The sequence below is a fragment of the Hypanus sabinus genome, chromosome 24 (genome assembly GCF_030144855.1).
Source record: "Hypanus sabinus isolate sHypSab1 chromosome 24, sHypSab1.hap1, whole genome shotgun sequence".
Taxonomy (NCBI): Eukaryota; Metazoa; Chordata; class Chondrichthyes; order Myliobatiformes; family Dasyatidae; genus Hypanus; species Hypanus sabinus.
Window position 1 is genome coordinate 89178 of NC_082729.1, and position 144179 is coordinate 233356.

At 43.1% G+C, this 144179-nt stretch overlaps 3 protein-coding genes across 7 annotated transcripts; 2 read left to right on the top strand and 1 right to left on the bottom strand.

The window, feature by feature from the left end:
- Nucleotides 1-21269: 21269 nt before the first annotated feature.
- LOC132380373 (zinc finger protein 239-like) lies at nt 21270-113228 on the bottom strand. Of its 5 annotated transcripts, none has more exons than XM_059949101.1 (4): nt 112214-113228; nt 69745-70045; nt 56099-57702; nt 48852-49245 (listed from the first exon to the last, which is right to left on the bottom strand). In XM_059949101.1, exons 3-4 carry the CDS (start codon nt 56934-56936, stop codon nt 48941-48943), a joined length of 1143 nt encoding a protein of 380 aa, XP_059805084.1. In that variant the 5' UTR covers nt 56937-57702; nt 69745-70045; nt 112214-113228; the 3' UTR covers nt 48852-48940. The 5 variants fall into 5 exon arrangements, 3 of the variants coding, with proteins under 3 accessions (XP_059805085.1, XP_059805084.1, XP_059805082.1); XM_059949099.1 differs by lacking the exon at nt 112214-113228 and adding an exon at nt 70783-70868; XR_009507747.1 differs by lacking the exons at nt 48852-49245; nt 112214-113228 and adding an exon at nt 21270-23397 and having other exon boundaries at nt 56907-57702; nt 69745-70716.
- On the top strand, nt 22904-100248 carry LOC132380374 (zinc finger protein 721-like). Its single transcript, XM_059949103.1, has 3 exons — nt 22904-22938; nt 24864-26250; nt 98401-100248. Exons 2-3 carry the CDS (start codon nt 25270-25272, stop codon nt 99610-99612), a joined length of 2193 nt encoding a protein of 730 aa, XP_059805086.1. The 5' UTR covers nt 22904-22938; nt 24864-25269; the 3' UTR covers nt 99613-100248.
- A 266-nt stretch (nt 113229-113494) lies between the features above and the next one.
- LOC132380375 (zinc finger protein 229-like) lies at nt 113495-120055 on the top strand. The gene is made up of 2 exons (XM_059949104.1): nt 113495-113573; nt 117423-120055. The coding sequence occupies exon 2, from the start codon at nt 118187-118189 to the stop codon at nt 119525-119527; it is 1341 nt and encodes a 446-aa protein (XP_059805087.1). The 5' UTR covers nt 113495-113573; nt 117423-118186; the 3' UTR covers nt 119528-120055.
- Nucleotides 120056-144179: the final 24124 nt, after the last annotated feature.

Consider the following 144179-nt stretch of genomic DNA (forward strand, 5'->3'; position numbering starts at 1 on the left):
CTCCCCGATTAACCCTTGTTAAATCCCCATAAACCGGATATCCTATGTCGAGAGAGGTAGGGTTCAATAAGGGCAAGTGTGGGACCTGGTTAATGAAGGCGTGGGCCAGATCAAAATGGCAGGGTAATGTGAAATTGAATCTCAAGTGAGGAGATCAAAAATCACAAGAGGGCTTTTTAGCCCACTGCCCGCATAATTTCAACCTAACCCTAACCCACCCCCACAAACCCTAGGCAACTTTCAAAAGGGGCACACACCCCCACAAACCCTAGGCACTCCCCGATTAACCCTTGCTAAACTCCCACAAACCGGATATCCCATGTCGAGAGGGGCAAGATTCAACAAGGGCAAGTGTGGGACCTGGTTAATGAAGGCGTGGGCCAGATCAAAGTGGCAGGGTGATGTGAAACGGAATCTCAAGTGAGGAGATCAAAAATCACAAGAGGGCTTTTTAGCCCACTGCCCGCATAATCTCAACCTAACCTATCAGTGACACGCTCTTCATTCTCCCGGCCCACGAAAGGCCAATAAGAAAGCCCAGGTACACACAAGGCAAGAGAGAACCAGTAAATTTAACCCCTGATGGGGACGACAGACAGGTCAGTGCTAAACTCAGGTACAGCTCTGCTGAATGCCCAGTAAACACTCTCAATTTAACCCATGCAATCCCAGGCATACAAGTGCCAGGAAATGATATTTAAAAATATCATTACCCTTAGAATTACATGCCTCTCAATATTGGTCCCTGGGAAAAATACAGGCAGTGTTTGAGTCAGACACTGTTGGGCCGCTTCTGTAGGCTGTCTAGTGATTAAAGGCCCGAAACAGCCGAGGATCGGAATGTTCACTACTGACGATGTGCCCCAGTGCACACCCGGTTTGCAAGTGGTGTCGGACTACGATATTGAAAGGCATGGCCCAGATTAACCTGACTTCCCTGTACAAGCCTAGCCAGCATAGAAGCTCAGTCTTCAAACTCTGCAGACTAACCTCTGCCAGCCAAACATGTAGATCCACCAGCCCTACACTCAAACCTAATCCTAAAGTCCAAAAGGGGCACACACCCCCACAAACCCTAGGCAAAATCCAAAAGGGGCACACACCCCCACAAACCCTAGGCAACTTCCAAAAGCGGCACACACCCCCACAAACACTAGGCACTCACCGACTAGCCCTGGCTTCGGCCCCACAAACCCTAAGCACACCCCAATTAACCCTTGCTAAACCCTCACAAACCGGATATCCTATGTCGAGAGGGGCAAGATATAACAAAGGCAAGTGTGGGACCTGGTTAATGAAGGCGTGGGCAAGATCAAAGTGGCAGGGTCACGTGAAACGGAATCTCAAGTGAGGAGATCAAAAATCACAAAAGGGCTTTTTAGCCCAATACCCGCATAATTTCAACCTAACCTGTCAGTGACATGCTCTTCATCATTCTCCCGGCCCATGAAGGGCCAATAAGAAAACCCAGATACACAGAAGGCGAGAGAGAATTAGTAAGTTAAACCCCGGATGGGGACGCAGACAGGTCAGTGCTGAGCTCGTGTACAGCTCTGCTGAATGCCCAGTAAACACACTCAATTTAACCCATGCAATCCCAGGCATACAGGTGCCAATTAATGATATTTAAAAATATCATTACCCTCAGAATTACATGCCTCTCATTATTGGTCCCAGGGAAGAATACAAGCAGTGTCTGAGTCGGACACTGTTGGGCCGCTACTGTAGACTTCTGTAGTCTAGTGATTAAAGGCCCGAAACAGCCGACGATCCGAATGTTCACTACTGACGATGTGCCCCAGTGCACACCTGGTTCGCGGAATCAAGTGGGGTCGGACCACGATACTGAAAGGCATGGGCCAGATTAACCTGACTTCCCTGTACAAACCTAGCCAGCACTGCAGCTCATACTTCAAACTCTGCAGCATAACCTCTGCCTGCCAAACATGTACATCCACCAGCCCTACACTCAAACCTAATCCAAAAGTCCAAAAGGGGCACACACCCCCACAAACCCTAGAAAAATTCCATAAGGGGCACACACCCCCACAAACCCTAGGCAACTTCCCGACTAGACCTGGCTTCGGCCCCAGAAACCCTAAGCACACCCCGTTTAACCCTTGCTAAACCCCCACAAACCGGATATCCTATGTCAAGAGGGGCAAGGTTCAACAAAGGCAAGTGTTGGACCTGGTTAATGAAGGTGTGGGCCAGTTCAAAGTGGCACAGTCACGTGAAACTGAATCTCAAGTGACGAGATCAAAAAGCACAAGAGGTCTGATTCGCCCACTGCCCACATACGCTCAACCTAATGTTTTGTGGAGAACACTCCCAGCTGGTGGTGTACTGTCGCAATGACAGTTATGCTGTTGATAATAGTCCCACCTGGTGATGTCCTCCCAGAATGGCAGGTCCTCTGTGGATAACAGTACCTCCTGGTGGTGTTCTGCCGCAAAGATAGATCAGATGTGGACAATACTCTCACCTGGTGGTGTCCTGCCATAACAACACGTTAGTTGTGGGACAAGACTGCCACCTGGTGGTGTCCTGCCACAATGACTTGTTCGCTGTGTATAACATTCCCACCTGGTAGTGTCCTGCTGTGATGTGTGTTTTGGTGTGGACAACTCTCCCACCTGCTGGTGTCATGCCGGAGGAACTGATCTTTTGCAGAAAACACTTTCACCTTGTGGTGCCTTCCGCAATGACAGTTTGGCTGTGTACAACATTTCCACCTGCAGATGTCCTGCGGCAAGGACTGATCCTTTGTTGACAAAACTCCCACCTTGTGGTGTCCTGCCGCAATGACAGTTCGTCCGTAGACAATACTCCCACCTGGTGGTGTCCTGTCATAACGACAGATTAGATGTGTACAACACTCCCACCTGCTGGTGTCCTGCCACCATGACAGATCAGATGTGGACAATACTCCCACCTGGTGGTGTCTTGCCGCAATGACAGTTCGTCCGTAGACAATACTCCTACCTGGTGGTGTCCTGTCATAACGACAGATCAGATGTGGACAATACTCCCACCTGGTGGTCTCCTGTCATAACGACAGATCAGATGTGCCCAACACTCCCACCTGCTGGTGTCGTGCCGCCATGACAGATCAGATGTGGACAATACTCCCAGCTGGTGGTGTCCTGTCACAATGAAGGATTAGGTGAAGACAGAAATCCCACCTGGTGGTGACCTGTCGGTATGACAGTTTCGCAACAAAATCCTAACCCTTACCCTCATGTGAGCTATCCGCCATAGCAGTTCATACATCACCACTCAAAACTCGACAGCCTTTCCTGTGACTGCCACATATATACATCCACCAGCTCAACACTCAAACCAAATCCTAAAGTGCAAAAGGGGCGCACACTCCCACAAAACCTTGGCACTTCCCGACTAACACTGGCTTCAGCCGCACAAACCCTAAGCACACCCCGATTAACCCTTGCTAAACCCCCGCAAACCGGATATCCTATGTTGAGAAGGGCAAGATTCAACAAAGGCAAGTGTGGGACCTGGTTAATGAAGGCGTGGACCAGATCAAAGTGGCAGGGTCACGTGAAATGGAATCTCAAGTGAGGAGCTCAAAAATAACAAGAGGTCTTTTTAGGTCACTGCCCGCATAATTTCAACCTAACCCTAACCCTAATGCAAAAGATGCATAGTATGTTCCCCTCCTCCCGAAGGTGCATTGGACGCCCAGACCATCCCCTTAGCAAACACCTGGTGGCTGTGTGGTGAGGAAGGGGGTCTGAGATCCACACTTCCCCTCAATTGGGCAGGTATGTGTACACGTGTTATGCTACTTCAAGAAGTTATAGTATCTCCTGAAGTACACTTCAACACTGATATCTCTGAACAGCAGAACAATAGACTTTCCTATTGCCGAAAAGGAGAAAATCTGAACCCGAATCGACGATTTGGATGGATAGTATAGGACAGCTGAGAGGTATACTTAACGAATTTAAGGCGAAGAATGAGATTGCTGCAGGCTTCGAAGTATTTCTACCCTTGATGGGAACGATTAAGAAAGTTGAATGGATAAATTATGTATATTACAATCAGCAAAGATTCATCAACTACACCGATGAAGCCTTGGGACAGCAGTTAGATGCAACTAGCAAAATGACGTGGCAGAATAGACAAGTGTTGGACTGGCTGTTGGCAGAAAAAGAGGAGTTTGTGTGATTTTATACCAAATAACACTAGTCCAAAAGGATCGTTTACTAAGGCAATGTATAAGCTGAAAAGTCTCAGAAAGGAAGTTAAACAGAATGCAGGGTTCGGACATCAGTTATTTGACTGGTTAGAAAGTAGACTCGGAGGATGGGGAGCATGGCTGACTAAGATGGCAATGGCTGTCGGCATTATATTGCTGAGCTGTGCGCTTATTCTGTGCTGTTTTCTTCCTTGTCTCAAGTCCCTTGTAGCGCGTGCTGCAACCAAACAATTTCCGATGCTCGTGGAGATTACTGAACCAAGCTTAGTGGAGAAAGAAGCACCGAAGAAGTATTGTTACAGCCTACAACACCTGCAGGATGAACAAGAGCAAAACAACAGTGTGGGAGTAGATTGTAAGGGCTACTGAGTTTTTTTTCCCTGTCTCAGGTATAAAGGGACAGGTTTTTGGCTCAGCGGCCTAGGGTAACAGGAAAAGAATACTTTGAGGTCTTGGAGCAGAAAATTATAGTTTAACCCGAGATTTAGGAATAAGTGCTGGACTTTATTGGGGCTTTTGTGCGCGGACTCCTAGTCTTCTTTCTCTGTGTGAGACCCTATGGGAGAATATATTGGAGAATAAAGTTGCATTGTTTGCTGTGTAACCAAAACTATGTAACCAGCCTTATATTTACTATGTATCCAACTTATTAGCCAAAATGAAATCTCTGAATTTTCTCTATACTATTGAACGCATCAGTGCTTTAAGAAAGTAGCTAACAGAGAAAAACCAGCCTGATATTTACTATGTATCCAAATTATTAGCCAAAATGAAATCTCTGTATTGTCCCTGTACTATTGAACACATCAGTGCTTTAAGAATGCAGCTAACAGTGGAAGTAAGCATGCAGAGATAACGGTGGTAGACGGGATTGTGGAGTGGTGTGATAGTATGGGGACCAGTCAAAGCCAGTAAGGGGACACGTGTTCCAGGGACTAGACTAAAACAAGTCTGGGCTACTGAGCAGAAATATTGGTGGCAAATCGAGAAGCTAATGAATTAAGCGTAGCAACTGGATATGGTATGCTAATGTAACTGAGATAGGAGACAGGGTATGCTAATACAACTAAGATAAGAAATTACTATAAAGAATACTGTGAACTAGGGCTCGGCAGACAATTAGTTACACGCTCATTAATTGTCTCAGCTTTTGTTTGCAAATAAAGGCTTAAACTTCTCGAACTTTCTGCGTTTCCTGGTTATTTCAAGAAACCACGACTTCTGCCATAGCACCTCATACATTACCACTTAAAACTCAGCAGCCTTTCCTCTCCCAGCCAAACATATATATCCACCAGCCCAACATCCAAACCTAATCCTGTCCAAAAAGGGCACACACTCCCAGAAACCCTTGGCACTTCCTGATTAACCGTGTTTTCAACCCCAATAATCCTAAACACACCCCGTAAACCCTTGCTGAACCCCCACAACCCCAATATCCTATGTCAGGAGGGACAAGATTCAACAAAGGCAAGTGCTGGACCTGGTTAATGAAGGCGTGGGCCAGATCAAAGTGACAGGGTCATGTGAAACGGAATCTCAAATGATGAGATCAAAAAGCACAAGCGGACTGATTCGCGCACTGCACACATACTCTCAACCTAACCCTAACCCTAATGTGATATGTTGAGCACTCCCACCTGGTGGTGTCCTGCCATATTGACAGGTTAGATTTGAACAACACTCACACCTGATGGTGTCCTGTCGCATTGACAGTTCAGCTGCTGATAATAGTCCTACCTGGTGGTGTCCTCCCACAATGGCAGGTCCTCTGTGGATAACAGACCCATCTGGTGGTGTTCTGCCGCAAGGACAGATCAGATGTGGACAATACTCCCACCTGGTGGTGTACTGCCATAACAACATGTTAGATGTGGGACAACACTCCCACGTGATGGTATCCTGCCACAATGACATGTGCGCTGTGTGTAGTCCCACCTGGTAGTGGCGTGCCGCGATGTCAGTTTTGTTGTGGACAACACTCCCACCTGCTGGTGTCTGGCCGGAGGAACTGATCTCTTGCAGAAAACACTCCCACCTTGTGGTGCCTTCCGGAATGACAGCCCGGCTGTGTACGACACTTTGACCTGCTGGTGTCCTGCCGCAAGGACAGATCCCTTGTAGACAACACTCCCACCTTGTGGTTTCCTGCCGTGATGACAGCTTGTCCATGAACAATACTCCCATCTGGTGGTGTTCTGCCGTAATGACAGATCAGATGTGGACAACACTCACACCTGGTGGTGTCCTGCTGCAATGACAGGACCGCCATGGACAACATTTCAGCTGGTGGTGTCCTGCCGTAATGAAAACCCGTCTAAGGAGAACACTCCCACCTGGTGGTGTTCTGCTGTAACAGCAGATCCACTGTGGACAACACTTCCACTGGTGCTGTCCTACCTTAATGACAGGTCCAGTGTGGACATGACTCCCACCTAGTGGTGACCTGTCACAATTACAGTTCCGCTGTCCACAACACTCCAACTTGGTAGCGTTCTGCCGTATTGAGATGCCACCTGTGTACAAAACTCTCACCTGCTGGTGTCCTGCCACAAGGACTGATCCGTTGTAAACAGCACTTCCATCTTCTGGTGTCCTGCCACAATGACAGATCAGATGTGGACAATACTCCCACCTGCTGGTGTCCTAATGCAATGACAGTTCCGCTGTTGATACTAGTCCCACCAGGTGGTGTCCTGCCATAACAACACATTAGATGTGGGACAACACTCCCATGTGGTGGTGTACTGCCATAATGACGTGTGCACTGTGTGTAACATTCCCACCTGGTAGTGACATGCCGCGATGTCAGTTTTGGTGTGGACAACACTCCCACAGTGTCCTGCCACAAGGACAGATCCCTTGTAGACAACACTCCCACCTTGTGGTTTCCTGCTGCAATGCCAGTTCATCCGTGGACAATACTCCCACCTGGTGGTGTTCTGCTGTAACAGCAGATCCACTATGGACAACACTTCCACTGCTGATGTCCTGCCTTGATGACAGGTCCAGTGTGGACATGACTCCCACCTAGTGGTGACCTGTCACAATGACAGTTCCGCTTTAAAACAACACTCTGACCTGGTAGTGTTCTGCCGTATTGAGATGCCCCCTGTGTACAACACTCCCACCTGCTGGTGTCCTGCCGAAAGGACTGATCCGTTGTAAACAACACTCCCATCTTCTGATATCCTGCCACAATGACAGATCAGATGTGGACAATACTCCCACCTGCTAGTGGTGCCTTGCCACAATGACAGTTCCACTGTGGACAACACTCCCACCTGGTGGTGTCCCATCGCAATTCAGGGTCAAGTGAGGGCAGAACACCCACCTGGTGGTGACCTGTCACAGTTCTGCAACCTAACCGTAACCCTAACCCTAACCCTAATGCGCATACTCTCAACCTAACACTAACCCTAATGCAAGCCTATCCGCCATAGCAATTCATACATCACCACTCAAAACTCCGCAGCCTTACCTCTTCCAGCCAAACATATATATCCACCAGCCCAACATCCAAACCTAATACTAAGGTCCAAAAAGGGCACACACCCCCACAAATCCTTGGCACTTCCCGATTAACCCTTGCTAAACCCCACAACCCAAATGTCCTATGTCAGGAGGGGCAAGATTCAACAAAGGCAAGTACTGGACCTAGTTAACGAAAGCGTTGGCCAGATCAAAGTGGCAGGGTGGCATGAACTGAATCTCAAATGACGAGATCAAACAGCACAAGTGGGCTGATTCACTCTGCCGCATACACTCAACCTAACCCTAACCATATAACCATATAACAATCACAGCATGGAAACAGGCCATCTCGGTCCTCCTAGTCCGTGCTGAACTCTTAATCTCACCTAGTCCCACCTACCCACACTCAGCCCATAACCCTCCACTCCTTTCCTGTCCATATACCTATCCAATTTTACCTTAAATGACACAACTGAACTGGCCTCTACTACTTCTACAGGAAGCTCATTCCACACAGCTATCACTCTCCAATGCCCTACCATTTACCCTGTATGTTCTATTTGGATTATTCCTGCCAAAATGTAGAACCTCACACTTCTCAGCATTAAACTAACCCTAATGTGATGTGGAGAACACTCCCACCTGGTGGTGTCCTGCCATAACGACAGGTTAGATGTGGACAATACTCCCACCTGATGGTGTCCTAATGCAATGACAGTTCCGCTGTTGATACTAGTCCCACCTGGTGGTATCCTGCCGTAACAACCCATTAGATGTGGGACAACACTCCCATGTGGTGCTGTCCTGCCGCAATGACATGTGCGCTGTGTGTAACATTCCCACCTGGTAGTGACATGCCATGATGTCAGTTTTGGTGTGGACAACACTCCCACCTGCTGGTGTCCAGCCGGAGGAACTGATCTCTTGCAGAAAACACTCCCACTTTGTGGTGCCTTCCGGAATGACAGTCTGGCTGTGGACAACACTTTGACCTGCTGGTGTCCTGCCGCAAGGACAGATCCCTTGTAGACAGCACTCCCACCTTGTGGTTTCCTGCCACAATGACAGTTCATCCGCGGACAATACTCCCACCTGGTGGTGTCCAGACAATAGTCTTTACTATTTACTATTTACACTTTACTAAGGTGGATGCAGTCTTTAAACTAGAGTGGAGACAAAGACAAGAGAGGCAGGGTCCACGACTGGAAGAGACCATTGCGAACCTCTCCCGTACGTTCACCCCTACAGAAACCCAGCAAAAGGTTCTGAAGAAGGCTTCACTTTTGTACCGACTGCAAAACTGCATAAGGAGCAGATTGAGAGGGACATGGATAAGTTCTATAGGAGATTGGTGCTCATCGACTATTTCAGTGAGTCAGAACGTAGAAAGACCCCTTTCATCCCTCCCTCAGACTGGATGCCCAAGAGAAGGTACAGGTCAGAAACTGTTCTAGAATTTGAGAGCACACTGGATGAGATAATAGAGAGGGAGAGAGAAGTACAGGTTAAGCCCAATCTAACAAGGAAGTAGAGAGCAGCCCTGAAAGAGCTGAGGGTAAACATGGACATTGTCATCAAACCAGCAGATATAGGGAGCAGCATAGTTATCATGGACAAACAGCAAGACCTACTTGAGGCACACAGACAATTAAACAATGGAGCACTACACTAAACTAAAGGAACCCATATACTGGGAAACACACACACAGAAATTAGGAACATTTTGTAAGAACTGGAAAGGACTGGGTACCTCGAAGGGAGGCAAGAAGAGTACCTGACAGGGATACAGCCATGAGCAAGGAAGTTTTATATCCTCCCCAAAATACACAAGAACCCAGACTCATGGACTGTTCCGGGTGAAATACCACCCAGCAGGCCCATCGTGTCAGACTGCGGCAGTGAGTCATACAGGATAGCAGATTTCATTGACGTCTGCCTTAGTCCACTATCACAGAAACACTCCAGCTACATCAAGGACACGTATCACTTTGTCCGGTTAGTCAATTCTGTGTCAGTGCCCCCTGAGGCCATACTCTTCACCATGGACATTGAAAGCCTGTACACCAATATCGAAACGGATAGGAGTATAGAGGCAGTGAGGGACATCCTAAGGAAGAACCCTCAGCTAGGCCTTGCTAGAACTCCTTCACCTCAGCCTGACTAAAAATGACTTTGAATTCAATGATGAATTCTACCTACAAGTCAAGGGTACAGCAATGGAAAAGAAGTTTGCTGCAGCCTATGCCAATATATACATGGCAAGGTGGAAGGAAACAGCCTATCCAAAGTGCCCCAAAAAACCATGTGTCTCTATAGATACCTGAATGACATCTGGGGGGTGTGGTCACACTCAGAGGTAGAATTAGAGGAATTTATTCAAATCCTAAACACTCATCATCCATCTGCCACAACAAATAGGGAGAAGATTGACTTCCTGGACACTACAGTATTTAAACTAGCACCAGAAAACTGCAACCAAAAACTAGCTACCAAGATATTCTTTTAAACCACAGACACACACACCCTCCTACACACAGGGAGCCACAATCCCAAACACACCTTCAGAGGCATTATCAAGGGACAGCTGACCCGGTTTCACCGCATTTGCACTAGGGTGGAGGACTTCCACCAGGCCACAACTATCCTCTTCTCTGCACTTAGACATGGGGGCACAGCAGAAGGAGGCTTAGACACATCGTCTGACTTTCTGAAAAGTATCACAAATCCCCGACCACAGAACAACACAACACGGAAACTACCCTTGATAACAGGATACAGTGGGAAGGCAGTGAATATCCACAGGGCAGTCAAAATATAATTTGAGAAACTAAAAGCAGAAGCAGGGACACTGGGACAACACACCATTGTTACATACCCCGTAACTGGGTCACTTACCAGCAAAGATAGAGAGGTCTGCTGAAGTCTGATGGTACTATTTTAACAGTATTTATTGATAAAATACACAAAAATAATATCAATGCAAACATACAGATAATATACGTCGTCAATATTAAATCTAAAAGCACGGGTATAATAATAATCAATAAGAAATAGCTCTATTGTTGTCTAGGGGATAATGTATTGTCCGATGGAAATATAAAAGTCACTCAAGTTAATTCAAGCTGCAGCTTTTGGTTGGAGAGAGAGATGGAGGTTTAGGACTTGCCCGGTTTTCCGTTTTATGATGTCAATCCTTCGAAATGGTGTCAGTGGAAATCTCTTCCTTAGCTAAGCCACCTTCCGTGGTAGGGCCTCAATCCCAGGGCAACGGGAAAGGACACACGTGGGCCCTCCACCAGCTATCGCTATTAAATGCTGTCATGGAACTTCTAGCGTTTCGCCTGGTGCGTGACAAGGGCTGTTCCTCAGACCCTCTTTTATCCTGCCTCACAGGGTCTCAGATGTCAATCAGGGTGGAATGATGCCATCCCCCAACCAGCCCGCGTTGCCTGAGGGCTTCCATGAAGTACAGTATTCAATACACAATTCCATCTCCAAGAGACAATGACCTGTTCCATGGCTTTGTATCGCTTGGTCCAGGACATTCCAAACGTCTCTCTCTCATTTCCTGGGTCTCCTGACCTGACTGAATAGCGATCTTGTGATTATCAAAAAGGAGGGGGGGGCACGGGCGTAACACCCCCCCCTTCTTCAACGCGTTTTTTACCGTCGGAAAAAAATGAAGTAATACAGAGTCTTACAGGATTTTAGAATCTAACACAATGCAAAAGTTTCCTTTTCTACAGAGTAATACAGTTATACATCCAATTCAGTATCTAGATGGTTACCGATTACATTGGCACTTCCTTTAACATCTTAACATCCTGTACCTTACTAGAGTCTTGTAGCATCAGACTCCAATTTAATAACCACCTATTTTTAGGTCTTATTTTTTTCTTTAGCCAACAAAATTAAAGGGTTGTGATCTTAGCTTACGGGTATACTACAAAAGTTCATGCAAATACTAATCTTTATGTTACTTTCAAACTTAACAGGCAGTCTTCCATGGGGGTTGTCTTTTATTATTCACATGCTTTGTCGAAGTCCCTTAAAACTGGCTTCTGCCATTTAAAAATGGCATCCCATTAACCCTCGCCTTTTTTCTGGTTAATTCCCACGTGGGGAGCTTGTGCACCCTGGTGAAATAGGCTTTCACCCGCTCCTTCCATAGGAGTTAGTTTATCAACAATGTGTTCCAAACTTAGACCATTTCCCGAATTTCCACCCAATTCTTAAATTTTACGCAAGTGGCTAGTTGTCTTTTCAGGATCCTTGAGGCTGTTAGTTTTCAGTTTAAACTCTTTGTTCAAACAGCAGTTCAAATTCTGCCTTTTCACACCACACTCTGGAATAACGATAGTGTGCGGGGCCCCATTACCTTCCAACTCAACCTGGCTTTGTGGTACCATGCCATTGTCTCTGTAGCCTGATTGCTGCTTTTGATATCAGTCCAGCCTTTAAATTTTCTTCATTCAATTTGGGAACTACATATTTCCCTTCTCCTTCAATAATAATATTCATCTCCCCACTTTTGATCTCCGCATTAACTTTTAACACACCTTCGAGCACAAACACCACTATTACCAAGGTTAACCTTTTCTTCACTGAACCAAGTCCATCTGACCCACAAGGACTGCATTCCTTTTCAACTGAATCAAATACCTCAGACTTTTTCTGAGCTCCATTACTAGGTTCAGTACCACGTGCATCCACATCTTGGACACACTCAAATGGGACGTTTGCCTCTTCCAGGCTTTCAATACCCATACCCGGTCCAAATTCTAAATTCCCCTGATTCTCCCAGCTACTCTCTGGGCAACTCCCTTCCGGAGTAAACTCAACCCCGCGGGCTGAAACAACCTCATCTGCCAACCCAGCAGACTTCTTCAAGGTAATGGCATCCTTTTCATCTAGGACTGCCCTCATTTCATTATTGGGAACACCTTTAGAATTTTCAACTTCTTCAAACAGTTCTGCCAAACCAGACAGATCATCCATGTCCAACTCTGGACCTATTAACAGCTTTTTCTGTTTCTCATCTTTATTTTGTGCCTCTAGAACTTTTCTCCTCGCTAAGGGCAGGTCTACCTCCTCTCCCTTACTCTCTTTAACTTTACTACTCTTAGTTTTACCACCCTCTAAACCCTCATGGTACAGGGTTGGTAAAAACGTCTCGGCCAAATCGATACTGGCGGGATTTAAACTGCTCTCGTTCTCAGCTGCCTTTCTCGACATGCTGCGAGTGATCGCGCATGCGGGATAGATCTTAGAATCTAGGGGCGGGGCTGCAACACTCACCAGCTGTCTCGTCAGCGTCATTGCTGACCAAACCTTACCACCGGCTAAATCATTACCCAGAAGGACGTCCGCATCAGTTCTCGGGAATTCTGATCGCACCCCCATTTCAACTGGTCCAGAGACTAGCTCACAATTCATAATGATCCTATGCAAGGGCACCATTTCCGTCCCTTTTCCTATTCCTTTCACAGCTACCATTCCTGTCCTGTGACCAAAATCTAGTACCTTACTGCTGATCAATGATAGTTCAGCCCCCGTGTCTCTCCAGATCCATACTGGAACTGGTGTATCTCCCTCCCTCACAGACACGGTTCCGTTTGACATACAAGTCTCAGACCCTTCTCGTACTCTGTCTACCCGGGGCTCTCTTGTCGATTTACTGATTACCACGGCACATCCAATAGGGATGGCTGTTATCCCTTTTCCTGTCTCCTTCCTCTGAGCAAAGCACCTAGATGCACAATTCCACAATTAAAACAGGTCAAGCCTGGAAATCTCTGGCCGTCTTGCCTTTCCCCCTCAATCTTACCACTAGCTCCCGGCGAGACCTCTGCCTCAGCCGGCGGCCTTTCTCTATCGTTCCCACGGTCTCTCTGGTAACTTTTATTTGAGGAAAACTTTGTCTTGTGGCTTAGGGCATTTTCATTTGTGAACCTAGCAAAGTCTGAGAGGGACTTATTCGGCTTCTCATTCAAATACATCTGGATATCCTCCGAAACACAACCTTTTAATTCCTCAATCAGAATTAACTCCCTAAGACACCAAAAATCCTCTTCCACTATCTCTGCTGTGCACCAACAGTCCAAGAACACACCCTTCTCTTAGGCAAACTCGGTATACATCTGATTCCACCCTTTCTTTAAATTTCTGAACTTTTGTCTATATGCTTCAGGTACTAATTCATAAGTCCAGAGAATGGCCGCTTTTACTTTGTCATAACTCTCCGCCTCTTCCTCCTCCGTGGACAACGCCGTATATGCTCATTGTGCTTTCCCTTTTAACACACTTTGTAACAGCACCACCCACTGATCTCTGGGCCACTTCTGATTCACTGCCACCTTCTCAAAAAGCAAGAAATAACCATCAACATCCGTCTCCTCGAACGGAGGTCCTAGCTTCAACTCCCAACTAACATTAAACCGCTCCTCTTGGTCTGACCCTTGATCTCTTCACTCTTGCCTTAATTTCTCCATCTCCAAGTCATGTTTCCTCTGTTTCTCTGCCTCCCCATACTCTCTCTCCTTCTCGGCTCTTTCCTTTTCTTTCTCAGCTCTCTCCCTCTCTTTTTCAGCTGCTTCCAGCTGTTTTAACTGAATTTCATACTCCCTTTGTTTCTCAGCCCTGTCCTGCTCTCTTTTCACCTCTAATGCCTTTAACTGGAGCTCATGCTCCCATTTCACCTCTAACTCCTTTAGCTGGAGCGCATGCTCCCTTTGTTTGTCGGCCCTTTCTTTCTCTTTCTTGGCTCTTTCTTTCTCTTTCTCAGCTCTTTCTTTCTCCTTCTCAGCTGCTTACAGCTGCTTTAACTTAATTGCATGTTCCAACCTTAATTTCTCCAACTCTAACTGAGCCGCCCCACTAGCTGGTACCTTTTCAGGGACATTTTCCAATACCTCAGCTGCAAACACATTCTTCCCAATATAATACTGAGTTATTGCCCTTCACACCTCCCACTTTTTCATATAACATATAACCATATAACGATCACAGCACAGAAACAGGCCATCTCGGCCCTCCTAGTCCGTGCCGAACTCTTAATCTCACCTAGTCCCACCTACCTGCACTCAGCCCATAACCCTCCATTCCTTTCCTGTCCATATACCTATCCAATTTTACCTTAAATGACACAACTGAACTGGCCTCTACTACTTCTACAGGAAGCTCATTCCACACAGCTATCACTCTCTGAGTAAAGAAATACCCCCTCGTGTTTCCCTTAACTTCTGCCCCCTAACTCTCAAATCACGTTCTCTCATTTGAATCTCAATGGAAACAGCCTATTCACGTCAACTCTTATCTATCCCTCTCAAAATTTTAAATACCTTGATCAAATCCCCCCTCAACCTTCTACGCTTCAATGAATAGAGACCTAACTTGTTCAACCTTTCTCTGTAACTTAAGTGCTGAAACCCAGGTAACATCCTAGTAAATCGTCTCTGCACTCTCTCTAATTTATTGATATCTTTCCTATAATTCGGTGACCAGAACTGTACACAATATTCCAAATTTGGCCTTACCAATGCCTTGTACAATTTTAACATTACATCCCAACTTCTGTACTCAATGCTTTGATTTATAAGGGCCAGCGTTTCAAAAGCCTTCTTCACCACCCTGTCTACATGAGACTCCACCTTCAGGAAACTATGCACTGTTATTCCTAGATCTCTCTGTTCCTCTGCATTCCCCAATGCCCTACCATTTACCCTGCATGTTCTATTTGGATTATTCCTGCCAAAATGTAGAACCTCACACTTCTCAGCATTAAACTCCATCTGCCAACATTCAGCCCATTCTTCTAACCGGCATAAATCTCCCTGCAAGCTTTGAAAACCCACCTCATTATCCACAACACCTCCTACCTTAGTATCATTGGCATACTTACTAATCCAATTTACCACCCCATCATCCAGATCATTTATGTATATTACAAACAACATTGGGCCCAAAACAGATCCCTGAGGCACCCCGCCAGTCACCGGCCTCCATCCTGATAAACAATTATCCACCACTACTCTCTGGCATCTCCCATCTAGCCACTGTTGAATCCATTTTATTACTCCAGCATTAATACCTAACGACTGAACCTTCTTAACTAACCTTCCATGTGGAACTTTATCAAAGGCTTTGCTGAAGTCCATATAGACTACATCCACTGCCTTACCCTCGTCAACATTCCTCGTAACTTCTTCAAAAAATTCAATAAGGTTTGTCAAACATGACCTTCCACACAGAAATCCATGCTGGCTACTCCTAATCAGATCCTGTCTATCCAGATAATTATTAATACTATCTCTAAGAATACTTTCCATTAATTTACCCACCACTGATGTCAAACTGACAGGTCTATAATTGCTAGGCTTATTTCTAGAACCCTTTTTAAACAATGGAACCACATGAGCAATACGCCAATCCTCCAGCACAATCCCCGTTTCATGGACAACCTCACCTCTGTGAGGTTTAGCCCTTTCGCCAGATTTATCAAGTCCGATTTGGTGGCCGCCTCTAGCGTCTCTAGAGTCGGGTTTTCTATAAATTCATCCACGTCCATCTTTGCTGGTTTCCCATCTGGCTACCTACGTAACCAGATCCAAGTTTGGACTTACAAGCCCGATTCACTGGCCTCCCAATTTGGTGTCAAATCTTGAGATGAGAACCCCAATTGTTACGTACCCCGTAACTGGGTCACTTACCAGCAAAGATAGAGAGGACAGTTGAAGTCCGATGGTACTATTTTTAACAGTATTTATTGATAAAATACACAAAAATAATATCAATGTAACCAGGAAGTTAGACAAGGGAGATCCAGTGGATGTAGTGTACCTCGATTTTCAGAAGGCATTTGATAAGGTCCCACATAGGAGATTGGTGGGTAAAATCAAAGCTCATGGCATTGGGGGGAAGATATTGACATGGATAGAAAACTGGTTGGCAGATAGAAAGCAAAGGGTAACGGTGAATGGGTGTTTCTCGGAATGGCAGGTGGTGACTAGTGCGGTGCCATAGGGCTCGGTATTGGGACCACAGCTGTTTAAGATTTACATCAACGATTTAGATGAAGGCATTGAGAATAACATCAGCAAGTTTGCTGATGATACTAAGCTGGGTGGCAGTGTGACATGTGATGAGGATGTTAGGGGAATTCAGGGTGACTTGGATAGGCTGAGTGAGTGGGCAGATACTTGGCAGATGACGTTTAATGTGAATAAGTGAGAGGTTATCCATTTTGGGAGTAAGAACAGGAAGGCAGATTATTATCTGAAGGGAGAAATACAAAGAGATCTAGGAGTCCTTGTTCATCAGTCACTGAAGGTGAATGAGCAAGTGCAGCAGGCAGTGAAGAAGGCTAATGGAATGTTGGCCTTTATTACAAAGGGAATTGAGTACAAGAGCAAGGAAATCCTTTTGTATTTGTACAGGGCCCTGGTGAGACCACACCTGGAATATTGTGTACAGTTTTGGTCTCCAGGGTTAAGGAAGGACATACTGTCTGTAGAGGAAGTGCAGCGTAGATTCACGAGGTTAATTCCTGGGATGCCTGGACCGTCTTACGCAGAGAGGTTAGAGAGACTGGGCTTGTACACGCTGGAATTAAGGAGATTGAGAGGGGATCTGATTGCAAAATATAAGATTATTAAGAGATCAGACAAGATAGAGGCAGGAAATATGTTCCAGATGCTGGGGGAGTCCAGTACCAGAGGGCATGGTTTGAGAATAAGGGGTAGGTCATTTAGGACAGAGATAAGGAAAAACTTCTTCTCCCAGAGAGTTGTGGGTGTCTGGAATGCACTGCCTCGGAAGGCAGTGGAGGCCAGTTCTCTGGATGCTTTCAAGAAGGAGCTAAATAGGTATCTTATGGATAAGGGAATCAAGGGATATGGGGACAAGGCAGGAACCAGGTATTGATAGTAGATGATCAGCCATGATCTCAGAATGGCGGTGTAGGCTCGAAGGGCCGAATGGTCTACTTCTGCACCTATTGTCTATTAAAGGCCCAAATCACGTGATGATCCGAGGGTGCATTACTGATGATGTGTCCCAGTGTACACCTGGTTTGTTGAACCAAGTGGTGTCGGACCATGATAATGAAAGGCATGGGCCAGATTAACCTGGCTTCACCATATGAGCTTATCCGCCACAGCAACTCATACCTCACCACTCAAAACTCCTCAGCCTTACCTCTCCCAGCCAAACATATATATCCACCAGCCCAACATCCAAACCTAATCCTAAGGTCCAAAAGGGGCACACTACCCCACAAACCCTTGGCACTTCCCAATTAACCCTGGCTTCAGCCCCAGAAACCCTAAGCACACCCCAATTAACCCTTGGTAAACCCCTACAAACCTGATGTCCTATGTCAGGAGGGGCAAGATTCAACAAAGGCAAGTGCTGGGCCTGGTTAATGAAGGCGTGGGCCAGATAAAAGTGGAACGGTTGTGTGAAACTGAACCTCAAGTGACGAGATCGAAAAGCACAAGAGGGCTGATTTTTTTTCCTGCAGCTCTAGATTCTGCCTGAGCTGCTGAGTTCCTCCAGCATTTTGTGTGAGTTGCTTTGGATTTCCAGCATCTGCAGACTTTCTTCAGACAGTGCCTATACTGTACTTCCTCAGGAGTCTGCAGCGATTCAGCATGTCATCAAAAATCTTGGCAAACTTCTATAGATATGTGGTGGAAAGTGTGCCGAGTAACTGTATTACAGCCTGGTTTATGGAACACCAATGCCTTTGAACAGAAAATCCTACAAAAGGTATGGAATTTGGCTTAGTACATTACAGGTAACCCCCTCCCAACCTTGCTATGGAAGAGCTACACACTCTTTCATTTTCTTAATGTATGTTAAAATTCTTTTTCTTTTCACCAGTCCATTAAGCCCATTAACATTAAAACTTTAAAAATTCAGTAAATTAGTCATTGTTTTAACAAGGTTACTCCAATCTAACATAACTCCAATATAATATCTCAACTCTCATAGTACCTTGGGGAATCTCTTTAAAATTCTCCATGTTGCTATGTGTCTCCCCTGCAATCATCCAGGCAAAGAAAGAAAAATAGAAGAAAGATAGATAGTAAAGAAAAAGCTAACAAAATACCCCCCTACTAATGTGAATGAAAAAAAAACATTACCCCCCTCGGTTTTACAGGTCATGGCAATCGCCATGATTACACACGTGAATCCCGTAGCAATCGATCAGAAGCTTCCCCAGCTCCCCACTAATGGAAAAAAAAAGATATATGTAAGTAGATGTAGCCTCTTTGCAGGAAACACATTTAACAGAGATAGAACATCAGAAATTAAAGAGAGATTGGGTCGGAAATGTTACTGCAGTTTCATTTAATTCAAAGGCGAGGGGAGTTGCAATTTTGGTTAATAAAACCTTACCAATTAAAATACAAAATGTATGAATTGATTCTGCGGGGAGATATGTGATTATACATTGTCAAATCTTTTCGGAATTATGGACTCTTATGAATATTTATGCACCAAATGAAAATGATGCAAAATTTATAAAAGAAGCTTTTTTGAATTTGGCCAATGCACATGATAATATATTAATAGGTGGAAACTTTAACTTTTGTCTAGACCCAGTTCTAGATAGGTCAATTAAAGCTGTTACAAAATCAAAAGTAGTAAAACTAACTTTATCATTGATGAAAGATTTAAATTTGATTGCTATATGGAGAAGAATTAACCCAAGAGAAAGAGATTATTCATTTTATTCAAGTAGACATAAAACTTATTCAAGGATAGATTTTTTTTATTATCAACGAATATTCAGGATAGAGTGAAAAGTATGGAATATAAAGCGAGAATACTGTCAGATCATTCCCCTTTGATAATGACAATGATAATGATGGATAAAGAGGAACTGATTTACAGATGGAGACTTAATTCAATATTATTAAAATGTCAAGATTTTTGTGATTTTATGGAAAAACAGATTCAATTTTTTTGGATACAAACTCATATTCAGTTGATGATAAATTTGTATTATGGGAAGCGATGAAAGCATATTTGAGGGGTCAGATAATAAATTATACTTCTAAAATTAAGAAGGAATATATGGTAGAAATAGATCAATTGGAAAAAGAGATTACAAAATTAGAAGACTCTCAAAGATATATGACAGAAGAAAAATGAAGACAACTTGTCAATAAGAAGCTACAATATAATACACTCCAGATATACTGAACAGAAAAAGCAATTATGAGAACTAAACAGAGATATTACAAATTAGGTGAAAGATCACACAAGATTCTTACTTGGCAGTTGAAAACAGAGCAGGCTTCCAAAACGATAAATGCAATTAGAACAAATGCAAATAAAATTACTTATAAACCTTTAGAAATTAATGAAACCTTTAAAAATTTTATTCTGAATTATATCAATCTGAATCACAAAATGATGTTGTTGAGCTAGAAAGATTTTTATCACAAATAACTCTTCCAAAATTGAATTTGGAAGAACAGAAGGGATTAGATATGCCTTTTACATTAAAAGAGGTCGAAGAAGCTCTAGGATCACTCCAGAGTAATAGATCTCTAGGAGAGGATGGTTTTCTGCCTAAATTTTAAAGATTTATTAATCCCTCCTTTTATGGAGTTAATATATCAAGCAGAAAGAGCACATAAACTTCCAGAATCTTTTTCAACAGCAATTTTAACAGTAATGCCAAAAAAAGATAGAGATCCTTTAAAACCAACATCATATAGACCTATTTCTTTGTTGAACACGGATTATAAAATAACAGCAAAAATTTTATCTAATAGATTATCTAAATATTTACCAAAATTAATACATATGGATCAAACAGGATTTATTAAAAATAGACAAGTAGCAGATAATGTAACTGGGTTACTTAGCATAATTCATTTGGCACAAAAGAGGGAGGAAATGAGCGTGGCAGTTAGTTTGGATGCAGAAAAAGCATTTGATAGATTGGAATGGGATTTTTTATTTAAGGTATTGGAAAAATACGGGCCAGGAGAATCTTTTATAAACTGGATTAAAACCTTAAATACTAGTCCCAAAGCTAAAGTAGTGACAAACGGCCAAATTTCAACACCATTTCAGTTAACAAGGTCAACTAGACAAGGTTGTCCATTATGACCTGCTTTATTTGTATTGGCGATAGAACCATTAGCTGAATTAATTAGAACCAACTCAGATATTATGGGCTTCAGAGTTAACCGGGAGAAATATAAAATTAATCTAATTGCTGATGATGTTCTGATTTATCTAACAAACCCATTGCATTCATTGCGTAAATTATCTTTTAGATTGGAAGAATATGGGAAAATATCATGGTATAAAATAATTGGGATAAAAGTGAAATTTTACCCCTTATTAAAGATTATAGTCAATGTCGACTAGTAACTCAACTTAGATGGCTGATAAATGGCACCATGGGGACCCTGATGAAGGGTTTCAGCCCAAAACATCATCACTACCTCCTCCCATAGATGCTGTCTGGCCTGCTGAGTTCTGCCAGCATTTTGTGTTTTTTTTCCCCTTATATTAAAACATTTGATTGATTTATGGAACAAGACAAATGTTGATGATGAGATAAAGAAATCTTTATTAGCAAAGAGACCTCTAATTCAAAATAGACTCATTCCTTTTACAATGGATAACCAACTTTTATACAACTGGTTTCAAAAAGGGATTAGCTATACAGGAGACTGTTTTGAAGGAGGTATATTGATGTTGTTTGATCAATTAAAGAATAAATATAAAATATCAAATAACACTCTTTTCTGTTATTTCCAATTAAGGGCTTATTTAAGAGAAAACTGGGTCAAACAATGTTAATGCTGAAACCTAATGAAATAGAAACTTTAATTCAAAGAGGAAAAATTAAAAAAAATTCTTCTTGTATGTATAATTTGATTCAAAAATAGACAATTAAACAAGGAATTCATAAGTCAAGACAAAAATGGGAAACTGATTTGAATATTAAAATTGATGAAGCAAGTTGGTCAAGACTATATCTTGACAGTATGACAAACACAATAAATGTCCGACTTAGATTAGTACAATACAATTTTTTACATCAATTATATATTACACCACAAAAAATAAATAGATTAAACCCAAATTTATCTGATCAATGTTTTCGATGTAATCAAGAAATTGGTACTTTTATACACTCTACTTGGTCCTATTTTAAAATTCAACCTTTCTGGATAAATTTATGAGTTTTATTGGAAAAAATTATTGGAATACAACTTCCACATAACCCAATATTATTTTTGCTAGGTGATATTGAAGGGATAAAACCAAAACCTAAATTGAACAAGTATCAGAAAGAATTCATAAAAATTGCATTGGCAGTAGCCAAAAAGGCTACTGCAGTTACTTGGAAATCGGATTCATACTTAAGTATGGATCGTTGGAATAATGAAATTTTTAGCTGCATTCCACTTGAAAAAATTACTTATAATTTAAGAAATAAATATGACATATTTCTGAAAATTTGGCACCCTTACTTACAAAAGATAGGATTAAGTATATAGGTGCTCTGAAGATAAAGTTATTAGTCATTTGGGGAAAGAAACAAATACATATATTAAAGCTATTTTGAATTCCATGGAGCATGTGGGGATCTTCCGATATCCAGGCAGTCTTTCTTTCTTTTTTTCTCTTTTTTTTAGATAGGGATGTTAAGGGGGGGGGGGGGGGGAGGGCTGATATCATATCATATTATTCTGTTCATTCTATGTAATTATCTTAAAAATTGAATTAAAAAAATATCCAAAAAATCCTCACCACCGAGGCTATGATCTTTTCTGAAGTACAAGAACCTCGGGACTCTTGAACCACCAGGTTCAAGAACAATTACTACCCCTCAACCATCAGGTCTTGAACAAAAGGAAATAACTACACTGGCTCTGCTTCTGGTGTTCCTACGACCTGTGGTCTCACTTTAAGTGCTCTTTATCTTGTTCGTTATTTATTGCTATTTATTTGCATTTGCAGTTTGTTGACCATTGATCCATTTACAGTAACTGTTCTATATATTTGTTAAGTATCTGTATACCCGCAGTAAAAGAATCTCAGGGTTGGCGGTGACATGTATCAACTCCGATAACAAATTTTACTTCGAAACTTCGAGCATTCACCGTCGGTGACCAAGCACACAGGTGCGCATGCGTAAGGGTCGTGGAGTTCCGGAAATCACGCATGCGCCCCGTGACAAAAGGCTCTTGGAGAATCGGCAGCAGGTAGGAATGGAGTTCTGAGCAGCAGATTTCTTAGGTAACGGTGACTTAATTGCGACTGGGGACCATTGCTGTGAGTTCCGGACACACCGTAGTTCCGCATCCCGGAACAGTCCCGATCCTTTCCCTCTCTCTCAACCCCAGATCGATACCCGGGCCTCGGGGAGCTTTCGGCTGATAAGGGAAGATGCTGCGTTAGGCCAGCCGCACATGCGTATCGCTGGGACCTTGGGGAATGGATGAGTTTCTCGTTCGTCGATGTTTCTGGGTAAAGAGGCAGCCCTGGGTACCTTTTCCAGCATTTTCCCAGCCAGTTCATTGGGCGTGGTGGGGGTGGGGAGAGAGAGAGAGAGAATGAAAGCGGATAGATCTCACAAATATTTCCGAGCTCCAAATTTCTAAGTTCAAGAAATAGGAATAGTTCCGAGTTAACCTCCCAGTCAGTGAAAATGTTTATCAGTGCTGTATGGGAAAAAAGAACAAAGTTGTTCTATCTGCCTTAGTTTTTGAGAAAATCACCTTTATTCTTACTTCTTTTGTTTTGGACCTTTCTACCCAGCAGAACATGTCTTGTACCATTCTCTTTGGGTACATAGTGATATCAAGCACCTTTGAGACTGTAGGATATGGGAGGAGAGTTAGGCTATTTAGCTCATCAAGTTTACTCTGACATTTTTTTTTACAGCTGTGTGTACCAATAATTGGCTGAGCAGGAAATCTTTACTTGGCCTGAAAACTGCATCAGTTTAAATGATGATTATATGGGAAAAATGTCTACTGCATGGTAACAAAGGCTATCTACGCAGCAGCGTTTCAGTTACTTTGTGGCTGTACACCTGTGCAGCTTAGAGGGAACTAATAATACTAATAGAGAGAATCAAACTGAGCCAAATCACAGATTGAAGATGTACAGAAAGGAAGACTGTCAGAGAATTTGATAATCAGTCCAAATACCGGCACTGCCCAGTTACAAGGTGACTTCCTCCCTCAGCTTGGGTTGAACCTTGCTGTAACAGTGTGATGTTAGAGCTCAGCATAAAAACTAAACTTTTCTCATAATAAAGGATGAGAAAATTATCACATAAGACTGTAACGTATAAGAGCAGAATTAGGTCATTTGGCCTGTCAAGTCTGCTTTGCCATTTCATCATGGATGATTCATTTTCCGTCAGCACCACCCTCCTGCCTTCTCCCTGTTTCCCTTCATGCCCTGGCTAATAAAAAATCTATCAACCTCTACTAAATATGCTTAATGACTTGGCCTCCACAGCTGCCTGTGGCAATGAATTCAATAGATTCCCCACTCTCTGGCTAAATAAATTTTTCCTCATCTCCATTCTAAAAGGACATCACTTTATTTTGAGGCTGTGTCCTCTGGTCTTGCTTGCCCCCCCTCCCATAGAAAACATCCTCTCCACATCCATTCTATCAAGATCTTTCAATATTCCAACAGTTTCAATGAAGTCCCCCTTCTTAATTTCGGTGAGTAGAGGCCCAGAACCATCAAACACTCCTCATATGACAAGCATTTCAGACCCAGAATCATTTTGTGAGCTCCTTTGATTTTAATGTTAGCGCACCCTTTTCTAGATAAGGGGCCCAAAATTGCTCACAATACTCCAAGTAAGGCCTTACTAGTGCTTTATAAAGCTTCAACAATATACCCTTGCTTTTATATTCTCAGCCTCGCAAAATGAATGCTACCATTGCATTTGTCTTCCTCACCACAGGCGTAACCTGCAAGTTAACCTTTAGTGAATCCTGCATGAGGACTCCCAAGTGTGAACTCTTTGTGCCTCAGATCTTTGAAATTTTGCTTCATTTGAAAAATAATCTGCACTTTTATTTCTTCTACCAATGTTCATGACCATACATTTACTGAAATAATGTCCTTTACCCATTGATGTCTTTTGTAAATCTTTTTGCAGGTTGGAAATGACAAAAATTGGTGATTGGGAATCTCAAACTCAGTGACATGTCAGTTTTACTGCCTCTGTCCAGGTATTTAAAGAGTGACCAGATATTTACTTTGTGACACTTATATATCAGTTGTTGATCCTTGGAGACAAAGAAGTGTGTCATCTCAGCTGGAAATATGTTTTGAATCTGAAATGAAGTTGTCTGTTGTAACTCAGTGAAATCCACTGGAAGCAGGGAGCTGAGAACATAGCAGCATTTGTTCACTAGAGATCTTCAACTACATTAATTGATTGTGTGAGGGATTCGCTAATTCTGACTGAATTAGCGAATTGGCAGAGAATTGATAGTAAACTATGAAAGGGATTCACTCACTCATCCCACCTACAGACACACCAACGATTTCAAACTGAGGAGATGCCGTTCACCTGCTCTGATTGTGGGAAGGGATTTACTCGATCATCCAACCTACAGAGACACAAACGAGTTCATACTGGGAAGAGGCCATTCACTTGTTCAGACTGTGGGAAGGGATTCACTCAATCAACTGCCCTACTGGCACACCAACAAATTCACACAGGGGAGAGGCCATTCACCTGTTCAGTATGTGGAAAGGGATTCACTCAGTCATCTGCCCTACTGGTACACCAGCGCATTCATACTGGGGAGAGGCCATTCACATGCTCTGAATGTGGGAAGAGATTCAATCGGTCATCTGAACTGAAAGTACATCAGCGAATTCACACTGGGGAGAGGCCATTCACTTGCTCAGATTGTGGGAAGGGATTCAGTCAGTCATCCAACCTGCGGATGCACCAACGAGTTCACACTGGGGAAAGGCCGTTCACCTGTTCAGATTGTGGGAAGGGATTCACTCATTTATTCAGCCTACAGAGGCACCAGCGAGTTCACACTGGGGAGAGGCCATTCATCTGCTCAGACTGTGGGAAGGGATTCACTCAGTCATCCCACTTACAGACCCATCAGCGAGATCACGTTGGGGTGTGGCCATTCATCTGCTCAGACTGTGGGAAAGGATTCACTCAGTCATCCCTCCTACAGATGCATCAACGAGTTCACACTGGGGTGAGGCCATTCACCTGTTCGGCATGTGGGAAGAGATTCACTCGGTCATCTCACCTACAGACACACCAGTCAGTTCACACTGGGGAGAGGCCATTCACCTGTTCACTCTGTGGAAAGGGATTCAGTCACTCATCCAGCCTACAGAGACACCAACGAGTTCACACTGGAGAGAGGCCATTCACCTGTTCTGTATGTGGTAAGGGATTTACTCAATCATCTGACCTGCTTGTACACCAGCGAGTTCACACTGGAGAGAGGCCTTACACCTGCTCAGACTGTGGGAAGAGATTCACTCAGTCAACCAACCTTGTGGTGCACTACCGAGTTCACGCTGGTGAGAAAGTTTAAAGAAACTGCACGCTGAATATTGAATCATCACAGTTGCTGAATCCAGACTAAAGTTCAAAAGTGACTGCTGGTATCGAACTCTGCAATTATTGCTGTTGCTCATCACATGCAGTTCTGCATCCTGGTTACTGGGCACGGGAGGAGTTTCTTCTGCTATATGTTGGACAGATAGCATTGAGATGCAACATCACAATAGGATTTAAACTTTGGGCACCTCTAGACCAGAGGCAGAACGACTATTCTCTGCATTTGCAGGAGGTTGGTGGAGACAAGATGTGTTAGAATGCCTCATTAATAACTGCAGATTTAGCTGATCCTTGGATGGTGATAATGAGATTTTCCCAGTCTCAAGGTGACAAATCTGGTCCTTGGATCTTCCTGCTCACCAGTCGAGCCAATTTGAATCTACAACCTCATTGTGCCGAAAGAGCTGATAGCGTACTCGGGTATTGTTCCCCTTGTTTATTCATTTTATTCATGGCCTCGAATTCTTTTCATGAACTGGATCTTCTGTCTGAAGGGGAAGGAGGAAACCAGCACAAGATGGAGAGAATTCCAGCAACTGTGTGGCAATGTACCAATTCCTTCCATTTATTCAGGAAGGCAATGTTTAGAATTGTCTTAAGGAGGAATGATAGATTAGTTGTTGGGATTTGATGGGGCGACAACTCTGGATAAATATATGTAATTGCTGCTTGAGTCAACTGTCTTTATTGATCCTGGGTCTTTGCTAAGGAGCTGCTCACGGAGTGATGTCAACAGAGTCTTTTTATTGACCCCTTGGGTCTGTCTGAAGATGGTGTCCAATGTCCAAATGCAGACCAGGATACCTGATGCCTTTAATACTCAGTGGTATGAACAGCTTTGTCATCTTGTACTAATCTGATGTTAATGATTTGGAAGAGAATATAGGTTGAACAATTAGTGAGGTTGTGGATGACACCAAAACTGGTGTGTGGTGAAAGTGAGAGTTATCTAAGTGGATGGAGACCACTGCTGAAGGTGGACGAAGGAATGGCAGGTGGAACTTAACAGGACAAGTATGATATGATAGATCTTGGGAAGCTAAACCTGAGCAGAACATACAGAGTGAATGAAAGAGCCCAGGAAGAGTTGTGAAACCACCTTTCTTGCCTCAGGGCCCTTTTCATCTCAAACATCCTGCGGCCGGAGAGTTGACCCTTCCACCTCTAAACTTGATACTTTCTGATTCTAGAAGTTACCATTTCTGTGTGTCGATGGGTGTTTATCATCCTGACAGGTTCTGCCTGAAATTGTTTAGTCTAATTGTTTCTTGGTGAAATTTGACAATGGGTTCTCCTCTGGGTTGGGCCTTCAAGTCCACATCAGCAATAGGAATTGACCCAGCTCCAGCCTCAGCTTGGCATTGCTCGGAGGTACTGTTCTGGCACTGGAGAGGGCCCATTGACCTCCCAGGCCACACCATCAGGTAAACTCAGTACACACTGGCACTGAGACCTTCCAGCATAGCAGAAGGATTCTTGTCTAGCACCAGCTGGCTCTGAGATGTCTCTGCCCTCCCATGCTAGAATCAGGCTGATACCCCCAAGCACCGTCAGCTGTTTTTGATATGTCCTTCACTAGGTGCACACATCATGCACCAACCCAGCCTCTGGCTGGCACAAGCTCATTTGAGGGACCACCCTTTTGGACTCGACCCTATTCAGGGGCACTGGTGGCGTAGGGTGTTTAAGCTTTAAGGAGTGCTCAAATCTTGATTGTGTCTTTATATGATTCCCCACTCTTCAATATGGACCTATTCACAGCCTCTCTCCACAATTCCCATGGGGCTATCTTTGTTTCTGTGTCTGACACACCTAGGTAGGGTATATGGGACCCAGTGGCATATGCTGGAGTTAGGGTATATAGCAAACATTTACAGTAACCAACCTTCAGATCAGAATGTGAATTGTAGTTTAAATTTAAAATGCAGCCTGGACCAGTAAATTGCATGAGTAGGACTCAGAAGACGGCACTCAGAGTCAGTTGTAGACCAGGAGACAGCCACTTGATCTCTCTCTCTCTCTCTCTCTCTCTCCCCCTCCTCCTCTCCCCCCTCCCCCTCTCCCCCGTCATTCCAGAAGGCTGTCAGTTTACATTTGTGTGTATCAAATAAAAGACTTCTTTATATCTGCAGGCTGTGTCTCTCTAGTCACTTTGTTCATATTACAACAGCACCTCCCCCGGGTGGCAAGGGCTCATGGCAAACTTTGAATTCCTTCCGCCCCTGTACTATTCAGCTCTCATTCTTATTCCTAGAAATTCTCTTTCAACCTTCCCTACCGGTTCACACCAAGGAAACTTCCTGAGTGCCCCTTGCATTTTGAAGCCCAGCGGGAGCCTGAGTCGTTCACAACCTCCTGTTGATTAGGCTGATGTACTGAACACAAGGGTGATCTGAGTCTGGAACTGAGTGTTCAGAAGTCCCTCCGTTCATCCTGTCAATGTCCTGTCCCGATCTGGGCTCTCCAGCAGTCAGGTCTTGCAGGTAAATTGAAACTATAACTGCTGCCAGTGTGAAAACCAACTTCAGGAGTTCCCACTGGGAACCTCAATGAAGGAGCAAGATCTCTCGTCCTATCCACCTAAAGTCACCAATTCACCTGCCCTTCTACTTCAGGTCTCCTCCAGAGAGATGGGAACCAGAGTGATAGTTCTGAGGATGGGGCAGTTAGTATACAACTAGCTGCAGTGTGCAGTGAGACTGAGGAAGGACAGGCAGATGATAGGGCAAAACTGCTGTCAGTGGGATGAGTTGCAGTGTAAAATAGGGACAGAATCAAAAAGGGTGATGAATACAGGACTGAAGGTATTATATTTGAATGCACAAAGTATACGGAATAGGATAGATGATCTTATAGTGCAGTTAGAATTTGGCAGGTATGTCATTGTGGGCATCACTGAGTCATTCCTGAAAGAAGATCGCAATTGGAACTTAACATCCAAGAATACACATTGTATTGAAAGGACATACAGGGAGGCAATGGGGGTTGGGTGGCTCTGCTGGTAAAAATGAATTCAAATTCTCAGAAGTAACATAGGATTGGAACATGTAGAACCTTGTGGGTAGTGCATTAAATACAGGCCCCCTAACAGTAGCCAGGATGTGTAATATAAATTTCAGCGGGAAATGGAAAAGGACAAAGTAGGGTTAGGATAATAGCATTTGGAAATTAGGAAGAGCCAGCATAGTTTTGTGTGGGGCAGGTGAGATTTTACCAACGATTGAGCTTTTTTGACAAGGTGACGAGAGAGATTGATGGGGCTAGGGCAGTGGGTGGTGTCCATGTGGATTGATGAGAGGACCTGTGAGCCTGATAAAGAGTAAAATAGACGTAAGAGTGGACATCGGAGCACTGCAAAATAACACTGGAGAAGTGGAAATGGGGGGGATAAAAGGAATGATGAGCTAACTGATTAAGAATTTCAACATGCAGGTAGACTGGGAGAATCAGAAAGGTACTGGACCCCAAGAAAGGGAGTTTGTGGAGTGCCTCCGAGATGGATTCTTAGAACAGCTTGTTCTGGAGCCTATCAGGGAGAAGGCAATTCTAGATTTAGTGTTGTGCAATGAACTTGATTTGATCAGGGACCTCGAAGTAAAGGAACCATTAGGAGGTAGTGACCATAATAACCATATAACAATCACAGCACGGAAACAGGCCATCTTGGCCCTCCTAGTCCGTGCCAAACCCTTAATCTCACCTAGTCCCACCTACCTGCACTCAGCCCATAACCCTCTACTTCTTTCCTGTCCATATACCTATCCAATTTTACCTTAAATGACACAACTGAACTGGCCTCTACTACTTCTACAGGAAGCTCATTCCACACAGCTATCACTCTTTGAGTAAAGAAATACCCCCTCGTGTTTCCCTTAAACTTCTGCCCACTAACTCTCAAATCATGTCCTCTAGTTTGAATCTCCCCTACTCTCAATGGAAACAGACTGTTCACGTCAACTCTATCTATCCCTCTCAAAATTTTAAATACCTCGATCAAATCCCCCCTCAACCTTCTACGCTCCAATGAATAGAGACCTAACTTGTTCAACCTTTCTCTGTAACTTAAGTGCTGAAACCCAGGTAACATCCTAGTAAATCGTCTCTGCACTCTCTCTAATTTATTGATATCTTTCCTATAATTCGGTGACCAGAACTGCACACAATATTCCAAATTTGGCCTTACCAATGCCTTGTACAACTTTAGCATTACATCCCAACTTCTGTACTCAATGCTATGATTTATAAAGGCCAGCGTTCCAAAAGCCCTCTTCACCACCCTATCTACATGAGACTCCACTTTCAGGGAACTATGCACAGTTATTCCTAGATCTCTCTGTTCCTCTGCATTCCTCAATGCCCCACCATTTACTCTGTATGTTCTATTTGGATTATTCCTGCCAAAATGTAGAACCTCACACTTCTCAGCATTAATCTCCATCTGCCAACGTTCAGCCCATTCTTCTAACCGGCACAAATCTCCCTGCAAGCTTTGAAAATCCACCTCATTATCCACAACACCTCCTACCTTAGTATCATCGGCATACTTTCTAATCCAATTTACCACCCCATCATCCAGATCATTTATGTATATTACAAACAACATTGGGCCCAAAACAGATCCCTGAGGCACCCCGCTAGTCACCGGCCTCCATCCCGATAAACAATTATCCACCACTACTCTCTGGCATCTCCCATCTAGCCACTGTTGAATCCATTTTATTACTCCAGCATTAATACCTAACGACTGAACCTTCTTAACTAACCTTCCATGTGGAACTTTGTCAAAGGCTTTGCTGAAGTCCATATAGACTACATCCACTGCCTTACCCTCGTCAACATTCCTCGTAACTTCTTCAAAAAATTCAATAAGGTTTGTCAAACATGACCTTCCACGCACAAATCCATGCCGGCTACTTCTAATCAGATCCCGTCTATCCAGATAATTATAAATACTATCTCTAAGAATACTTTCCATTAATTTACCCACCACACATGTCAAACTGACAGGTCTATAATTGCTAGGCTTCCTTCTAGAACCCTTTTTAAACAATGGAACCACATGAGCAATACGCCAATCCTCCGGCACAATCCCCGTTTCTAATGACATATTAAAGATCTCCGTCAGAGCTCCTGCTATTTCTACACAAACTTCCCTCAAGATCCTGGGGAATATCCTGTCAGGACCCGGAGATTTATCCACTTTTAAATTTCTTAAAAGCGCCAGTACCTCCACCTCTTTAATTGTCATAGGTTCCATAACTTCCTTACTTGTTTCCCACACCTTAGACAATTCAATATCCTTCTCCTTAGTGAATACCGAAGAGAAGAAGTCATTCAAAATCTCTCCCATCTCCTTCGGTTCCACACATAGCTGACCACTCTGATTCTCTAAGGGGCCAATTTTATCCCTCACTATCCTCTTGCTTTTAATATAACTGTAGAAACCTTTCGGATTTACTTTCACCTTATTTGCCAAACCAACCTCGTATCTTCTTTTAGCTTTTCTAATCTCTTTCTTAAGATTCCTTTTACATTCTTTATATTCCTCGAACTATTCCTTTACTCCATGCTGCCTATATCTATTGTAGACATCCCTCTTTTTCTGAACCAAATTTCTAATATCCCTTGAAAACCATGGTGCTCTCAAACCTTTAACCTTTCCTTTCACCCTAACAGGAACATAAAGATTCTGTACCCTCATAATTTCACCCTTAAATGACCTCCATTTCTCTATTACATCATTCCCATAAAACAACTTGACCCAATCCACTCTCTCTAAATCCCTTCGCATCCCCTCAAAGTTAGCCTTTAATATAAGTTTTAACCTACAATTTGAGAAGGAGAAGGGAAAATCAGATGTGTCAGTATTACAGTTGAACAAAGGGAACTATGGAGCTATGAGGGAGGCCAAAGTTCAATGGAACAATACCCTAGCAGGGAAGGCAGTGGAACAACAATGGCAGGTATTTCTAGGAATAATGCAGAAGGTGCAGGATCGGTTCATTCCAAAGAGGAAGAAAGATCTGAAGGGGAATAAGGGGTGGCCGTGGCTGACGAGGGAAGTCAAGGGCAGTATAAAAGTAAAAGAAAAGAAGTATAACATAGCAAAGATGAGCGGGAAACCGGAGGACTGGGAAGCTTTTAAAGAGCAACAGAAGATAACAAAAAATGTAATACGCCAAGAAAAAATTAGGTACGAAGGTAAACTAGCCAAGAATATAAAGGAGGATAGTAAAAGCTTCTTTAGGTATGTGAATAGCAAAAAAAGTAGTTAAGACCAAAATTGGGCCATTGAAGACAGAAACGGGTGAATTTATTATGGGGAACAAGGAAATGGCAGACGAGTTGAACAGGTACTTTGGATCTGTCTTCACTAGGGAAGACACAAACAATCTCCCAGATGTAATAGTGGCCAAAGGAACAGGGTAAAGGATGAACTGAAGGAAATTTATATTAGGCAAGAAACGGTGTTGGTCAGACTGTTGAGTCTGAAGGCTGATAAGTCCCCGGGACCTGATGGTCTGCATCCCAGGGTACTTCAAGAGATGGCTTTAGAAATCGTGGACGCATTGGTAATCATTTTCCAATGTTCTATAGATTCAGGAACAGTTCCTGCTAATTGGAGGGTGGCTAATGTTGTCCCACTTTTCAAGAAAGGAGGAAGAGAGAAAACAGGGAATTACAGACCGGTTAGCCTGACGTCAGTGGTGGGAAAGATGCTGGAGTCAATTATAAAAGAGGAAATTACGACACATTTGGATAGCTGTAGAAGGATCAGTCCGAGTCAGCGTGGATTTATGAAGGGAAAATCATGCTTGACTAATCTTCTGGAGTTTTTTGAGGATGTAACTATGAAAATGGACAAGGGAGAGCCAGTGGATGTAGTGTACCTGGACTTCCAGAAAGCTTTTGATAAAGTCCCACATAGGAGATTAGTGGGCAAAATTAGGGCACATGGTATTGGGGGCAGAATACTGACATGGATTGAAAATTGGCTGGCTGACAGGAAACAAAGAGTAGTGATTAATGGGTCCCTTTTGGAATGGCAGGCTGTGACCAGTGGGGTACCGCAAGGTTCGGTGCTGGGACTGCACGCTGGTTACAATATACATTAATGATTTAGATGAAGGGATCAAAAGTAACATTAGCAAATTTGCTGATGACACAAAGCTGGGTGGCAGTGTGAAATGTCAGGAGGACGTTATGAGAATGCAGGGTGACTTGGACAGGTTGGGTGAGTGGGCAAATGTATGGCAGATGCAGTTTAATGTGGATAAATGTGAGGTTATCCACTTTGGTGGCAAGAACAGGAAGGCAGATTACTACCTAAATGGAGTCAAGTTAGGAAAAGGGGAAGCACAACGAGATCTAGGTGTTCTTGTACATCAGTCAATGAAAGCAAGCATGCAGGTACAGCAGGCAGTGAAGAAAGCTAATGGTATGCTGGCCTTTATAACAAGAGGAATTGATAGATAGATACTTCATTCATCCCCAAGGGGAAATTCAACATTTTTCCAGTGTCCCATACACTTATTGTAGCAAAACTAATTACATACAGTATTTAACTCAGTATAAATATGATATGCATCTAAAATCACCCTCCCAAAAAGCATTAATAAAGCATTAATAAGCTTTTAAAAAGTTCTTAAATAGTTTACTAAAGTATAGGAGTAAAGAGGTCCTTCTGCAGCTGTACAGGACCCTGGTGAGACCCCACCTGGAGTACTGTGTGCAGTTTTGGTCTCCAAATTTGAGGAAGGACATTCTTGCTATTGAGGGAGTGCAGCGTAGGTTCACAAGGTTAATTCCCGGAATGGCGGGACTGCCGTATGTTGAAAGATTGGAGCAACTGGGCTTGTATACACTGGAATTTTGAAGGATGAGAGGGGATCTGATTGAAACATATAAGATTATTAAGGGATTGGACACGCTGGAGGCAGGAAGCATGTTCCCACTGATGGGTGAGTCCAGAACTAGAGGCCACAGTTTAAGAATAAGGGGTAGGCCATTTAGAACAGAGATGCGGAAAAACTTTTTCACCCAGAGAGTGGTGGATATGTGGAATGCTCTGCCCCAGAAGGCAGTGGAGGCCAAGACTCTGGATGCATTCAGGAGAGAGTTGGATAGAGCTCTTATAGATAGCGGGGTCAAGGGATATGGGGAGAGGGCAGGAATGGGGTACTGATTGTGTATGATAAGCCATGATCACAGTGAATGGCGGTGCTGGCTAGAAGGGCCAAATGGCCTACTCCTGCACCTACTGTCTATTGTCTTTTGAATCTTGCCAGCAAGGGTCAGAAGTGAGTGTAGACACTATTACTAAGGAGAAATTGCTTGGAAAGCAGAGATGTCAAAGTAGATAACTCACCTAGACTAGATAGGCATCACCCCAGGCAGGAATGAGGCAGCTGAACAGATATGAGAGGCTTAGTAGTGATATACAAGATCAGTAAATTCTAGAATGGTTCTGAAAGACTGGAATATCGCCACTCTTAAGAAGGGAAGGAGATAAAAGGCAGGAAATAGTATTAGAAAAGTACAGCATAGAATGGGTGAAGCAGCATTTCATGAATTATATGGTCATGCACTTTGGTAGAAGAAATTAAAGCGCAGACTACTTCCTAAATGCAGAGAAAATTTAAAGATCTGAGGTGCAAAGAAACATGGGAGTTCTCAAGCAGGATTTTCTAAAGGTACATTTGCAGGATGAGTTGCTGGTGAGGAAGACAAATGCGAGATTATTCATTTCAGGAGGATTAGCATATAAAAACAAGGATATAATGTTGAAGCTGTATGAAGCATTTGAGTATTGTGAACAGTTTTGGGCCCCTTATTTAAGAAAGGATGTGCTGACATTGGAAAGGGTTCAAAGGAGGTTCACGAAAATTATTCCAGCATTGAATGGCTTGTCATATGAATGACTTCCCTACCACATAGCCCTCTATTTTTCTAAGCTCCATGTACCTAAGAGTCTCTTAAAAGATGCTATTGTACCCACCTCTACCACATTGCTGGCAGTGCATTCCACGCACCCATCATTCTCTGTGTGAAAGAGTGGTCCTTTAGAATGGAGGCGAGATGGAATTTCTTCAGCCAGAAGGATGTGTATCTGTGGAATTCGTTGCCAGAGGCGGCTGTGAATGCTATTTCATTGGGTATATTTACACCAGAGTTTGATAGATTCTTGACTGGTCAGGACATGAAGGGATATGGAGGGAAGGCCGGAGATTGGGTTAAGGGGGAAAGTGGATCAGCCATGATGGAATGGCAGAAAGCTCCTGGGACCAGGTCCGGATTGTAGGGCTGAGAGAGGGAAAGGACCAGGGTGCAGAGCCACAGTATGGCCGAGTTCACGGTAATTGCCCCCTCAGTTGCAGTTTGGACACTGGTGCCGTATGAAGCCCCGCTTCCCGCTCCCACCTGCTGCTGATTCTCCAGCGCTTTCGTCCAGTCAGCGCATGCACGATTTTCTGGATGTGACGCTACATCAGTGCATCTGAACTTTGGGTCACAGGCGTTGAATTCTGAACTGCGGTGGTTTCTGGGTACCCAATGTGCTATTATATATGTTTGCAAGCACCGCTTCCTCCGCATGACTCAATAGTCAATTATTTTTATGTCATAAATACAGCAGCTACTTTAACACAGCAATCTCCCACAAATTATATGACATATGTGAGTGATGATAAGCCTGATTCTGATAGGAGTGAGTGCCTGGACACCTGTTTATCGCTATTAATTTAACTGATTTGGATGTGAATGTGCACAGAACGACCAGATACGTTGTTGATATTAAATTAGGGGTCGTGTTAATAGTGAATTAGGTTACAAAGAATCACAAAGACATCTTGATCAGTCAGGCAGATGGGCTGAGGAATGGCAAATGATTTTCAACTTCGATCAGTGTGAGGTAATGCATTTTAGACAATCAAACCAGGCTGGCAACTATACAATGGGAGTACATGTGCACAGTTCACTGAAAACAGCTATGCAAGTGGACAGTGTGGCGAAAGTTGCTTTTATCTTGCTGGCTTTCATTAGTCAGGGCATCGGGTTTAGGAGTAGGGACATTATGTTGCAGTTATATATGTAACATGCTATAAGGTTTCACTATTAATGTAATGGCCTCTCTGTAATGTTTCATTGCTGAGGTAATGGTTTCTCTGTAGCAGCAATATTTGGGTTACGATTAGAGTCAATGGGGTTTTGGAATGCGGGGCTATCCAATGAGAGAAACATTCTTTCTTGTGAGTCTGGAAGAGAGATTTTCGTGGTCTTTTGCCAGGGAGAGATGAGGAGAGAAGACACGAATGGAGAGAGTTGGTAGACCGCTGTATGGAGTGGACTTGGAGTGAGGGTCCGAAGGTCAGCAACGATCAGAGGAGGTTGATGGTGGACGACGGGCTTATTAGTGAGCTCCAACTTTGCGCAATTGACTGTTTCATGAGAATGGGCCCTTTTTTTTTGTTTTCTTTACTAACCATATAGTCAAAGTAAGAATTATAAGGCTCAATCGTTTAATCACATATTGTGTACTGTTTGTTATTTCAGGGTACTGATTTGTTACAGGACACATTGCGCAGGATCCACTCAAACGAGATTTCTTAAGTTTGGCAAGGCCGGGGGGGGGGGGGGGGTGCTATCACCCCCTATATTAAGCTGCTAGCTGAAGCGAGAGTTACATTTAATTTAATGTTCAGTCTGTTCTTGGGTCATAGAGTCATAGAGAAGTACAGCACTGAACCAGGCTCTTTGGCCCTTCTAGTCCATGGTTAATTATTCAAACTGCATGGTCCCATTGACCTGCACCAGAACCATAGCCTCCACACTCCTCCTATCCATGTACTGTACATATCCAAACTTCTTTAAAACTTTGAAATTGCGCTCACATGCACCACTTGCACTGGTAGCTTGTTCCATACCTTCACGGCCATCTGAGTGAAGTATCCCCCCATGTTCCCCTTAAATTTTTCACTGCTCACCCTTAACTCATAGCCTCTCGTTATAGTCCCACCCACCCTCGGTGGAAGAAGCCTGCTTGTCTTTACCCTATCTATACCCCTCATATTTTTGTATACTGTTCTCTGAATCTTCTACGTTCGAAGGATTAAAGTCCTAGCCTATTCAATCTTTCCTTATAACCCAGGTATTCCAGACCCGGCAAAATCCTTGTAAATTTTCTCTGTACTTTTCTTACCTTATTTACACCTTTACTGTAGGTAGGTGACCAAAACTGCACACAATACTCCAAATTAGACTTCATCAATGTCTTATACAACTTCAACATTACATGACATCTCCTATACTCAATACTTTGATTTATGAAGGCCAATGTGCCAGAAACTTATCAAAAGACCCTGTGCCGCCACTTTCAATGAATGATGGACCTGTATTTCCAAATCCCTTTGTTCTCCACAATTTATCAGTGCCCTATCTTACTCTGTATAACCCTAACCCTACTCTGGTTGGTCGGACCAAGTGTCGCACCTCACACATGTCTGTTCCATCTGCCATTTTCAGCCTATTTTTCCAGCTGATCCAAATCCCACTGAAAGCCATGGTAGTCTTCCTAGATATCCACTACATCCCCAATATTAGTGTTATGTGCAAACCTGCTGATCCAGTTAACCACACTACCATCAAGATCACTGATATGAATGATAAACAACAGATCCCTCTGGCACCCCACTAGTCACAGGCCTCCAGTCAGAGAGGCAGCCATCTACTACTACTTTCTGGCTTCTCCCACAAAGTCAATATCCAATCCAATTTACTACCTCATCTTCAATGCTGAGTGTCTGCACTTTCTTGACAAACCTCTCACGTGGGACCTTGTCAAATACCTTGCTAAAGTCCATGTAGATGACATCCACTGCTTTGCCTTCATCAACTTTCCGGGTAACCTCCTTGAAAATCTCTATACCAGTTAGACCAGGCCTACCATGCATGACGCCATGCTGACTATCCCTAATCAGTCCATGTCTGTCCAAATACTTATAATTAGAATACCTTCCAATAACTTTCCTCTTACATATGTCAGTCTTACAGGCCTATAATTTCCTGATTTATTTTTAGAGGCTTTCTTAAACAATGGAACAATGTTAGCTATTCTTCTATCCTCCAGTACCTCACTTGGAGCTAAGGATGATTTAAATATCTCTGCTCGGGGCCCTGTAAATTTTGCGCTTACCTCTAACAGGGTCTGAGGGAACACCTTGTCAGGCCCAGGGAATTTGTCCAGCCTAATTTACACCAATAGCAAATACTACCTCCTCTGTAATCTGTATTCGGTCCATGAACTCTATGTTGTTTTACCTTACTTCTATAGACTCTGTGTCCATCTCCTGAATAAATACAGATGCAAAAAAAAAATCCATTTGATATCTCCCCCATCTATTTCAGTTCCACACATGGATTACCATTCTGATCTTCCAGGGGACCAATTTTGTTCCTTGCAATCCTTTTGCTCTTAACAGGTCTGTAGAATTCCTGAGGACTCTCCTTCACCTTGTCTGCTCAGACAACCTCATGCCTTCTTTAGGGTTAGGGTTCTTTTAACCCTCCTGATGTCCTTTTGTAGTGTTCTCTTGCATTTCTCCTTCTCCATAAGAACCTCGTTTGTTCTTATCTGCCTATAATGTTCTTATCATTTGCAGTTGTTGATCTTTGGTGATGAAGAAGTATTCTTCAGCTGGAAGCATGCTTTGTCCCTGAAATGAAGTTTTCTGTTGTAATTCAGAGAAATCCACTGGAACTGGGGTGCTGAGTACACACCAGCATTTGTTCACTGGAGATCAGTTCTTCAACTATATTCACTGTACGAGGGATTCACTACATCTGGGATCTGACTTGATAAATTGATAGAGAACTGTGGGAAAGGATTCACTCACTCATCCCACCTGCAGACTCACCAGTGAATTCACACTGAGAAAAGGCCATTCACCTGCTCATACTGTGGGAAAGGATTCACTTGGTCGCCCAACCTACAGACACACCAGTCAGTTCACACTGGACAGAGGATGTTCACCTGCTTTGGCTGTGGGAAGGAATTCACTGAGGGTACATCAGCAAATTCACACTGGGGAGAGGCTGTTCACCTGCTCAGATTGTGGAAAGAGTCTCACTCGGTCATCCAACCTTGTCATGCACTACTGACTTCACTCTGGGGAAACAGTTTAAATAAGATGTATGCTGGATATTTAACCTTCACAGTTGCTGCATCTAGAGTTAAGTTCAGAAGTGATTGTTGGTATGCAGAACTCAGCAATTGTTGCTGTTGTTCATCAGACCCAGTTCTGCACCCTGTCACTGGGCATGGGAGGAGTTTCTTCTGCTGATGTTCAACTTTAACGGGACTGGAGTTGAATATTCTGGATCTGTGACTAATAAATTGGTTCTAATTTAAATTCTGTCTCAGGTACTTAGTGAATCTATAACACTCCCAGTGTAGAGTTGGGAATCACCTCAGCCCAGCTGGTCCCTACCAGTGTTTCTGTCCCATGACAGTCCTTTTAAATCCATCCTTGCTGTTGACCGATCACGCTCCCTGTGGTGATGGGATCCAGTCACCACTCTGGGTGAAGGGTTTTCCTCTGAATTTTCTCCATGACTTTCTGCAGACTGAAGAAAACAAGCTGACTGCAGTCATCTCTGACATATCCTTTGTTTATCAAATCACTAAGCTGAGGAGGAATGAGATTGGTAGTTAACTTCTATACTCCCTCCTCATTGCAACATTATGTGTAATTATCCCTGCTTTGAAAGGGCTGTGTATCAAACTCTGGGTTGTTCGAATACACCACTGTTGCCCTTGAAAGAATTTAAATATGGAAGAAAACATCAAACTTGAATGGGTCAAGGACAGTGGAAGCAGCCAAACCAATTGTCTTTGTTCTTGCAATGAGGTCAAAAGAATGTTAAGCATTTTGTTAAGCTTCTCTGTAACCTCTATTTTGTGAACTGTTTGATTAACTTATTCTTGCTCTGGATAACCTAATCAGAGCAATTGAACATGGACACAAGAGGTTTCTGATATTCACATTCTAAGCCTGAAATCATTCTCAGATAAGCTGTGTATTGTGTACAATGGCAGGGTTGCAGAAGTAATCTCGTTGTCTCAGCCCAGTGTCTCTGAGTGACCAGTTTGTCTGCATTGAACTGCAGTTGAAGAGAACAAAAAAAGTCACTTTCAGCATGAAGTTGTGTAGCCCTTGGACTATATCCAATAGGTCAGACGATTGGCCTTGAGACAACAAGAATGAGGTGAATCACTTGGGAGGAAGAGTTTAAAAAGTTAGAAGCTGCAAATGCAAAGGGGCAATAATTCCAGAGACTAATTATCACAAGGAAAAAGCTCTATCCCAGGGACTAGGAGAAGAAAGTATCGATCATTTGGCCAACAGGAGATCTCCTGGAGAAGTGGAATGAGTATTGGGTCAGATGGAACAGTAAAATTCATGTTTTAAGGTGTTAACCTAGAATCAAACTCGTTACTTCATTGTTTGTGCAGAAACAATAAAGTGCAAGCTTTGTTTAATTAAGAGTTGCAGAGTGAGTTTCCAAACCAAGTTCACTTGATGAATAGACAACATACTTGGCGACTCAGGGTGTGCTCGAAGAGAAGAATCAAGGTCTGGACCCTAGTTTCGATTTGAACCACCCACTAAGTTAGGATAATAAAATGGGGAAAAGGAAGGTAGAGGAACCCAGGGGTTTCAGAGGTTTGCAGCAATTACTTTCATAGTTATATATTAAGGTAATGTCCAGTTATATATTAAGGAGTGGATAGGAAAGGTTAAGAGTGGAGGGTCAGGAAAAAAATGTGAGAAGAAATCATAAGAGATTTAAAAAGAAAAGCTGTTATATGGGATACCAGCTGGAAGGTCTAATTGAAGTGAAGAGAGAAAAATAGAAACTGCAAGTGTAGGGTAGAATTAGAGAGAGAAAAGAGCTGGAGTGAAAGTGGAAAGAAAATGTCATTCTGAAGAAGCAGGGTCAGGCGAATTTGATCCACAAGTCAGTTTCAGGGTCAGTGTGAACATGTAACAAGAGAAAAGGAGAAAACTGATGAGGCAAATTCAGAATTAGAGAAATGGAAAAGACAGGGTCAGGATTTACAGACACTTATGAATATCATGCAGAAATTAGCAGCTGAGGAAAAAAGGCAGTGCCGATCACACCAAGTATTTAAAATAGATGAAAAAGCTGTAACATCAATTCTCAGCTCAGAGAGGAGTGATGTTTGCATTTGGTATGAGGACTGACGATGATGGTGATGTAGATTGGGGTGATTTAGCGGATGAAGTGAGACACTATAATAGTGAAGATGATTGGGGAATCGTCCTGTCTCCCTGTGAATCTTTCCAACAGGGTATGGTACCTTCAACATACACTGCCCTAATGGTACTCTTGGTAGCAGAGTATTCAGGACACACCAGGGTCCAATTGTGACATGGTATTCTACCCCTTTTGATGTGGCCCAATTGAGTACTATAGCTGCAAATACCCAGAAGTACAGGCTGGGAGACCATCCTTGGGAACTTTTCCAGTGCATTCAGCTGCACAAGATAATTCATAAGTTTAGATGCAGCAGAGAAACAGAAGTTAACCCTCTGTTTCTAACTTCAGTGTTACAGTCAGCCCTGCTGGAGGAACAGGCATAGAGCCAGGGAACACTGGATGATTATGAGAGGCTACCTTAGAAGCTGCAGGGACTTACTGAGATGACCTGGTGGAAGCTTTGCATCAGTGCAAACAGCAGATGGGGAAGCACTCCTCTGCACTAGTGACAAGGTTGTGGCCAGTTTTTTCAAGCGTTCATGGTCCTGATTTGGATAAACAAAAGATGACCTATTGACATAGTAACTGGGGAGAAACTTGGTATCACACAGAACTCAGGAGAGTAGAAGAGTGTGAAATGTTTGATCCTACAGATCTATGGAAATATGTATTGAACATTGTATTTTTTGTATCCATTTCATGTGGAAAAAAATGTGCAATTTCCAGAGTGCTAAGTTAACATGTTGCAATATATGTATTTGACTAAAGTAGCAAGAAGAGACTACAAGAAATGTACTTACTAAAAGAATATATGACAGCAAACACCCAATGTGCTGAATATTTGCAAGAAATAGGAAGTAGCAAAGCCAAAGTCAACTGCAAATGACAGACTACAGCAAAAGACAGCTTGCTGGAAATAGTAACCTCAACTCCATATAAAAGGAACACTTTATAAATGGTGTGTCAGAAGCCCCTCCCATCCCTGGTGGGAATGGAGGTGAGCTTGCCCCTTGCAAGTATAGAATAAAGATGCTTGATAAAGATCCACACACTGTTGGTATTGTGTTTTTGTAAGACTGAATGAAGAAATACTTGACAATGGGTTCAGGGTGAAAGGTGGAAACTTTAAAGGGAAAATGAAGGTAAAATTCTTCACAAAGACAGTCATGAGAATGTGGAACAAACTGCAAGAACAAATGGTGTATGTGACCTCAATTTTAACATTTATGGATGGTAAAAGTATGGAGAGTTGTGGACTGGTGCAGGTTGATGGAAGTAGGCAGTTTAAGTGGTACAGTACAGACTAGCTGGACCAAAGAGCCTGTTTCTGTGCTGCACTTTTCTATAACTCCTATTTCCTCCTTTTACCTCCTTCTCTTCTAATGAATGACAATATTCCAGTCCTTCAGAACCTTTCCAGAATCTACTGATCTTGAATGATCATTATTTAAGAACTTTTTAAAAGCTATTAATGCTTTTTGGGAGGGTGATTTTAGATGCATATCATATTTATACTGAGTTAAATACTGTATGTAATTAGTTTTGCTACATTAAGTGTATGGGACACTGGAAAAATGTTGAATTTCCCCTTGGGGATGAATAAAGTATCTATCTATCTAAAACTTCTCCAATCTGTTCAGCTGCCTCATTCACAGACCGAGGGTGCTGCACATCTGGTCCAGGTGACTTTACTCACTTCTGCCCCCTGCTGACAAAATTCTTATTCAGTTTGTTCACCATTCCTTCTTTCACCCATGCCACCTCTCCAGTGTCATTTTCCCGCACTCTAATGTCCACTCTTACCGTTTATCAGGCTCACAGGGCTTCTCATCAATCCATGTGGACACCATCCGTTGCCCTACCCTCATCAATCACTTTCATTACCTTGTCAAAAAACTCAATTTGGTAAGACAACCTGTCCTGACAAAACCATGCTTGCTGTCCCTAACTAGGCCATGAGCTTCCAAATGTTCATATATCCTATCATTAATTTTTTTCTCCTTTTTCCTCCATTCTCCTTCACTATTTCCCATTGAAATTTATATCCCACATCCTGGCTACTGTCATGGGGCCCATATTACTAGCTGCATCATTCATTCTAATTTCTGTTCTTGTATATTTTTATAAAGTCAAAGTTGAGCATATAATAACAACAGAGAACATAGTAATCTACAGCACATTACAGGCATTTCAGCCCACGATGTTGTGGCAACCGTGTATCCTACCCTAGAAACTGCCTAGAATTTCCCTAGTGCATAGCCCTCTACTTTTCTAAGCTCCATATACCTATCTAAGAGGCTCTTAAAAGGCCCTATTGTATCCACTTCCGCCACCGGCAGTGTGTTCCACGCACCCACCACTCTCTGTGAAAAACTTATCCCTGACATCCCCTCGGTACCTATTTCAAAGCACCTTAAAACTATGCTCCCTCACGTTAGCCATTTCAGCCTAGGAAAAAGACTTTCTGGCTATCCACACGATCAATGCCTCTCATCATCTTATACACTTCAATTAGGTGACCTATCATCCATTGCTTCAAGGAGAAAAGGCCATATTCACTCAACCTATTCTCATAAGGTACGCCCTCCAAACCAGGCAATATCCTTGTAAATCTCCTCAGCACTCTCTCCACATCCTTCCTGTAGTGAGGTGACCAGAACTGAAAACAGTACTCCAACTGGGGTCTGACCAAGGTCTTTTATAGCTGTAACATTACCTCTTGGCTCTTGAACTCAGTCCCATGGTTGATGAATGTCAATACACCATACACCTTCTTTACAACACTGTCACCCTGCACAGCAGCTTTGAGTGTCCTATGGACATGGACGCCAAGATCTCTCAGATCCTCCACACTGCCAGAAGTCATACCATTAATATTATATTCTGTCTTCAAATATGACCTACCAAAATGAACCACTTCACACTTATCTGGGTTGAAGTCCATCTGCCATTTCTCAACCCAGTTCTGCATCCTATCAATGTCCTGCTGTAACCTCTGGCAAACCCCCAAACTACCCACAACACCCCCAACCTTTGTGTCATCAGCAAACTCACTAACCCACCCTTCTATGTCTTCATCCAGGTCATTTATAAAAAATAATCACAAAGAGGAGGGGTGCCAGAACAGATCCCTGTGGAATACCATTGGTCACCAACCACCATGCAGAATACAAATCATCTACAACCTCCCTTTGCCTTCTGTGGGCAAGCCAATTCTAGATCCACAAAGCAAGGTCTCCTTGGATCCCATGCCTTCTTACTTTCTGAAGGAGCCTTGCATGAGGAACCTTATCAAATGCCTTACTGAAATCCATATACACTATATCCACTGCTCTACTTTCATCAATGTGTTTTGTTACATCCTCAAAGAATTCAATCAGGTTCATAAGGCATGACCTGCCCTTGACAAAGCCATGCTGACTAATCAGATTATGACTCTTCAAATGCTCATAAACCCTGCCTCTCAGGATCTTCTCCAACAACTTGCCCACCACTGAAGTCAGACTCACTGGTCTATAATTTCCTGGATTATCTCTACTTCCTTTCTTGAACAAGGGAACAACATTTGCAATTCTCCAATCCTCTGGTACTTCTCCCATCCCTATTGATAACACAACGATCATCACAAAAGCCTCAGCAATCTCCTCCCTCACTTCCCACAGTAGCCTGGGGTACATCTCATCTGGTCCTGGTGACTTATCTAACTTAATACTTTTCAAAAGCTCCAGCACATCCTCTTTCTTAATGTCTACATGCTCAAGTGTTTCAGTCCACTGTAAGTCATCCCCACAGTTGCCAAGGTCTTTCTCCCCAGTGAATACTGAAGCAAAGTATTCATTAAGTACCTCCACTACCTCCTCCGATTCCATGCACATGTTTCCACTATCACACCTGATTGGTCCTGTTCTCACCAGGGTCATCTTCTTGCTCTTCACATACTTGTAGAATGCCTTGGGGGTTTCCTTAATCCTGCTCACCAAGGCCTTCTCATGGCCCCTTCTGGCTCTCCTAATTCCATTCTTAAGCTCCTTCCTAGCAACCTTGTAATTTTTTAGAACTCTAACAGTACCTAGTTTCTTGAACCTCTCATAAGCTTTTCTTTTCTTCTTAACTAATTTTCTATATCCTTCATACACCATGGTTCTTTAACCCTACCATCCTGTCCCTGCCTCAATGGAACATTCCTATGCAGAACTCCATGCAGATGTCCCTGAACATTTGCCACATTTCTGCTGTGCATTTCCCTGAGAGCATCTGTTCCCAAGTTCCTGCTTAAAAATATTATATTTCCCCCTACCCCAATTAAATGTTTTCCCAAATTGTCTGCTATCCCTCTCCAGTGCGATGGTGAAGGAGATAGAATTGTGGTCACTACCTCCAAGATGCTCTCCCAACGAGAGATCCGACACCTGAGCAGTACCAGTTCAAGTACAGTCTCTCCTCTAGTTGGTTTATCTATGTATTATGTCAGGAAACCTTCCTGAACACACCTAACAAACTCCACCCCATATAAACCCCTTGTGTTAAGGAGATGCCAATCAATATTAGGAAAGTTAAAATCTCCCATCACAACAACCCTATTTCTATTGTATCCTTCCAGAATCTGCCTCTCTATCTGCTCCTCGATATCTCTGTTACCATTGGGAGGCTATAAAGAACACCCAGTAGTTATTGCCGCATTCCTGTTTCTGACTTCTACCCACACTGACTCATTAGACCATCCCTTCATGACTTCCTCCTTTTCTGCAGCCGTGACACTATCCCTAATTAACAATGCCACGCCCCCCCCATCTCTTTTGCCCCCCTTGCTGTTCTTTTTCAAACATCTAAAGCCTGGCACACAGCAGCCATTCCTACTCCTGAGACATCCAAGTCTCTATAATGACCGCAACGTCATAGTTCCACATATTGATCCACACTCTTAAGTTCATCCACCTTGTTATGATACTCCTTGCATTAAAATAGACAGATCTCAAACCATCAGGCTGAGTGCATCTTTGCTCTAACGTCTGCCAATCCTTGCTCACAAACTCCCTACAAGCTGTCTCTACTTGCGCTCCAACCTCCCTGACCTCTGCCTCTTCACTTCAGTTCACACCCCTTTGCAAATCTAAACCCTCCCCAATTGCATTAGCAAACCTCCCCACCAGGATATTGGTCCCCCTCTGATTCAAGTACAACCAGTCCTTTTTATACAGGTCACACCTGCCCCAGAAGAGGTCCCAATGATCCAGAAGACTGAATCCCTGCCCCCTCCTCTAATCCTTCAGCCATGCATTTATCCTCCAACTCATTCTATTCCTATACTCACTGTTGCCTGGCCCAAGCAGCAATCCTGAGATTACTACCTTTGAGGTCCTGCTTCTCAGCTTCCTTCCCTGAACCCTAACCCTGTATTCTGCTTTCAAGACCTCCACCCTTTTTCTACCTATGTCATATGTACCACGACCCTTGGCTGCTCATCCTCCCATTTCAGCATATTGTGGACACACTCAGAAACATTACAAACTAACATCGTTGTTTCCTTTTCAAACCCACAGAATCACCTATCTGTCCCCCTAACTATAGAGTTCCCTATTACCGCTGCCATCTTCTTCCCTACCCTTCTGAGCCACAGGGCCAGACTCAGTACCAGAGGCACAGTCACGGTTGTTTCTCCCAGGTAGGTCACCACCCCTCCCCCCCAACAACACTCAAAATGGAGTACTTGCTGTTAACTGGAATAGCCATGGGGTGCTCTCCACTACCTTCCCTTCCTTAAGGAGGGCATGAAGCGACTACTCTCCACTGAACATTGACGGCTCCTGGGTAGAGATCATTAGAGTACCAAATTTCTTGGTGTTCACCTGGCGGAGAATCTCACCTGGTCCCTGGGTAGAGATCATTAAGAGTATCAAATTTCTTGGTGTTCACCTGGCAGAGATGGCTCCTGGGTAGAGATCATTAAGAGTACCAAATTTCTTGGTGTTCACCTGGCAGAGAATCTCACCTGGTCCCTCAACACCAGCTCCATAGCAAAGAAAGCCCAGCAGCATCTCTACTTTCTGTGAAGGCTGAGGAAAGTCCATCTCCCACCCCCCATCCTCATCACATTCTACAGGGGTTGTATTGAGAGTATCCTGAGCAGCTGCATCACTGCCTGTTTCCGAAATTGCACCATCTCGGATTGCAAGACCCTGCAGTGGATAGTGAGGTCAGCTGAGAAGATAATTGGGGTCTCTCTTCCCACATTATGGACATTTACACTATACACTGCATCCACAAAGCAAACAGCATTATGAAGGTTATGAACACCCCTCATACAGACTCTTCTTCTTCTTCCTGCCATCCGGGAAAAGGCACTGAAGCATTTGGGCTCTCATGACCAGACTATATAACAGTTTTCTTCCTCCAAGCTATTAGACTCCTCAATACCCAGAGCCTGGACTGACACCAAATTACTGCCCTCTGCTGTGCCTATTGTCTTGTTTATTATTTATTGCAAAACCTGCACTGTTTTGTACACTTTATGCAGTCCTGGGTAGGTCTGTAGTCCAGTGTAGTTTTTTTTGTGTGGTTTATGTAGTTCAGTGTAGTTTCTGTAGTTTCATGTAGCACCATGGTCCTGAAAAACATCGTCTCATTTTTACTGTGTACTGTACCAGCAGTTATGGCTGAAATGACAATAAAAAGTGACTTGACTTGACTTCTCCTGATGGTCACCCACTTATCTGTCTCCTGTGGCCCCGGGGTGACTACCTCTCTGTAGCTCCTGTCTATCACCTCCTCACTCTCCCTGATTGAGCTGCAGCTCCAGTTCCCTAACTTGGTCTTTAAGGAGTAGTAGCTCAACACACTTGGCACAGATGTGACCAGAAATCTCCCAAACATCCCACATCTGACACTCAGAACAGAACACTTGCCTCACAGTCAAACCTATTATTCTTGTGGGGGGAGGGGGGGAAGTAACCTACCTCCGCTGAAGCTCCGATGAGCCAAAGCCTACTACTCTGACTTACACTACTCCGATGACCGCCCTGCTAGAAATTTTATTTCAGAGCTTTCTCAGCATCCTTGCGCAATGATGAGCTACTGCGTCCGCGCACTTCTCCCCTGACCTGCGAAGCTTGCTCTCTTCAAATTGATTGGTCCGTCGCTAATGCTAAAAAAACTTACTTGCAGCAGTATAAATGTAAATAACATCAATTTCAAAAGTTCAAAGTACATTTTATTACCAAGGTATGTATTAATTTTACAACCTTGAGATTTGTCTGCTTACAGGCAGCCACAAAAGAAGAAACCTGGAAGAACCCAATTTTCAAAAAAAGACCCAACACCCAATGCCTTGACAGAAAAAAAATTGGATCATATCATGCAAACAGTAAAGCAAGCAACAGCATACAGAATAAAATTGAAGCAGGGAACAGCCGGAGTGGATCCATAGTCTGTCTCATTCCATTACATGCCGCGAAGCTCGCAGACACTCGGCCCAGAGCAGCCAGAGCACGATGCAGCCTCAGCGAGTTAAATGTTGCCAAGCAGAACCAGCTCGACCTCTGGTCTCCAGAGAGGCCCCGCGTGTAAATTGTCCAAGCACCGGGTCGTTCTCTGAACTCGAGCCCCGCCGTAGCAATACGCTCTGGGTCGCTACTCGACCTTTCCAAATCGGCACGCACTTAGATGGATCAAACAAACTTAACATTATAAAAGGAAACAAAATTAGAGAAAAGAATGAAATAATCCTTGCATGGTTACAATTTCGATTTCCTCCCCGAGATAAGGATTTTGCATGGAAACATCTTCCTAAGAGGAACCTATTTAAAGAACGCCAGTAATTTATTTACAATATTCATAGGATTCCCAGCAGCTCCTGATTGACAGCTCACCTCTTGGACTACGGCCTCCCAAACACCTGATGCATTGTGATTGCGTCAACACGAGGAGATGCAGATACTGGAAATTCAAACACACACAAAATGCTGGTGGAACACAGCGGGCTAGGCAGCATCTATAGGGAGAAGCGATGTCAGCGTTTCGGGCCGAGACCCTTATCATCGTTCCTTGGCAACGCGCCGGAGCTGGGGGGGGGGGGGGGGGGAGAGGGGTTCCTGATACTGGAAGTAGAACTGCTGAGGATTGGGCGGGGTAGAGATGGCAGCAAGTGACCAAGAAAGATGGAGGTGGGATGAGTGATAGGAGTTGTTTGGAGGAAGGCAAATGGCAGGTTTCTGAGAAACGGAGATAGCAGCGGCGAATTGACAATTGAGACAGGATTTAAATTAAAAAGGGAAACAAGTCATTCCACTACACGTTTCGTTGCACATGTAATAAATAACTATAATCTTTAAAAAATATTAGAGTTGAAGGCAACAGACAGGATTTAAATATATGTAAGACATATGAGCAGAATTAAGCCATTTGGCTCATCGAGCCTGCTCTCCCTTTTCATCATGGCTGATCCATTTTCCCTCTCAAACCCAATCTCTTGCCTTCTCCCCATATCCCTTCATGCCATGACTCATCAAGAATTTATCAACCTGTCTTAACTATACCAAATGACTTGGTCTTCATGGCCACCGGTGGCAATAAATTCCACAGATTCATCGTGAAAGAAATCCCTCCTCTTCTCCATTCTAAAAGGATACCTCTCTATTCTGAAGCTGTCTCCTCTGGTCTTAAGACTCTCCCACAATAGGAAATACCCTCTTTACATCTACATTATTGACACCTTTCAACATTTAATAGATTTCAATGAGGTCACCCCTCATTCTTCTGAATTTGAGTAGAGGCCCAGAGCCATCAAACGCTCCTCGTATTACAAGCTTTTCAATCCCAGAATCGTTTTCTTGAACCCCCTTTGAATACTCTCCAATATTAGCACATGCTTTCTGAGATAAGGGGCCCAAAACTTCTCACAATACTCCAAGTGAGATCTCACTAATGTTTTATAAAGCCTCAATATTACATACTTGCTTTTTGTATTCTAGTCCTTTTGAAATGAATGCCAAAGAACAAAGGAAAAGAGACTTTTAAAACACAAGAAATTCTGCAGATCCTAAACGCAATAAATTCTACAGATGCTGGAAATCCAGAGCAACATGCACAAAATGCTAGAGGAACTCAGCAGGTCAGGCAGCATGTACGGACAGGAATAAACAGTCAACTTTTCAAGCTGAGACCCTTCTTCAGGACTGGAAAGGAAGGGGAAAGATGCCAGAATAAAAAGGTGGGGGAGGAACAGAAGCTAGAAGGTGATAGATAGGTGAGTGGGGAATGAAGCGATGAAGAGAGAAACAGAAAGAGATATTGTGAATGCAAAAACTTTAAGAAACAAGGCAGTATTAGCGTTTTGTAAAGATAGTGAGCAATGTGAGGAAGCTTAGGGGTTAAAAGCTGTGGGAGGAAGCAAGGTAACACCAAGTAATCATATTGAGTGGCAGTGGCTTTGGGGAATAATCACGTGAGTAGTTCTAGACCTATCCATTGACCAAGTTAAAAATAAATTAGTTAGGGGGCAAAGTTATGGATGCTAAACATTTAAAATGGTTTCATAGCCATGTAAGAACAGATAGCTTACCAGTGTTGATTGCATTTGATGGGAAAAAGTTGCTGGATAGGGTTAATTTAAGTGATATGAGTTATATGGTTCAAATCTATTGCTCATTCAGATGTTTTCAGTGCCAGTTCAGTCATGTAGCAGCTGTGTGGAGGAGTAAAACAACGTGTGGAGAAGGCTTTAGGCCAAAATGATAGATTTTTGCCTTATCAGTGTGTCTTCTCTAAACAAACGAGGGAACTTAGATCAGTGATGTGAAATCATAAGGCATAATGTATGCAGCCTGTGAGAATACAGCCCACAATCATTGCTTTGAGTCGTTAATCTAAACTGAAGGCAGTTCTTTCGGTCAAGGACCATCTCTGCAACTGTTCATGGAACAGAGCACACACAAGCTGGCACTTAATTTTAACCCATTATTTACCAGAATCAGAGAATCATTTCTTATGTCCGCTAATTCCCTTAAAATTTCATCAGTCCCCTCTCCTATGATCCACTCTCTTCTATCAGATTCCTTTTTCTCCAGCTCTTGACCTTTCCCACCCACTTGGCGAGGAGTAAAACATGTGGAGAAGGCTTTCGGCCAAAATGTAGTAATTGTGGAGGGTAACGTAGATTTGCTTATGCATCGAGTCCTATACATAAGAAAGTTGTAGAAGTGCCATGATCGTCAATTTCAGACGGTCTCAACCTGAGCACACACCCCTCAGCATCAGCAGCTCCACAGTGGAGAGAGTGGAAAACATCAAGTTCCTTAGGGTGCAGATCTCAGACAATCTCACCTCGTTCAGGAACACCACTGGGATTGTGAAACGAGCCCAGCAGAGATTGCACTTTCTGAGGAAGCTTAAACAAGCATCACTCCCTACTAACATCTTAACTACATCCTACAGAGGCGTGGAGTGTGCTGACCTTTTGCATCACAACCTGGTACTCCAACTGCCGTGCTGCCGACAAAAAAGCCTTGCAGAGGGTGGTTAGGGGAGCAAAGAAGGTTATTGGGGTCTCCCTACTTTCTGTCCAAGACCTCTTTCAGAGTCGATGCCTCCAGAAGACATGGTACATCATTAAAGACCCCTCACACCCTCTCCATGAACTGTTTGTTCTTCTGCCATCAGGTAAACGTTACAGGAGCATCAAAACTAAAACCACAAGGCTACTAAACAGCTTCCTCCCACAGGCAGTCAGACTGCTAAATAGCTGCTCCACCTGACTCTGCTTTGGACACTTTTAACTTGCACTGGACACTTATACAAACCCTATTTCCAGAAAAGTTGGGATATTTTCCAAAATGCAATAGAAACAAAAATCTGTGATATGTTAATTCACATGAGCCCTTATTTAACTGACAAAAGTACAAAGAAAAGATTTTCAATAGTTTTACTGATCAACTTAATTGTATTTTGTAAATATACACAAATTTAGAATTTGATGGCTGCAACACACTCAACAAAAGTTGGGACAGAGTTAAAATAAGATAAAAAAGTGCACAGAATATTCAAGTTACACCGGTTTGGAAGACTCCACATTTGCTAATTGGTAGCAGGTGAGGTATCATGACTGGTATAAAAGTAGCATCCATCAAAGGCTCAGTCTTTGCAAGCAAGGATGGGTCGTGGCTCACCCCTTTGTGCCAAAATCCATGAGAGAATTGTTAGTCAGTTCAAAAGGAACATTTCCCAACGCAAGATTGCAGAGAATTTAGGTCTTTCAACATCTTCAGTACATAATATTGTGAAAAGATTCAGACATCTCAGTGTGTAAAGGGCAAGGCCAGAAACCACTGTTGCGCGTGATCTTCAAGCCCACAGGTGGCACTGCCGAAGAAACCGTTATGCTACTGTGACAATTATAGCCACCTGGGCTCAGTACTTCGGAAAACCATTGTCACTTAACACAGTCCATCGCTGCATCCAGAAATGCAACTTGAAACTGTATTACGCAAGGAGGAAGCCATATATCAACTCTATGCAAAAGTGCTGGCGAGTTCTCTGGGCCCGAGCTCATCTCAGATGGAACCGTGTGCAGTGGTCAGATGAGTCCACATTTCAGCTAGTTTTCAGAAAAAACGGGCGTCGAGTTCTCTATGCCAAAGATGAAAACGACCATCCTGATTGTTATCAGCGAAAGGTGCAAAAGCCAGCATCTGTGATGGTATCGGGGTGCATCAGTGCCCACGGCATGGGTGAGTTGCATGTATGTGAAGGTACCATTGACTCTGAGGCGTATATTAGGATTTTAGAGAGACATATGTTGCCATCAAGGCGGTGTCTCTTCCCAGGACGTCCATGCTTATTTCAGCAGGACAATGCCAGACCACATTCTGCACGGGCTACAACAGCGTGACTTTGTAGACACAGAGTGCGTGTGCTTGACTGGCCTGCTGCCAGTCCAGATCTATCTCCTATTGAAAATGTATGGCGCGTCATGAAGAGGAGAATCAGACAACGGAGACCACAGACTGTTGAGCAGCTGAAGCCTTATATCAAGCAAGAATGGACAAAATTTCCCAATTACAAATCTACTGCAATTAGTATCCTCAGTTCCAAAACGATTAAAAGGAAAGGTGATGTAACACAATGGTAAACATGCCTGTCCCAACTTTTGTTGAGGGTGTTGTAGCCATCAAATTCTAAATTTGTGTATATTTACAAAATACAATTAAGTTGGTCAGTAAACTATTGAAAATCTTTTCTTTGTACTTTTGTCAGTTAAATAAGGGTTCACATGAATTAACATATCAGATTTTTGTTTTTATTGCATTTTGGAAAATATCCCAATTTTTCTGGAAATGGGGTTCATAACTTGTTTTTAACTGACATGTGGCTGTTGTGTTTTACTATTTATTGTTATGTTTATTATTTAGTGTTGAGTTTATGTTATGATTGCACTCCTCCTGGGAAACACTGTCTCATTCTGCCCTGCAGAGCTGATGTACGGTTATAATGACAATAAAGTTTTTGAATCTTGAATCTCCCCCCTTCCTTTCCAGTACTGAAGGGTCTCAACCTGAAATGAGACTAACCTTGACCTGCTGAGTTCCTGCAGCATTTTATATATGTTGCTCTGGATTTCCCACATATGCAGACTTTCCAATGTTTAAGATCAAAGTGCATAAAGTGGATATTATAAACAAAGGATTCATTAATTTGTATCTGTATTTATGCAGGAGATGGACACAAAATCTATAGAATGAGGCAGTGGCAGAGGAGGTGTTTGCTACCCAAAGGCAAAGATTTGCTTTTTAGACTTTTTTTTACTGTGTCTGTCATGCTGTTTTTGTAGTTTAATCACAAATTTTGTGATTCTTTTGATTCTTTTAGTAAAAAGATTTTACTCATCTTATTAACTCTAATCATTCATTTCTGCTAAACCCACCACATGGTCTTATTTCTAAATCAGTAGCAGTCATTTTCTGAGTCTTATCCCATACTTTCACATCAGGAGCCACATTTCAATAATCATATCAAAACTAAATGTCTCATTTAAGTAAGAGCTTTTAGTACAGGTTCACAACTTCAGCCATGGTTTTGATCCAATTTTAAATACATACATATATTTTACTTTAACCGCGATCTTGAAATTTTAACAGGTTGACCTGCAACAAGAATTTGTACCCCCCCCCCCCACCTACCACAATATGGTCTGCTAGTTTGCACAAATTTATTTTTGATGCTCTGCTGGCTTGCATATTTAAATAGCGTCCTACTGGTTTTAGTTTCTTCCCCCACCCTCAGATGTTTCTGAAATAGCAACACAGCTGTCCTCAAACCTGATTTCCATCCAATGATGTAATTGCTAGAACTAGAAATTTCCTCAAACAATTTGGTACATCAAAGGAAGTTCCTACCTCTTGTTTATAGCCTTAAAATTCTCTGTCTTGAATTGTTCTGAGCTCCAAATCCTGCTGACTATGCTAATTGACAGATTTTAATATTTAAATCCAAGGTTCTTTTGGAAGCCATGAATGAGGCAATTTTTATTCCATTCAAATCCATAGATAACAATAATCCAATTGTAAAGTACTTAGTCAATATTGCAGTAAAAGTTAACCAATGAGAAAACACTTAAAGTACAAAGATATGTCCAGAATTATATTTTGTATTGCCAGTGGAATATTACATATTAAACTGTAATGTATACAAAGGCAATTAAAATACTATTGTTCAACTATAGTGAAGATGACAATTACAATTAGATCCAAGTCTCTCAGTACTTACACATTCAATTTTCAGTGATGGTATATTCTGAAGATCATTTCTGGGTAAGAGTGCCACAATCCAGTCAATATTTTTAGAATTCAATAGCCAGTTTAACATAGCAAGCTCCCACAAGCAATATACTCAATGTCAACAGGCACAGTGTCAAAGTCACTTGAATTTTTTTCCTGTCAAACAGCTACCAAATGTTGCTACTATCATTCATTGCCACACCCACTGCTGATTCCTTGTCCATTACCTGCCTCTGTGCAGAGCACCAAACTGTGCCCTATGCTGACCCATCTATGATTTCTCAATCAGCTCCATTGAACATCCAACTAATGTTTCTCTATTCTTTTAGACTTAAAGACAATGGTGTATTGTAGCTCCAAGCTCTGAGTCGCATGTCTTTAGAAGCTTTGAAATGACCCATAATGTTGGGAATGAACAGGGAATGAGGTGGTTAACTACCAATGTCAGTCTTCATCAACCCAGAGATTTGAAGAATGAATAACACATCAGACACAACTGCATTCAGCTCCTTCTTGTCTTCAGTATGCAGAAAGTCATGCAAGAAATTCAAGGGAAACAACTTCACCTGAGTGGTGACTGTTTGGAATAACTGCAGAGTTGGACACCTGCAGTCATGTTTGAACTTGCCTCTGTATTCAACACCAATGATTAATTATACAGCATGCAGCCTATTTAAACATTTTTACCAGTGTGAACTTGATAGTGCACCAAAAGGATGGAATACTGAGTGAATCCCTTACCACACTGAGAACAGGTGAACGGTCTCTCTCCAGTGTGAAATCGCTGATGTAACTTCAGTAGATATGGCCGAGTAAATCCCTTCCCACAATCTGAGCACGTGAATGGTTTCTCCCCAGTGTGAATTCGCTGATGTCTCTGTAGGTCAGATGACCGAGTGAATTCCTTCCCACATTCTGAGCATGCAAATGGCCTTTCCCCAGTGTGAACCCGGTAATGTACCTTCAGTTGAAAAGACCGAGTGAATCTCTTCCCACATTCTGAGCAGGGGAATGGTTTCCCTTCAGTGTGAACTAATTGGTGTGCCAGTAGGTGATATGACCGAGTGAATCCCTTCCCACAGTCTGAGCAAGTGAATGGCCTTTCACCAGTGTGAATTCGCTGATGTAGCTTCAGTTCAGATGACCGAATGAATCCTTTCCCACAGTCTGAACAGCTGAAAGGCTTCTCCCCAGTGTGAATTTGCTGATGGACCTTCAGTTGACATGACCGAGAGGTACTCTTCCCACAGTCTGAGCAGGTGAATGGCCTCTCCCCAGTGTGAACTCGCTTGTGTACCTTCAGTTGACTTGACCAAGTGAAACCCATCCCACAATCTGAGCAAGTGAATGGCCTCTCCCCGGTGTGAACTCGCTTATGTAGCTTCAGTTCAGATGACCGAATGAATCCCTTCCCACAGTCTGAACAGGTGAATGGCCTCTCCCCAGTGCGAATTTGCTGATGGACCTTCAGTTGACATGACCGAGAGAAACCCTTCCCACAGTCTGGACAGGTGAATAGCTTCTCCCCAGTGTGAACTTGCTTACGTACCTTCAGTTGAGATGACCGCGTGAATCCCATCCCAGAGTCTGAGCAGGTCAGCAGTCTCTCCCCAGTGTGAACTCACTGTAATCCTTTCAGTTGAGATGACAGAGCAAATTCCTTCCCACAGTCTGAGCAGATGAATGGCCTCTCCCCAATATGAAGTGATTGGTGTGTCTGTACGTTGCTTAACTGAGTGAATCTCCTCCCACACCAAGTTGAATGGTCTCTCTCCCTTGTGAACTCACTGGGTGTGTTTTCAGTGTGCAACAGGCCTCTCACTGATGAGAATTTTCTGATATATATTTAACTTGGATGGCAGAATGAACCCTCTCACTATGGCATGAACTTGCTGTTGTATCTTCAGGACAGATAACCGTTCGACACAAAGCAGGTGTATGGCATCTCTCCAGTAAACTCACTGTGTGTCTGTAAGTTGGCCAGGTGAGTGAGTGCCCGCCCTCACACATATAGAGCTGGTGAATTAAGTCTCCCTGTTAGCAGTTCATTAAACCAAACGTCAAATATAGTGAATCCCTTGCACAGTCAATACAGTTCAAGAACTTATCCCTGGTGAACAAATGGTGTGTTCTCAGCACCCTGGTTCCAGTAGATTTCACTGAGTTACAACAAAAAACGTTTCAAAGACGAAGAACATTCTCAGCTGGGATAAGATGCTTCTTCTTCTCCAAGAAGCAACAACAGATAAATTGGTGTTACAAAGGAAATATCTGGTCACTCCTTAAATATCAGATGCTTTGTAGTTTTTGAGATTCCAGTACACAAATTCTTTGCCGTTTCTAACCTGTAAAAAGATTTACAAAAGGCATGAATGGGTGAAGGACATTTCAGGTGAGCTGACATCACAATGTTACAGTGAGGTTCAACCCAAGTTGGAGGAACGACCCTTCATCATCTACCTGGGCATCGGGACTGACTAAACTGTTCACTGTTTTACTGTCTGTATCAGGATGGGCCATTTCTGCCCGTATTCAATCTGTGATTTAACTCAGTTTATCTCTGCCTATTTGTATTATTTTAAGTTCTGCTCATTTCCCACAGAACAACAAAGAGCACGATACTAACTTTTCAATCAGGCCCACTATCAAGATTTAACAGACAGAGCTGTGTGGCAGTTTCTTGGAGTTGCACTGCAGCCAATAACCGAGCAGGATTCATTAGAAAAGGCAAATAAAAACAACAAATGCAAGCAGAGCAGCTATTCTTTTGAGTGTGCTAGTGTTTAGAGCTGCTTTGCCTCATCTGGCTTGTGTGAGGTAAAGTATCTGATAAGTGTATCGTTTTACAAACATAGAAAATAGGTGCAGTAGGCCATTCAGCCCTTTGAGCCTGCACTGCCATTCAGCTCTTTGAGCCTGCACTGCCATTCAGTATGATCACGGCTGATCAAGAACCCTGTACCTGCTTTCTCTCCATACCCCGATCCCTTTAGCCACAAGGGCCATATCCAATGTTAAATATAGCCAATGAACTGGCCTCAACTGTTTCCTGTGGCACAGAATTCCAGATTCACCACTCTGTGTGTGAAGTAGTTTTTCCTCATCTTGGTCCTAAAAGGCTTCCCCTTTATCCTTAAACTGTGACCCCTCATTCTGGACTTCCCAACATCGGGAACAATCTTCCTGCATCTAGCCTGTCCAATCCCTTTAGAATTTTATACGTTTCAATAAGATACCCCCTCAATCTTCTAAATTCCAGTGAGTACAAGCCTAGTCGATCCAGTCTTTCTTCATATGAAACTCCTGCCATCCCAGGAATCAATCTGGTGAACCTTCTCTGTACTCCTTCTATGGCAAGAACGTCTTTCCTCAGATTAGGGAACCAAAACAGCATACAATACTCCAGGTGTGGACTCACCAAGGCCTTGTACAACTGCAGTAGAACCTCCCTGCTCCTGTACTCAAGTCCTCTTGCTATGAATGCCAACATACCATTTGCCTTTTTCACCGCCTGCTTGTACCTACATGCCCACTTTCAATGACGGGTGTACAATGACACCCAGGTCTCATTGCACCTCCCCTTTTCCTAATCGGCCACCATTCAGATAATAATCTGTTTTCCTGTTCTTGCCACCAAATGGATAACCTCACATTTATCCCCATTAAATTGCATCTGCCATAAATTTGCCCACTCACTTAACCTATTCAAGTCACCCTGCATCCTCTTAGCATCCTCCTCACAGCTAACACTGCCGCCCAGCTTCGTGTCATCTGCAAACTTGGAGATGCTGCATTTAATTCCCTCGTCTAAATCAGCACTGAGCCTTGCGGTACCCCATTAGTCACTGCCTGCCAATCTGAAAAGGTCCCATTTATTCCCACTCTTTGCTTCCCGTCTGCCAACCAATTCTCAATCCACATCAATACCATACCCCCATTACTGTGTGCTTTAAGTTTGCACACTAATCTCCTGTGTGGGACCTTGTCAAAAGCCTTTTGAAAATCCAAATATACCACATCCACTGGTTCTCCCCTATCCATTCTACTGGTTACATCCTCAAAAAATTCTATAAGATTCGTCAGACGATTTTCGTTGCACAAATCCATGCTGACTTTGTTCGATGATTCCACCGCTTTCCAAATGTGCTGTTATCACATCTTTGATAACTGACGCTACCATTTTCCCCACCACCGATGTTAGGCTAACTAGTCTATAATTCCCCGGTTTCTCTCTCCCTCCTTTTGTAAAAAAAAAAGTGGGGTTATATTAGCCATCCTCCAATCCTCAGGAACTAATCCAGAATCCAAAAGAGTTTTGAAAAATTATCACTAATGCATCCACTATTTCTTGGGCTACTTCCTTAAGCACTCTGGGATGCAGACCATCTGGCCCTGGGGATTTATCTGCCTTTAATCCCTTCAATTTACCTAATACCACTTACCTACTAACATGTATTTCCCTCAGTTCCTCCATCTCACTAGACCCTCGGTCCCCTACTATTTCCAGAAGATTATTTATGTCCTCCTTAGTGAAGACAGAACCAAAGTAGTTATTCAATTGGTCTGCATGTCCTTGTTCTCCATGATCAATTCACCCGTTTCTGACTGTAAGACCGTTAAAACATTTGTCTTAACCAATCTTTTTCTTTTCACATATCTATAAAAGCTTTTACAGTCAGCTTTTATGTTCCCTGCCAGCTTTCTCTCAATCTTTTTTCCCTTTCCTAATTAAGCCCTTTGTCCTCCTCTGCTGGACTCTGAATTTCTCCCAATCCTCAGGTGTGCTGCTTTTTCTGGCTAATTTGTATGTTTCTTCTTTGGAATTGATACTATCCCTAATTTCCCTTGTCAGCCAGGGGTGCACTACCTTTCCTGGACTATTCTTTTGCCAAACTGGGATGAACAATTGTTGTAGTTCATCCATGCGATCTTTAAATGCTTGCCATTGCATATCCACCATCAACCCTTTAAGTATCATTTGCCAGTCTTAGCTAATTCACATCTCATACCTTCAAAGTTGCCCTTCTTTAAGTTCAGAACCTTTGTTTCTGAATTAACTATGTCACTCTCCATCTTAATGAAGAATTCCACCATATTATGGTCACTCTTACCCAAGGGGCCTCGCACTACAAGATTGCTAACTAACCCTTCCTCATTGCTCAATACCCAATCTTGAATGGCCTGCTCTCTAGTTGGTTCCTCGACATGTTGGTTCAGAAAACCATCCCACATACATTCCAAGAAATCTTCTTCCTCAGCACCCTTCCCAATTTGGTTCATCCAATCTATATGTAGATTGAAGTCACCCATTATAACTGCTGTTCCTTTATTGCACACATTTCTAATTTCCTGTTTAATGCCATCTCCAACCTCACTACTACTGTTAGGTGGCCTGTACACAACTCCCACCGTCGCTTTCTGCCCCTTAGTGTTATGCAGCTCTACCCGTAGATTCCACATCCTCCAGGCTAATGTCCTTCCTTTCCATTGCGTTATTCTCCTCTCTAACCAGCAATGCTACCCCACCTCCTTTTCTTTCCTATCCCTCCTGAATATGTTGAGCTCCCATCCTTGGTCACCCTGGAGCCATGTCTCTGTGATCCCAACTATATCATATTCATTAATAACTATCTGCACATTCAATTCATCCACCTTGTTACGAATGTTCATTGCATTGACACACAAAGCCTTCAGGCTTGTTTTTACAACACTCTTAGCCCTTATACAATTATGTTGAAAGTGGCCCTTTTTGATTTTTGCCCTGGATTTGCCTGCCTGCCACTTTTACTTTTCACCTTACTACTTTTTGCTTCTACCCTCATTTTACACCCCTCTGTCTCTACGCACTTGTTCCCATCCCTCTGCCACATTAGTTTAAATCCTCCTGAACAACAGTAGCAAACGCTCCCCCTAGGACATTGGTTCCAGTCCAGCCCAGCCCAGGTGCAGACCGTCCTGTTTATACCGGTCCCACCTCCCCCAGAACTGGTTCCAATGCCCCAGAAATTTGAATCCCTCCCCTGTGCACCATTTTTCAAGCCATGTATTCATCTGAAATATTCTCCTATTTCTAGTCTGACTAGCATCTGGCACTGGTAGTAATCCAGAGATTATTACCTTTGTGGTCCTACTTTTTAGTTTATCTCCCAACTCCCTAAATTCACCTTGTAGGACCTCATCCCATTTTTTTACCTATATCGTTGGTACCTATGTACACCAGAATCACTGGCTGTTCACCCTCCCACTCCAAAATGTCCTGCAGCTGCTCAGAGACATCCCTGACCCTTGCACCAGGGAGGCAACATACCCTTCTGGAGACTCGTTCGTGGCTGCAGAAACGCCTATCTATTCCCCTTACAATCAAATCCCCTATCACTGTAGCTCTCCCACTCCTCCTTCCCTCCTGTGCTGCAGAGCCACCCATGGTGCCATGAGCTCAGCTGCTGCTGCCTTCCTGATGAGACATCTCCCCCAACAGTATCCAAAACAGTATATCTGTTTAGGAGGGAGATGATCTCAGGGGACTCCTGCTCTACCTGCCTATTGCTACGCTGTCTAGTGGCCACCCATTCCCTTTCTGCCTGTGTAGCCTTTACCTGCAGTGTGGCCAACTCACTGAACATGCTATTCACGACTTTCTCAGCATCGCGGGTGCTCCAGTATGAATCCAATCGCAGCTCCAGATGCTCAATGCGGTCTGCCAGAAGCTGCAGTTGGACACACTTCCTGCACACACAGTCGTCAGGGACTCGAAGTATCCCTGATTTCCCACATGCTGCAGGATGAACAAACCACGGGACCGATCTCAGCTATCATGACCTACCCAATATGTTTGAAATGTTCTCCTTTTAAAGGAACTTAACCGGGCTCACCTCACTTGGAATGAAGCTCATCCTCTGGAGACAAAGCCTTCCTACTCTGTCTCCCTATACTCCGTAACCCGCTCCGTCAAACTGCTCTTTTAAATTCTCCCACTGCCTGTCTGACTTACACGTGCTTGCGCAGTCGCAAGTTAAACTGCCGAAGAAAATGCAATTTTTGTACTTACTTCTTCATTCCTTGACTGATAGGGCACAATAGTACAATGAGCTGTTTTGTACTGTGTGTGGGATGTGGGAATCCTGGGAGACCTCTAATCTCCTGGATAAACACATCTGCATGCACCAGGTGCACTGAGCTGCAACTTGATGACCTTCTACTCATATGGGAGAATGAGGTGACAGTTTGAGCAATGGGGTGGGGGGGGGGGGGGGTAGTCACCCTAGGTTAAAGGAGGAAGGGAAATGCACAGCCAGTGCTGAGTACACCTATAGCTGTTCCCCTCAATAATAAATACAATTTTAGATTTTATTGAAGGGAATGACCTACCAGGAGGGAGCCACAGTAACCGGGTCTCTGGTACTGAATCTGGTGCCATGGCTATTTAGAGCAGAGAGATGAAGATGACTGCAGAGGTGACAGGAGATTCCTCAGTCAGAACAGAAACAAAATTCTGTAGGCATGATAGAGGCACCCAGATGGTATGTTGCTTCCCAAGTGCCAAGGTGAAGGATGTCTTGAATTGGGTCTATTGGAGAGAGGGATTAGCCAGAAGTCTTGGTACATATTAGCACCAATGACATATTTTCAAGGTGAGGAAATCCTGAAGAGCTAGAAAGCTGAAAAACAGAATCTCTAGGTAAAGAATAGTCATAGAAAAGTACAGCACAGAAAGTCCCTCTGGCCCATCTACTCCATTAAACTGCCTACTCCCATTGACTTACATCAGGACCATAGCCCTCCATATCCCTACCATCCACGTACCTATCCAAACTTCACTTAAAGCTCTGAAATCGGGTTTGCATGTTACACTTGCACTGGCAGTTCATTCCACACCAAATACCCTGAGTGAAGATGTTTCCCCTCAAACTTTTCACCTTTCACCCTTAACCATGACCTCTGGTTGTAGTCCCACCCAACTACAGTGGGAAATGCCTACCTGCACTTACCCTATCTATAACCGTTATAATTTTGTACACCTTTATCAAATCTCCTCTCAATCTTCTACTTTCCAAGGAATGAAGTCCTAAACTATTCACCCTTTCCTTGCAACTCAGGTCCTCCAGACCTGGCAATATCCTTGTAAATCTCATCTATACCATTTCAACCTTATTTACATCTTTCTTGTAGGTAGATAACCAAATCTACACACAAAACTCCAAACCAGACCTTACCAATGTCTTATACAAGTTCAAAATAACATCTCATCTCCTGTATTCAATACTTTAATTTATTAAGGCCAAAGTGCTAAAAAGCTTTATGACCCCATTTATCAGTGAAGCCATTTTCAATGAATTATGGACCTGTATTCCCAGATCCCTTTGTTCTACCACACTCCTCAGTGCCCTACCCTGGTTGGTCTTACCAAAGTGCAAAACCTTGCACTTGTCTGCTTAAAATTCCATCTATTTTGCAGGCAACACAGATCCTTCTCCAAGCCACGATAGCCTTGCAACTCTAGTTCAAACCCCACTATGCAGCATGAGCAACTTTCCCTCTAGGATGTTAGACCCCTTACAGTTCAGGTACAAACTGTCCCTTCTGTACAGGTTCCATCTTCCCTGGAAGACAGCCTAAGATTTTTGAATTATTACATCCTCCCTCCTACACCAACCCCTTAGCCATGAGTAAATTGTATAACCTTCCTATTTCTGACCTCATTAGCAACTGGCAGTTAGCAATCCTGAAATCACAACCCTGGAGGCCCTGCCTTTTAACTTAGCACCTAACTCCCTGAACTCACTTTGCAAAACCTTGGCACTCTACCTACCTGTGTCATTGGTACATGCATGTACCATAACTTCTAGGTGTTCCCTCCCCCCACTCAAGAATGCCGAGGACTCAATCAGAAATGTCCTGGACCCTAGCACCCAGGAGGAAACATACCATCTGGGAATCTCACTCTTGCCCATAGAACTTTTTTTGTTCCCCCAAGTAATGAAGCCCCTATCACCACAGCTTGTATCTTCTCACACCATCCCCTCAGAGCCAGACTCCTGACCACTGTGACTTTCCTTTGCTAGGTCAGCTATCCCCTCCACCTACCACCCCCACAACAGTATCCAAAGTGATATACCTGTTGAGAGGGATGGCCACAGGGGTACTCTGCACTGGCTCTTTAACCCCTTTTTCCTTCCAGACTGTCACTAAGTTTCCTGTGTCTGTGTGGTTGCAACTACCTCTATATGTCCTATGTATCACACACTCAGCCTCTTGAATGATCCAGAGTTCATCCAGTTCCAGCTCCAACTCCTTAACAGTGTTACAAGATGCAGTCGCATTAGGGTTAGGGTTAAGGTTAAGGTTAGTGCTAATGCAGTCGCATTAGCACTTCTAACAGGTGTAGTTGTCAGGAAAACTGCAGGTCTCCCTGCCTTCCCACACCCTACAAGAGGGGTATTCACTATCCTGCCTGGTGTCTCTACAGTTTTAACTGAGCATATATAAGGGTTAAGGTTAGGTGCAGTCTCAAAATCCTCACTAACTACTGCAACAATTGCTGTTCCACTTGATCCTGCCTCATTTTAATTTGTTCTTGCCTATCCATCCCAAATGCTGATTGTCCACTGCTCAAAACACCTAACTGATGCGAGTCGATGCCTTTTCTACTCTCATAAGTGAGTTACACCTGATCATACTTTCAATCTCCAACTGGCCATTGTTCTACAAAGAGCACATGTTATCACATGGCTGCTCCTGGAGCCTTTCTAATTACTTTGACCCCACTTCCACCAGGTGATTGACTGTTAATTCATTGATGACAATTCCAATGAAAATGAAGTGGAGGCTAGTAGGCTTTCTCATTGAAGTGTGGGACTTGTGTCATGAAAGTGACAGGTCACTTGTTGCCCAGGACAAAGGTGTTTAACATCATTCTAAAGATGACACAACCATGGCTAACAAGAGAAGTCAAAGCCAATGGGAGCATATAATAGAGCAAACATTAGCAGAAAGTTAGAAAATTGGGAAACTTAAGAACCAAATGAAGACAATTAAAAAAGTCATTAAGGTAAAGATGGAATATGAAAGTAAGCATATCAATAATAATAAAGGATACCAAAAGTCTCTTCAGATACACAAAATGTAAAAGAGAGGTGAAAGTATCGGACCACTGGAAAACAATGCTGTAGAGGTAGAAATGGAGAACAAGGAATTGGCAGATGAACTGAATAAGTATTTTGCATCAGTCTTCACTGTGGAAGACTAGCAGTACAGTGGAAATTCCAGGTGTCAGGGGTCATGAACTGTGTGAAGTTACCATTACTAAAGAGAAGGTTCTTGGGAAATTGAAAGGTCAGAAGGTAGATAAGTCACCTGGACCAGATGGTATATGACCCAGAGTTCTGAAAGTTGTCTGAAAAGATTGCAGAGGGTTTAGTAATGACTTTTCAAGTATCATTAGATTCTGGAATGGTTCCAGAAGACTGGAAAATTGCAAATGTCACTCCACTCTTCAAGAAGGGAGAGAGGTGGAAGAAATGAGACTATAGGCCAGTTAGTCTGACCTCATCCAACTGAGTAGTTGGATGAGGTTGTTTATTCATTTATGAGTCCACAATGGAAAAAATGTGAACCCTTGTATTTAATAACTGGTAGAACCTCCTTTAGCAACAATAACCTCCGCCACACACTTGCTGCTGATTAGACTTGCACAACAAATTAGAGGAATTTTAGTCCATTCCTCCATACAAAACGGTTTCAATTCATCAATGTTTCTGGGATACCTTTCATGAACAGCCCTCTTCAGGTCATACCACAGCATCTCAATTGGATTAAGGCTTGGACTCTGACTTAGCCATTCAAGAACATGAATTATCTTTTTAAGCCATTCTGTTCATGATTTACTCTCGTATTTTGGATCATTGTCTTTTGCATTATCCAACTTCTATTAATTTTCAGGTGCAAGGTTGGATTGCTCTGGGTGCCGAGCTGATAAGAGTAGCTTCAGGCTGGGCCTGGAGCAAATCTCTTGGCAGCGTTGTTTGGGCCCAGTGCGAGGTGTGATGCTCTGTTTAGACAATTTAAGCACCAGCCCAGATTGGAAGTATACCGATTACACTCCTCTCTCTAGGATGCAGAGCCTTTTGCTGTTGGGTCAATTTAAACACTGGCCTAGATAGACTGAAAAGGCAGGATGTCAGTCAGGACGACAGCAGATTTCACTCATTCTTTGCTATGGAAATCTTCATGGCGCTGAGGCTATGAAGACAGCTCCAGCTGCTATGCTCAGTGCCCACTAATATAATGAACTGATAAGAAAGGCCTTGGCCTGCTCCAGGGTTCAGATATGAGGACTGAATTTTGGTCTGTAATGCTGTGGTTTGCATCATTTGTTTGCATGATTTGTATTTTTTATCCTTCTCTTGCACTGAGTCTTGGCATTTTATTTTTATTTTTATTCTTTTTTTAATTTTTTTTTCAGGTTTCTTGCTATGTGACTACCTGTCAGCAAGCAAATCAAGGCTGTATAATGTAAACATTTGTAGTAATAAATGAATTTTTAATTTAAAATTCATTGTTCCCTCAATAGTTGCAAGATGTCTAGGCACTGAGGAGGCTAAGTTGCCCCAAACCATAATGCTCCTTCCGCTATTCACAGCTGGGATGAGGTTCTGGTGTTGGTGTGCAGTGCCCCAATTCCTCCAAACAAAGCACTGTGTATTTCTGCCCAAAAGTTCAACCTCTGTCTCATGTGTTCACAGAACATTGTCCCAGAAGCATTGTAGAACATCCAGGTGGCCTTTTGCAATCTTGAAACGTTCAGCAATTTTTTTTTTGGGGAGGGGGGAAGAAGCGCAGTGGTTTCCTCTGTGGTGTCCTTCCATGAACACCATTCTTGTTTACTGTTTTTCTTATACTTTAACAATTGAACAGAGACTTCAGCAATTTCTAGAAATCTCTGCAGATCTTTTGCAGTTCTTTTTCACTTCCTTCAGCATTGCACGTTGTGCTCTTGGTGTGATCTTTGGAGGATAACCAATCCTAGGGAGAGTAGCAACAGTACTGAGTTTCCACCATTTGCAGAAATTTCTCTTACTGCGGAGTTCTTTAGAAATGCTTTTGTAGCCTTTTCCAGCTGCATGCATCTCTACAATTCTTCCAAGGTCTTCTCAAAGTTGTTTTGATCGAGGTATGGTGCACATAACAGATCTTAGCAGGTCTGGCAGCATCCGTGGAAATGAGCAGTCAACGTTTCAGGCCGAGACCCTTCGTCAGGACTGAAGAGGGAGGGGGCAGGGGCCCTATAAAGAAGGTGGGGGAAGGTGGGAAGAAGGCTGGTAGGTGCCAGGTGAAAAACCATTAAGAGGAAAGATCAAGGAGTGGGGGAGGGGAAGCAGGGAGGGATAGGCAGGAAAGGTGAAGAAGGAATGCAAGGGGAAAGCATAATGAGTAATAGAAGGCAGAATCATGAGAGAGGTGATAGGCAGCTGGAGGAGGAAGCAGAGTGGAACTAGGATGGGCGAAAGTGGAGGAGGGGGAGAAAAGAGGAGGCGGCCACACCAGGAGCACCAGATGCAATAGATTATCTCTACATCGGCAAGACCTGACACGGATTGGGAGACCACTTCGTCGAGCACCTCAGCTCCATCCGCCACAACAGACAAGATCTCCTGGTTACCACCTACTTCAACTCTGCTTCACATTCCCATTCAGATATGTCCATATATGGCCTCCTCTACTGCCATGATGGTGGAGCAACACCTCATATAATGTCTGGGTAGTCTTCAGTCCGAGCATGAACACTGAATTCTCTAACTTCCGGTAACTCCCTCCCTCTCCCTTCTCTGCTCTACTCTCCCTACACCCATGACTGTGTGGCTAGGCATAGTTTAAATGCCATTATAAATTTGCTGAAGATACAACTATCATTGGCAGAATTTCAGATGGTGAGGAAAGGGCATACAGGAGCAAGAGATACCAGCTGGTTGAGTGGTGTCACAGCAATAATCTTGCACTCAGCATCAGGAAGACCAAAGAGCTGTTTTTGGACTTCAGAAAGGGTAAAACAAGAGAATTCAAACTAATCCTCAGAGGGATCAGAAGTGAGCAATTTCAAGTCCCTGGGCGTCAATATTTCTGAGGAGCTATGGGATATGTTGCTATAAAGGAGGCAAGACAGCAGCTACGTTTCATGAGTTTGAGACGATCTGCTTTGTCAACTAAAACACTCAAAAACTTCTACAAATGTACCATGGAGAGCATTCTAACTGTGCCACTGTCTTGTATGGGGGGGGTGGGGGGGGCGCTACTGCACAAGATCAAAATAAGTCGCAGAAACATAAAAGCCCATCAGCTCCATTCTGGGTATCAGCCTCCATGGTATCCAAGACAGCTTCTAGGAGTGAAGCCGTAGGAAGGCTGCATCCATCATTAAAGATCCCCACCTCCCACTACATACCCTCTTCCCATTTACCATCAGGAAGGAGGTACAGAAGCCTGAAGGAACACTCAACAATTTAGGTACAGCTTCTTCCCCTCTGCCATCTGATTTCTAAATGGACATTGAACCCATAAACACTACCTCACCAGAACCCTTATCTTAACATTTCCTCTTTTCTCCCATTATAGCATTTTGCTGCTTCCTATTAGTTTTTGAAAGCTTTCCAATCCTTTAACTTCCTACTAATTTCAGCTATATCATAGAATCATAGAAATCTACAGCACATTACAAGCCCTTCAGCCCACAATGTTGTGCTGACCATGTAACCTACTCTAGAAACTGCCTAGAATTACCCTACTTCAATAGCTCAATGTACCTATTTAAGAATCTCTTAGAAGACCCCACTGTATCTGCCTCTACTCCTGCCGCTGGGAATGCATTCCACACACCCCGATGTGTTATATAAAAAAAATTACCTTTGACATTCTCCTTGTATCTACTTCCAAGCACCTTAAAACTATACTCCCTCGTGTTAGCCATTTTAGCCCTGGGAAAACCCTTCTGGCTATTCACACGATCAAAGCCTCTCGTCATCTTATACACCTCTATCAAGATCACCTCATCCTCCATCACTTCCAAGGAGAAAAGGCCAAGTTCACAACCTATTTTCATACAGCATGCTCTCCAATCCAGGCAACATCCCTATAAATCTGCTCTGCTCTCTTCCTATAGTATCCATAGCACAGGCCCTTTCTTCTGCTTTAATGTTGTCATTGACTTCTCTTGTCAGTCACGGTTGCCTATTTCTCCCTCTGTAATGCATCTTCACCGTACTTTCCTTTTAACATGATTTTTTCGACCTCCTGTTTTAAATTGCTGTCATCATCTGGGGTACCACTTGGAGGCCTATAGACAATTCCCAACAGGATGTTTTTATCCTTGCAGCTTCTCGATGAGGGAAACTCACCTGAATCTCCTGGTGAATCCAGCGACTGCTGAACTTGAGCAACAACGTACTCTCTCGTCTCCCTGGCCAGCTTCTCTCCGTCGTGGCTAGTATCCAAACTTCATTTGCAGCTCATACCTTTCGTACTCACAGTCTCTTTCTCAGACGTGCACGGTATTCACTCACGCTCCGTTTAGACCTGACATAGTTTTCTCCCTCTGACACCATGTGATGTTCGTCCCATAAAAGATAAACTACGCGTACAGCCAGGTCCCAAGAGCGGAGCGGTGCAGATCGACAGTAAAATGGCGGCGATTGCTTGCTGAAACAGCGAGTGTCCAAAAAAAAAAGATAATAAGCCGTCTGGTCACAAACGTTTTGGGAGCTTCGAAAACATTAAAAGGGAATGACGCCGGGCGGTTGGATAAACAACTAGATTGTGAATGGACGGAGGACGTCAGGAGGAAGTGACGCTTCGGGAAGTGAGTTAGAGATGGAGGTTGGCGGGAAAGAGGAATGGAGTGGAAGAAAACTGAGGAGTAGGGATGATCAAAATAGGATAACAAAAATGTAAAGAAATTGTGATTAAAGCAATTACAGAACTGGGCGAAGTCTTTCGGTGATTGGAACCCGATTCATGCGAAGAAGGTAATAAACAAACTTATAGGCGAGGTCAAAAGAGCAAAGGTATTACGAAATAGATCGATATTAATGATTTGTTGGGATAGTGCTCAGCAAGGCAAAGTGATAAGATTAAATAAAATAGACGGCAAAAAAAGTACAATGCTCAATACCCAATATTAGAAAGTGGACCAGAGGAGTTTATTGTGATGGAAAGTAACTGGTTCTTTGAGTCTCAACAGTAGAGGCCTGGACACACAGTTTTAATAATAAGGATTTTATTTACAAGGGGAAGTCGGGTCAACACAAGCAACAAGTCACACATACAGAGAACAAGGGAAAAGCACTACGATAGCTATCCCCCTTGACCTTGGACAGCTGTGGCTCCCTTACCAGGACAAACGATAAACCTTCCCAAACATAAATCAATGCACTTACCTTCAATGAGGTGGTCTGTAAGCGAGAGCAAGCCAGGGACGTCTCACCTTTTATAGAATGGGGCTGGGCGCGATAATCCAATTAAGGTGACCAATAATTTAGGTGTGCAGATTAGTTGGGCGGGACCAAATGTTGATGTGTCCTCCGACCAGCCAGGTGGCAGAGCGTCTGTCACGTGGCCAGTATTTCTGGATGCAGAGCTATTCCAGGGATACCATCAAAACTTACTAGCCCATTTCCCTCCAGCATCCCATGTTACTTCACCCCTGATGAAGGGTTTCGGCCCGAAACGTTGTCACTACCTCCTCCCATAGATGCTGTCTGGCCTGCTGAGTTCTGCCAGCATTTTGTGTCTTTATTTATTTAGGGTATATGTGTTATAAGGTCAGAATATATAAACCACCGCCTTTAAAATGCTTTACGTGTTAGAAATTCGGACATATTGCAGCGGTCTGCAGAGGGAAACAGATGTGGGAGATGCGCTGGAGAACATGAATACTGTACGGGAAATGTGAGGCGGGAGCTAGGCTGAAATGCTGCAATTGTGGCGAGGAACACAGTGCAGCTTATTGAAGGTGCACTGACAGCAAGAAGGCAGCTGTGATAAAATATGTAAAAGTAACTCAAGGGATCAGTTACGCAGAGGCAGTGAAAGGATTCGCTGAAAAGGAGGAGGATCAAAAGTTTACAGGCAGGGGAGGCGGGATCTTAATGGCAGTATATATTTTACAATGGAATGCAAGGAGTCTTATCGCAAATGGTCAAGAATTTAAGAAATATGTATCAGAACATAAGGAAAACCTCAGATTTTATTTCTACAAGAAACATGGTTGAAACCACAATTAGGTTTTGTTTTACAAGCATATACAGCTATTAGAAAGGATGGAAGTAATGGCAATGGTGGAGCAGTAGCAATATTTATAATCAGTGGGATGAGGTATAATATAGTCGACATAGGGCAGAAATATGAATCAATAATCAAAATTTGGATAGGCAGAGAAAGTTTGGTAATAAATTATTATAATCCATGTAGGAAATTAAGCACAGTGGGTGATGGGATGAAAGGAAAAATAATATGGTGCGGGGATTTCAATGGACACAGTACACTATGGGGATTTTAAATTACTGATGAAACAGATTAGTGATAGAAGAATTTATAGATGACAAAAAATTGGTATATATAAATAATGGAGAAGGTACGAGATATAATATATCCCAAAACACAGAAACCGTAATAGACTTAACATTAGTAAGTAGAGAATTAGCATGGATCAGTACTTAGAACATATTAAAACAAACTACAGTGGGGAGTGATCACTATCCCATACTCACAAGGATTCAGATTAAAATAGAACAACATAAAGGACCAAAAATGAAAGGCAGATTGGGAGATATTTCAAAAAAAAAGTGAAGTAAAATCTATAAAGATTTTAGATGAAAATATATTGGATATAGAAGAAATGAATGATTGATTAGTCACAGCAATTATAAATTCTGCAGAAGAAACTATTCCAAAAAGTAACGGTAGAGGAAAGAGGAAAAGTGTTCCATGGTGGAAATGTGAATGTAGTAGAAGTATAAAAGTAAGCAGTAAAGCACTTAAAGTGTTAAAAAGACAACATTCGGTAGAAACGTTATAAAAGAGCACAAGCAGAAGTTCAAAAAATAATCAGACAAGCAAAGCAAGCATACTGGAGACAATATTGTAACAAAATTGGAAGAGAAACTCAAGTATCTGAAATATGGGGCATGATAAGGAAAATGAATGGTACAAGAAGTAGCAAAGAGATTCCTGTGCTAAAATCAAGGACAAAATGGCAATTAACAATGTAGAAAAAGCAGAAATATTGGCAAAAACTTTTGTTAACATACATAGCTCGGAGAATTTGACGGTTGAGGCTAGACGGCAGAGGGAGGAGAGGCTTAAGCAAAATTCAGGATTTACCGACAAAAGAGCAACATCAGAAGAAGTGCTAGATACACCTATTAGCATATCAGAAATAGAAAGCCATTATGAATGCGCAGCTAACTTCTCCTGGGAAGGATCAAGTATGGAGTAGAATGCTGAAGCACTTATCAATAAGTGCACTTCTAGTTCTACACAGACTGTTTAATAAGATATGTTTCCATCTGCATGGAAACATTCTGTTATTGTTCCAATATTAAAACCTGCTAAAGATTCATCAGACCCAACAAACTGTAGACCAATTGCATTAACTTCACAGCTAGGTAAACTTATGGAACGAATAATAACTGATAGGCTTACATACTTTCTCGAAAAAAGAAGCCTTATTTCTCCCTACCCAAGTGGTTTTCGTAAAGGAAGAACTACAGTAGATTCAACACTCAGCTTGGAATCTGAAATTAGGAAGGCTCAAACAAATAAAGAAATGGTCCTGGCGGTATTCTTCGACATAGAAAAGGCATATGATATGCTCTGGAAATAGGGAGTGTAAATTAAATTGAAAGAATTAGGGGTAGAAGGAAAATTATATAACTGGGTTCTAGACTTTCTTTTTGGTCGAACAATTCAAGTCAAGGTGGAAGAAGAGTACTCCAGGACATATTTGGTTGAAAACAGAATGCCACAAGGTAGCGTCTGCAGTCCATTACTATTTACCATAATGATAAATGACATATTTGCACAAGTTGAACATAGGGTGGGAAAATCCTTATATGCAAATGACGGGGCTTTGTGGGTGATGGGAAGAAGTTTAATTTATATACAAAGGAAAATGCAAGATGCAATAAATAAAGTGGAGGAGTGGGCAAATAAATGGGGTTTCAAATTATCTATAAGTAAGTCGCAAGTGATAGCTTTCTCAAGAAATCACAAAGCAGTTTCCGTGAAATTATATGAACAAAAATTAAACAACAGACAATAGGCGCAGAAGTAGACCATTCGGCCCCTCGAGCCTGCACCGCCATTTTGAGATCATGGCTGATCAACTACTATCAATACCCGGTTCCTGCCTTGTCCCCATATCCCTTGATTCCCCTATCTATAAGATACCTATCTAGCTCCTTCTTGAAAGCATCCAGAGAATTGGCCTCCACTACCTTCCGAGACAGTGCATTCCAGACCCCCACAACTCTCTGGGAGAAGAAGTTTTTCCTTAACTCTGTCCTAAATGACCTACCCCTTATTCTCAAACCATGCCCTCTGGTACTGGACTCTCCCAGCATCTGGAACATATTTCCTGCCTCTATCTTATCCAATCCCTTAATAATCTTATATGTTTCAATCAGATCCCCTCTCAATCTCCTTAATTCCAGCGTGTACAAGCCCAGTCTCTCTAACCTCTCTGCGTAAGACAGTCCAGACATCCCAGGAATTAACCTCGTGAATCTACGCTGCACTTCCTCTATAGCCAGGATGTCCTTCCTTAACCCTGGAGACCAAAACTGTACACAATACTCCAGGTGTGGTCTCACCAGGACTCTGTACAAATGCAAGAGGATTTCCTTGCTCTTGTACTCAATTCCCTTTGTAATAAAGGCCAACATTCCATTAGCCTTCTTCACTGCCTGCTGCACTTGCTCATTCACCTTCAGTGACTGATGAACAAGGACTCCGAGATCTCTTTGTATTTCTCCCTTACCTAACTCTACACCGTTCAGATAATTATCTGCCTTCCTGTTCTTACTCCCAAAGTGGATAACCTCACATTAAACGCCATCTGCCAAGTATCTGCCCACTCACCCAGTCTATCCAAGTCACCCTGAATTCTCCTAACATCCTCATCACGTCACACTGCCACCCAGCTTAGTATCATCAGCAAATTTGCTGATGTTATTTTCAATGCCTTCATCCAAATCGTTGACGTAAATAGTAAACAGCTGTGGTCCCAATACCGAGCCCTATGGCACCCCATTAGTCACTAGAGAAGGTAAAGGTAATTCGGTTCCTCGGTTTGTTATTTGATGAGAAACTTACATGGAAAAAGCAAATTGAGAAACTCACAAACAAATGTAAAAAAAAAAGTAAACAACTTATTGAGTTATCTTGCTGCATAGGATTGGGGTATGTCAGGATATCACTATTAAATATTTATCAAGCTCTAATGAGGGCTACATTGGATTACGGATGTGCAGCATATATAGAAACATAAAAATAGGTACAGGAGTAGGCCATTTGGCCCTTCGAGCCTGCACCACCATTCAGTATGATCATGGCTGATCATCCAACTCAGAACCCTGTACCTACCTTCTCTCCATACCCCTTGATCCCTTTAGCCATAAGGGCCATATCTAACTCCCTCTTAAATATAGCCAATGAACTGGCCTTAACTGTTCCTGCAGCAGAGAATTCCACAGATTCACCTCTCTCTGGGTGAAGAAGTTTCTCCTAATCTCAGTCCTAAAAGGCTTCCTCTTTATCCTTAAACTGTGACCCCTCATTCTGGACTTCCCCAACATCGGGAACAATCTTCCTGCATCTAGCCTGTCCAATCCCTTTAAAATTTTATACATTTCAATAAGATCCCCCCCTCAATCTTCTAAATTCCAGCAAGTATAAGCCCAGTCGATCCAGTCTTTCTTCATATGAAAATCCTGCTATCCCAGGAATCAATCTGGTGAACCTTCTTTGTACTCCCTCTATGGCAAGAATGTCTTTCCTCAGATTAGGGGACTAAAACTGCACACAATACACTATACATGTCAGCTGCAGAAAGTAATTTTAAAATGCTGGATGTCTAGCAAGCTCAGACCCTCAGGATATGTAGTTGTGCATTCAGAACATCACCTGTATCAGCTCTTCAAGTTGAAATGAGGGAAATGCCATTAAGACTTAGAAGAATAAAGCTAATGCTACATTACTGTGTTAACATTGTGGGGCATAACTACTCACATTCAGCTAAAGCCATATTAAAAGACTGCTGGGAACATAACAATTCAAATTATAATAGCTTTGGATGGATCGGGGATGCAGCAGCACAAAAATATGGTCTACACGAAATGGAATATAGCCCTACAGTTCCATTATTTAATGTTCCTCCATGGCTCTTTAAAATACATACAATGGATATAAATCTGCAACAACATTTTAAAAAGTCTAACTGTGGAATCAAACTGATAGTACAAGAATTTATAGACCTGCATTTTAGAAATGAACATGTAATATTTACAGATGGATCAAAAGACCCTAACTCTGGCCACACAGTTATTGCAGTCTACATTCCTCGGTGCAAATATAGTATCAGGAAAAGAACATCAGACCATTTATCAATGTATACAACAGTATTAATGGCAATATTGAGTGCATTATCTTGGATAGAAGAAAATAATGTCAAAAAGGCAGTAATATGTTCAGACAGTTTGTCTGCATTAACCTCTATCAAATCAGATTCCATGCAAGTTACATACACTGTAGAGGTAAGCTTTTTTTGGGTTCCTGCTCATTGTAGTGTGGAGGGTAATGAAAAAGTGGACATTATAGCTAAACAATCACTCAAATAGTCTATAATAGAGGTCCATATCCCTATAAGCAAAGCGGAAGTCGAAAGCATTATAAAAACACGTATTGAGGAGACATGGCAGAAGCACTGGGATGAGAGTGAAACGGAGACAACTGTACAAAATACAAAGGCAAGTCAGATACAATAGAATATCAAGTGGACATAGAAAGATAGAAGTGATTATCAGTCATTTAAGAATTGGTCACACAAGTCTTAATTACACATTACATAAAATAGGGGAACATCCAACTGGGTTGTGAGAATACTGTAATCAACCAGAAACAGTTGAACATGTATTGATAAAATATAAATACCACCAAAGAGAAAGAGGGACGATGATAGGAGTGCTTAAGATAAACAAAAAAACTGCTGTGGGTATAGAAGACATTCTAGGTGGGATTTCAAGAGAAAAACAGACCTATATCATGAAGTATCTGAAAGACACTGGTTTATTATATAGAATTTAGGGAATGCAATTCTTTTCCTTCCCCCTGTTTATCAAACAATCCACACTCCAGTCTAGTAGGTGGCAGTAATGCACTTTAAAACTGGTTTGCCAACCACCATAAAACACCACAAGAAGAAGAACCTGGTCCTAATTGAAGCTTCCAGTTCCAGGTGAGGATATCAACGACTCTTATTATCTCATGTTCTCCTTATTTAGGTTCAAAAGGATTGGGAGCCTCAGAAATCACCATTGGTGACCCAGTGATCAAATGAATTGAATTGACTTTATTACTTACATCCTTCACATTAATGAGTGAAAATCTTTACGTTACGTCTCCACCTAAGTGTGCAATTTATAGTAATTTGTACTAAATAGTATCAACATGAATTAATCAGTCTGATGGCCTGGTGAGAGAAGCTGTCCTGGAGCCTGCTGGTCCTGGCTTTAATGCTGTGGTACCGTTTCCCAGATGGTAGCAGATGGAACAGTTTGTGGCTGGGGTGACTTGGGCCATTTTTACACATCACTCTTTGTAAATTTCCTGAATAGTTCACATCTACAGATATGCTGGGCTGCACACTCTCTGTAGAGTCCTGCGATTGAGGGAAGTACAGTTCCCATACCAGGCAGTGATGCAGCCAGTCATATATGCAGACTTTCTTTCCCTGAAGAAAGTCATATAACCATATAACAATTACAGCACGGAAACAGGCCATCTTGGCCTTTCTAGTCCGTGCCGAACGCTTACTCTCACCTAGTTCTACCTACCTGCACTCAGCCCATAACCCTCCATTCCTTTCCTGTCCATATGCCTATTCAATTCTTTTTTAAATGACAAAATCGAACCTGCCTCTACCACTTCTACTGGAAGCTCATTCCATACAGTTACCACTCTCTGATTAAAGAAGTTCCCCCTTGTGTTACCCCTAAACTTTTGCCCTTTAACTCTCAACTCATGTCCTCTTGTTTGAATCTCCCCTACTTTAAATGGAAAAAGCCTATCCACGTCAACTTTATCTATCCCCCTCATAATTTTAAATACCTCTATCAAGTTCCTCCTCAACCTATGCTCCAAAGAATAAAGACCTAACTTGTTCAACCTTTCTCTGTAACTTAGGTGCTGAAACATTCTAGTAAATCTCCTCTATACTCTCTCTATTTTGTTGACATCTTTCTTATAATTTGGTGAGAACTGTACACAATACTCCAAATTTGGCCTCACCAATGCCTTGTACAATTTTAACATTACATTCCAACTCCTATACTCAATGCACTGATTATTAAAGGTCAGCATACCAAAAGCTTTCTTCACCACCCTCTCCACATGAGATTCCACTTTCAGGGAACTATGCACCATTATTCCTAGATCACCCTGTCCTACTGCATTCCTCAATGTCCTACCATTTACCTTGTATGTCCTACTTTGATTAGTCCTACCAAAATGTGGCACCTCACACTTATCAGCATCAAACTCCATCTGCCATCTTTCAGCCCAGTCTTCTAACTGGCCTAAATCTCTCTGCAAGCTTTGAAAACCTACTTCATTATCCACAATGCCACCTATCTTTGTATCATCTGCATACCTACTAATCCAATTTACCACCCCATCATCCAGATAATGTATATGACAAACAACATTGGACCCAGTACAGATCCCTGACGCACACCACTAGTCACCGGCCTCCAACCTGACAAACGGTTATCCACCACTACTCTCTGGCATCTCCCATCTGTTGAATCCATTTTACTACTTCAATATTAATACCTAACAATTGAACCCTCCTAACTAACCTTCCATGTGGAACCTTGTCAAAGGCCTTACTGAAGTCCATATAGGAACATCCACTGCTTTACCCTCGTCAACTTTCCTAGTAACCTCTTCAAAAAATTCAATAAGATTTGTCAAACATGACCTTCCACACACAAATCCATGTTGACTGCTCCTAATCAGACCCTGTCTATCCAGATAATTATATATGCCATCTCTAAGAATACTTTCCATTAATTTACCCACTACTGATGTCAAACTTACAGGCTGATAATTGCTAGGTTTATTCTTAGAGCCCTTTTTAAACAATGGAACCACATGAGCAATACGCCAATCCTCCGGCACCATCCCCGTTTCTAATGACATTTGAAATATTTCTGTCAGAGCCCCTGCTATTTCTACACTAACTTCCCTCAAGGTCCTAGCGAATATCCTGTCAGGACCTGGAGACTTATCCACTTTTGTATTCTTTAAAAGCACCAGTACTACTTCTTCTCTAATCATCATATTTTCCATAACTACCCTACTTGTTTCCCTTACCTTACACAATTCAATATCCTTCTCCTTAGTGAATACCGAAGAAAAGAAATTGTTCAAAATCTCCCCCATCTCTTTTGGCTCCTCACATAGCTGTCCACTCTGATTCTCTAAGGGACCAATTTTAATCGCTCACTGTCCTTTTGCTATTAGTATAACTGTAGAAACCCTTTGGATTTATTTTCACCTTACTTGCCAAAGCAACCTCGTATTTTAGCTTTTCTAATTTCTTGCTTAAGATTCTTTTTACATTCCTCGAGCACCTCATTTACTCCATGCTGCCTATATTTATTGTAGATCTCTCTCTTTTTTCCGAACCAAGTTTCCAATATCTCTTGAAAACTATGGCTCTCTCAAACTTTTAATCTTTCCTTTCAATCTAACAGGAAAATAAAGAGTCTGTACCCTCAAAATTTCACCTTTAAATGACCTCCATTTCTTTATTACATTGTTCCCATAAAACAAATTGTCCCAATCCACTCCTTCTAGATCCTTTCGCATCTCCTCAAAGTTAGCCTTTCTTCAATCAAAAATCTCAACCCTGGGCCCAGTTCTATCCTTCTCCATAATTATATTGAAACTAATGGTATCGTGATCACTGGACCCGAAGTGCTCCCCAACACATACCTCCGTCACGTGACCTATCTCATTCCCGAACAGGAGATCCAACATTGCCCCTTCTCTAGTTGGTACCTCTATGTATTGCTGCAAAAATCTATCCTGCACACATTTTACAAACCCCAAACCATCCTGCCCTTTCACAGAATGGGCTTTACAAGTCCTTAGGATTTGGGGACTCATGCTAAACTCTTTCAACCATCTGAAATGAAAGAGGTGCTGTTGTGCCTTTTTCACCACACACTATTGTGTACAGATCATGTGAGGTCCTCTGTGATGTTTACGCCAAGGAACTTAAAGCTGTTCACCCTCTCAACCTCAGAACCATTGATGTCAATAAGGATTAGCCCGTCTCCATTCCTCCTGCAATCCGCAAACAGCTCCTTTGTTTTTGCGACATTGAGGGAGAGGTTTTCTTGACACCACTGTGTCAGGGTGATGATAAATGCGGAGGCATCAGGGTTAGTGATGGGCCCAAATATTGAATATGTGCTCAGTGGAGGAACGATAGTGAGCAGAAATGGGGATTTCATCAGTACCGAAGTCCTCACCCCAACTAAGGGACAATTGCTGTGAGCTCAACCCAGACCCACCGTGGCCCTGCAAACCAAGGATAATCCCAATCCTTCCCATCTATCTCAGGTCCCGAGAATCTTTCTGCTGATGAGCGAAGTTGATGACGCCATTTCTGCAGTGCACGTGCATCCCTGAAACCATAACAGATAGACGGCTCTGTTGTTCATGGGGGTTTCTGGGTGTAGAGGCAGCCATGGGTGTGACACTTCCATTACATTGTCTACTGGTCCGTAGGCAAAGGGAATAGGAACAGAAGGACCTCCCAGACACTGCCAAACTCTAGCTATCTAAATCCAAGGATTGGTAACTCAGAACAAAAATATAGTTCCGTGTTAATTAGTGCTGCATGGAAAAAGGATAACAAATCCTTCCTTCAAGATTCAAGGTACACTTATTGTCAAAGAATGTATAAATTATACAACCTTGAGATTTGTTTGCTTACAGGCAGTCGCAAAACAAGAAAACCGAAAGAACCAATTTAAAATAAAAGTCCAACATTCGATGCACAAAGGAAAGTGGTGGGGGGTGGAGGAGCACAGATCATGCACACAATTGATGCAAACAAAAGTATTCCAAACCAAATTGAGTCTTCAAGATCTGAACCCTGGAATAGGCCCAAAGCCTTGCTCGTCAGTTCAGCATCAGTTCTTGGGAAAATTACCTTTGTTCCATCTCCTCTTGCTCTGGATTGTCTATCCATGTTATTCCTCATTCTCTCTGGTACATGATGATATCAAGTCCCTTTGTCCTGGGTAACAACTGACCTGTAGCTTTCACATCACAAAGGTGTCACACTCCGATGATAAAGACTGCTGCCCTCCCCTTCATATTCATTGGAATTGCCATCAATAGTTCAACACTGTCAATCACTTGGGGGGTGTCAGAGTAATTAGAACATCTCAGGGAGCAGCTGTGTGATATTATGAGCTCTTTGTAGTGAGTTGCAGTGCAGCGGCCAATTTGAGATTGGAAGTGTGAGAAGACACGGCTAACTCAGAGTTGCCAATTGAGTAGAAAAGGCATGAACTCACATCTGTTTGATGTTTTGAGCAGCGGACAATCAGCATGCTTGACTGATTGGCAAGAACAAATTAAAGTAAGGCAGGGGCAAGTGAAATAGCAATTGTCAGAGTTACCACATACAAAATGCTGGTGGAAAGCAGCAGGCCAGGCAGCATCTATAGGAAGTACAATCGACGTTCATCAGGACTAATGGAAAAAAGAGATTTGAAAGTGGGAAGGGATGGGGGGAGACGAATGGACGAGGGAGTTGTGTAGGGAGCGATCCCTGCGGAAAGCAGAAGGTGGGTGGGGGAGGGAAAGATGTGTTTGGTGGTAGGATCCAACTTCCACCCTGCCCTCAAATTTACCTGGTCCAATTCTGACACCTCCCTCCCCTTCCTTGATATCTCTGGAGACAGCTTATCGACTGATGTCTACTATAAGCCCATGGACTATCACAGCTACCTGGACTATTCTACTTCCCACCCTGTTACTTGTAAAAATGCTATCACCTTCTCTCAATTCCTCCGTCTCCGTCACATCTGCTCTCAGAGTGAGGCTTTTCATTGCAGGACAAAGGAGATGTCTTACTTTTTTTAAGAAAGTGGCTTCCCTTCCTCCACCATCAACTCTGCCCTCAAACACATCTCTCCCATTTCACGCACATCTGCTCTCACCCCATCCTCCCGCCACCCCACTAGGGATAGGGTTTCTCTTGTCCTCACCTACCACCCCACCAACCTCTATATCCAACATACAGTATAATTCTCTGAAACTTCCACCATCTCCAACGGGATCCCACCACAAGCACATCTTTCCCTCACCCCCACTTTCTGCCTTACGCAGGACTCGCTCCCTACACGACTCCCTTGTCCATTCATCCCCCCCATCCCTTCCCTCCTAGCACTTATCCTTGTAAGCGGAACACTGCCCTGCCCTTACACTTCTTCCCTCACCACCATTCAGGGCCCCAGACAGTCCTTCCAGGTGAGGAGACACTTCACCTGTGAATCAGCTGTGGTGATATACTGTGCCCAGTGCTCCTGGTGTGGCCTTCTATATATTGGTGAGACCCGACGCAGACTGGGAGACCATTTCGCTGAACACCTACGCTCTGTCCGCCAGAGGAAGCAGGATCTCCCAGTGCCCATACATTTTAATTCCAAGTTCCATTCCCATTCCGATATGTTAATCCATGGCCTCCTCTACTGTTGAGATGAAGCCACACTCAGGTTGGAGTTATATTCCATCTGGGTAGCCTCCAATATGATGGCATGAACATTGATTTCTCTAACTTCCATTAATGCCCCTTGTCCCCTTCTTACCTCATCCCTTAGCTATTTATTTATTTCTCTCTTTCCCTCTCACAATAACTCTTTGCCTATTCTCCATCTTCCTCTGGTGCTCCCCTCCCCCTTTCTTTCTTCCAAGGCCTTCCATTCTATGATACTCCCCCTTCTCCAGCCTTGTATCCCTTTTGCCAATCAACTTCCCAGCTCTTAGCTTCATCCCTCCCCCTTCTGTCTTCTCCTATAATTTCAGGTCTCCCCCTCCCCCTCTCACTTTCAAATCTCGTACTATCTCTTTTTTCCATTAGTCCTGATGAATGGTCTCAACCTGAAACATCGACTGTACTTCTTCCTACAGATGCTGCCTAGCCCGTTGTGTTCCACCAGCATTTTGTGTGTGTTGCTTGAATTTCCAGCATCTGCAGATTTTCTCGTGTTTGTGAATTGTCAGAGTTAGAGACTTTAGCTCTTTAAGGCTTCAACGAGGAGAGGCTTCAGTCAGAGAAGCCAAAAAAAAGCACGGGTAGAGTTTTTTTTTCCTGCCACAGTTTATCCTTATATTTGCTTATTAGTGACGCTAGGCAGGAGAGTGGAATGTTCAACTTGTGAGATGTGGAAAGGCAGGGAGACCTCTAGCCTACAGCTGCAGCTTCCAACAATCTGTGTTAAGGAGTTGAAGCTGAAACTAGATGAACTCTGGATCATTTGGGAGGTTGAGGGGGTGATAGATCTGGTAATGTAGAGCACCATGCTTAACAACATGGCAGCTAAGATCAGGGTTCAATTCCCACTGCTTTCAGTAACAAATCACTACTGTTGGTGTTGGACTCTGCAAGTAACGTTGCTGTTCATCAAACCCAGTTCTGCACCCTGATCATTGGGCATGGGAGGAGTTTCTACTGCTGATGTTCACTTGTAATGGGACTGGAGTTTAATATTCTGGATCTGTGACTAATAAATTTTAAACCCTGCATCAGGAACAAATGACACTATTAGTTAACTACCCTATTTCAGATTCCGTTTATTGTCATTTAGAAATCACAAATGCAATGCAGTTAAAAAATGAGACAATGTTCCTCCAGAATGATATCACAAAAGCATACGACAAAACAGACTACACCAGAAAATCCACATAACGTTTGGCAATCCCCAATCCAGGGTCCGGAGAGGCTGCTGCGTATTAATATCGCGCTACCGTCATAGCGCGTTCCCCGGAAAGGAACTCCAAATCCACCAGACAAACAAGACCAAAAACTAAAGCTACAAGACCTGCACAAAACCACATAGTTACAACAGTGCAAACAATAGCGTAATTGATTAAAAAACAGACCATGGGCAAGGTAAAAATAGTCCAAAGATGTTAAACGACTATAAGTTCAAAAGAAATCACCAGTTTCCACAAGTCCCCAGGGTCCCGACAGACTCGCTATCCCACATCGGCGGCAGAAGGGAATATCCCCGCTATGGACTTCCACAGCACTGCACAACTTAGCCTCGCAGACGCAACACACAATGAAAGCTCCGTCGAACCCAACCTCGCAGACGCAGCACACACCGAAAGCGACCTGACCGCAGCGGACTCCGAGTCCGTCGAACCTCCGAGCCGATGAACATCCCCTCCAGCACAGATTCTCCGAGCACCATCCTCTGCCAAGTGTGTTAAGACGGCCCCGCCAACGGCCATCGGCAACATGACCCCAAGGACTGGGGGCCTGTTCTTCCCAGCAGAGTCCCGGACCTCACAGCAGCAACGAAGAAGGTCTTCCTGGAGATTTCCCGATGTTCCTCCGTGCTCCCACGTCTGTTTTCAATCGATTATGATTGCGCACGGCACCCCACTTCACAAATAACAGATAATCAGCTCCAGAGTGGCCGCTGCAAGCTGCGTCGTGCCGCCATCTTGGAAACACTATTATCGCACCTGCTCATTATTATTATTTCTTGCTCTTTTCAAAGCTATGGCCATTTTCTATGCTTCTAAAGGTCTGTGTGCCACACTGCTGTGCTGCTAAACTACACCGTTGTCCTCCAAAGTCTAAAAGCAGAATGGGAAACCAGAAGCTGGATGTTCAGTGAAGCAGGGCTAGAAATCAGATACGGGTTAGTACAGGGCAGAGTTTTGGGCTCTGGATAGTGGTGGGGGTAAGAGCTTATGACCAGGAGTAGGGAAACAGAGCAAGTGGGGGGAGAGGCAATGAATGACAGGGTATCAACATTTGAAATCTGATTATCCATGTTCTGGCTTCTTCTCCCTTCCTTTCCAGTCCTGATGACTGAAAGCGTCAACCATTTATTCCCCTCCATAGATGTTGCCTGACCTGCTGAGGTCCGACATTTTGTGTGTGTTGCTCTGGATTTGCAGCATCTGCAGAATCTCCTGTGTTTATGATTGTCCAAGTGTGGCTTCACCAGTGCCCTAAACAACTGCATTATAACTTCCAAACCTTTATACTCAATGCCCTGATTTATGCAGGTGAGTGTGCCAAAAGCCTTCTTTACCACCCTGTCAACCTTTGACTCTTGTTTCAGTAAGCCATGCATGTGTACTCCAAGATTCCTCTGTTGCAACACACCCCAAGGCCTTACCATTTATTGTGAAAGTCCAATCTGAATTTGACTTTTCAAAATGCAACATCCCAGACTTATCTGAAGTAAACTCCACTTGCAATTCCTCAGCCTATGTACTCAGCTGACCAAGATTGCCCTGTAATTTTTGATAACCTTTTTCACTGGCCACTATGCCAGTGTCATCTGCAAATTTTTTAACCTTGCCCTATAGGTTCTCATCCAAATCACGGATATTGATAACAAACAATAATGTGTTCTGCTCCAATTTTCATGGCACAACGCTAGTTACAGGTCTCCAGTCAGAAAAATAAGCTTCCAACTTGAACACCTGCTTTCCATCATCAAGCCAGTTGACTAACAGATTAGTCAGTTATCCGTGGATTCCTTGTGATCTGGACTTCCAGAGCAGTCCACCAAAGATCAAAGAACATTTATTATTGAAGTATGTATAGCCTTGAGATTCGTCTCCTTATAGCCAGCTACAAAACAAAGAAACCAAATGGAACCCATTTTTTTTTTAAAAAACTGTCAAACACCCAATGTGGAGAAAAAAAATCTCACAAACAATAACAGTAAGCAAATAACATTCATAACTGAAGTTCACAAAAGTGAGTTCACAGACGTGAATCCAGCAAGTGATTTAGGAGCCTGTCATTTGCAGGCCACAGCCTCCTTTCAGCACAGAGACAAATAAACCTCATGGAGCAGTGAGCCAAACACTGACCTGTCCATCGCCTCCAGCCCTGACACCCCAACCTTTTCAATCAGGCCTGGTGCTTAAATCATCCAAACATCAACTGTTCCTTCCTCGATTCAGCCTGTACATAAACTTTTCCGTTTGGCCCAGCGCTTAAATCAATCAAATTGGGGATCTTTACTTGCTCTTAGGCCCGGGATCTGCCTCAACTCTGTCAGTGCCGAATACCCCGTGGCTGTACCCTCCAATATTAAGTATAATGGATACTGTTGTGGGGAATGACGCTCCAGGGGAAGCTATAGCAACCAGTTATCTGGCACCATCTGGCTCTGTGGCTCAGGGAATTAGGGAGAAGAGGGTGCAGTAGTGATCGGGGATTCCATAATTAGAGGAGCAGAAAGCAGATTCTGTGGCATGAAATAGACTCCCAAATGGTATGTTGCCTCCCTGGTGCCAGTGTCAGGGACATTTCAGATGGGGTTCACAGCGTTCTAAAGAAAGAGGATGAGCAGCCAAAAGTCTTGGTACATATTGGCACCAATGGCATAGGTATCTACTCCAGAGGGCGGAGCTTAGGATGATGGCACCTAATGACAACTCCTTTGCTTGCATCTTTGGAAACAGCTCTATTTCTATCTTTAATATCTCTTTTTTTCCCTTTTCAGGGTTCTTTTGAAGACCCTGACCTGGAGTTACACGTTGACCAGTTCTTTTCAGGAATGGGACCTGCTCTCAGGAATAAGAGATAAACTTATTAGAGACCAGATTGTTCTTGGGATACTACACACCAAACTCTCAGAGAGACTTCTGTTGAAGGCAAATCTTACATAGAGAAATTAATTAATTACTATGGTCAGGCAGAGTGAGAATGTTTGTTAGCCATAGGCAGATCTGAAGCACAACAATGATGTTGAGGAAAACAAGGTGCAGTCAGAAAGACTACGGAAAGAGATGACAGTAGAGCTCCGCTCAAATAAAACAGACATGCAAAACAAAGAGCAGGTAAAATGTCCAAACGCAGGAGATGTGGCGAGTCTCTGTTCCCTGTCAAAGAGCTCTGTCCAAAAGAAGTGAAAAGCTACAAATGCAATAGAGTTGGCCATTAAAAAGCTAGTGTCACTCAAGAAACAGTCCTTCAGGAGGCCAAAGAAGACCATGATTCAGATGAAGGGAGAGCTTTCCTTGGGGCTATAGATTAGAACATAGAATAGTACAGCACATTACAGGCTCTTCGGCCCACAATGTTGTGCCGACCCTCAAACCCTGCCTCCCATATAACCCCCCACCTTAAATTCCTCCATATACCTGTCTAGTAGTCTCTTAAACTTCACTAGTGTATCTGCCTCCACCACTGACTCAGGCAGTGCATTCCACACACCAACCACTCTCTGAGTGAAAAACCTTCCTCTAATATCCCTCTTGAACTTCCCTCCACTTACCTTAAAGCCATGTCCTCTTGTACTGAGCAGTGGTGCCCTGGGGAAGAGGCGCTGGCTGTCCACTCTGTCTATTCCTCTTAATATCTTGTACACCTCTTTCATATCTCCTCTCATCCTCCTTCTCTCCAAAGAGTAAAGCCCCAGCTCCCTTAATCTCTGATCATAATCCATGCTCTCTAAACCAGGCAGCATCCTGGTTAATCTCCTCTGTACCCCTTCTAATGCTTCCACATCCTTCCTATACTGAGGCAACCGGAACTGGACACAGTACTCCAAGTGTGGCCTAACTTGAGTTTTATAGAGCTGCAACATTACATCGTGTCTCTTAAACTCTATCCTTTGACTTATGAAAGCTAACACCCCATAAGCTTTCTTAACTACCCTACCTGTGAGGCAACTTTCAGGGATCTGTGGACATGTACCCCCAGATCCCTCTGGTCCTCCACACTACCAAGTCTCCTCCCATTTACTTTGTACTCTGCCTTGGAGTTTGGCCTTCCAAAGTGTACCACCTCACATTTCTCCGGGTTGAACTCCATCTGCCACTTCTCAGCCCACTTCTGCATCCTATCAATGTCTCTCTGCAATCTTTGACAATCCCCTACACTATCTACAACACCACCAACCTTTGTGTCATCTGCAAACTTGCCAACCCACCCTTCTACCCCCACATCCAGGTAGTTAATAAAAATCACAAAAAGTAGAGGTCCCAGAACAGATCCTTGTGGGGCACCACTAGTCACAACCCTCCAATCTGAATGTACTCCCTCCACCACGACCCTCTGCCTTCTGCAGGCCAGCCAATTCTGAATCTATCTGGCCAAACTTCCCTGGATCCCATGCCTTTTGACTTTCTGTATAAGCCTACCATGTGGAACCTTGTCAAATGCCTTACTAAAATCCATGTAGATCACATCCACTGCACTACCCTCATCTATATGCTTGGTCACCTCCTCAAAGAACTCTATCAGGCTTGTTAGGCACGATCTGCCCTTCACAAAGCCATGCTGACTGTCCCTGATCAGACCATGATTCTCTAAATGCCCATAGATCCTATCTCTAAAAATCTTTTCCAACAGCTTTCCCACCACAGACTCAAGGCTCACTGGTCTATAATTACCTGGACTATCCCTACTACCTTTTTTGAACAAGGGGACAACATTCGCCTCCTTCCAATCCTCCGGTACCATTCCCGTGGACAACGAGGACTTAAAGATCCTAGCCAGAGGTTCAGCAATCTCTTCCCATGCCTCATGGAGCAGCCTGGGGAATATTCCGTCAGGCCCCGGGGACTTATCCATCCTAATGTATTTTAACAACTCCAACACCTCCTCTCCCTTAATATCAACATGTTCCAGAACATCAACCTCACTCATATTGTCCTCACCGTCATCAAATTCCCTCTCAGTGATGAATACCAAAGAGAAGTATTCATTGAGGACCTTGCTCACTTCCACAGCCTGTAGGCACATCTTCCTACTTTTATCTCTAATCGGTCCTACCTTCACTCCTGTCATCCTTTTGTTCTTCACATAATTGAAGAATGCCTTAGGGTTTTCCTTTACCCTACTCGCTAAGGCCTTCTCATGCCCCCTTCTTGCTCTTCTCATTCTTAATCTCCTTTTTTACTACCCTATATTCCTCAATAGACCCATCTGATCCTTGCTTCCTAAACCTAATGCATGCTGCCTTCTTCCACCTGACTAGATTTTCCACTTCACTTGTCACCCATGGTTCCTTCACCCTACCATTCTTTATCTTCCTCACCAGGACAAATTTATCCCTAACATCCTGCAAGAGATCCTTAAACATCGACCACATGTCCATAGTACATTTCCCTGCAAAAACATCATCCCAATTCACGCCCGCAAGTTCTAGCCTTACAGTCTCATAATTTGCCCTTTCCGAATTAAAAATTTTCCTGTCCTCTCTGATTCTATCCTTTTCCATGATAATGCTAAAGGTCAGGGAGCGATGATCACTGTCCCCCAGATGCTCAACCACTGACAGATCTGTGACCTGACCCGGTTCGTCACCTAATCCTAGATCTAGTATGGCATTCCCCCTAGTCGGCCTGTCAACATACTGTGACAGGATTCCATCCTGGACACACTTAACAAACTCTGCCCCATCTAAATCCTTGGAACTAATCAAGTGCCAATCAATATTAGGGAAGTTAAAGTCACTCATGATAATAACCCTGCTATTTTTGCACCTTTCCAAATTCTGCCTCCCAATCTGCTCCTCGGTATCTCTGCTGCTACCAGGGGGCCTATAGAATACCCCCAGTAGAGTAACTGCTCCCTTCCTGTTCCTGACTTCTACCCATACGGACTCAAAAGAGGATCCTGCCTCATTACCCACCCTTTCTGCAGCTGTAATAGTATTCCTGACCAGTAATTCCACCCCTCCTCCCCTTTTCCCCCCTCTCTATCTCTTTTAAAGCACTGAAATCCAGGAATATTGAGAATCCATTCCTGCCCTGGTGTCAGCCAAGTCTCCGTAATGGCCACTACTTCATAATTCTCAGTTCATCACCTTTGTTCCTGATGCTTCTTGCATTGAAGTACACACACTTTAGCCCTTATACCTTAATATCCTTTATTCTGCTGCTCTTTCCTCAAAGCCTCTCTATATCTTAGATCTGGCTTTACTCCTTGCACTTCTTTCACTGTTCTATCGCTCTGGGTCCCATCCCCCTTGCAAATTAGTTTAAACTCTCCCAAACCATGCTAGCAAACCTACCAGCAAGGATATTGCTCCCCCTCGAATTCAGGTGCAACCCATCCAATCTGTACATGTCCCACCTTACCCAGAAGAGATCCCAATGGTCCAAAAATCTAAAACCCTGCCCCCTGCACCAACTCCTCAGTCACGCATTCAACTGCCACCAATTCTTACCATCACGTAGTACTGGCAGCAATCCTGAGAACGCCACCCTTGAGGTCCTGTTCTTCATTAGGATGATGGAACACATACCAATCCTCAGAGGGATAAGAAGTGGAGTTAGTGGGCAGCTTCCTGTATCAAGATCTGAGGATCTAACCTGGTCCCAACATACCGATGTAGTTATAAAGAAGGCAAGACAGTGGTTATACTTCATTGGGAACTTGAAGAGATTTGGCATGTCAACAAATACACTCGAAAATTTCTATAGTTGTACCATGGAGAGCGTTCTGACAGGCTGCATCACCGTCTGCTATGGAAGAGGTACTGCACAGGACCAAAAGAAGCTGCAGAAGGTTGTAAATCTAGACAGCTCCATCTTGGGTACTTGCCTACAAAGCACCCAGGTCATCATGTGGAAAGTCAGAGGCTTTTTCCAGGGCTGAAATGGCTAGCACGAGAGACCACAGTTTTAAGGTGCTAGGAAGTAGCTACAGAGGAGGTGTCGGGTAAGTTTTTTTACACAGAGAGTGGTGAGTGCTTGGAATGGGCTGCCAGCAACAGTGGTGGAGACAGATACTTGAGGGTCTTTTAAGAGACTCCTAGATAGGTACATGGAGCTTAGAAAAATAGAGGGCTATGGGTAACCCTGGGTAATTTCTAAGGTAAGGACATGTTTGGCTCGGCTTAGTGGGCCAAACAGCCTCTATAGTGCCGTAGGTTTTCTATGCTTCTATCATTAGGGAGCGGTGGCTCAAAAAGACAGCGTCCATTATTAAGGACCCCTAGCACCCAGGGCATGCCCTTTTCTCACTGTTACTGTCAGGCAGGAGGTACAGAAGCCTAAAGGCACGCACTCAGTGATTCAGGAACAGCTTCTTCGCCTCTGGCATCCGATTCGTAAATAGACATTGAATCTTTGGACACTACCTGTTTTTTTTAAATATACAGTATTTCTGTTTTTGCGTTTTAAAAAATCTATTCAATATACATAATTGATTTACTTGTCTTATTTATTGTTATTTTTTTTCTCTTTGCTAGATTATGTATTGCATTGAACTGCTGCTGCTAACTTAACAAATTTCACGTCACATGCCGGTGATAAATAAACCTGATTCTGAATTAGGAGATCGCTGCATTGAGCACCTCTGTACCATACTCCATAAGCGGGACTTCCCGGCGGCCAAGCATTTTAATTCCGATACCCATTCATGTTCCGACAAATCAACACACAGCCTCTTCTTGCGCCAAGACGAGGCCACAACACGTTATATTCTGTCTGGGTAGCCTCCAACCTGATGGCATGAATATTGATTTCTCCTTCCGCAAAACAAATCCCACACTCCTTCCTCTATCCCCCAGTCTGAGCTTTGACTTCTCGCCTGCCTATTCCCCCAGGTCCTCTCCTCCTTCCCTCTTTCCTCTGGTCTTGCTTTCCCACCCACCTGGCTCCACTTAGCTTCTTTCTCTTCCCTCCCCCCCTTTTTAAAATTCTTGCATTTCCCCCCTTCTTTGTTAGTTCTGATGAAGGGTCTCGGTCCGAAATGTAGACTATTTTTTCTTTTCCATTGGTGCTGCCTGAGCTGCCGAGTTCCTGTGTGATTTCCAGCACCTGCAGATTTCCTCTCATTCATTCCGAATGCCAGAGCTTGTGCCCATGCGCGTACGTAAGGGTCGCAGTGTTCCGGAAAATCGCGCACAGACATTCAGCGAACAAAGGGCTCGGCGAATGGGCAACGCACACAAAATGCTGGAGGAACTTAGCAGGTTGGGCGGCATCTGTGGAACGGAGTAGTGAGTCGACGTTTCAGGCCGAGACTCTTCACCGGAACTGGCATCTGCAGATCTTCTCTTGTTTGTGATTGGAGAATCGGCAGTGGGTAGGAGCGAGTCTTTGGGCTGGGGTTCATCGGTACCGGTGTCAGAGCCGCGACTGAGGAACAGTTACTGTGAGCTCCGAACCCGGGGACAGACCAGGTCCTTTCCCTCTGTGTCTGCCCCACGATCCGTCCCCAAGCCCCATTTCCGTAGTGTATGCGCATCGCTGGGGTAGATGGGTGTCTCATTCGCTGGATTTCTGCGTAAAGGGGCACCTATGGGCGTCATTACCAGCATTATTCTTTCCGGCAGTCCAGGGGAGGGAATGGGAGCAGTTGGATCTCTCAGACACTGCCGAGCTCCAGATCTCTAAATCCATGGATTGAGAACTCGGAACAAATATATAGTTCTAACTGAATCTCTAATGAAGATAAGACATTCCATAAGATCTTAACAATGTAAGAGCAGAATCTGGGCCGTCGAGTCTGCGCCACCATTTCATCATGGCTGATGAATTTTTCCTCTCAGCTCCAATCTCCTGTCTTCTCTCCCCCCCCCCCCCCCGTATCCATTCATTCCTTCTCATCTGTTCTAAAAGGACACCCCTCTATTGTGAAGCCATGTCTTGATCTCTTTGCCCATCAGCTTTTTGTATTTTCTTCCCAGTTAGAAAATAGTCAATCGTTTCATTTCTACAAGCAAAGTGCATGACTGTACACTTCCCAACATTGTATTCCATATGCTACTTCTTTGGCCATTCTTCTAGTCTGTTGAGTCAGTCCTTCTGTAGCCACCCCATTTCCTTAAAACTACGTGGCCCTTCACCTATCTTTGTATATCTGCAAACTTTGCAACAAAGCTATCAATTCCATTATCTAAATCATTGAGATGTAATGTAAAAAGAATTGGTCTCAACACAGACTCTTGTGGAAAACCAGTAGTGACTGGCAGCCAACCAGAAAAGGCTGCCTTTATTCCCACTCTTTGCCTCCTGCAGATGTTAAATTTGGAAATTAATTCCTTGACATGTTTTTATGTTTAATGTTGCTTTTGGCAATTTTGTTCCTTTCAGCCACTGCTTTATCCTTCCAGACACTGAAAATGTGAATTAGTGCTGCAAGGAGAAAAAAAAGAACAAAATCCTTCCATTGGCTTTAGTTCTTAGAGAAAATCTCCTTTATTCTATCTCCAGCTGCTTTAGACCTTTTTACCCATGAGGACATGTTTAGTACCATTCTCTTTGAGTACATAATAATATCAAACATCTTTGTCCTGGGTAACAACTGACCTGTAGCTTTCACATCACAAAGGTGTCACACTCCGATGAGAAAGACTACTGCCCTGCCCTTCATATTCATGGCATTGTCATTAGTGAGTTCACAACTGTCAGTCACCTGTGTTGAAGGGTCAGAGTAACTGGACAATTTCCAGGATGAACTATGTAATATCACATGCTCTTTGTAGCACTGTGGGACGTGACCAGAACTTGGAATAATCCCTCCTTTTTTTAAAAAAAAAGCTGCATGGATCAATCATTGGTCTGAGCAGTAACTTTTTACACAGCCTGAAAACTGCACAGCACTTTAAATTAGCATGAGATAAAAGAGAATTCCAGCCGCACACCAACAAAGCCTCAGTTACTGTGCAGCTGCACAGCATAGGGGGAACAGTGAATAATAGAAACATAGAAAGCCTACAGCACAATACAGGCCCTTTGGTCCATAAAGTTGTGCCAAACATGTCCTTAGCTTAAAAATTACCTAGGGTTACCCATACTAATGTACTAATACTAACAGAAGGAATCAAACTGAGCTAAGTCACAAATTGAAGACGGACAGAAATGTCCCAGTTGATACAGACAGGAATTCTGTCAGAGAATTTAATGGTTAGACCAGGAGCTGGCCCAGTGACCAGTTAGAAGGCCGGTGACCAGTGGTGTGCCTCAGGGATCTGTTCTGGGACCTCTACTCTTCGTGATTTTTATAAATGACCTGGATGAGGAAGTGGAGGGATGGGTTAGTAAATTTGCTGATGACGCAAAGATTGGGGGTGTTGTGGATAGTGTGGAGGGCTGTCAGAGGTTACAGTGGGACATTGATAGGATGCAAACCTGGGCTGAGAAGTGGCAGATAGAGTTCAACCTAGGTAAGTGTGAGGTGGTTCATTTTGGTAGGTCAAATATGATGGCAGAATATAGCATTAATGGCAAATCTCTTGGCAGTGTGGAAGATCAGAGGGATCTTGAGGTTCGAGTCCATAGGACATTCAAAACTGTTATGCAGGTTGACTCTGTGGTTAAGATGACAAATGGTGCATTGGCCTTTATCAATCGTGGGATTGAATTTAAGAGCCAAGAGGTAATGTTGCAGCTATATAGGACCCTGGTCAGACCCCACTTGGAGTACTGTGCTCAATTCTGGCCTCACTACAGGAAGGACATGGAAACCATAGAAAGGGTACAGAGGAGATTTACAAGAACATTACCTGGATTGGGGAGCATGCCTTATGAGGAAAGGTTGAGTGAACTCGGCCTTTCATCCTTGGAGCAATGGAGGATGAGAGGTGACCTGATAGAGGTGTACAAGATAATGAGGCATTGATCATGTGGATAGTCAGAAGCTTTTTCCCAGGGCTGAAATGGCTAGCATGAGAGGGCATAGTTTTAAGGTGCTTGGAAGTAGGTACAGAGGAGATGTCAGGGGTAAGTTGTTTATTTTTTAATACGCAGAGTGGTTTGTGCGTGAAATGGGCTGCTGGCGGCAATGGTGGAGGCGGAAATGACAGGGTCTTTTAAGAGACTCCTGGATGGATACATGGAGCTTAGAAAAATAGTGGGCTGTGGGTAAGCCTAGGTAGTTCTAAGGTAAGGACATGTTCAGCACAGCTTTGTGGGCCAAAGGGCCTGTATTGCGCTGTAGGTTTTCTACGTTTCTATATTTCTCATCCCCAACGTGTTGAATCTTTCTGTAACAGTGATGTCACAGTTCAGCAAAGAAAATGATCTCATAGAATGAGAAAATTATCTCATCAGGTCATCGGGTAGAGGGGAAAAACGAGGCCATTTGGCCCATCGAGTTAGTTCTGTCATTTCACCATAGTGGATCCATTTTCCCTCTCAGCACTATAAGTACCTTCTAATACAGCACAGAAACATGCCCTTCAGCCCATTTAGTCCATGCCAAAGCAATTTAAACTGCCTATTCCAATGAACCTGTCCCAGGACCGTAGCCCTCCATACCCTTACTATCCATGTACCTATCCAAACTTCTCTTAAACCTTGAAATTGAGCTCATATGCACCATTTGCGTTGGTAGTTCTTTCCACACACTGGTGACCCCCTCAGGCAAGAAGTTTCCTTTCACGCTCCTCTTAAACTTCTCAACTTTCTCCCTTAACATATGACCTCTGGTTTTAGTCCCAGCCACCTTGAGTGGGAAAAACCCTCATAATTTTGTACACCTGAAACCCCATTTTTATTGGGCATCTATGGAAATACAGCTTGTTAGTCCCTCACTAACAGCCACTGAACTCTGAGGCGAGAAACTACCCTTCACAGGCTTCATACATCTAGGATATATACAACTTTGGTCCTGCCAAACCCGAGATTGGGATGTCTCACACACCCAGACCCTGGTTTGTGTGAATGCTGTGTAAATTACTACCCCCCAGCAATCACACATCTGCACTGCATACATAACAGATCGTACACTGCACACAATTATAAAGAAGTATGCTTAAGAATGTTAACTTAAGCAGTCATTAAAGGAAAGGAAGAAAAAAGGGTCTATTATTCTTAAACAGTCAAATGTGCACTTAAGTTGGACCTCGTCTTGAACTTGTCTGTCACTCACATGCTGGACCGTAAGTCTGCATGAAAGCCCACACCATCTTCCAAATGTTGCTAGAAATCCATTTTGAACAAACAGGTCTCCAACAGGAGTATTGGTCCTTCCTCCTTGAAGACATTCACCTGTACCAAGCACCTTGTGCATCAGTGATGGCATCCTCAATCATCTTCTCTCCTGTCTTCTTACAGCTTCTTCTAAAAGAGACCTTGACCTAAATCAGTCTCCCTCACAAAAACTTCTCTACTCAGTGCACTCCAGCACCTCTTCCAATTCCACCATCGCGATTGGCTGACACCACATTCCCAAGTTGAAAAACAGCCGCTTATTTCAGATCAAACCCAAACAGGGTGAAAGCAGAACAGTCTGCTCTTACAGAACTGCTAAAATGAAATACCTACAGCATTGCAGTAAAAATCTGAACCAGGGTGTTACACACCTCTTTCAAATCTCCTCTCAATCTTCTATATTCTAAAAAATACAGTCATAACCTTAAATCTTTCCTTATAACTCAGGTCCTCCTGACCTGGCAACATCCTTGTAAATTTTCTCTGTACTTTTTCAACTTTGTTTACATCTTTCCTGTAGGTCTGTGATCAAAACTGCACACTATACACCAAATTAGGCCTCACCAATGTTTAGAACTTCAATATAACAACCCATCTCCTGCACTCAATACATTGATTTATGAAGGGCAATCTGTCAAAAGCTTTCTTAATTACCTTATCTCCTTGTGTAAGAACTACTTTAATTGGTCCTGCTGGTGCAAAAAATTTGCACTTGTCTGCATTAAATTCAATCTGCCATTTTTCAGCCGATGCAGAGCCATGATAGCCTTCCTCACTATCCACTACAACCTCATCTTGGTGCCATCGGCAACTTTGCTGATCCAGTGAACCACATTATCATCCAGATTATTGACATAGATGATAAAGGGCCCAGCACCGATCCCTGCGGCACATCACTAGTGAAGGGCCTCCATTCAAATAGGCAAACCTCTACTGCCTTCTCTGGCTTTTCCCACAAACCCAACATCTAATCTTATCCTGAATGCCGAGCAACTGAAGCTTCTTGACCAGCCTCCCATGCAGGACATTGTCAAATGTCTTACTAATGTTCATGTAGACAACATTGACTTTCATTGAAAGCTTCATCAACTTTCCTGGCAACTTCTTCAAAGAATGCTATAAGATTGGTTAGACATGACCTACCACAAACAAAGCCATGTCTATGCAGACAGTTATATGTCCAGTCCCTAAAAATATCTTCCAATAGCCTTCCCACAATGGATGTCAGACTCACCAGCCTATAATTTCATGGTTTATCTCCTGACTTCTCCCCATGTCCCCTCATGCCCTGATTGATAAAGTATCCATTAACCTCTGACTTAAATATCCCAATACTTGGCCTCCACAACTGCCTGTGGCAATAAACTACGCAGATTCACCACTCTCTGGCTAAGGAAATTCCTCATCTCCATTCTAAAAGGACATCCCTCTATTTTGAGGCTGTGTCCCCTGATCTTAGACTGCCCCACCACAGGAAACATCCATTGTACTAAGACCTTGCAACATTTGTCAGGTTTCAATAAGGTTCCCTCTCATTCTTCTGAATTCAAGTGCGTAGAGACCCAGAACCATCAAACACTCCACATATGACAAGCCTTTCCATCCCAGAATCATTTTTGTAAACCTCCTTTGAACCTTCTTCGGTGTCAGCACCTCCTTTCTTAAGATAAGGGCCCAAAACTGCTCACAATACTCCCAGTCAGACCTCAATACATCACTTTCTTTTTTATTTTAGTCCTCTCAGATTGAATGCTAATATTGCCTTTAGCTTCCTCACCACTGCCTCAAGCTTCAAATTATCCTTTAGAAAATCCTATGAAGACTCCCAAGTCTCTTTGCACCTCAGATCTTTGAATTTTCTCTCCATATAGAAAATAGTCTATGCTTTTACTTCTTCTACCAAAGTTCATGATCATACATTTCCTGAAATGCTGTCATTGATGTCTTTTGTAAATCTTTTTACAGGTTAGAAACAGCAAAACATTTGTGTATGGGAATCTCAAATACAATAGCACATCAGTTTTGCTGCCTCTGTCCAGACATTTAAGGAGTGACCAGGTATTTCCTTTATAACACCAATATGTCAGTTGTTGATCCTTGGCAATGAAGAAGTATCTCATCCCAGCTGGAAACACGCTTTGTCTTTGAAATGAAGTTTTCTGTAGTAACTCTGTGAAATTCACTGGAACCTGGGTGCTGAGAACACACCAGCGTTTGTTCACTGGAGATCAGTTCTTCAACTGCATTGATTATGTGAGGGATTCACTACGGCTGCCATCTGACTTGATGAATTGACAGAGAATTGATAGAGAACTGTGGGAAGGGATTCACTCACTCATCTCCTCTGTAGTCACAACAGTGAGCCAACCCTGTGGAGATGCTATTCACCTGCTCAGACTATGGGAAGGTATTCACTCGTTCATTCAGCCAACAGACATATCAGTCGGTTCACACCAGAAAAATGCTGCTCACCTGCTGAGATTGTAGGAAGAAATTCACTCGGTCATGTGAACTGAAGGTATATCAGCAAATTCACACTGGGGAGAGGCCACTTACTTGCTCAGACTACTCTGAGGTTTGTTTGGTTATCCGAACTGAAGGTACACCAGCGAGTTCACACTGGGGAGATGCCATTTATCTGCTCTGATTGTGGGAAGGGATTCACCCACTCATGCCACCTACGGAGACACCAACGAGTTCACACTGGGGACAGGCCATTTATCTATTCAGACTGTGGGAAAGGATTCACTCAGTCATCCAGCCTACTGACTCACCAGTCAGTTCACACTGGGGTGAGGCCATTTTCATGCTCTGATTGTGGGAAGGGATTCACTTGGTCATCATACTTACGGAGCCACCAATATGTTCACACTGGGGAGTGGCTGTTCACCTGCTCAGACTGTGGGAAGGGGTTTACTTGGTCATCTGAACTGAAGGTACATCAGCGAATTCACACTGGGGAGAGGCCGTACACCTGTTCAGACTGTGGGAAGGGGTTTACTCAGTCATCTGAACTGAAGGTACATCAGCGAATTCACACTGGGGAGAGGCCATTTACCTGCTCATACTGTGGGAAGGGATTTACTCGGTCATCTGAACTAATGGCACACCAACGAGTTCACACTGGGGAGAGACCATTCACCTGCTCAGACTGTGGGAAAAGATTCAGTCAGTCATCCAACCTACGGAAACACCAACGAGTTCATGCTGGGGAGAGGCCATTCACCTGCTCACACTGTGGAAAGGGATTCACTTTGTCATTTGAACTGAATTTACATCAGCGAATTCACACTAGGGAGTGGCCGTTCACCTGCTCAGACTGTGGGAAAGGGTTCAGTCAGTCATCTGACCTACTGACACACCAGCCAGTTCACACTGGGGAATGGCCATTCACCTGCTCAGACTGTGGGAAGGGGTTTACTTGCTCGTCTGAACTGAAGATACATCAGCGAATTCACACTGGGGAGAGGCCATTTACCTGCTCATACTGTGAGAAGGGGTTTACTCGGTCATTTGAACTGAAGGCTCATCAGCGAATTCACACTGGGGAGAGGCCATTCACATGCTCAGACTGTGGGAAGGGATTCATTTACACATCCAGCCTACAGACTCACCAGCGGGTTCACACTGGGGACAGGCCATTCTCCTGCTCTAAATGTGGGAAGAGATTCACTCAGTCATCTACCCTACAGCGACACCGGCAAGTTCACACTGGGGAGAGGCCGTCCATTTGCTCAGACTGTGGGAAAAGATTCAGTCAGGCATCCAACCTTTTGGCGCACTTCCGGTTTCACACTAGGAAAAAAATTTAAATAAGCTGCATGATGGATATTTAACCACCACATTTGCTGAATCCAGAATTAAGCTCCAAAGTAACTGTTGGTGTCGAAATCTGCAATTATTGCTGCTGTTCTTCAAACCCAGTTCTGCACCCTGGTCACTGGGCATGGGAGGAGCTTCTTCTGCTGCTGTTCACCTTTAATGGGACCTGAGTTTAATATTCTGGATCTGTGACTAATAAATCAGTTCTATTTTAAACTCTGTTTCGGTTACTTGGTGAATTTACAACACACACCCAGTGTACAGGAAAAAGTCCTCTCAGTCCCCCTGGTTCCTGCCACTTTTTCTATTCCACAACTATCCTTTTAAATCCATCCTTGCTGTTGATCGATCACACTCTCTGCAGTGATGGATTACAAAGATTCACTACAATGTGGGTGAAGAGTTTCCCTTTGAATTTACTGTATGTCTTTCTGTGGACTGAAGTGATGCAACCATATTGCGATCACTGCCTCCTAAGTGATCTTTATTTTAAGCTTCCTAATCGCCTCCAGGTCATTGCATAACACCCGATCCAATATAGCTGATCCCCTCGTATGCTCAATGACAAACTGCTCTAGAAAGTCATCTCATAGGCATAGAACAAATTCACTCTTGAGATCCATTGCCAACCTGATTTTTCCAATCCAATTGCATGTAAAAATCTCCTATGGCTATCATAACATTGCCCTTTTGACACATCTTTGCCAATTTTGTGGAAATGAGAAAGGATCTAGTAAGAGTAGATTGGGGTAAGTTGTTTTCTGGCAAGGATGTTTTCAGTAAGTGGAAGGCCTTCAAAGGCAAAATTTTGAGACTGCAGAGTCTGCATGTTCCTGCCAGGATTTAAGGCATAGGGAACCTTGGTTTTCAAGGCATATTGGCGATGTGATTAAGAGAAAGAGAGGTGTATAGCAGGTATAGGCAACAAGGAACAAATGAAGTACTTGAAGAGTATAGAAAATGTAAGAAAATACTAAGGAAGGAAATCAGGAAGGCAAAAAGACATGAGGTTGCTTTGGCAGATAATGCGAAAGTAAACCCGAAGGGTTTCTACAAGTATATTAAGAGTAAAAGTAAGTATATTAAGAGTAAGGGACAAAATTTGTCCCCTAGAAGATCAGTGGTCGTCTTATGTGTGGAGCCTCAGGAGACGGGGGAGATCTTAAGCAGTTTTTTTGCATCAGTATTTACTCAGGAAACTGGCATAGCATATATGGAAGGAAGGGAAACAAGCAGTAGTGTCATGGAACATACAGGGATTAAAGAGGAGGAGGTGCTTGCTGCCTTACAGCGAATAAAGGTAGATAACTCTCCTGGGCCTGACATGATGAGTTCCTCGGACCTTGAGGGAGACTAGTGTAGAAATTTCAGGGGCCCTGGCAGAAATATTTAAAATGTCCTTAGCCACGGGTGCGGTACTGGAGGATTGGAGGGTAGCTCATGTTGTTCTGTTATTTAAAAAAGGCTCCTAAAGTAAACCAGGTAATTACAGGCCGGTGAGCCTAACATCAGTAGTAGGTAAATTACTGCAAGGTGTTCTGCAAGATCAGCTGTACAAGTATTTGGACAGCAAGGGCTGATTAAGGATAGTCAGCATGGCTTTGTGTATGGTAGATCCTGTTTAACAAATCTTGTAGAGTTTTTCAAGGCGGTTACCAAGAAAGTAGATGAAGGAAAGGCTGTGGATGTTGTCTACATGGATTTTAGTAAGGCCTTTGACAAGGTCCCACATGGGAGGTTAGTTCAGAAGGTTCTGGCACTAGGTATCCATGGAGAGATTGTAAACTGGATTCAAAGTTGGCTGTGTGGGAGAAGACAGAGAGTGGTAGTGGATGATTGCTTCTCAGACTGGAGGCCTGTGACTAGTGGTGTGCCTCAGGGATCTGTGCTGGGACCATTGTTGTTTGTTGTCTATATCAATGATCTAGATGATAATGTGGTAAATTGGATCAGCAAGTTTGCTGATGAGGCGTTGTGGACAACGAGGAAGGCTTTCAAAGCTTGCAGAAGGATCTGGACCAACTGAAAAAATGGGCCAGAAAATGGCAGATGGATTTTAATGCAGACAAGTGTGAAGTGTTGCATTTTGGAAGGACAAATCAAGGTAGGACATACACAGTAAGTGGTAGGGCACTGAGGAGTGCGGAGGAACAAAAGGATCTGGGAGTTCAGATACATAATTCCCTGAAAGTGCGCCAAGGTAGACAGGGTTGTAAAGAAGGCTTTTGGCATCCTGGCATTCATAAATCAAAGTATTGAGTATAGGAGTTGGGATGTTATGGTGAGGTTGTTTAAGACATTGGTGAGGCCAAATTTGGAGTATTGTGTGCAGTTCTGGTCACCAAACTATAGGAAGGATATCAGTAAGATTGAAAGAGTGCAGAGAAGATTTACTGGGATGTAGCTGGGTCTTCAGTAATTGAGTTACAGGGAAAGATTCAACAGGTTATTACTTGGAACATAGTAGAATGAGGGGGGATTTGATAGAGGTTTACAAAATTATGAGGGGTATAGATAGAGTAAATGCGAGTAGGCTCTTTCCACATTAGGAGAGATAAATACAAGAGGACCTGGCTTTATGGTGAAAGGGGGAAGGTTTAGGGGGAACTTCTTCACTCAAAGAGTGGTGGGAGTGTGGAACGAGCTGCCATCTGACTTGATAAATGGAGGCTCACTCTTAAGTTTTAAGAATAAGTACGGATGGAAGAGGTCTGGAGGGTTATGGACTGGGTGCAGGTCAATGGGACTAGCGGAATAATTTTCAGTGAAGACCAGAAGGGCCGAATAGCCTGTTTTCTGTGCTGTAGTGTACTATGGTTCTATCTTTTATATTTCCCGTTGTAAACCGCAGTCCACATCCCAGTTTCTGTTTGGAGGCCTGTATATAACTGTAGTCAGGGTCCTTTTATCCTTGCGGTTTCTCAACTCAACCCACAAGGATTCACCCATCTTCTGATCCTATGTCACATCTTTCTAATGATTTGATACCATTTTTTTAAAACCAGCAGAGCCACACCACACCCTCTGCCTACCTATTTGATTAGATCCTCCTTTATGTTTGGCCTTTCCAGGAAAAAACAATATTTTTATGTTCAGTATTGCCAAGAGGAGGGACTGTTAGGGCATATTCTGGAATTAGTGTATATAGCCAACAATAACTTAAGCAACCAACCTTCAGATCTGAATATGGATTGTAGACTGAATTTAAAATACATCTCGGACCAGAAAATTGCATGAATAGGACATAGACAACAGCACTCAGAGTAAATTGCAGACCCAGAAACAGCCACTTCATTGATATATCACCTCTCTCATGATTCTGCCTTCTACTACACATAGTGCTTTTCCCTTACATCCCTTCTTCAACTTTCCTGCCTTTCCCCTCCCCCACCCCTTGATCTTTCCTCTTATTGGTTTTTCACCTGGCATCTACCAGCCTTCTCCTTCCTACCCTCCCTTCACCTTCTTTATAGGACCCCTCTTCAGTCCTGATGAAGAGTGCCGAGACGTTGACTGTTCATTTCCACGGATGCTGCCCAACCTGCTGAGTTCCTCTAGCCCAGAGGTCGGCAACCTGCGGCTCCAGAGCCACATGCGGCTCTTTGATCTCTGTGATGCGGCTCCCCGTGGTTTGTTAGCTTTTGAAATGTAATTCGAAATTTGAAGATTATGGTGATCTTGTACAATATGAAAACTTTGCGGAGACACCGTTTCCTGGCACATCCGAACCGGCTCACAATTAGCCACCGTTCCGACTAAGGGAGATAGCCTACGGGGGTTTGTGAGTACGTGTCTTTTGGAGCATCCGCGCCCACGGGGACGGGTTGAGGGAGGCTTTAAAGCAAGGCTGTTTAGTTCGAATAAAGTTACCTTTGACTGCAGTCTTTATTTTAGCGCTGCGTGTAGCGCTACACCGCTACAACGTGTTTTTTATCGCTATTAATATACATCACCACTGCCAATGCCTGACACCCGCCAGTGCGCGCATTCTTTTAATTCTTCGATCCAAGGTGGGCTACCTATGTAGTAACCTTCAACCCAACGTCTTTTTTTCGGAGTTCAAAATGTTTTTGTTGCATGCAGAAATGTAATTTCGTTTTCTCTGCAGGAGTTCATCAATTTCAAAAATGCAACACATTATAGTTTGTTTATACATAGCATAAAGGCAAAAAAAAACCCGTTGTATGCAGTGTTATTTCATTTTGTGGCTCCCAGTGTTTTCTTTTCTGTGGGAAATGGGTCCATATTGGCTCTTTTAGTGGTAAACGTTGCCGACCCCTGCTCTAGCCTGTTGAATGTGTTGCTTTGACCACAGCATCTGCAGTGTACTTTGTGTTTACTTCATCTGAGTATGCATGAGTGCAATTGACACCCCATTACTGCAGTTTTCATGCAATTAACACTTATTTTGGGTGTGTTGGTGAGAAGATCCAGGCATTTGAAATTACATGTACCTCAAAAGAAGCATTATGAGGACATTGTAACTATAGAAATTACCCTGCTACCTTTGTTCTCTAACATATAAAATGTCAGAGGGTCCCAGCCCCCCCCCCCTCAAAAAAGGGAGATGAATACAGGATAAGAGAAAATCTGCAGATTCTGGAAATCAAGTAATGCAAATGCTAGAAGAACTCAGCAGGTCAGGCAGTAGCTTTGGAAAAGAGTAAACAGCCAACATTTCAGGAAGAGATTAGCAGTCAGGGTGGAAGATGGAGGGAGGAGAGGAAGAAGAACAAGTTTAAATGAACTCCGGATCATTTGGGAGGCTGAGAGAGGTGATAAGTAGGACATATATATAGAGAGGTAGTTACACCCAAGGTGCAGAACACAAGAAAATGGGCGACAGGAAGGGGAAAGGGATTAAGGAGCTAGTGCACAGCACCCCCTGTGGCCTTCCCCCTCAACAACAGGCACATCACTGTTGGAGAGGTTGACTTTACAGAGGAAAGATGCAGTGGGCACTGAGGCTGCCTCTGTGAAGGGGAGGGGAAAGAAGAGGCACACTGTGTTAAGAGGGGATTCATTAGTTCAGGGAATGGACAGGTGGTTCTGTGGGTGAGAATGAGATTCCCAGGTGCCAGGGTCCAGGATATCTTGTATCAAGTCCTCAGGATTGGGAGGGTGAACAGCCAGAAGTTGCAGTCCATCTAGGTACCAGTGACATGGGTGTGATGTGTTACCATGTTCTGTTAAGGAAGTTTAAGGAATTAGATGCTAAATTAAAGGGCAGGACCTCCAGGGTTGTAATCTCAGGATTGCTACCTGTGCCACGTGCTAGTGAAGCTAGAACTAGGAAGATTATACAGTTTGGTATGTGGCCAAAGAGTTGGTATGGGGGGGGGGGGGAGGCTCTCTTCCATGGAAGGTGAGACCTGTACAGAAGGGATGGTTTACACCTGAACTAGGGAGAGACCAATATCCTAGCAGGAAGACTTCACAATTCTGTATGGTGGGTGTTAAACTTGAGATGCAGGGGAATGGGAACCAGAGTGCCAAAACTGTTAGTGAAGAGGTTATGGAGGCAGATGTTGCTAAGACTTCAAAGTTATGAATCAAAAGGTTTAACATGGTGTGACTAAAGTCTGGAGCTGCCTCTATTTCAATGCAAGAAGCATCAGAGGAAAGGTGGATAATAGTGCTGAAGATGAGGTAGCTGGTTTACAAACAGAGGCAATGTCAGGAGAGGCTGATGGTAGGACAAAGTGCAGACAACAGGACGAGTTGCAATGTAAAAGGCAGACAAAATCGAAAAGGGTGAATACAGGACTGAATGTGTGCAGAATACGGAATAAGGTAGATGAACTTGCAGCACAGTTGCAAACTGGCAGATATAATGCTGTAGGCATCACTGAATCATGGATGAAAGATTATAGTTGGGAGTTTAATGTCCAAGGACATTATTGAATAGACAGACAAAAAGTAAGAGGGATGGCATTGCTCTGTTGGTTAAAAAACAAATTAAATAATTAGAAGGAGGTGACATGGGGTTAGAAGGTGTTGAATTATTATGGATGGTGTGAAGGAACTGCAACGGTAAAAAGCCCCCCCCTCAAAACAGTAATAAGGATATAGACTACAAATTACAACGCGAGATAGAAAATGCAATGCAATGTTACTATAGTCATGGGGGCCTTCATAATGCAAGTAGATTGGGAAAATCAGGTTACTGCTGGATTACAGAAAGGGGAATTTCTAGAATACCTATGCAATGGCTTTTTAGAGCAGCTTGTGGATGAGCCCACTAGAGGACCAGCTATTCTGGGTTACATGCCGTGCAATGAACCAGAACTGATTACAGATTAAGGTTTGCGGGCAAGGTAAGGTAAGAGATTAAGGTTTGCGGGCAGCGGAGTGAGCCGGGCGCAGAGTGTAGGGCTTGGGCACAGAGGGCTTAGGCGGAAGAGGGCACAGTAGGCTTATCTTTTAGTTCTTGTATTTTCAGTTATTTGGGAGGTATGAGTGTGAGGGCAGCTTGTTGTTCTTGGTGTCGGATGTGGGAGATCCTGGAGTCTCCGAGCCTCCCGGACGTCCACATCTGCACCAGGTGCGCCGAACTGCAGCTCCTGAGGAACCGAGTTAGGGAACTGGAGCTGCAGCTCGATGACCTTCGCCTGGTCAGGGAGAGTGAGGAGGTGATAGAGAGGAGTTACAGGCAGGTGGTCACTCCGGGACCACGGGAGGCAGATAGGTGGGTTACAGTCAGGAAGGGGAAGAGGCAGGTACTAGAGAGTACCCCAGTGGCTGTACCCCTTGACAATAAGTACTCATGTTTGAGTACTGTTGGGGGGGACAGCCTACCTGGTGGGAGTGACAGTGGCCGAGCCTCAGGCACAGAGGACGGCCCTGTAGCTCAGAAGGGTAGGGTTAGAAGAAAGAGGTCCATAGTAATAGGGGACTCAATAGTCAGGGGCTCAGACAGGCGTTTCTGTGGAGGTGACCGGGAGTCCCGGATGGTAATTTGCCTCCCTGGTGCCAGGGTTCGGGACGTTTCTGATCGCGTCCAAGATATCCTGAAGTGGGAGGGTGAAGAGCCAGAGGTCGTGGTACATGTAGGTACCAATGACATAGGAAGGAAAGGGGAAGAGGTCCTAAAACGAGAGTATAGGGAGTTAGGAAGGCAGTTAAGAAGAAGGACCGCAAAGGTAGTAATCTCGGGATTACTGCCTGTGCCACGCGACAGTGAGAGTAGGAATAGAATTAGGTGGAGGATGAATGCGTGGCTGTGGGATTGGAGCAGGGGGCAGGGATTCAAGTTTCTGGATCATTGGGACCTCTTCTGGGGCAGGAGTGACCTGTTCAAGGACGGATTACACTTGAATCGTGGGGGGACCAATATCCTAGCGGGGAGGTTTGCTAGGGCTACAGGGCGGACTTTAAACTAGTAAGATGGGGGGGGCGGGAGACTATTTGAGGAGACTATGGGAGAGGAGGTTAGTTCACCAGTGGAGCAAGTAAATAGTGTGTGAGGGAGGAAAGGCAGCTGATGGAGAAGGGATGCGCTCAGCCCGAAGATGTAGGGGAGAAGAAAGAAAAGGATAATAAATTTGAATGCATTGTTAGGGATGGAAAGAGAGGAGGAGATGGAGAGTATCTTAAATGTATCTATTTTAATGCTAGGAGCATTGTAAGAAAGGTGGATGAGCTTAAAGCGTGGATTGATACCTGGAATTATGATGTTGTAGCTATTAGTGAAACATGGTTGCAGGAAGGGTGTGATTGGCAACTAAATATTCCTGGATTTAGTTGCTTCAGGTAGAGTAGGAGGGGCCAGAGGAGGAGGTGTTGCATTGCTTGTCCGAGAAAATCTTATGGCGGTGCTTTGGAAGGATAGATTAGAGAGCTCCTCTAGGGAGACCATTTGGGTGGAATTGAAGAACGGGAAAGGTGCAGTAACACTGATAGGAGTATATTATAGGCCACCTAATGGGGCGCGTGAGTTGGAAGAGCAAATGTGTAAGGAGATAGCAGATATTTGTAGTAAACACAAGGTGGTGATTGTGGGAGATTTTAATTTTCCACACGTAGACTGGGAAGCTCATTCTGTAAAAGGGCTGGATGGTTTAGAGTTTGTGAAATGTGTGCAGGATAGTTTTTTGCAACAATACATAGAAGTACCAACTAGAGATGGGGCAGTGTTGGATCTCCTGTTAGGGAATGCGATAGGTCAGCTGACAGATGTATGTGTTGGGGAGCACTTCGGGTCCAGTGATCACAATAGCATTAGCTTCAATATAATTATGGAGAAGGACAGGACTGGACCTAGAGTTGAGATTTTTGATTGGAGAAAGGCTAACTTTGAGGGGATGCGAAGGATTTAGAGAGAGTGGATTGGGTCAAGTTGTTTTATGGGAAGGATGTAATAGAGAAATGGAGGTCATTTAAGGGTGAAATTATGAGGGTACAGAATCTTTATGTTCCTGTTAGGGTGAAAGGAAAGGTTAAAGGTTTGAGAGCACCATGGTTTTCAAGGGATATTAGAAATTTGGTTCAGAAAAAGAGGGATGTCTACAATAGATATAGGCAGCATGGAGTAAAGGAATAGCTCGAGGAATATAAAGAATGTAAAAGGAATCTTAAGAAAGAGATTAGAAAAGCTAAAAGAAGATACAAGGTTGGTTTGGCAAATAAGGTGAAAGTAAATCCGAAAGGTTTCTACAGTTATATTAAAAGCAAGAGGATAGTGAGGGATAAAATTGGCCCCTTAGAGAATCAGAGTGGTCAGCTATGTGTGGAACCGAAGGAGATGGGAGAGATTTTGAATGATTTCTTCTCTTCGGTATTCACTAAGGAGAAGGATATTGAATTGTCTAAGGTGTGGGAAACAAGTAAGGAAGTTATGGAACCTATGACAATTAAAGAGGTGGAGGTACTGGCGCTTTTAAGAAATTTAAAAGTGGATAAATCTCCGGGTCCTGACAGGATATTCCCCAGGACCTTGAGGGAAGTTTGTGTAGAAATAGCAGGAGCTCTGACGGAGATCTTTAATATGTCATTAGAAACGGGGATTGTGCCGGAGGATTGGCATATTGCTCATGTGGTTCCATTGTTTAAAAAGGGTTCTAGAAGGAAGCCTAGCAATTATAGACCTGTCAGTTTGACATCAGTGGTGGATAAATTAATGGAAAGTATTCTTAGAGATAGTATTTATAATTATCTGGATAGACGGGATCTGATTAGAAGTAGCCAGCATGGATTTGTGCGTGGAAGGTCATGTTTGACAAACCCTATTGAATTTTTTGAAGAAGTTACGAGGAATGTTGACGAGGGTAAGGCAGTGGATGTAGTCTATATGGACTTCAGCAAAGCCTTTGACAAAGTTCCACATGGAAGGTTAGTTAAGAAGGTTCAGTCATTAGGTATTAATGCTGGAGTAATAAAATGGATTCAACAGTGGCTAGATGGGAGATGCCAGAGAGTAGTGGTGGATAATCGTTTATCGGGATGGAGGCCGGTGACCAGCGGGGTGCCTCAGGGATCTGTTTTGGGCCCAATGTTGTTTGTAATATACATAAATGATCTGGATGATGGGGTGGTAAATTGGATTAGTAAGTATGCCGATGATACTAAGGTAGGAGGTGTTGTGGATAATGAGGTGGATTTTCAAAGCTTGCAGGGAGATTTATGCCAGTTAGAAGAATGGGCTGAACGTTGGCAGATGGAGTTTAATGCTGAGAAGTGTGAGGTTCTATATTTTGGCAGGAATAATCCAAATAGAACATACAGAGTAAATGGTAGGGCATTGAGGAATGCAGAGGAACAGAGAGATCTAGGAATAACTGTGCATAGTTCCCTGAAAGTGGAGTCTCATGTAGATAGGGTGGTGAGGAGGGCTTTTGGAACGCTGGCCTTTATAAATCAAAGCATTGAGTACAGAAGTTGGGATGTAATGCTAAAGTTGTACAAGGCATTGGTAAGGCCAAATTTGGAATATTGTGTGCAGTTCTGGTCACTGAATTATAGGAAAGATATCAATAAATTAGAGAGAGTGCAGAGACGATTTACTAGGATGTTACCTGGGTTTCAGCAATTAAGTTACAGAGAAAGGTTGAACAAGTTAGGTCTCTATTCATTGGAGCGTAGAAGGTTGAGGGGGGATTTGATCGAGGTATTTAAAATTTTGAGAGGGATAGATAGAGTTGACGAGAACAGGCTGTTTCCATTGAGAGTAGGGGAGATTCAAACTAGAGGACATGATTTGAGAGTTAGGGGGCAGAAGTTTAAGGGAAACACGAGGGGCTATTTCTTTACTCAAAGAGTGATAGCTGTGTGGAATGAGCTTCCTGTAGAAGTAGTAGAGGCCAGTTCAGTTGTGTCATTTAAGGTAAAATTGGATAGGTATATGGACAGGAAAGGAGTGGAGGGTTATGGGCTGAGTGCGGGTAGGTGGGACTAGGTGAGATTAAGGGTTCGGCACAGACTAGGAGGGCCAAGATGGCCTGTTTCCGTGCTGTGATTGTTATATGGTTATATGGTTAAAAGAACCCTTAGGGGAAAGTTACCATAATATGATCAAATTCATCCTGAAATTTGAAAAGGAGAAGCTAAGTCAGATGTATCAGTATTACAGTCTGGTAAAAGGAATTACAGATGCATGTGAGAGTAGTTAGCCATTATTGATTGGAAAAGAACACTGGCAGGGATGATGGCAGAGCAGCAATGATTGGAATTTCTGGAAGCAATTTGGAAGGCACAGGATATATACATCCAAAAGTGGAGGAAGTGTTCTAAAGGGAAGATGACACAACTGTGGCTAATAAAAGAAGTCAAAGCCAATGTAAAAGGTAAAGAGAGGGCATTTAATATTGCAAGAATTAGTGGGAAGTTTGAGGCTTGGGAAGCTTTTAAAAACCAACTTAAGGCTATTTGAAAAAGCAATTTAGAAGGTAAAGATGGAATATGAGCGTAAGCCTGTCAATAATATTAGAAGATATCAAAAATTTCTTCAGATTCATAAAGTGTAAAAGAGAGGCAAGAGTGGACAAGATTGCTGGAAACCAATGCTGCAGAGGTAGCAATGGGGGAGCAACAAAATAGTGGACGAACTGAATAAGCATTTTGCATCAGTCTTCTCTGTGGAAAACACTAGCAGTGTGATGTCAGAGGGAATGAACTGTGTGAAGTTACCAAAACTTGAAAGGAGATTCTTGGGAAACTGAATGGTCTGAAGGTAGATAGGTCATCTAGACTAGGTGATGTACACCCAAGGGTTCTGAAAGAGGTGGCTGAAGAGATCATGGAGGCACTAGAAATGATCTTTCACAATCACTAGGTTCTGGACTTATTCTGGAAGACTGGGAATTGCAAATATCTCTTCACTGTTCAAGAAGAGAGAGAGGCAGAAAGGAAACTATAGGCCAGTAAATCTGACCTCAATGGTTGGGAAGATGTTGAAGGTGATTATTAAAGGATGAGGTCTCAGGGTACTTGGAGGTGCATGATAAAATAGGATGTAGTCAGCATGATTTCCTCAAGGGAAAATCTTGCCTGACAAATCTGTTGGAATTCTTTGAGGAAATAATAGGCAGGATAGACAAAGGAGAATCAGTTGATGTTGTGTACTTAGATATTTGGAAGGCCTTTAATAAGGTGCTACAAGCCCATGGTATTACAGTAAAGATTCTAACATAGATAAAGCAGTGGCTGATTGACAGGGGGCAGAGAGTGTGAATAAAGGGAGCCTTTTCTGGCTGGCTGCTGATGATAGTGGTGTTCCACAGGGGTCTGTGTTGGGCTCTATTCTTTTTATGTTATTTGTCAATTTATTTGGATGTTGGAATTGATGGTTTTGTTGAAAGGTTTGTTGACAATATGAAGATAGGTGGATGAGCAGGTAGTTTTGAAGAAGTAGAGGCTACAGAAGGACTTAGATAGATTTAGAGAATGGACAAATAAATGGCAGATGGAATACAGTGTTGGGAAGTGTGTATGGCCATGTGGTAGAAGAAATGAAAGGGTTGACTGTTTTCTAAATGGAAAGAAAATACAAGTGAGATGCAAAGGTACTTGGTAGTCCTTGTGCAGAATTTACTAAAGGTTAATTTTGCACGTTGAGTCTGTGTTGAGGAAGAGAAATGCAATGTTAGCATTCCTGGAAAGCGGAAGTTGATCAGGGCATCGAGGATATGGCTAGAAAACAGGTGTATAGGGTTGAGTGGGATCTGGGATCAGCCATGATGGAATGGTAGAGCAGACTCAATGAGCTGAATAGCCTCATTCTTCCCCTATGTCCTATGAATATGAGGGAGTGGAATGCTTGCATTTACTCTATCTATACTCATAATTTTGTATGCTTCTATCGAATCTTCTCACAATCTTCCACATTCTAAAGAATACAATCCCAACCTATTCAATCTTTCCTTTTAACTCAGGTCCACCAGACCCAGCAACACCCTTGTAAATTTTCTCTGCACTCTTCAAAACTTGTTTACATCTTTCCAGTAGGTAGGTGACTAAAACTGCACACAATACTCCAAAGTCTTATACAACTTCAAAATAACAGGTCATCTGATCAGCAACTACAGGAAATGTTTGATGGAGAATATTGCTGCTAAAGGAGGTTCTACCAGTTATTAAATATAAGGGTTCACATACCTTTTCCAGTCTGTTTGTTCCTCTGGTTAGATGCTGCCTGACCTCCTGAGTTCCTCCAGCACTTTGTGTCTGTTGCTCTATATTTCCAGCATCTGTCATATCGCTTGTGTTTTATATCTCTATTTTTAAATGGGTTGGACTTTGACATTTGACACACAAAGTGGCTGCTAGAGTCATAGAAAAGTACAGCACAGAAAGAGGAATATCTAGTCTGTGCCAAGCCATTTAAAATGAATAGACCCATCAATCTGCACATGGACCGTAGCCATTCATATCCCTACCAACTATGCACCTATCCAAACTTCTCTTAAAACATTGTGATTGAGCTTGCATCCACCACTCCTGCTGACTGTTCCACATTCTCCCCACCCTCTGATTGAATAAGTTCTTATTGACTTTTAATAGTGGTTGGCAGTCCAACTTAAAGGTGCATTACCACCACCAACTGGTTTAGTGTGTGGCATAAAGATTTGGGAACTAAAACCTGTGTGACTACTTTTTTCCAAATTAAAGTTAAATTACTGTACCCCAAAAGTCCTAAAGTAATTTAAGACAACACTGTAAATTAAATTAACATCACTCCTGTCACTTAAGTTTTAAAAAGAAAACTATCAACCCCAACGATTGTAATGAAGCCTGCATTTGATTTTTTTCCAACTAGTATGCTTCACACTGTAACAGTATATGCTCAACTGTTTCATAATGATGACAAACCTACTCAATCCAAAATAATGTTTTCCAACAATACATAAGGAATATTAAGCATAGTATGCCCAATTCTAGGTCGTGTCAATATAATTCCTTCCCTTCTTGTTTTACCCTTCTCTCATAACCCCTGCAGCTTTATGTATTTTATAAAGCTGTCTCCCCTTATGCCCATTATCCCACAAACCTTGCCATAAGTCCCCAATTCTAAACCCTGTAAACCTCTTAGCTTCTGCTCATTCCCATCAACACCTTTTTGTGCAGGGACCCATATGAAGCAGTTATACAAACCAATACTACAAATATGATGAGTTCTAACAGCCAATCTGACCAACTACTAGAATGACCAATTTTAAGGCTCATCAAACTGAAAGTGTGCGTGTGTGTGTGGGGGGGGGGGGGTTAACATTTCACCTTTCACTGTTAACCCATGACCTCTGTAGCCTCACCCAATCTCACCAGAAAAAGCCTGCTTGCACTTACCCTATCTATACACCTCCATCAAATCTCCCCTCAATATTCTACGTTCCAAGGAATAAAGTCCTAACCAAGTTAAATATTTCTTAGATCAAATGCGCAGGCGTAAGGGTCGCAGATCGTTCCTAACATCGCGCATGCGTTCCATGGGCAAAAGGCTGGGGAGAACCGATTACAGGTAGGTCTCTAGGTGGGCGTTTCATCAGTACCCGCGTTCGCAACTCGACAGAGAGACAATTACTGTGAGCCCGAACACACCGTGGGCTCGCAAAACCGGATAGTATTGATCTATTCCCTCTGTCAGCCCCATGATTTGTATCTGGGCCCCGGGGAGCTTTCTGCTGATGAGCGAATGTACTGCCGCCATTTCTGTGGCGCATGCGCTTCGTTGGGACCGTGGTCCGCAGTTCTCTGAATCGCAGGGGTTTCTGGGTAAAGAGGCAGCCATGGGTGACATTTTCATCATTTGCCCCACTGGTCCACAGGGCATGTTTTGGAAGCGCAGACGGGGGGGGGGGGGGGAATTGGGGCGTATGAATCTCCCAGATGCTGTCGTGCTCCAGCTATCTTAATCCAAAAATATAGTTCCGAGTTCATCTCGGATGAAGAGTACCTTCCAGTTGATGAAAATGTCGCTTAGTGCTGGATGGAAAAGAAGAACAAAATCCTTCCATCATCTTTAATTCTTAAGAAAATCACTCTGTTCTATCTCCTCTTGTTCAGGACCTTTCTACTAATGAGAAAGTGTCTTAGACCATAAGACACAAGAGCAGAATTAAGCCAATTGGCACATCGGGTCTGCTCTGCCATTCAGTCATGGCCTTCATCAACCCCATTCCCCGGCCTTTTCCCCGTAACCTTTGATGCCATGTCCAATCAAGAACATTTCAATCTCTGCCTTAAAGACACCCAACGACCTGGCCTTCACAGCTGCCTGTGGTAACAAATTGCACAAATTCATCACCCTCTGGCTAAATAAATTTCTCTGCATCAGTTTTAAATAGATGTGCCTCTGTCCCAAGGCTGTGGCCTCTTGTCCTAGACTCTCCCACCATGGGAAAACATCCTTTTCACATCTACTTTGTCTAGGGCTTTCAACATTCAAAAGGTTTCATTGAGATCCCACCCTCAATCTTCTTTTCTAAATTCCAATGAGTACAGACCAAGAGCCATCAAACATTTCTCTTATGATAACCTTTTCATTTCTGGAATCATCCTTTTGAATTGCCTCTGGACCTTCTCCAATGCCAGCATGTCTTTTCTTAGATAAGGAGCCCAAACTGTTCACAATACTCAATGTGAGGTCTCACCAGTGTCTTATAAAGCCTCAGAATCACATCCCTGCTCTTATATTCTAGACCTCTTGAAATGAATGCTACATTGGATTTGCTTTCCCCACCACTGACTCAACCTGCAAGTTAACCTTTAGGGTGTTCTGCATAAGAAATTCCAAGTCCCTTTGCATCTCAGATTTTTGGATTTTCTCCCCGTTTAGAAAATAGTTTGCACATTTATTTCTACTACCAAAGTACATGACCAAGCACTTTCCAACATTGTAATTTATTTGCCATATTCTTGCCCATTCTTTTAATCTGTCTTGTCTTTCTGCAGCCTTCCTGTTTCCTCAACACTAGCTCCACCCCCCCCACCAATCTTCATATCATCTGCAAACTTGGCAACAAAGCCATCTATTCCATCATCTAAATCATTGATATACATCATAAAAAGCGGTCTCAACACCTACCCCGTGGAACACCACTATTCACTGGCAGCCAACCAGACAAAGATCCTTTTATTCCCACTCACTGCCTCCTACCAATCAGCCAGTGCTCTAACCTTGTTAATAAATTTCCTGTAATACCTTGGGCTCTTGGTAAGCAGCCTCTTGTTTGGCACCTTGTCAAAGGCCTTCTGAAAGTCAGAATATACAACATCCACTGCATCCCCTTTATCTTTCTTACTTGTAATCTCAAAGAATTCCAACTGGTTTGTCAGGCAAGATTTTCCTTTAAGGAAACTATGCTGACTTTGTTCTATTTTGTCCTGTGTCACCAAGAATTCCATAACCTCATCCTTAACAATTGACTTCAACATCTTCCCAACTACTGAAGTCAGGCTAACTGGTCTATAGTTTCGCTTCTGCTGCCTTCCTCCTTTCTTAAAGAGTGGAGTGACATTTGCAATTTTGTAGTCCTCTGGCACCACGCCAGAGTTCAATGATTTTTGAAATATAATTGCTAATGCATGCACAGTCTCTCGCGCAACCTTTTTCAGAAACTAGGGTGAAGTTCATCTGATCTGGGTGACTTATGCATCCTTGGGTCTTACAGCTTTTTGAGCACCTTCTCCCTTGTAATAGTAACTGAACTCATTTCTCTTCCTTCCACACTACAATATCTGGCACATTACTAGTGTCTTCCACATTGAAGACTGATGCAAAGTACTTATTTAGTTCATCTGCCACCTCCTTGTTCCCCGTTATTATTTTGTACCATATTCTCTGGTGCGTGGAAGGTCATGTTTGACAAATCTTACTGAATTTTTTGTAGAGGTTACTAGGAAAGTTGATGAGGGTAAAGCAGTGGATGTTGTCTATATGGACTTCAGTAAGGCCATTGACAAGGTTCCACACAGAAGGTTGATTAGGAAGGTTCAATCGTTAGGTATTAATATTGAAGTAGTAAAATGGATTCAACAGTGGCTGGATGGGAGATGCCAGAGAGTAGTGGTGGTGGATAACTGTTTGTCAGGTTGGAGGCCAGTGACTAGTGGTGTGCCTCAGGGATCTGTACTGGGTCCAATGTTGTTTGGCATATACATTAATGAACTGGATGATGGGTGGTAAATTGGATTACTAAGTATGCAGATGATACTAAAATAGGTGGTGTTGTGGGTAATGAAGTAGGTTTTCCAAAGCTTAGGCCAGTTAGAAGAGTGGGCTGAAAGATGGCAGATGGAGTTTAATGCTGATAAGTGTGAGGTGCTACATTTTGGTTGGACTAATCAAAATAGGACATACATGGTAAATGGTAGGGCATTGAGGAATGCAGTAGAACAGAGTTATCTAGGAATAATGGTGCATAGTTCCCTGAAGGTGGAATCTCATGTGGATAGGGTGGTGAAGAAAGCTTTTGGTATGCTGACCTTTAATAATCAGTGCATTGAGTATAGGAGTTGGGATGTAATGTTAAAATTGTACAAGGCATTGATGAGGCCAAATTTGGAGTATTGTGTACAGTTCTGGTCACTGAATTATAGGAAAGATGTCAACAAAATAGAGGGTGTACAGAGGAGATTTACTAGAATGTTACCTGGGTTTCAGCACCTAAGTTACAGAGTAAGGTTGAACAAGTTAGGTCTTTTATTCTTTGGCGCATAGAAGGTTGAGCGGGAACTTGTTAGAGGTATTTAAAATTATGAAGGGGATAGATAGAGTTGACATGGATAGGCTTTTTCCATTCAAACAAGAGGACATGAGAGTTAAGGGGCAAAAGTTTAGGGGTAACATGAGGGGGAACTTCTTTACTCAGAGAGTGGTAACTGTGTGGAACGACCTTCCAGTAAAAGTGGCAGAGGCAAGTTCGATATTGTCATTTAAAAAAAAAATTGGATAGGTATGTGGACAGGAAAGGAATGGAGGATTATGGGCTGAGTGCAGGTTAGTGGGACTAGGTGGGAGTAAGTGTTCAGCACGGACTAGAAGGGCTGAGATGGCCTGTTTCTGTGCTGTAATTGTAATATAGTTATATGGTTACATGAACATATCAAACAGTTGTCCTGGGTAACAAGTAACCTGTAGATTTCAAGCACAAAAGTGCCACACTCCAATGAGAAAGACTTCTGCCCTCTCCTTCAAATTCATTGACATTGCCATTAGTGAGTTCCCCACCATCAATCACTGGGGGTAGAGGAGTGGTCAGAGGAATTAGTGTCTAGGATCAGCCATGCAATATCAAGAGCTCTTTGTAGCGCTGTGGAACATGACCAGAATTTAAAATAATACCACTGTTTTCTCTATATTTTTCAGAGTGGCACAGACCAACTATTGGGCTGAGCAGGAAATTTTTACACAGCCTGAAAACTGTGCAGCAATTTAAATTAACATTATATTTTTAAAAATCCAGTTCGCGGCAACAAAACCTATGTGCACGGGAGCATTTCAGTTACTGTGTGGCCTCACACCCATGCAGCTAAGAGGAAACAGTGTATAATACTAATGGAGAGAGTCAAACTGGGCCAAGTCACAGATTGAAGATCGGCTGAAGTTGTCTGTTGTGATACAGACAGGAAGACTGTCAGAGCATTTGATGGTCAGTCCAGATGCCTGATTTGTGCTCAGAAGATGACTTCTTCCCCCAATTTGAATTGATCCTTGCTGTAACAGTGTGATGTCAGAGGTCACACATCAGTTTTGCTACCTCTGTCCAGATACTTAAGGAGTGACCAGATATTTCCTTTGTAACACCAATATATCAGTTGTTGATCCTTGGAGATGAGGAAGTATCTCATCCCAGCCGGAAATGGGCTGTGTCCCTGAAATGAAGTTTTCTGTTGTAATTCAGAGAAATCCACTGGAACTGGGGTGCTGAGAACACACCAGCATTTGTTCACTGGAGATCAGTTCTTCAACTGCATTGATTGTGTGAGGAATCCACTATATCTGACATCTGACGATGAATTGCTAGAGAATTGATAGGGAACTGTGAGAAAGGATTCACTCACTCATCCCACCTGCAAACACACCAGCAAGATCACACTGAGGAGAGGCCTTTCATCTGTTCTGATTGTGGGATGGGATTCACTCAGTCATCCAAAGTACAGAGACACCAACAAGTTCACACTGGGGAGAGGCCATTCACCTGTTTCGTGTGTGGGAAGGGATTCACTCACTCATCCCAGCTACTGGCGCACCAGTCAGTTCACACTGGGGAGAGGCCATTCACCTGTTCAGACTGTGGGAAGGGATTCATTCGGTTGTCCCAACTGAAGGTACATCAACGAGTGCACACTGGGGAGAGGCCATTCACCTGCTCAGACTGTGGGAAGGGATTCACTCAGTCATCTCAACTACTTGCTCACCAGTCAGTTCACAATGGCGAGACTCTGTTCACCTGTTCAGACTGTGGGAAGGGATTCACTCGGTCATTTCTACTGAAGGTACATCAGCGAATTCACACCGGGGAGAAGCCATTCACCTGCTCAGAATGTGGGAAGGGATTCACTCAGTCATCCCAACTACAGAGACACCGGTCAACTCACACTGGGAAGAGACCATTCACCTGCTCAGACTGTAGGAAGGGATTCACTCAGACATCTGACCTCCTGGCACACCAGCGGGTTCACACTGGAGAGAGGCCATTCACTTGCTCTGAATGTGGGAAGGGATTTACTCACTCATCCAGCCTACAGAGACACCAGAGAGTTCACACTGGAGAGAGGCCATTCACCTGCTCAGATTGTGGGAAGGGATTCACTCATTCGTCCAGCCTACAGACACACCAGCGAGTTCACACTGGGGAAAGGCCTTTTACCTGTTCAGACTGTGGAAAGGGATTCACTTGGTCATCTCTACTGAAAGCACATCAGCGAATTCACACTGGTGAGAAGCCGTTCATCTGCTCAGACTGTGGGAAAGGATTCACTCATTCATCCGACCTGTTGGCACACCAGCGAGTTCACACTGGGGAGAGACCATTTATCTGTTCACAATGTGGGAAGGGATTCACTCAATTATCCAACCTACACAGACATCAACGAGTTCACACTGGGGAGAGGCCATTCACCTGCCCAGACTGTGGGAAGGGATTTATTCAGTCATCTCAACTACTGGCACACCAGTCAGTTCACACTGGGGAGAGGCCATTCACGTGTTCAGACTGTGGGAAGGGATTCACTCAGTCATCTCAACTGAAGGTACATCAGCGAATTCACACTGGGGAGAAGCCTTTCACCTGCTCAGACTGTGGAAAGGGATTCACACAATTATCCACCATACAAAGACACAAGCGAGTTCACACTGGGGAGCGGCCGTTCACCTGTTCCGTGTGTGGGAAGGGATTCACTCAGTCATCCAGTCTACAAAGACACCAGTCAGTGCACTCTGGGGAGAGGCCATTTACCAGCTTTGACTGAGGGAAAGGATTTACTCAGTCATCTCAACTACAGACACATCAATGAATTCACACTGGGGAATGTCTGTTCACCTGCTCAAACTGTGGGAAGGGATTCAACCTACAGAGACACCAGTAAGTTAATACTGGGGAAAGGCTGTTCACCTGCCCTGTTTGTCAAAAGGGATTCACTCAGTCATTTGAACTGAAGCTACACCAGTGAGTTTACACTGGGGAGAGACCATTCACCTGTTCTGAATGTAGGAAGGGATTCATTCACTCATCCCACTTTGTGAAACTACCGAATTCACACGAGCAAAAGTTTGAATAAGATGCATGTTGGATATTTAACCATCACAGTTGCTGAATCCAGAGTTAAGTTCAAAAGTGACTGTTGGTATCGAACTCTGCAATTATTGCTGCTTTTCATCAGACCCAGTTCTGCACCCTGGTCATTGGGCATGGAAGGAGTTTCTTCCGATGTTCACCTTTAATGCGAGTTTAATATTCTGGATCTGTGACTAATAAATCAGTTATATTTTAAACTCTGTCTTAGATGTTTAGTGAATCTATAATAAACAGAGTGTACAGTAGAGAGTCAACATAGCCCTCTAGCTGGATTGATAGAATACACCACTGTAATCTAAAGTATGAAAGCAGAATGAAAAACAATTAGTTGGATGTTCAATGGAGCAGAGTCAGAAACCAGAGACAGGTCAGCACAGGGCAGAGTTTGGCTCACTGCACGGAGGTAGGAGTAAGAACAGATAATGATGAGCAGGGAAACAACAGGGGATGTGGTAACGAGTCTCAGAGTAGGAATTGACAGAAAAAAGCTGATTGGCAGAAAAAAAGTTTGATCTTGACTGCTAACATTATATTGCTTGTGAGAGCTTCTGTTGCATTATTAAGGATAAGAAGATGATTTGGTGGTTGAATAAGTGGCTGAGGAACTGGTGCAGAGGGCATGACTGGTGATTCTAGCCATGACCAACCTGTCAAAGCATTTCATCACCATATATGTAAGTGCTACTGGATGATAGTTATTAAGGCAGCTCATACCACTCTTCTTGAGCACTGGCATAATTGTTGCCCCTTCTGACTGTAGAAGTGAGGGGTTGAAAATATCTTCGACTAGTCTCCAGTTGGTTGATACAAGTTTCAGAGCCTTGCTGGGTGCTCCATCTGGGCCTGTAAGGGTTCACCCTCCTGAAACAAAGATCACAAGGTCTCTTTATCCAGCAGGGATCCTCACAGCCATAGTTGTATTCTCCCTCTCAAAGCAGACACAGAAGGTGTTGAGCTCATCTGGTAATGAAGTATTACTGCCATTCATGATGTTGGGCTTTGCATTGTCGGAACTAATGGCCTATATACCCTGCCAGAGTTGTTCTGCATCTGATGTTGCCTCAAACCTTGCTCTGAATTGTTTCTTAGCTCTTGAAGTAGCCCTCCACAAGTCAAACCTGGTTTTCTTGTACAGATTTGGGTCACCAGACTTAAATGCAACAGATCTAGCTCTCAGCAGACAATGAACCTCCTTGTTCATCCATGACTTTTGGTTTTGTAATATACAGTAAGTTTTTGGTGGCAATACACTCATCCACACAGGTTTTAACGAAGATGGTGACAACTGCAATGTACTCAGTCCTTGAATACAGTCTACCAATTCGAAGCAGTCCAGAAAGCACCCCTGTGCTTCCTTTGTCCATGCCTTCTTGGTCATCACTAATGGTGCTGCAGCCTTCATTCTCTGCCTTTAATCAGGGAGTGAAAGTACAGCCAGGTGATCAGACTTTCCATAGTCAGGGTGTGGAACAGCACGTAAGCATTCTTGTTGGTGGTGTAACAGTGGTTCAGTATGTTGTTTCCTCTGGTATTACAAGTGATTAGTTGGAGATAATGATTTCTTTTTCAATCTGGCCTGGTTAAAATTTCCCAAAATGAAGGAGGAGACATCAGGATGTATTGTTTCATGCCTGTTGATCACATCGCTCAGTTGGCATGAGGTGGATTGTACACATTACCAAAATGATCGCTGAAATCTCCCGTGGCAGATAAAATGGACAAAACTTAATAGCAAAGTGGTCCAGATCAGGTGAATAGGTTTGAGACATCATCAACTCATTTGTACACCACGAGGAGTTGATCATGAAGCAACCCCACCTTTGGCTTTAAAAGTCTCAGTGGTCCTATCTTGGTGGTGTATTGTGAACCCGTCAATCTGAATCGCTGTGGTCAGGACTTGAAGGGGTTAACCAAGATTCTGTGAAATAAAGGATGCAACCGCTTTTAATGTCCCCCTGGCACAACACTCCAGCTCTGAGATCTTAAGTTTTATTTACCAGAGACTGTACGTTTACCAGTAAGATAATTGGTACCGGGAGTCGAAAACCTCGTTTTTTTTAAAAAATGCACTATTAGCCTAGCGTGACAACCTCATTACCACTTAAGGGGATAGCCTAGGGGCAACAATCGGTTTTAAGCAGTGATAGTGTAATCATATTAAAACATTGTTACTGACTGTACAGACATTAGATGCAGTTGTGGTTCTCAGCTGAAACAGGAATATTTAATCGTATCCATCGAGCTGCCACTTTGAGTTCATCCTTAATTTGGCGCCCCAGAAGTGACAAATTGTGGTTGTATAGTCCCAGAGTGCTAAACTAATATGTTGCAAAATATCACACACAAAATATGTTTTGTTTGAATTGCCAGCATCTGCAGATTTCCTTGATGTTGCAAAATATATATCTGACTAAACTATCAAGAAGCTACAAGGAATGTGCTTACTAAAGGAATGTGACTCAGCACCCGTTGTAATGAACATTGTACAGTACAAGAATAACGAAGTAGCGGAGATGAGTCGCTCACAGACTGCAACAATGTGTCGGTTGATTGGAAGGTCTGAGTTCGCTGGAAGTGGTAAACTCGCCCTGTTCTTTATGTACAAAAAGAATGCTTTGTAAACAGTAAACACGAGTGAATCTGCAGATGCTGGAAATAAATAACACAAAATGCTGGCAGAACTCAGCAGGCCAGACAGCATCTATGGGAGGAGGTAATGACAACGTTTCAGGTGGGAGGAGGTAATAACGACGTTTCGGGCCGAAGCCCTTCAACACTTATAGGGTTTTGGCCCGAAACGTCATTATTACCTCCTCCCATAGATGCTGTCTGGCCTGCTGAGTTCTGCCAGCATTTTGTGTGTTTTGTAAACAGTGTACTGTATTGGATGTCTCCTACCATCCCTGGCGAGGGTGAATGTAAACTTCCTCTTGCAAGGAATAAAGGCGTTTGATAAAGATTCACTGAATTGGTATTGTGTTTTGTGAAACTTAATAGAGAGAGAACAGATTTCTGAGGTTCTGCCGAGATTTTTTGCCAAGGTGCGGTAGCGACATTTGGAATTCCACATGACTGAACTGCTATATGGAAATTTCCTGGGTGTAACGATCGGCATAAAGTAAGTTTCTTGCTCCTTTGGACATTCCCTCCTGGAGTCAGACTTGGGGTTTCTGTTTTGCTGCCACCCTATGCACTGCAATTGATATTGAGTCAGATTGTTTCCTTGGCATTTTGACGCTTTCAGAGTGCTGACTGGAACAGCCTGATAAGGTGTAAGAGCCAGAACACCTGAAAAGGATTGGACTAGCGTCTAGGAAGCTAGGGTTCAGGGAACCATGTATGTACTAATGAAGTAAGTGACACTTATAGGTCGGCCCTACGTCTGGGCGCATAAAATTCTGATAGTTAAAACGGGAAATTAGACTAAAGAAACAGGTAAGGTAATAGCGTGGCCAATTAAACCTACAGGATGCTTGAGTGAAAACTGGTAGGTTGATAGAATGTTAGTAAATGTAAATAGAACAAAACAAGAATAAAAATAAAGACAGAGCAAGATGCATCTTTCCCTGATCCAGAAAGAGAAATCACCACATGTAAAGAAAAGTAACACTGGAAATCATACAATGTGTTGAAATCATATAGAAAAGCTGCACAGGGAGAATAATGTGCTTTTGGATCTGAAAGAGGCAAAGAGAATGAGCATGGATTGAAATGAGCCTCAGGATAGTGAGGTGCCCTTTCAGAACAGTGATGTGGAGACATTGCTTAAGCAAAATAGTGGTGAATTTGTGGAATTTGTTGCCACATGCAGCTGTGGAGGCCAGGTCACTGGGTGTATTTAAGGCAGAGATTGATAAGTTCTTGATTGGACATGGCATCAAAGGGTATGGGGTGAAGACAAAGGAGTGGGGATGACTGGAAGAATTGGATCTGCCCATGATTGAATGGCAGAGCAGACTTGATGGGCTGAATGGCCTGCTTTTGCTCCTGTAAAGAGGGTTTCTTCTTTTTGTTAACTAGCAGGAATGCTAATTTACTGATAACGAGAATGGTATTCCTTTGTAAACCAAATGGGGATTAATGTTTTTTCTTCTGAGTCTGTAAGCTTTTGTTGACGGGCTTTTGGGCAGATCGGCGCGAGGGGGTCGAGAGAGAGGACGCAATGCTCTAAACTGGGCGAGGATCGGACCCCAAAGGGGGGTCCGAGGCCGGGAGATTCTCCGAGGGTGGGGGGGGATGAAGCTAGATGTGCTTGGTTGACCACTCGGAGGGTCCTGAGCTGTTTGGAGAGTCGAGGAGTTCGGAGGGTCCTGAGCTGCGAGTCGAGGAGTTCGGAGGGGAGCGAATGGTGGCCAGAAGACTTCAGTAATTGAGCTCCAACGGCTGTGCACAAAGTGGTTTGGACTTTGATAAGTTTGGCGCCTTTTCTTTAATTTTCTCTTCATATATACTGTATCGTTATTAATCACTTAGTTATAGTTATAAATTGTACTCATTTAATCGCATATGGTGTACTGTCTGTTTTTGGGCGAGGCGGGGACATCACACAGCATCCACACCAGCTGATTACCCAGTTTGGTGGGGCCGAAGGCTGCTCCCCCTAGACGAGAACGAGCTGAGCCAGCCTGAGGCGACCCAGGGGGTTACACTCCTATATCTTATGGTCTAATCATTTTCCTAAGTATCCATGCCTCAGTATGTGTAGGGTCACGAAGATCAAACAGTTCTAATATCTTTCCAGATTTGTCGCTGCTATGAGACACTAATGTTCTTAACCATCTATTTGTGAGTTCTGGCTCTAAATGATTGCAGTCTAATGTTAATCCATACACCCCTTGAAACACCATCCACAGACAGAACACAAATGCAGCAGGTTGTTAATAGACAATAGACAGTAGGTGCAGGAGTAGGCCATTCGGGCCTTCTAGCCAGCACCGCCATTCACTGTGATCATGGCTGATCATACACAATCAGTACCCCGTTCCTACCCTCTCCCCATATCCCTTGACCGTGCTATCTATAAGAGCTCTATCCAACTCTCTCTTGAATGCATCCAGAGACTTGGCGTCCACTGTCTTCTGGGGCAGAGCATTCCACATATCCACCACTCTCTGGGTGAAAAAGTTTTTCCGTATCTCTGTTCTAAATGGCCTACCCCTTATTCTTAAACTGTGGCCTCTAGTTCTGGACTCACCCATCAGCAGGAACATGCTTCCTGCCTCCAGTGTGTCCAATCCCTTAATAATCTATGTTTCAATCAGATCCCCTCTCATCCTAAATTCCAGTGCATATAAGCCCAGTTGCTTCAATCTTTCAACATATGACAGTCCCGCCATTCCGGGAATTAACCTTGTGAACCTATGCTGCACTCCCTCAATAGCAAGAATGTCCTTCCTCAAATTTGGAGACCAAAACTGTACACAATACTCAGGTGGGGTCTCGCCAGGGCCCTGTACAACTGCAGAAGGACCTCTTTACTCCTACACTCAATTCCTCGTTATAAAAGTCAGCATGCCATTAGCTTTCTTCACTGCCTGCTGTACCTACATGCTTGCTTTCATTGACTGATGTACAAGAACACCTAGATCTCGTTGTACTTCCCCTTTTCCTAACTTAGCTCCATTTAGATAATAATCTGCCTTCCTGTTCTTGCCACCAAAGTGGCAAGAAACATTAAACTGCATCTGCCATACATTTGCCCACTCACCCAACCTGTCCAAGTCACCCTGCATTCTCATAACATCCTCCTGACATTTCACACTGGCACCCAGCTTTGTCTCATCAGCAAATTTGCTAATGTTACTTTTAATCCCTTCATCTAAATCATTAATGTATATTGTAAACAGCTGCGGTCCCAGCACTGAACCTTGCAGTACTCCACTGGTCATAGCCTGCCATTCCAAAAGGGACCCGTTAATCACTACTCTTTGTTTCCTGTCAGCCAGCCAATTTTCAATCCATGTCAGTACTCTGCCCCCAACACCATGTGCCCCAATTTTGCCCACTAATCTCCTATGTGGGACTTTATCAAAAGCTTTCTGGAAGTCCAGGTACACTACATCCACTGGCTCTCCCTTGTCCATTTTCATAGTTACATCCTCAAAAAACTCCAGAAGATTAGTCAAGCATGATTTTCCCTTCATAAATCCATGCTGACTCGGACTGATCCTTCTACTGCTATCCAAATGTGTCATAATTTCCTTTTTTATAATTGACCCCAGCATCTTTCCCACCACTGACGTCAGGCTAACTGGTCTATAATTCCCTGTTTTCTCTCTCCCTCCTTTCTTGAAAAGTGGGACAACATTAGTCACCCTCCAATCAGCAGGAACTGTTCCTGAATCTATAGAACATTGGAAAATGATTACCAATGCGTCCACGATTTCTAGACCCACCTCTTTAAGTACCCTGGGATGCAGACCATCAGGTCCCGGGGACTTATCAGCCTTCAGGATTTGATAAGCGATCTTGAAGTAAAGGAGCCATTAGGAGGTAGTGACCATAATATGATAAGTTTTTATCTGCAATTTGAGAAGGATAAGGGCAGATCGGAGGTGTCAGTGTTGCAGTTGAATAAAGGAGACTATGGAGCCATGAGGGAGGAGCTGGCCAAAGTTAAATGGACGGATATTCTAGCAGAAAAGACAGTGGAACAGCAATGGCAGGTATTCTTGGGAATAATGCACAAGGTGCAAAATCAGTTCATCCCCGGAGAAAGATTCAAAGGGGGGGGGGAAGAGAAAAAGGGGCTACAGTGGTTGACAAAGGAAGTCAGATTGCATAGCATTAAAAAAATAGTATGACAGAGCTAAAGTGAGTGGGAAGACAAATAATTGGGAAGTTTTTAAGGAACCACAGAACTTAACTAAAAAGGCAATACGGGGAGAAAAATGAGGTACAAATGCAAACTAGCCAGGAATATAAAGGAGGATAGCAAAAGGTTTTTTTTTGGTATGTGAAGAGAAAGAAGATAGTTAAGAACAATGTTGGGCCCTTGAAGAATGAATTGGGTGAAATTGTTATGGGAAACAGAAAATGGCAGAAGAATTTAATAAGTACTTTAGATCTGTCTTCACTTGGGAGGACACAAGCAATCTCCCAGATGTATGGATGGGCCAAGGACATAGGGTAACAGAGGAAATGAAACAGATTGACATTAGGAAGGAAACAGTGATGAGTAGGGATGACGTTTAATGTGAATAAGTGAGAGGTTATCCATTTTGGGAGTAAGAACAGGAAGGCAGATAATTATCTGAACGGTGTAGAGTTAGGTAAGGGAGAAATACAAAGAGATCTCGGAGTCCTTGTTCATCAGTCACTGAAGGTGAATGAGCAAGTGCAGCAGGCAGTGAAGAAGGCTAATGGAATGTTGGCCTTTATTACAAAGGGAATTGAGTACAAGAGCAAGGAAATCCTTTTGCATTTGTACAGGGCCCTGGTGAGACCACACCTGGAATATTGTATACAGTTTTGGTCTCCAGGGTTAAGGAAGGACATCCTGTCTGTAGAGGAAGTGCAGCGTAGATTCACGAGGTTAATTCCTGGGATGTCTGGACCGTCTTACGCAGAGAGGTTAGAGAAACTGGGCTTGTACATGCTGGAATTAAGGAGATTGAGGGGATCTGATTGAAACATATAAGATTATTAAGGGATTGGACAAGATAGAGGCAGGAAATATGTTCCAGATGCTGGGAGAGTCCAGTACCAGAGGGCATGGTTTAAGAATAAGGGGTAGGTCATTTAGGACAGAGTTAAGGAAAAACTTCTTCTCCCAGAGAGTTGTGGGGGTGTGGAATGCACTGCACTGCCTCAGAAGGCAGTGGAGGCCAATTCTCTAGATGCTTTCAAGGAGCTAGATTGGTATCTTATGGATAGGGGAATCAAGGGATATGGGGACAAGGCAGGAACCAGGTATTGATAGTAGATGATCAGCCATGATCTCAGAATGGCGGTGCAGGCTACCTGCCATTTTTGTGCCACTGTCTTCCCTGCTAGGGTATTGTTCCATTGAACTTTGGCCAGCTCCTCCCTCATAGCTCCATAGTTCCCTTTGTTCAACTGTAATACTGACACATCCGATTTTCCCTTCTCAAATTGTAGGTTAAAACATATCATATTATGGTCACTACCTCCTAATGGTTCCTTTACATCGAGGTCCCTGATCAAATCCAGTTCATTGTACAACACTGTTACATACCCCATAACTGGGTGTCTGACCAACAGAGAAAGAAGAATCTGTTGGAGACTGGTGGTACTATATTCAAAAGTGTTTATTAGTAAAATAAGCAAAACAATACCACTAATGAAAATATATACATTCATATAGCACAGTACAGGCCCTTCAGCCCACAAGTTGTGCCAAACATGTCCCTACCTTGGAAATGACTAGGCTTACCTATAGCCCTCTATTTTCCCAAGCTCCATGTACCTATCCAAAAGTCTCTTAGAAAGCCCCATCATATCCATCTCCACCACAGTTGTCAGCAGCCCATTCCACGCACTCACCACTCTGAGTTTAAAACTTACCCCTGACATCTCCTCTGTACCTACTCCCCAGCACCTTAAACCTGTGTCCTCTTGTGGCAAACATTTCAGCCCTGGGAAAAAGCCTCTGACTATCCAACGACTAATGCCTCTCGTCACCTTATTCACCTCTATCAGGTCACCTCTCATCCTCCGTCGCTCCAAGGCAAAAAGGCCGAGTTCACTCAACCTATTCTCATAAGGCATGCTCCCCAATCCAGACAACATCCTTGTAAATCTCCTCTACACCTTTTCTATGGCTTCCACATCCTTCCTGTGGTGAGGCAACCAGAACTGAGCACAGTATTCCAAGTTGGGTCTGACCAGGGTCCTATACAGCTGCAACATTACCTCTTGGCTCCTAAGTTCAATTCCATGATTGATGAAGGCCAATACACCATACACCTTCTTAACCAGAGTCTAGCTGCTTTGAGTGTCCTATGGACTTGAACCCCAAGATCCCTCTGATCCTCCACACTTCCAAGGGTCTTGCCATTAATACTATATTTTGCCATCATATTTGACCTACCAAAATGAACCACTTCACACTTATCTGCTACTTCTCAGCCCAGTTTTGCATCCTATCATATTCCAGATATGATATGCCCACATTTGAGGGAAATGGACAATTGGGGGGAAATTGCTCATTTGTAGATAATTACATTGGGAATTTGAAAGGTTCAAATATTTTTGAGAACAATTTTAAAAGTTGTTTTACTAACAAGACTGATTTATTTTATAGAACATAAAATATGTTGCCCAAGACCTTTGACATATTGATTTTGAGTTCAAGATTCCTTGGAAAATAGTTTTGATGCAATCAGTGCTTTATCATGCAAATTGCATGATTTGCAGAGGGATGGGTTCTGCCAGGTTTCAGATGCCCAAGAAACACACCGTATGATGAGCAATCAGCAAAAAGATCAGTGCAAAAAGCTTGTCATAACAGTTGCCCGATGACTCCACCAGGAGTTCAGGGTATGCACACACACTGCATATGGGAAGGAATTTCCCTAGGGCCCGACTCTAATACTTCATGTGGAAGACATACTATCTGACTGACTGACCTGGATCTATGCCTCTCATTGTAAGGTGCCTGATGATGTAACATCATCATGAGGTAGTTAACTATATTATTGGCGAGGGTAGTTACCGCTACCTGACAGAGGGATACACCCAGAATATCACTGTGCATGGCGTAGGAATATACCCGCCATAACAGGGGTGCTGGGAGCAGACCCAAATGCAAGACACATACACTGAAGTACTAGGAACTGGACTAGAGTTAAGACGGGACAGGAACACAGACTTGGGTTAGGCCTTTGGCTAGGAAAGCAGGACCAGGACAAGGAACTAGGAGCCTGGGCTTGGATTCCAAGCCAGAGACTGGACAAGGACCCAGAACCTGGGTCTTGACTCGGGCTTGGACCCCAGGACTAGGTGAGGACATGACGTGGCTACAAGACTGGACATAGCTTGGCTTGGGTTCTTCGAGGCTTGGCTGCCGGACTAGACATGGAACTCCTGCACAGGAAGAGGCACATGGACAGGACAAGAACCCAAAGCCTTGACTCGATCTTGGGACACCTGAACACGGAGCCTTGGACTTGAGAGAGACAGGAACACAGGGACATGAACACATAGCCAGGACCCCTCCTTAGGAACAAGAACTTGGGGGGAGCTCTACAGAGTCAGGAGCCCTCCTAGGGATTAGGACATAGGGCCAGAACTCACACACAGAACAGAGACAGTTCCCAACACTAGGTAGTGGCAATTGGCCAGACCTACCTAACAAAGGCGTGGACACAGACAGTTCCAAACAACGATAGACAGTTTGTCTAGACACAGCAAGACTCCGGTCTTGCTCCGGCAGTAGAACTTGACAGTGATACAGGCAAGGTTATAGGCAAAGGCTTCAGGAGGAATGTGAAGGGAACAGTCCAGCAAAATAAGCTCTCTGTCTCATTTTACGGCAGTTGGCACCCAAATTAATGGTGCATTACCACCACCTTTTGCTCCAGTGTGCGTGCACGCGCACACAAACATACCTCACATCTTTGGTCATCCTAGTACCCTATTCCTGTTTATCTGTCATATCCTATTAAAAATCCCTGTACTCCTTAAGAAAGCTAAAAATACCCTAACCTGTGTTCTATCACCCATGCCCAGCAACCCTTTTAATGTGAATTCCTGCACCCCCAATTCCCTTAGATTAATTTTCATTGTCTCTGTATCCCATACATCCTGCAACTCAGAACTACATGTTCCTCTGACTCCTCTTCCTGACATTCCTCACACAATCCTGTCTGGTGTTTCCCTATCATTTTTGGTGTTTTGTTTTGTGCACAGTGCCCCAGTCTTAACCTAGTCCACACAGTTTCCTCTACCTACCCTAGTATCTGCAACACTTTTTTGTATTTGATATAAACGCCTGCCTTTCCCCTCCCTGTCCCATCTTTCTTGTCACATTTTGTTGATTCCCCCCCCCCAAATTACACTCTTAATCTCTGCTTTACTGATACTAATGTGCATATCTATATTTTCTTTCTTTAACACCCTCTTTGCCAACTCATCCACCCTCTCATTCCCCTTCACCCCTACATATGCTGGAACCCATAGAAATTTTGCCTGACCTCCCTGATTTGCAATTTTTGTGACTGACTGAAGGACGTCATAAAGTAAATCTTGCCGGCTGTTTGAGTGAAAAGACCTTAAACTTGCTAGAACTGAGGATGAATGCACTTACCAAATCAGTTTTATATTTTTGTTTCTTTTTTACCTCTAACAAATGCCAGTCTATGTCAGGCCATTCAAGCTTCCATGGAGCTACAACCGGATAAACTACTGAAGGACTTATCCTTAGATCAAACACTCCACATGATCTAGCAATATCATTCCCTACCCAACTAAAGTTATCCCTCTGAAACCTCCCATTCTCCCAGTACTCCTGCAACACTCCTTTTGCGGGGTGAAAATCATTGTGCCCCTGCAAATTAGCCCAGTAGTTTGCTATCAATTAGCCCAGTAGTTTGCTATCAATTGCATCCTTCTTTGTTCCAATGCCATTACTCCCATTTCTACCTGTAGGGCAAAAGAAGCTGCTTCTTCTATTTCCGGCAGTTTATATGTATCGAGGCGTATTAATTAATCTCATTAGCTAGCAGTGTCGCACACTGCTTTTCTTCTCTAATGTTGTCACGTGGTTTCCAAGTAATTGCATTCTCAATTACATTGATTACATCTGCATCATTTGTAAGACTGAAATCTTGTTTAAGAATACCAATTACCGCATGCTCGACTTTTAATAATTGCCGTTTTTCTAGTATGCCTTTTCTAAGTTTTCCTTTTCTTGAAAGATAGCCTGTAGTTGTTTACTGAGAGCGCGAAGTTCAATTGTTTCCACATTTTCATTTTATAATCTGTGTAGATAATTCACTTTGCAACAATTCCTTTTCGTTTTGTAACTTTGTAATAAGTTCCTCCATTTTCCAATCTATTTTCCAACTCACAGCTGTTCTTATTACTTCTATTTGTTGTTGGAGTTTTGCAGTTGCCCTGAGTTTCAACCACGTTTCTTGTATACATAAAACTGAGGTTTTCCTTAAGTTCTGATACACATTTCTTAAATTCTTGACCATTTGCGATAATACCTTGCATTCCATTGTATAATATATACTGCCATTAATATCCCGACTCCTTCCTACCCAAGTCCTGTAATGCCATGCTATTTTTTTCGGCAGACTTGGCTATAATTTTAATTTTTTCGGTTCTTTTGTTTGCGCTGCAGAATTAATTGCATCTACCAAAAACAGTTCGAAATCCTTTCTGCTCATTATAAGTGTATCCTTATTTATATCTTACAGCCCTCACAATTCATCGGTTTATTATTCCTTGTACTTGTTTGCTTGATAGCCTTCTCCTTTTCGGCAAATCCTTTCACTGCCTCCGCGTAACTGATCCCTTGAGTTACTTTTACATATTGTATCTCAGCTGCCTTCTTGCTATTAATGCACCCTCGATAAGCCGCGCTATGATCCCTCGCCACAATTGCAGCACTTCAGCCAAGCACCCGCCTCACATTTTCATTGTTTATGTTCTCCAGCGCATCTCCCACATCTTTGTTTCCCTCTGCAGACTGCCGCAATATGCCCGAATCTCTGACATTTAAAGCATCTTAAAGGCGTGGAATATATATTCTGACCTCATAACCTTAGATAAACTTTAGTCGGCAATTTTTCTTCATCAAAGTTAATCATAACCGATAAACTATCACACCTTTTCCCGTTTCTTGTAACTTTCAAACGTTTGGTCTCAATACTATTTGCTCCTTTTATGTTCTGTTTAATCTCATCCATAGTAACTTTCGTTGGTATCCCCGAAATAACTCCTTTAGTCCATTTTCTATTGTTGGGTATTGAGCATTGTACTTTTTTGCTGTCTGTTTTATTCAATCTTATCACTTTGCCTTGCTGAGCACTATCCCGACAAATCACTAATAACGATCCATTTCGCAAAATCTTCGCTCTTTTGACCTCGCCGATAAGTTTGTTGATTATCTTCGTCAAACGAATCTGGTTCCTTAATCACCAAAAGACGCCCAATTAATTTTAATTGGGTTAATTTTATAATCGCTTTAATCTAATTTTTCCATTGTTTTGCTGTCCTTTTTTGATCATCCTGATTCCTCAGTTCGACATCTGATACCCGTTTTCTTTTCTTACTCTTTCCACTCTATTCCTCTTTACCGCTGCCCTCCATCTCTAACTCACTTCCACCATCTAGTTCATCTCCGACCCACGACCGACTCAGCAGTTCTTCCAACCGGCGCTCCATTGAAGCCGACATCTTGCTCAACCACTCAGCAGTTCCGTTCTGTTCCACAACAACCCTACTTCTTCCTTGAAGATGTTTCTCACTTTTAACTCTGGCCAGCAAAAGCAGCTTCTTCTTCCTTGAGTTTTTTTTTTACGGTAATTGGCGTCTACTGCATTACTGCCATCTTCAGGATTTATTGTCCCAGCAAAAGAAGCTTCTCCATCTTCTTGTGTTGTTTTATGGCGGTTGGCAAACCAGCTTTAAGGTGCATTACCGCCACCTACTAAACTGGAGTGTGGATCGTTTGATAAACAGGAATGAAAAGAATTGCATTCCCTAAATTCTATATAATAAACCAGAGTCTTTCAGATACTTCATGATATATGTCCATATTTCACTTGAACTCCCACTTAAAATATCTTCTGTACTCTCAGCAGTTTTTATTTATCTTAAGTGCTATCATCTTCACTCTTTCATATTTCTTACATTTTATCAATACATGTTAAACTGTTTCTGGTTGAATACAGTACTCACAACCCAGTTGGACATTTCCCTATTTTATGTAATGTGTAATTAAGATTTGTGTGACCAATTCTAAAGGATTGATGATCACTTTTATCTTTCTATGCCCACCTGATATTCTTTGGTATCTGACTTGCCTTTGTATTTTGTACAGTCATCTCCCTGTTTCACTCATCCCAGTGCTTCTGCCATGTCTCCTCAAAACGTGTTTTTATAATGCTTTTGACTTCTGCTTTGCTTAGAGGGATCTGGACCTCTATTATAGACGATTTGAATGACTGTTTAGCTATAATGTCCACTTTTTCATTACCCTCCACACCACAATGAGCAGGAACCCAAAGGAAGCTTACTTCTACCCCATTTTCAGTCAGTATATACAACTTGCATAGAATCTCCAAAATATACTGTCTCCTTTGATTTTCTTAATTTGATGGAGATGAATGCAGACAAACTGAACAAATTACAGCCTTTTTGACATTATTTTCTTCGATCCAAGATAATGCACTCAATATTGCCATTAATTCTGTTGCATACAGATAAATGGTTTGATATTCTTTTCCTAATGCTAGTTTTGCACTGAGGAATGTAGTCTGCAATACTTGTGTGGCCAGAGCTAGGGTCTTTTGATCCATCCATAAATATTACTAATTTGTTTCTAAAATGCAGGTCTATATATTCTTGTACTATCAGTTTGATTGCACAGTTAGACTTTTTTTAAAAAAAGTTTTTGCAGGTTTATATCCACTAACTATTGTAAAGAGCCACAGAGAAACATCAAATAATGGAACTGTTGGGTGATATTCCATCTCATGTAGATCATATTTTTGTGCTACTGCATCCCCGATCCATCCAAAGCTATTATAATTTGAATTATTATGTTCCCAGCAGTCTTTTAGTATAGCTTTAACTGGATGTGAATAGTTATGCCCTGTGATGTTAACCCAGTAATGTAGCATTAGCTTTATTCTTCTAAGTCTTAATGGCATTTCCCTCGTTTCAACTTAAAGAGCTGATACAGGTGATGTTCTGAATGCACAACTACATATCCTGAGGGCCTGAGCTTGCTAAACATCCAGCATTTTAAAATTACTTTCTGCAGCTGACATGTATGCTACACATCCATAATCCTTCATTAGAGCTTGATAAATACTTAATAGCAATAACCTGCTCACACCCCAATCCTGTCCAGCAAGACACCTCAATAAGTTATTTATTTTTTTTACATTTGTTTGTGATTTTCTCACACAAGTTTCTCATCAAATAACAAACCAAGGAACCGAATTACCTTTACCTGCTCTAAATTTTGTTCATGTAATTTTATGGAAACTGGTTTATGATTTCTTGAAAAACATATCACTTGTGACTTACTTACAGACAATTTGAAACCCCATTTATTTGCCCACTCCTCCATTATTAATTGCATCTTGCATTTTCCTTTGTATATAAATTAGATTTCTCCCCTCACCCATAAAGCCCCATTATCTGCATATAAGGATTTCCCCACACTATGTTTGACTAGCTCAAATATGTCATTTATCATTATGGTAAACAGTAATGGACTGCAGACACTACCCTGTGGCGTTCCATTTTCAACCAAATATGTCCTGGAGTACTCTTCTTCCACCTTGACTTGAATTGTTTGATCAGAAAGTCTAGAACCCAGTTATATAATTTTCCTTCCACCCCTAATTCTTTCAATTTAATTAACACTCCTTCTTTCCAGAGTATATCATATGCCTTTTCTATGTCAAAGAATACCACCAGGACCATTTCTTTATTTGTTTGAGCCTTCCTAATTTCAGATTCCAAGTATTGAATCTACTGTAGTTCTTCCTTTACAAAAACCACTTGGGTAGGGAGAAATAAGACTTTCTAGAAAATATGTAAGCCTATCAGTTATTATTTATTCCATAAGTTTATCTAGCTGTGAAGTTAATGCAATTGGTTTGTAGTTTGTTGGGTCTGATGTGTCTTTACCAGGTTTTAGTATTGGAACAATAACAGAATGTTTCCATGCAGATGGTATTTTACCTATTGCCCAGATATCATTAAACAGTCTCTGTAGAACTAGAAGCACACTTCCTGATAAGTGCTTCAGCATTATACTCCATACTTGGTCCTTCCCAGGAGAAGTTGCCCACACATTCATAATGGCTCCTTCTATTTCTGTTATGCTAATAGGTGTATCCAGCACTTCTGATGTTGCTTTTTTGTCCGTAATTCCCAGACTTTGCTTAAGCTCTCCTCCCTTTGCCATCTAGCCTCAATTGTCAAATTTTCTGAGCTACATATGTTAAAAGTTTTTGCCAATATTTCTGCTTTTTCTACATTATTAATTGCCATTTTGTCCTTGCTTTTTAGCACAGGAATCTCTTTGCTACTTCTTGTACCATTCATTTTCCTTATCATGCCCCATAGTTCAGACAGTTGAGTTTCTTTTCCAATTTTGAGACAATATTGTCTCCAGTACCTACTGCTTGTACTCTTTTATATTGTGTTAATGTTTCTACTGAATGTAGTCTTTTAACACTAAATGCTTTCCTTCTGACCTTTATACTTCTACTACATTCACAATTCCACCATGGAACACTTCCCCCTTCCTCTACTGTTACTTTTCAGAATTGTTTCTTCTGCCAAATTTATAATTGCTGTGACTAGTTTATCATTCATTTCTTCCATATCCAATATATTTTCATCTAAAATCTTTATGCATCTTGCTTCACTTCTTTGAAATCTCCCAATCTGCCTTATTTAGTTTCCACCTTGACACTCTAGGTCCTTTATTTTGTTCCATTTTAATCTGAATCCTTGTGAGTATGGGATAGTGATCAATTCCCACTGTAATTTGTTTTAATGTTCCAAGTACTGATGCCTGCTAATTCTCTACTTACTAATGTAGAGTATTGCAGATTCTGTGTATCTTGTACCTTCTCCATTATTTATACATACCAGTTTTTTGTCATCTATAAATTCTTCTATCACTAATCCATTTTTATCAGTATTTTTACATCCCCATAGTGTACTGTCCATTGAAATCCCCACACCATATTTTTCCTTTCATAACACCACCCACTGTTTAATGTATCTCTGCTTAATCTTCTACAAGTAGATGAAAGATAACAATTACCAAGCTTTCTCTGCCTATCCAAATTTTGATTGTTATTGATTCATATTTCTGCTCTATGTTGATATATTATACCTCATCCCACTGGTTATAAATATTGCTACTCCACCATTGCCATCATTTCTATCCTTCCTAATAGCTGTATATCCTTGTAAAACAAAGTCAAATTGTGGTTTCAACCATGTTTTCTGTATACACAAAATCCAATGTTTTTCCTTAAGTTCTGATACATATTTCTCAAATTCTTGACCATTTGCAGTAAGACTCCTTGCATTCCATTGTAAAATGTATACTGCTATTAAGATCCCACCTCCCCTGCCTGTAAACTGTTGCTCCTCCATTCAACATTTCTTTAACTACTTCCCACCCAAGCTCTGTAATACCAAGATATTTTTCTGCAGACTTGACTATAATTTTAATTTTCTCACTTCTCTCATCTGGTTGTGCTGAACAGTCAATTCCATCTACCATAAACAGTATAAAGTCCTTTCTACTCATTAGTGTATCCTTATTTATCATATTACAGCCCTCAGTTCACTGGTTTATTATTCCCTATATTTGTTCACTTGATAGCCTTCTCTTTTTCAGCAATTCCTTTCACTGCCTCTGCATAGCTAATCCCTTGAGTTACCATAAAATATTGTATCTCAGCTGCCTTCTTGCTATTAATGCACCATCAATAAGCTGTACTGTGTTCCCCACCACAATTGCAGCATTTCAGCCCAGCACCCACCTCACATTTCCCATATTCATACTCCCCAGCACATCTCCCAAATTTGTTTCCCTCTGCAGACCACCACTATATGCCCAGATTTCTGACATTGAAAGCATCTTAAAGGCAGTGGTGTATATATACACACTGACCTCATAACACATATACCCTAAATGAACTTTAGTCAGCAATCTTTCTTCATCAAAGTTAATCATAACCAATAAACTATCACATCTTTTTCTATTTCTTGTAACTTTCAAACATTTGGCCTCAATAATTTTTGCTCCTTTTATGTTCTGTTTAATCTCATCCATAGTAACTTCCATTAGTATTCCCAAAATAACTCCTCTAGTCCACTTTCTATTGTTGGGTATTGAACATTGTACTTTTCTTCCATCTATTTTATTTAATCTTATCACTTCACCAAACACTGTCCCAACAAATCACTAATAGCAACCAATTTCATAATACCTTTGCTCTTTTGACCACACCTATAAGTCTGTTGATTACCTACATCAAATGAATCAGGTTCCAATCATCAAAAGACACCCCATCTTTGCTCAGTTTTATAATTGCTTTGATCTCATCTTCTGTCCATTGTTTTGCTATCCTATTTCAGTCATATCCTAACTCCTCAGAGTTTGGCATCTTATACCTCTTCTTTTCTTGCTTTTTCCATTTCATTCCTCTTTCCCACCTACCTCCATCTCACTTACCAAATCACTACTTCCTCCTACCACACTCCAGCAAAAGACATTGAACCCATGGGCTATTTATGTAGCCAGCCTAAAATGAGAATCAGGTGCCTCACCCAACAGAACAAGGAAAAACGGGAAAACCTGGAATAAGGAACAATGGACCGGTCCATGAACTGGAATGAGGACTTCATGGACCAGATCATGACAATATGATCAGAACTAATGTATGAAGCTGCTGGCAGTCCCAGTACATGCAGAGATGGGTGTACCCCATCTACTGGTACCACTTAATAAGGAAGAGCAGGTTTATAACTCCCTAATGCTGTCATCATTTGTCCCCTCATTCTTTGGAAAACAGTGGAATTGTTCAGATGACCTCAAATATCAACATTTAAGACTATTTAAGAGGTTTTTTTAAAACTTAAAAAAAATTTATTGAACACAAACAAAAACAGAAACACTAAACATATACTAACAAAGCCAGGGAATCACATAGAAGCATCAACAACTATGTAACTATTAACTTTAAATATACAAATAAGCAAGAAAATCCACTCTAAATACTGTTGGACAGAAGGAACTACTTTACTTTATTGTCACCAAACAATTGATACTAGAGCGTACAATCTTCACAGTGATATTTGATTCTGCACTTCGTGCTCCCTGAAGTACATATCGAAGTAAATATAATAAAATTTAAATTATAAATCATAATTAGAAAATAGAAAAGGGAAAGTAAGGTAGTGCAAGTCAGGTCTGGATATTTGGAAGGTACAGCCCAGATCCGGGTCAGGATTCATTCAGCAGTCTTATCACAGTTGGAAAGAAGCTGTTCCCAGATCTGGCCATACGAATCTGATATACTATATCTACTTACTTAGATAAACTTACTATATCTAAAAGGAGTCACAAAACAGAAACATTTACAGAGATAACCTGAAACATTGACAGATTTGTTAACGTTGACTGATATTGAAACCAGCTGTACTTTTTGTGGTTTATATCCAGAGGATTTATTTCATCTGTTTTGGGATAGTGAATATGTTAAAACATTTTAGATTGGTGTTTGTCAATTTATAGATCAATATATTATTTTACTTTTTGTTTTGAAAATGTCTTATTTGGGTTTACTAATAATACCAAATCTCATAGGAATCATTTCTTTATCATAAATCTTTTAATTTACAGCAGATTTTATATTCATAAATGCAAATACAGCAATAAGAAACCTTCATTTATATTTTTTACATCAGACTTCAAACGATACATTAATAATCTTAAAACTTCCCATAACCAGAGAGCTGTAAAGACTAATTAAGAGGTAATGAGGGAAACTAAACCAAGTGAACAGATTGCTGAATGATATTGAGGGGCCTATTTCTACGTGGAATAAGTGTTTCAAGTGTTGGTGGTCCCCAAATATAATCTGACTAAAGTAAGACCCCTGAATTGCATATTATCCTGCAGCCAGTTTATCAATGCTAGCGTAAGAGGGAAAATGGGTAACAGTGCATGATAACCAAAGTACTGAATGGATGGCTGGTAAAAGTACTTGACAATGGGTGTCTTGGGCATTAAATGACACATACTGGATATGTGATGACCGAGCGTATCTGTGGCTCCCTTAGAGTTGGAGGGGCCACTGTTATTCAGGGTATGTGGTACCCTTCTTGCATCATATGTATGGTTTAGGATACAAATAGCATCATATACAAAGGAGGAAATGGCACATTACTGAAGCCAGAAGGTTCTGGATGATAATGTTCCCTCAATATAGGATGGGAAAAGCTGTCAGGAGTTGATTAAGGCAACACACACAAAATGCTGGTGGAACACAGTAGGCCAGGCAGCATCTATAGGGAGAAGCACTGTCAACGTTTCGGGCCAAGACCCTTTGTCGGGACTAACTGAAAGGAAAGATAGTAAGAGATTTGAAAGTAGAAGGGGGGAAATGCAAAATGATAGGAGAAGACCGGAGGGGGTGGGGTGAAGCTGTAAGCTGGAAAGGTGATTGGCGAAAGTGATACAGAGCTGGAGAAGGGAAAGGATCATGGGACGGGAGGCCTAGGGAGAAAGAAAGGGGGAGGGGAGCACCAGAGGGAGATGGAGAACAGGCAGAGAGAGAAAAACGAGGGGGGAAGAAAACTAGATATATCAGGGATGGGGTAAGAAGGGGAGGAGGGGCATTAACGGAAGTTAGAGAAGTCAATGTTCATGCCATCAGGTTGGAGGCTACCCAGCCGGTATATAAGATATTCTTCCTCCAATCTGAGTGTGGCTTCATCTTGACAGTAGAGGAGGCCATGGATAGACATATCAGAATGGGAATAGGACGTGGAATTAAAATGTATGGCCACTGGGAGATCTTGCTTTCTCTGGTGGACAGAGCGTAGGTGTTCAGTGAAATGGTCTCCTAGTCTGCGTCAGGTCTCACCAATATATAAAAGGCCTCACCGGGAGCACCAGAGGCAGTATATACTAGCCGACTCACGGGTGAAGTGTTGCCTCACCTGGAAGGACTGTCTGGGGCCCTGAATGGTGGTGAGGGAGGAAGTGTAAGGGCAGGTGTAGCACTTGTTCCGCTTACAAGTGCCAGGAGAGAGATTGGTGGGAAGGGATGGGGGAGATGAATGGACAAGGGAGTGGTGTAGAAAGTAATCCCTACGGAAAGCAGAAAGGGGGGGAGGGAAAGGTGTGCTTGGTAATGGGATCCCTTTGGAGGTGGCGGAAGTTACGGAGAATTATACGTTGGGCCTGGAGGCTGGTGAGGTGGTAGGTGAGGACAAGGGGTGGCGGGCGGGTGGGATGAAGGCAGGTGTGCGGGAAATAGGAGAGATGCATTTGAGAGCAGAGTTGATGGTAGAAGAAGGGAAGCCCCTTTGTTTTAAAAAGGAAGACATCTCCTTCGTCCTGGAATAAAGAGCCTCATCCTGAGAGCATATGCGGCGGAGACGGAGGAATTGCGAGAAGGGGGTAGCAATTTTGCAAGAGACAGGTTGGGAAGAGGAATAGTCCAGGTGGCTGTGAGAGTCTGTAGGCTTATAGTAGATATTAGTATATAAGCCGTCTCCAGAGATGAAGACAGAAAGATCAAGAAAGGGGAGGGAGGTGTCGGAAATGGATCAGGTAAATTTGAGGGCAGGGTGAAAGTTGGAGGCAAAGTTTAATGACGTCAACGAGCTCAGCATGTGTGCAGGAGGCAGCACTAATGCAGTTGTCGATGTAGTGAAGGAAAAGAGGGGGACAGATACCTGTATAGGTTTGGAACATGGACTGTTCCACAAAGCCAACAAAAAGGCAGGCATGACTGGGACCCATGCGGGTGCCCATGGCTACACCTTTGGTTTGGAGGAAGTGGGAGGAGCCAAAGGAGAAATTATTGAGAGTAAGAACTAATTCCAATAGACCGAGGAGAGTGGTGGTAGAATGGAATTAGTTAGGTCTGGAATCCAAAAAGAAGCGAAGAGCTTTGAGACCTTCCTGGTGGGGGATGGAGGTATATATGGACTGGATGTCCATGGTGAAAATAAGGTGGTGAGGGCCAGGGTACTTAAAATCATTGGAAAAAATTCAAACTGTGAGAAGTGTCACGAACATAGGAGGGAAGGGATTGAACAAGAGGGGATAAAACAGTGTCAAGGTATGCAGAAATGAGTTCAGTGGGGCAGGAGCAAGCTGAGACAATGGGTCTACCTGGACAGGCAGGTTTGTGGATCTTGAGTAGGAGGTAGAAATGGGAAGTGCGGGGTGTGGGAATTATGTGGTTGGTGGCAGTGGATGGGAGATCCCCAGAGCTGATAAGGTTGGCCATGGTATAGGAGACAGTGGCCTGGTGCTCCTTAGTGGGGTCATGATCACGGGTTAAATAAGAGGAGGTATCAGAGAGTTGTCGTTGTGCCTCGACCAAGTAGAGGTCAGTATGCCAGACTACAACAGCTCCCCCCTTATCAGCGGGTTTTATATTGAGGTTGGAATTGGTGTGGAGGGAGCAGAGAGCAGAGCGTTTGGAAGGAGTGTGTTATGGTCCGGTCCGGAGCCTGCATTCTGGGTCTTGATCCGGTCTGCGGACTCTGGACTCCGGGTCTTGCAGCCATTCCTCCTTTCACCCTTAAGCCCAAATAGGATAATCTTGGCATAAGGAGGTGCACCTGAGACTTAATGGCTTGCAGGTGGATATAAGGGGCTCTGGGACTGAGTCTGGTTGGTGTCCTGCTCGGAACTGGTTTTGTTTCTATGTTTGTCTTGTACATGTTGTCCTGTCTGGTTATCTTGTTTTGACTCCATCTTGGAGTACTTACTGTTAATCATCTAGTTCTGTAAGTCTGTACTTGCAGTCACCCTGGACTGAGCTCCCTTCTGATCCCTTGCCTCTGTTGGGCAAGCAGGCTGGACTGCTGTTGCCCAGTGGTCTGACCCTTTCCTACCTCTCTCTTCTGATGGGTGGTGCCCTACAACCTACCCAGGTGCTCTGTGTCTTGCCCATGCCCCTGTGTTCCTGCCTGGGAGGTGGCCCTGCCCAGGAGCTATGTGGCCTGCTCTGAGGACTCTGACCCTTTTCTACCCCTTGCTCCTGTTGGGTGGTGCCCTGTGACTTGCCTAGGCCCCTGTGTTCCTGCCTGGGAGGCTGGGCCCTGCTCAGAAGTAATGTGGCCTGCCCAGAGGGCTATCCTCCCAGCATTCTTTGTCCCATAGACCCATCCTTTAGCCTAGCCAGGGTCCTGCCTTTGCCATGAACTCTCTGAACCCCAGGATCACTGTTGCATGCCATGGTCTCCCCATCTTGTTCTATCCTTTAGTTGTTCCTGTCCTGCCCCTAGTACTTCAGTGCCTGCATCCTGCATTTGGGTCCAGTCTCCACGTCCCCCTTGTGACAGTGAGGTTGGAATTGGAACATGGTCTGGTGAAGTCAAGATGGTGGATGCTGTTACGAATGTGGAGCAACTCTGATGAGCCGAAGGGTGCAAAGTTGCCCTCCGTCCTTTTGAGAATTGCAAGATCGCTAGTATTTGGGTATGAAACCCAGGAGATGAGAGAGATACACAGCATGTCAGAGAGAGACACACAGAATACACAACCAGGTGGAGTGTCTCCTAACCACTGATTACTGCTATTGTCTCTTGGAGAAGGAATTGTGTATTGAGTACTATTCATTGAAACCCCTCAGGGGACAACCAGAGTGGTCTGGTTGAGGGATTGCATTATCCCAACCTGACTGACATCTGACTCCCTGTGAGTGAGGATAAAAGATGGGTCTGGGGAACATCCCTTAGATGCACCAGGAGAAATGCTAGAAATCCAGTGACAGCGTTTTATAGTGAAAGCCAGTGGGAGCTCGTGTGTGTCCTCCCTTGCCTGGGTGGCGGGCTCATCACGGAAGAACAGTTTAGCTAAAGGAGAGTCATACTTGAACAGCCACAACAACAAGACACCGATGGATCGAAATCATAAATGAAGGTTGGCAAAACACTTAGCGGTAACTGTTCCCATTCTTCTATATCTCTCTCTCTGTCTCTCCAACAATTGCAACACAGTGACAAACAAATGACAGCAGCCTGTATGAACTGAAATGAACTTTAGATTTCCATCGGACAATTCATTATCCCCTAGACAACGATAGAGCTTATTTCTTATTGATTATTATTATACCTGCACTTTTAGGTTTAGTAGCGATGATGTATATTATCTGTATATTTGCATTGATATTATTGTGTATCTTTATTAATAAATACTATTAAAAATAGTATCATCAGACTCCAATGGATGTCTCTATCTTTGCTGGTAAGTAACCCAGCTACGGGTTTGTAACAATGTCCTATTAGCAATAAAGAGTTCCAGAGCAGGCAGATGACCAGAGTGGGGTGTCCATGAAGAGGAGGATGGTTGAAGATGGGAGAAGGGGTCATTGGTGGGGGTAGGAGAGTACTTACCAAAG

What these genes read in the sequence shown, in the direction of transcription:
- LOC132380374 (XM_059949103.1), top strand. Translation starts at nt 25,270, where the DNA reads ATGCCGTTCACCTGCTCTGATTGTGGGAAGGGATTTACTCGATCATCC. An exon ending in CTCAGTCAACCAACCTTGTG is followed by an intron (nt 26,251 to 98,400) that starts GTGCACTACCGA and finishes TCCGAACTGAAG; the next exon opens with GTACACCAGCGAGTTCACAC.
- LOC132380373 (XM_059949101.1), bottom strand. Translation starts at nt 56,936, where the DNA reads ATGGGATTCACGCGGTCATCTCAACTGAAGGTACGTAAGCAAGTTCAC. An exon ending in GTTCACCTGTTCTCAGTGTG is followed by an intron (nt 49,246 to 56,098) that starts GTAAGGGATTCA and finishes GATCCATCTAAG; the next exon opens with TGCGTGCCGATTTGGAAAGG.
- LOC132380375 (XM_059949104.1), top strand. Translation starts at nt 118,187, where the DNA reads ATGGGATTCACTCAGTCATCCAAAGTACAGAGACACCAACAAGTTCAC.